At 39.2% G+C, this 144,179-nt stretch overlaps 2 protein-coding genes across 2 annotated transcripts in view; both read left to right on the plus strand.

Moving 5' to 3' along the window:
- Positions 1–2,950: 2,950 nt before the first annotated feature.
- ecpas (Ecm29 proteasome adaptor and scaffold) lies at positions 2,951–117,485 on the plus strand. The gene is made up of 49 exons (XM_043716135.2): positions 2,951–3,008; positions 17,985–18,115; positions 23,645–23,761; positions 25,770–25,888; positions 33,276–33,425; positions 35,186–35,339; positions 38,656–38,795; positions 41,873–41,954; positions 47,890–48,009; positions 49,705–49,790; positions 51,899–51,977; positions 52,909–52,958; positions 55,240–55,306; positions 55,398–55,520; positions 56,233–56,336; positions 57,049–57,175; positions 59,260–59,340; positions 61,838–62,057; positions 64,714–64,805; positions 65,188–65,319; positions 66,585–66,747; positions 67,747–67,919; positions 71,568–71,669; positions 73,413–73,536; positions 74,682–74,827; positions 75,248–75,302; positions 76,577–76,691; positions 77,150–77,218; positions 80,273–80,390; positions 80,564–80,731; positions 83,301–83,380; positions 86,205–86,310; positions 86,936–86,983; positions 88,207–88,328; positions 92,182–92,332; positions 92,437–92,502; positions 94,772–94,861; positions 96,470–96,536; positions 97,029–97,120; positions 98,060–98,126; positions 100,444–100,635; positions 103,074–103,285; positions 104,088–104,131; positions 104,325–104,517; positions 108,663–108,795; positions 109,985–110,090; positions 110,199–110,287; positions 110,378–110,449; positions 115,132–117,485. Exons 1-49 carry the CDS (start codon positions 2,987–2,989, stop codon positions 115,269–115,271), a joined length of 5,499 nt encoding a protein of 1,832 aa, XP_043572070.1. The 5' UTR covers positions 2,951–2,986; the 3' UTR covers positions 115,272–117,485.
- A 5,209-nt stretch (positions 117,486–122,694) lies between these two features.
- scg5 (secretogranin V) overlaps positions 122,695–144,179 on the plus strand; it is a 25,969-nt gene continuing 4,484 nt past the window's right edge. Inside the window, exons 1-5 of the mRNA XM_043716112.2 lie at positions 122,695–122,899; positions 123,249–123,468; positions 139,879–140,028; positions 142,327–142,439; positions 143,737–143,793. Coding sequence (XP_043572047.2) covers positions 123,255–123,468; positions 139,879–140,028; positions 142,327–142,439; positions 143,737–143,793 — 534 coding nt within the window. The 5' untranslated portion in view covers positions 122,695–122,899; positions 123,249–123,254. The remainder of the gene's footprint in view (positions 122,900–123,248; positions 123,469–139,878; positions 140,029–142,326; positions 142,440–143,736; positions 143,794–144,179) is intronic.

The following is a 144,179-nucleotide window of genomic DNA, read 5'->3' on the forward strand; positions in this document are numbered from 1 at the left end:
GTCTTCTCTGTGCTGTATAACCCTATGAATCACTGGCTGTGCGTTTCTATTTTGTGGGAGGAGTCCATAAAAATGAGTCATAAATACAAGATTGTCATTAAATAGTTCAAGAGAAATGTTTTTACTCATGTCAGAATGTGGAATTCACCAATGCACAGAATGGTGAGATAAACAGCATTTAAGGTGAAGTTAGATTAATACGTGTGGGATAAAGAAATAGAAGATCAGCCTGAAATTTCACTTGCATACCAGGAACAGAATGTCAGGACAATTCCTACAGTTGCTCCACAATCCCATTCTGGGAAAATGTTGTGCTGGAAGCTGGGATTTTCATTCAACGTGACCAGGTTTTATGTGAGTTGGGTGACGAGTGAATGCACAGACTGCTAGATATGAAGGCAGGTTGAATGGATGGCTTGCCTTGATGCTCTGACTCAAGTTTTAGAAAAGAATAAACATACAAAGCCCTCAGGCCCTCACCCCTGATCACCTTCCATATACTTCCTGTGCTTCATTCATGCCAACTCATGCCACCAAACCTTTCTCTCTATATCATCTCATGTCTTATCCATCAAACTGATGCCATGGTTCATCATACCCTCCATGCTCAACTTTGCCTCATACATCCCCATGGTCCTTTATAGCCTGTTTTCCAGCTTAGTATCAGCCAATGTCACCATTGACTACTTTTGTTCTTACTTCCTACTGTTCCAGTTCACCCAGCATCCACCATCAGTAAATCATGGACCATTACTGATTTACAGTTTGTCTGTCTATCTTTGATTCCAATTTATTTGGGCCAGATCTGGGATAGTACAGTGGCTCAGTGATCAGCACTGGTGCCTCACAGTTCCAGAGATCTGCGCTTGATTCCAACTTCAGGTGACTTTCTGTGTGGGGTTTGTAATGTTCTCCCATGTCTGTGTGGGTTTCCACTTGGTGCTCTGGTTTCCTCCCACAGTCTGAGGATGTGCAGTTTAGATAGATGAGCCATGCTAAATTTTCCATAGTGTCCAGGGATGTGCAGGCTAGGTGGATTAGTCATGGGAAACGTGATGTTACAGGTATAGGTTAGGGGTGTGGGTTGCTTTCAGAGGGTTGGTGTTGGTTTGATGGCCCAAATGGCTTGCTTCCACACTAATGGGATTCTGTGAAAGCTCTGTCCTCACCCCATTGAAGTTTTCCATCTCCAACTTAACAGTCCAATTGCTCCTTGTTCTTTCCATGGTCAACCCAAACCTTATGATAGTGATCTGTGTCTTCTAAATGTACCCCTATTGAAACAAATCAATTTGGCTCACCTCATTTCCAAAAACCAAATCCAGCAATACCTCCTTTCTTGTTGAACTGGAAACATAATGATATAGAAAATTCTCAAGTCTCTGAATTTTTGCACCTCTTTTTCCTTTGCACTATTACTATTTGAATCTATACTTTAATAATTCAGGAACAGTCAAAGCATATTTTAACAAGGGAAAAGGCAGAACAAATAAACCCACACAAAAGACATAAAGAACACAATGAATGAGAAAAACACTGCATATGGCAATTGACAGGTGCAATTGAGAATCAAGTTAAATATAAAACAGGTCAACAGGCAGCCCACAGACAAGAATGTGTCCAGAGGTTGTCTCTGCAGCCCCACAGGCCTTATCCAACCCATATAAAAAAACAAGTAAGTGGATTTGAAATTTGCTGTTAGTTAAGTCTAAGGTATTTGTCTTCCATATTTACTGCTGGTAGGCTCACTGTAACGATGGATGATGCAAAAAACAGTATGAATGTGCATGATGTCTCACCTGTTTCCACAGAGTCCATTTTCCGTATTTGAGATCTTCCTGCAGTTGCACCTTCCTGCAGTTGCACCTCCCTAAAGGAGCATAAGATGTCAGCACTGGCTAGGAAAGATACAAGGAAGAGCAGCAGCACCAACAGCAGTGGTTGCTTATCAGGGGCATCTGCAGTAATTTGCGACTTCATAGAGCAAGTGCATCTCCACAGCCATCCTGAAGTCAATGAATTGTTCAAATTGCACTGTTCTGGGGGCAATAAGGAAGTAAATCTGAGTGAGGTAAGGGGTATATGTGGGAATAACTGAGAGGATGCAAAGGGCAATAGTGTGTGCCTCTACGACTGAGAGCGAACCAGGTATAAAAGGACATAAACATTTGTGTGGCATGATAGCTCAGTGGTTAGCACTAATGCTTCACAGTGCCAGTAACCTGAGTTCCATAACTGCCTCAGGTGACTGTGTGGAGTTTGCACATTCTCCCTATATTTGTGTGTGTTTCCTACGACAATTCAAAAGATGTGCAGGCCAGGTGAATTGGCTATGCTAAATTGCCCATAGTGTTAAGTGAATTAGTGAGGGATAAATTGGAGGGTAGGGGAATTGGTCTGGGTGAGTTACTGTTTAGAGGGTCGGTGTGGATTTTGTTGGGCTGAAGGACCTGTTTCCATACTGTAGGGAATATAATCTTGCCTGCACCCTCTTCCAGTCTTCCCAAAATCCAATCCACCAGGCAGGAAATACGAGGATAATACAGGCTGAAAGCCAATCTCCTTTTAGTCCCACGCTTATGTGAAACACAGACAGGATGGAGAGACTCAGCAAGTCAGGTAGCGTCTGCAGAGAAAGAAATAGTCAAAGTTTCCTGTCTGCTATGAACGCCGATAGCCTTATTGAAACGACTGATGGTGCAGAAAACAGTATGAATACGCGTAATTTCTCACTGTTTTTTTTTGTTGAAAATATGTTTGGAGATGAATTGCAACAGCTCAGCACACAAAACCCAAACTAAACGCCACGAACCAGCCGGCTGCTAGCGAAGCTACGCATGCTCAGAAAGCCAAGCTGTCGTCCCGAGTTTGGGTTGGAATCTCTCCAATGAGAGCGAGCTATGGTAGGGTGCGCGCACGCCGCGTCAGTGGGCGTGGCCCGCGGTTGGGCTCGAGCACGTTGAGTCGGTGTTCCTGCTGCTTCAAGATGGCCGCTCAGGACGAGCTCAGTAAGTTTATAGCGAGAGTTAATGGAGGATGAGGGAGGGGGAAAATCAAGAAGCTTTTATTTATAATAACCATAATAAAAAGAATCGCACTCTGACATCACCTTACACGAAAGGCCACTAGAGTTATTGTAGTGAGTTCGCAGCCTTATTATTTGTGGTTTTTAATGTGTCTTTTACCTACTAATGAATCCGAGGAGTTATTTTAACTTTAAGTTTCTAAAAAATATATAATGCCTTTTCTCTTTAAAAGATGAGGTGTCCAGGACCCATATCCATATGACACCGTTTGAGGAAAAAAATGTGTGGGCCCAGCCCCTGCTACAGTGAAGCACTTTTAAGCCCAGTACTGTCAGGGGTTTAAATTACTGTTGGATAACTTCCTAGACGTATTTTTATTTTGTCAGTAATTTTGAAGGTAGATTACAAGCTGTGATATTGCAGGCCTTTATTAAAAGATGCCTTCTAGATGCTTTGGTATGAAATCAAAAGTGAAAGTCCCTGGTAGCATTTCTATAAAGAAAAGAAAATAAACTCTCATTTGAAAAGAAACATATTATTTACACCTGTTTTAATTCATTAGTTTACATCTTAACACAGTTCAGTACATTTGCCATTTTCTTCCACTGGATGTGCATATCATCCTTCTGTAAATTGGAGTTAGATTTTTGAGGAAGTGAGGACTGCAGATGCTGGAGATCAGAGCTTAAAAATGTGTTGCTGGAAAAGCGCAGCAGGTCAGGCAGCATCAAAGGAGCAGGAGAATCGACGTTTCGGGCATAAGCCCTTCTTCAGGAAATTTTACTGAAGAAGGGCTTATGCCTGAAACGTCAATTCTCCTGTTCCTTTGATGCTGCCTGACCTGCTGCGCTTTTCCAGCAACACATTTTTAAGTTAGATTTTTGAGGCCTTATGGTTAAGACTGAAACATTTAGACAATGACCTGGTGCAAACCCATTGCATCAGGTTTCCTTTTATAACTATCAGACCATAACATAAAATATATGCCTCACTTGATATTATGCTACATAAGCTAGAACCCTGTGCCATTTCTACTTCCTAGTTCTCAGTATATAATTGTGAACTTGGGTCTTGTGGGAAGGTAGTGTCCTTAACTTTGCTTCAGAAGAGATGTTCTCAAGTGTGAACATTTTTGAGCATATTGATTAAAATACTTGTAATTGTAAACCCTAAAATTGACTTGTGTGTCTTTCAGACCGTGAGGGTGGTGGGGTAAAGTATCTAGTGTTTTCCAGCCCTGTTTTCTATTTTGTGATCACAAGAAAAGATGGCTGAGCTTAACTAAAATACCCTTTTTCACTTGCTTGCACTGTCTGTCACAAAAATCTTCATTTGGGTGAGGTTACAGGGATGTCTGGATGGTTGCTGATATGTTCTGAAAATGCTTAACGTTCCACAATTAAGCTTGTCTAAGTATTTTTGAAAGTATGAAATTGTACTATAGCCTGGATATAGAATTCACATCACAATGATAGCTTAGATAGTGTTTCATTTCAGACTTTGCCAGTTTTATTGAAACAATTACATGCTGAAAAAAAAAGTTACTACATGGACTGTTAAACTAGAAGGGGTTAATACATTTAATGGGAAAAGAGTGATGCAGACATGAGGGAAAGGTGATCAGAGAGATATGGAAGTAGCATCAGAACATAAAATGATTTGAAATTTGTGTGGAATATAAGCACCCTTATATTTCAGGCTGGCGGTTATTTTGTCTATTGTAAATTCTGTAGAAACTTTAATCAATGAGCTCAAAAATGATAAACCATAAGAAGAAAGCTTGTATGTTTATAGTTGTAACCTGATGATCAAAACTAGATTTCCATTATTAATTCAATTCTGGGTATCTATTTAAATGTTATTACATTTTAAGGCTTTATTATATTTTGAATAAATTGATATGTTTGAATTGGCAGTCTGTGCTTACATAATTAAGATTATCATTGCTTATTACTTGGTGGCATTTGTAATGAGGAGAAACAAAATTAATATTGACACTGAACATCTCTATACTTTAATCCTTTGTAGCAATGATTAAATTTAATTCATAGGTGGACTGGCTGTCTAGTACATTCTATAAATTGAAATAGAGAGTCTGATTACTCACCTTGAAAGTATCAGACGTTTTCATTGCTGTAGAGGAAAATGGGACGTCGCTGAAGACATTGCGAAACATTGGATATAAATATGGATTAGCTGTCACTATAAGAAGTTTAATATATATTAGAGTTAAACACCAAATGATTACTTTGGCATTCTAAAAACAAATTATTTTAGCCTAAAATACATAATGGATCAGGAAAGCAGAAGACACTTAGATTTAATACAACAATATCTTGTTTGTAAGCAAATAAGGGGTTGAAATACTAGTTCTTCTGGTGGAATACAGCAGGAAGGACAAGTTTCATTAATCTGAATATTGTGTTTTTAATTTTGTTTATAAAATGAATTTTTTTGTATACAATTGTGAATTTCACTATGATGTGAATTCTAGTTAGTTTATCTTACGGACAACATTCCTTCTGCCCCCAGAAGATGCAAATCAGGTGATCCTTAGTCTAATTTACTGGCACTTCCCTACATAACAGCAAAATTTATGTACTGTGAATTGATTTTAGATATCCCAAGGAAATCATATTTTGCAGGACATTAAAAGAACATTAGTATTTCATAGTCAGTGGATATGCCATAAAGCTTTTTACTGACCTCAGTGAGAGCTGCCTGTAAAGGTTCAGCAGTCTTAGTGGTGTGGATTTCCCCTTCCTAATGTCAGTTTAAAACTGGCACCACGTCAAGGGAATCCTCAGGCATTTACCATCGTGCAGGAGAAGCAGCCGATTGCACTAACATATTCTCACAGGTGACAAATCAAGAAAAAAAGAAAAACTATCTTTTTTTCAATTGTTAACCTTCTATAGACAATGAAATAAATGGTTGGAGCATACTAATGCAGAAACCTGACATTTAACAAATATGAATTTTTTTTAGAGTCATTAAAGTTGTGTCAGTAGTAATTAGGAACTCAATGTGCAACTTTTTAAGGTTTTTTTGACAGTGAAACTAAAAACATACAAGTTGAAGTTTCTCCTCAGTTTACCACTTTGTAATTGATTGCAAACTGGAGGAACTTGAGCAGTTCGTCTTCTAGAGAGGGATAGAATCACTGACCGCAGTTTTGGATCTATGTGCTTAATTGTATATGTGCAGAATGCACTGTCAATTTCAGAGGATTAGTGGTGATTTACATTGGCAGTTTTGTCATCATTACAATTGCAATGTCTAATGTGTGAATGCTCTCACCATGTTATCATCTGTTGAAATGTAAAATAAAATATTGATTTCAAACACATCTGTAGAAATTTACATGCTTTGACAGCAGTAATATCCAAAAAATAAATAACCCTGTATATCACTGAAAAATGATGAGAGCAGAGGGAGAGTCAGAAGTATCTAGCTATGCTGCAGACATCATGAGTACAGAGTTGATTTGACCGACCAGATTATCTTTTCCTGTCTGTCACTTCTGTGTGTTCTTAAGTTAAGTTGTCATTCCAAATAAAGTAAGGAAGATGATTTGTTGTGTTTGGAAACTAGAAATGCATGACTTGGTTCAAATCTGTGGTATCCAAGTCTACAAAGTACAGTTGCAATTCCATACATTGAGATCTTTTCTGCAATCTAAAATAATTGATTGCCTGCTGCATAAAACTTTCACAAACCTAGAATAATCAGCTGCATTTTGGGATTATCTTTGATTAGAGTTTTGAGCTCTGGTTTTAGTTGGGAGCAGTGGAAGTCATGTGACTTCACCACCTCCCTCATTCTGACTTCCTACCCCCATCTCCATTGGTTTTATAATTGAAAATAAAGTTTGAAATTAACAGAAAACCCCAATTTTTAAATGTCCTTGTGATTTTTCACCCCTCCTCCCTTTCGTTTGTTCACATTAGTGCTCTGTGAGGTCAGCTCTTTAATTCCTAGTGGATCAAGGCTAATTCTGGAAGGCTAGCAATTGGATTTTCCTGGTCTATAATCCAGATTGTAAATCATGCAATGCACTCAACTCAGTCTGGCCCCCTCTTATAATCAGTACAGTACTTAATGGATTTATTTTTCATCTTTCAGCAGCCTAACTATCACGACTACATAAAATAAAACATTTCAGATCCATTCCATTGTATTAACCATTTGCTCTTGTGTAATCTTGATAAGTGAATTATTTAAATTGATAGTCTGTCTTGATGTATGTCCTGCAGATGAAATTCCATGTAATTTAAAACCGTCTTAAAGTTACAGGTTAGTCCAATTAATGTTACATTATATGTCCAGGTAAGTATGTTGTAATACCTTTCATAATAATTGAAGTTCTGTTTATTTTTATAGAACCATAGAATTGTGCATCACAGGAGGAGGGAATTCAGCCCTTGTGCATGTTCCAGCCCTTTGTAGAGCTATCTAATAAATCCTACTCATCTGCTCTTTCTCTATAGTTAGCAAGTTTTGAGAAGATTTGTAGCTCAGGTTGAGGTTCTGGAGGTAGGTTTGCTCGCTGAGTTGGAAGTTTCGGTTTCAGGCATTTCATCACCATACTAGGTAACATCATCAGTGAGCCTCTGGATGAATCACTGGTGGTATGGCCCGCTTTTTATTTATGTGTGTAGGTTTCCTTGGTTGGTGATGTCATTTCCTGTGTGATGCCATTTCCTGTTCTTTTTCTCAGGGAGTGGTAAATGGGATCCAAGTCATTGTGTTGGTTGATAGAGTTCTGGTTGGAATGCCACGCTTCTAGGAATTCTTGTGCATGTCTCTGTTTAGCTTGTCCTAGGATGGATGTGTTTCTGAGTCAAAGTGGTGTTCTTCCTCACACTGTCTGTCTGATGGTTTGCTGTGTTTCTTTTGTGAGTTCGAAACACACTCGATCAAAGAGACTACATTGCGAAAGCAAACACACTGCTTGCAGAGACCAAGAGTTACCAACAAGTGGCGATAGACTTGACCCCACAACTAGAGAACCAAATCACATCCCTACTCAAAAAACTTCAAGAATCTGGAGAAATAAATAAGACTGACTTCCAAAAAATGAAACCAGACGGATCCAACACGTCACGCTTCTACGGATTACCCAAAACTCTCAAACCAGGAGCCCCCTGCAGACCCATAGTCTCGCTACCTGCAACACCAACCTACAGATTGGCCAAACAACTACACCAAAGATTAAAACACTTAGTAGAAGACTCACGCCACTCCACCCAAGAATTCCTGGCACCATCAAATACACCAAGATAGAAGAGAATGAAATAATGGTCTCCTTTGACGTGTCAGCCTTGTTCACATCCATCAATATCAACCTGGCCAAAGAAATACTGACTACACTATTAGAAGAACCAAAGACACATATACCAAACACCACCAACTGCATCAGCAATGGCAATATTGTCAAGCTAGTGGACCTATGCCTTACCACCCACTTCACCTTCAACAACAAAGCCTATAGACAAACCAACTGAACACCCAAGGGCTCTCTGATATCAGGGTTCTTAGTACATCCTATGTAGTACTGTAAATCTTTTTAAATATTGTTACTATTGAAACTATTTCCCAATAATCTTTCAGAAATTGCATTCAAGATCACAACTCATATGAAAAGATTGTATCCTCTTGTTCCCCTCTCATTAACTTTGTCGAGGTCCTTGGTTATTGACACCAAAAGTTATAGCATCTGTGTTCAGTTTTCAACATGGTTTTTAAAATTTGAATTCATGTAACAGTCACAGTTAAAACATTATCCGGTAGCTGGCTGAATATACCACCTGCAGAATGAATTAGCTTTATTGTCACATACTCAAATGAGTAAATTGAAAAGTTTACTAGTTGCCACTTATAAAGCCATCTTAGGTATGAAGGTACCTAGATACAGATTCTTCAGTACAAGTTCTTAGGAAAAGAAAATTAGAAAAATAAAGAAATAAAAGTCCAGCATTGCAGATTGTAGGAATAAATTAGGAAGTAGAGAAAAAAAAGGTTTGCAACAACGGTTATTTCTTCCCAGCCCATGCTGGCATCTAGCCTTCAGTCTGCTTGGGCCTTGACACCTGACAGCGCCAGGCTTCGCCTCAAGGATCTCAAGTTCGGGAGATCATTCAATACCAGAAGTTCAGGCTGAGGCTATGCTGGGCCACTTAAAGGCTGCCACGCCAGTCCAGGAGACTGCCACACAGGGTCAGGAGGCAGCCAAGCCCGGTCTGTGCTGAGGCCGAAAGTCTGAGGCCCAGAAGGAAAAAAACCGGACTACAATGCAAGCAGTGTAGTGAGTGGCCCAATCTTTGACAGTCCTTCAAAGTAAGCGTAATGCCTATGAGCAATTATATTTTGTCCCTTTTACATATTGGACAATTTTTAATGGAAGCCAAGGGCATAAGTGATGGACATGTTCCTTAAGAGTAAGGAGTAGAATGCAGTTTCTGTAATGAGCGGTGTGCTCAACTGTAGCTGAAAGGTTGGAGATAAGCACACCTTCACAGGGCTATGAGGTTATGACCATATTTTTAGGTGATTGGTTTGTTAATTTCTTGCAGTATTGCTAGCCAGTCAAATGACAGACGTGTCACTGGGAGTACTGTCCACTTCTGGGGCTGCAGTGAGTCCCTCTGGATTGGACAGAGGGTGGTGGTGGAGGGTTGTTTTTCAGACTGGAGGCCTGTGACCAGTGGAGTGCCACAAGGATCGGTGCTGGGCTCTCTACTTTTTGTCATTTACATAAATGATTTGGATGCGAGCATAAGAGGCACAGTTAGTAAGTTTGCAGATGACACCAAAATTGGAGGTGTAGTGGAAAGCGAAAAGGGTTACCTCCGATTACAACAGGATCTGGACTAGATGTGCCAATGGGCTGAGAAGTGGCAGATGGAGTTTAATTTATAATAAATGCGAGGTGCTGCATTTTGGGAAAGCAAATCTTAGTAGGACTTATACACTTAATGTAAGGTCCTAGGGAGTGTTGCTGAACAAAGAGACCTTGGAGTGTAGGTTCATAGCTCCTTGAAAGTGGAGTCACAGGTAGATAGGATAGTGAAGAAGGCGTTTGGTATGCTTTCCTTTATTGATCAGAGTATTGAGTACAGGAGTTGGGAGGTCATGTTACGGCTGTACAGGACATTGGTTAGGCCACTGTTGGAATATTGCGTGCAATTCTGGTCTCCTTCCTATCGGAAAGATGTTGTGAAACTTGAAAGGGTTCAGAAAAGATTTACAAGGATGTTGTCAGGGCTGGAGGATCTGAGCTGCAGGGAGAGGCTGAACAGGCTGGGACTGTTTTCCCTGGAGCGTCGGAGGCTGAGGGTGGCCTTATAGAGATTTAAAAAATTATGAGGGGCATGGATAGGATAAATAGACAAAGTCTTTTCCCTGAGGTCGGGGAGTCCAGAACTAGAGGGCATAGGTTTAGGGTGAGAGGGGAAAGATATAAAAGAGACCTCAGGGGCAACTTTTTCACGCAGCGGGTGGTATGTGTATGGAATGAGCTGCCAGAGGATGTGGTGGAGGCTAGTACAATTGCAACATTTAAGAGGCATTTGGATGGGTATATGAATAGGCAGGGTTTGGAGTGATATGGGCCGGGTGTTGGCAGGTGGGACTAGATTGGGTTGGGATATCTGGTCGGCATGGACGGGTTGGACCGAAAGGTCTGTTTCCATGCTGTACATCTCTATGACTCTATGGATGCAAAATTAAGTATGGCAGTGCATTAGGGCCAATCAGGCAGGTTACAGTGAGAGGTTAGGGATCAAGTTGGGTAGGGCAGCAGTAACTGATGGAAGATCTTCATTAGTGACTTATCCAAATCTGTGAGACCCACTTGCAAATTCTGTAGCCAGTCGGTCAGTGGTTATCTTCTTTTCTTGCTGTGTAAAATACCAGTGATGCCATGAGGAGGGCTCTAAACAGCCATTATTTGACTGCTTTTGTCCTCAAGTGCCCCAAGTTTGGGCTCCTTAATAGTATAAAATACCAGTAAGTGACTGATATGACACTGCCATCTGGAAACCCACCTGATTTTATGTTGTAACGTACACCAATTATTCCACCCACCACCACCACCACTCCTGCTACCAAGAATCTGTTCCTGGGTTTCGAAAACTGGATTAAAGATGCAAATGATAATCTCAAAATTAGAATCAGTTATAAAAGAAGAACCAGATGAGAGAGAATTGTGCACAAAAGGAAGTTCAGGAAGAAAAGATTCACTTTTCAGTGGCTTTGGAGCTGTTCTCTGGCAGAAGGAAATTGTACCAATGACTTTCATAGTGCCTAAAGAGCAAGATGAGTTAATGAAAAAGAACATTTGAATGGGGAAGGGAGGAAATAACAATGAAAATGACATTTGTTAAACAGAGGGAATTCTGACAGAACCATGGAACGTAGAAACTAAAGAACAAAACTGCAGAATGGTTGATTTAACATCATAAAATGATTTAGGTGATAGCAGTCACTAAACTATGACTGCAACTAAAAGTTCTTACATGTCACATTTGGAGCAATAATGGAAGAAGATTGTCTCAGACAAACTATCATTGTGCTGTATTGGAGTGTAAGGAATATCTGCTGCTGTTGAAGAATGGTTTCTGTTAAATTGCTATCCTGACAGGAACAGAAGGATAGTTTGGTAAATTAATTCTACTTTCATCGCTATTTTCTAATTTGTCTGCATATATTATCCTCAATTTCCTTGCAGCTTACCAGCAATTGCAAAATACCTCTGATCATATGATCTGGTGCTATTCCTCAATCTAATCCATTTGTCTACTTGCATTGCATTAACTAGTTCATTTTGAGATTACCACTACCATGGATGTTTCTGCACTGAAATCTACTCTAGTACTGCCACATCTAACTGTTTCTATTAAGGCCAAATCATAAACTTACACATTAAAAGCCTTTGATGCTCTGCCATCAATGATGAATCTGTAGTGCCAGTAGAGATGAAAATATGTGGCAGGAGCTCACCTCTTAAAGCAGGATATCTGATGCGTATGTTGGAGTGGTGCTGCTCCTGGGCCATTTATTCTGCAAGGTTACCTCAAAGCATATTTGATGTCAAAGGTGTTTTTGTGGTAATAGGAGCATATCAATTATCTTTAAAACTCAAGCAGGGTTTTCTATAAGGCTGATCTTTAGTTCTGACATCATGTAAATACAGTATTATTAACTAAATATGGCAGATAATTTGATTTCTGTTTTCACTTCGGCAATTTTTCGTGTTATCCAGATGCACCGAGTTGTTTGTGTTCATACCTGTTGGGTTTAGGGGCTGACTCACTCTTTCTGATTGACCTGTGATGACTGGCTGGCAGCATGGCTGTCAATATGCCAAAATCAAAAGTCTGATAGGCACCAGTATTCCATGGTACTGCACCATCATCTGTAAACAAAACTTCCAAACTGCAAATGCATTTTTAGTTTTGGTATGCTAAGTATGTTGTAGAAATAAGCCATTTTAAATGTTTAGACACCTAAGTAATGTGTTTTTTATGTACTTTTTCTTCATTATGTGAGCTTACAAAAATGATTACTTTTTTCATTGGGTCGAAGAACTCTTTCAAGAGCTGTTCCACCAGCAGAAAACCTCACTTTTATTAGAAGTACACAATTGCTTTTCATTGTATTTCTAATTTTAATCTCCAGGATATCACAAGTGAATTTTCAGTTTATTGATTGGGAATTAATTATGGTTTCTCAGTAGCTGCACTATTCTGAGGGAAATGGGGAAGTGAAGCCAATAGGCTAAGGTGAAAACTTAAGCACAAATGAAGTGCCCTCACTATCTGTTAAAACTGCTGTTAGTTGAGAAGTCTTCACATCCAGAGACTTTCCTCAGGTAATGAGTTCTGTTAGTGAGTTGATGGGAAATATTAGCTTGTCTCCAATTAAAATTGATCTTGCTAGGCTTTCTTCCATGGATTAGTGTTAACTCTTACTTAATTCCTGATTCATTGCAATCGTGTCAGAGGAGACATTAGATAAGTTTTTAATTAATCCATCCTGCATGTTCAAAATTATTGCTACGATGTTCTGGATTCTGAATACTCTGAAGGGACTACTTGGGAGTTGATCCACTGTCTTCCCAATATCATCTTGACACGCCTTAGGATTTTATCATATTCGTCTGATGGATTACTGGGAAGACATTGGTTATAAAGTATTTTACAAAGGCTAAATTTGAGTAGCTTCATTAGTCTTCTGAGCCCAGTTGAATTTCTGTATTCATCTCTATGGCTGACACTGGTGTAGTCTACTCTTTTCAAGTATACACAGCCATTCCAGGGTAAATATTCTGTTCCATGTAGCTAACTTATAAATATACGAATACTGATGGCTAAGAGAAGAACTTCTGGCCCTTCTAACCTGTTTCCCAGAGGAAGAACTAGTGATGAAGACAGTAGTCTACACAAGGAAAGATCCACATGAGGATATTCTTTAGTCATTTCATTCGATAGGACTCTCATATGTGCACTTTGGTAATATCCCCTTTAATTAGTCAGTATTATAGCAGGCTACCACTCAATATATCTGATTTTGGATTTTTAGGCTCACTGCAGAAGTACAAATCTGAATGCTCAAATCATCTTTTAAGAAGTTGAAGATTCTGTTCTCTATTTAATACATCTGTGTACATCAGAAACCTAGCCAATATGCGGAAGAAAGTAGAGGCCTTTGAAAAGTGAATGCGAAAACATACATTGGCCATATTTGGGAAGATTATGGCTGAAATTACTTGCACAGAGGCCGGTATTCCATCACCATGTCATCCTTTATTTGCTTGTGCACAATACACTGGCTGTGGCCAGGCAGCTCAGTCAGTCCCTGAATTCCTGTTATTTTTTTGTTTTTTTTTTCACTTGTGTACAGTACACTGGCTGTGGCCAGTCAGCTCAGACAGTCCCAAACTCCTGTTTTTTTTTTGCTTTTTGTTTTTTTTTACTCATATACAATTCACTGACTGTGGCCAGCCAGTTCAGAGTCAATCGCCTGAATGTAGGTGATTCGAAATCTCCTGGTTATATTTTTTTTGTTTCTTTCTTTCTCTCTCAACTTTACCCCCATGCAATAGTGCTTATATTTTCCCCAGCACCCATGGTGTGTCTGTGCAGGTGTGAGGCACAGTGAAAGACAACAGGTGTACAAATCTTTATTCAGTTTCCACCATCAGGAAGAAAGGAAATATCCGAGTTGCCAGTGACAAGCAATGCCCCTCTCATCAAAGGGCAACACTGCATGATCAAAAGGTGAAGGGGAGGGCAGGGGTTAAATCAAAATAGAGTTGGAGGGGGAAATAAGGCACTTCACTCTGTGGTGCCCACCTCTCCCAGAACAGCTCAAGGGTGTTGGTAGACACCGCATGCTCCCTCTCCATGGACACCCGAGCTTGAACGTAACCACGGAAGAGGGGCAGGCAATCAGCCATAACAACCCCCTCTACGGCCCGCTGCCTGGACCTGTTTATGGCCAGTTTTGAACTCTTGTTAATGTGGTCAGCCAGGGTTTTCCTGATTGGGGCTGTTAACATGGGCCAGTCAAGGACCTCGTAGTCACTGAGTTCCAATCACTACAGTGGCCCAGTGATATCGCCTGACTACTAAACCAGAGATCCAGGTAACGTTCTGGGGACCTGGGTTCAAATCCCACTATGGCAAATTGTGGAATTTGAACTCAATAAAATTTCTGGAATTGAGTCCATGACCATGAAATAAGTGTCAATTTGTCAGGTAATTGAGGGAAGGAAAATGCCATCTTCTCTGGCCTCGTCCGTGCGTGATTCCAAGCCCGCAGCAATGTGGCTGACTTGTTCCTTGATTAATTAGGCATGGACAATAAATGCTGGCCCTTCATTCCATGAGTGAATAAAAAAAAACGTTGTGTTCACTCCAAAAGATGAGTGAAGAGGCACTTGAAATTTCAGAGCGCAAAGAATTCTAAAAGTGACATCCAGAGAAAATGTCATCATTTCAGAAAAAAGATCAGAACTGAAAAGCTACAGAGACGTTTTGTGGAAGACAAAGTTGAGGGCAACACAAAAAGGGGTCAGCCTAAATATGTTTGGATGACAGTCATGGAACAGTTGCATACGAGCTACATGTGAGGACAATGCGAGACAGATGAGTATTATCTGGCAAGATTAGCTCCAATCTGCAACAGAAAGTTCTACTTTTTGGGGCAGCACAGTAGTTCAGTGGTTAGCATTGTTGCCTCTCAGCACCAGGGACCTGGGTTCAATTCCAGCCTCTGGCGACTGTGTGGAGTTTGCACATTCTCCCCGTGTCCGCGTGGGTTTCCTCCGGGTGCTCTGGTTTCCTCCCACAATCCAAAGATGTGCAGGTCAGGTGAATTGGCCAAGCTAAATTGCCCATAGTGTTAGGTGCATTAATCCGAGGGAAATGGATCCGGGTGGGTTACTCCACGGAGGGTCGGTATGGACTTACTGGGCCAAAGGGTCTGTTTCCATACTGTAGGGAATCTAATCTTTTAAGAGTATAAACTTAGCTGACAGTATACACCTCATTTGCCCCCCTTCCTCCATCCTCATATTTCGAGTAATATCATTTCTCTCAGCCAATGTCACTAGCAGAATAATTGGTGTTTTATCTCATTTGCTATTTGTGAATTTTCCTGTTTGCAAATTGACTGCCACTTTGCCTTAAAGTAAAAGCATTCAAAGGTAATGGGTTTGTGAATTGCTTTAGGGCATTTTGAGCACATGATAAGCTTTGTAAACTATTGTTAAAAAATAAGATTTAACATTTATATAATCAAGTTCTGGAAAGATTGCTCAATTAATTATGCTTCGGGGCGGTTGTATATAGAAGTCTTCAACACACATTTTAACTTTAAACATCCAAATAAGATTTTGAAGTACAGTTGCAGTAAGACTTAGGTGTTGTTTTTGAGTTATATTTTTTCCCATCACATTGTGAATGCTAAAAAGATCAGACAGTCTGTGCAGTAGATATTGTAGGTAAACAGCTGTTCTCTTCAACTGCCTCCCCCGCATGGCACATGCACAGATTTATTTATATAACTGCCCTACAGGAGTGAAGTAAATTTATTTCCCTCCCAGGAGTTGACTATGGGAAATAATATTTTCCACATACATATAGAAATAATATATTTTATTACATTTATAACATGATGCTTTTAAAACCATATATTAATAGACTTAGTGATTATTGCTGCACAGCATTCACTGATATCATTTAAATATGTACAGCATGCAAAGACAGCACAATCCATATCTTTTCCTTTGCTTTATTGCTGATTAATTGTTACATGCTGTCTGAAACTTACCACCATTATCCAATTTGTAGTATCTGACCAAAAACAGTTAATATCTAGTTTACTTTTGAACCTGTTTATTTTAAAAATAGGAATTGTAATCTTAATGAGACTAGCTCTGTCTTGGTCACAGAATAATACATTGTTCATGAAATGAAATTGATCTGCACACCACTTGATTTAACATTGTACATTTATACATAAATTGTAATATCCTTAGTCCAGAGCATCTGCCTGGGATGTTTGTCTGCAGGTCCTTGCCACTTTCAGACATAACACTCAGTGCTGCAAAAGCCCTTGAAACAAATGGCAAAGAGTTGACCATGAGCCCAAAGTTCTCATTAAGCTTTAAAAACACTCGTAGCAATGAGTGCCAAGTCTGCTTGGGATATTTATGCACCAATTTGACACACCAAGAGGTAGTCAAGTGTACCACCTTCTTGAGGTGTTCCTTGAAATTCTTCCACTCAGGTTCAGTGGGTTCTGAAATGGCTGATAGTCTGCAAACTCTTCGACATGTGGGGTGAATGGGGCTTGCTGTCACTGTCAAGGTTGTCCATGTGGTTCTTGATATTCTAGGTCCAAACTTCACTTTGATGAGCGAAGATGCCGATTCATGATTTTATTTAAATGTGGGGTGGTTGTTGCATACTGACTGTCAGTTTTGGCAGAATAAGGCCTTAGTGTACTGACAAGGAGGTTCTAAAACAATTGGTGGCCAAGGTTTGCTTCAAGATGTTATCAGATTCTGTGCATGATCACAGGCATGTATAACTCAGTGAATGACCAATTTCTGTGTCTCAGTGTGGGGAAAAACTGGCATTCCTTATGGCTGCTGGGAAGATGACCAGTGGTTTTAAACTTGCTGTGTTTCTGCTTCTGAACCCAGGCTGACCACTCTGTTTAACATGCATTTCCAACTAGACCAAAAGGTTGGGAAGCAAGAGAAGCAGGGTGGAAAGATGTGGGTGTGTGTTTTAAAATGGATCCCATTTGGGAAGCATCAGAATACAGACTACAGGTAAGGTAAGAACTTGAAATAGCTGGAAGTGAGGTGTCTTCCAAATGAAGAAGGTGAAGGTTTGCAAGTCTTAAAGGACATTTATAAAGGAGTATATTGTTTATTCTGCAGCCATGTGTATGAGGACATCTAGGATCAGCCATATTTCAGAAGAATGAATTTCAAAATTGTTAAATGTCTTAATTTGGCACATTTTATGTATACATTTATACCTGGTTCATAGACTTGTGGTTAGGCATTCTAACTTTATGAAATAGAAAATTCTGAAATCCAGAAATGATTTGCCACCCCCACCTCCAAACATTCCAAATTGCAGATTACTGTGTTATACCTAAATTAAGTAATCTTGAAATGGTGTCCAAATATCTTGAATTTGTCAAAATCCCTGCAATCCTCGGATCAGAAATTAATCAGGTGACAGATTCCTTGAATGACAAAGGATTTTTCATTATCAAAAGATGAATTTCAACCTATCAGGACAGACCTATTTGGAAAGAATTGACATTACAAGCTATTTAAGTTATAAGCTATCTGCAGTCTGTTTGTAAACAGTGTACCTAATTAATGACCTATATTGTATGAAGTATTGAATTTTGTTTCATATGTTTTAGATCAACTTGAACGAGTCTTTATGCGCCTTGGCCTTGCTGAAACAGATGAGCAACTGCAAAACATAATCTCAAAATTTCTTCCTCCTGTTCTGCTAAAGCTGTCTAGTGTTCAGGAAGGAGTGCGTAAAAAAGTAAGTTTATATTACACTCTTTGTTGTTAAAAGTTATAGCCTAACATTTTATATTTAAATGGTATTACCTGTTTCCATTTGTGAAAATTAATAAAGGAACTGGGCTTGATCATTTTTCAGTTTTCTTACTGTGAATAGATCTGAAGAAGTTTGCAGTGGTAGAGTGAGAGATCAGACTGCGGACAAACTTGCAGATGAGAAAGATTTTAAATTTGAAACCTTTGGAGATCAGGGCTACTGAAGCTTGCTAGAGACAGGTATGTGGGATAGAATGCCAAAAACAATCTTGCAGATGAACTTAAACCCTCGAATACAGAGAAGAAAGTCAGTAATGGTGAAATAGGCCACGAGGAAATGGATGGTCTTAATGGTGACTAGGATATCAGGTTTGAAGTCCCACACAGGTGATTAGTCTGACAGAAACAGCTTTCTAAATCAGATCAAGTAATTTCTTATTCATTCTTCTTTGATGTAGGCATCAAGAGCGAGGCCAGAGTTTATTGACTATTCTTAATTGCCCAAAGGGCAGTTAAGAGTCAGCAACATTGCTCAGGGCTTGGAGAAACATGTAGGTTAGACAGGGTAAGAATTGCGGATTTCCTAAAAGATGTTACTAAATCAGATATGTCGTTATAACAATTAGTTGTCATTCAGACCCATGACCCCAGAACATTAACCTGGGCCCCTGGGTTACTGGAGTTTAGATCAGAGTGGTGCTGGAAAAGCACAGAAGGTCAGGTAGCATCTGAGGAGCAGGAAAATCAATGTTTCAGGCAAAAGCCCTTCATCAGGAATGGAGGCAGGGAGCTTCCAGGGTAGGGAGATAAATGGTGAGGGGGAGAAGGTAGCAAAGAGTACAATAGGTAAATGGGGGTGGGAATGGAGGTGATAGGTCAGAGGGGAAGATGGAGCAGATAGATGGGAAGGGAGATTGGCAGACAGGTCATGAGGACAGTGCTGAGTTGGAAGGTTAGAACTGGGGTAAGGTGGGGGGAGGGGAAATGAGGAAACTGGTGAAGTCCATATTGATGCCCTGGGGTTGAAGTGTTCCATGGCGGAAAATGAGGCATTCTTCCTCCAGGTATCGGATGGTGAGGGAGCGGCGGTGGAGGAGGCCCAGGATCCGCATGTCCTCGGCAGAGTGGGAGGGGGAGTTGAAATATTGGGCCACGGGGCGTTGGGTTGATTGTTGCGGGTGTCCCGGACATGCGAGGAAGCGTCCAGTCTCCTCAATGTAGAGAAGGAGACCGCATCGGGAGCAACGGATACAATAACATCCACCAATGACATTGGTGGATGTGCAGGTGAAACGTTGATGGATGTGGAAGGCTCCTTTGGGGCCTTGGATGGAGGTGAGGGAGGAGGTGTGGGTGCAGGTTTTGCTAGTCCAGTGAAATTGCCATTACCTCACCACCACCCCTGTAAAATTGGGGATGAGAAGGTTCTATTCAGTTTTCCAAAAAGATGAAAGATACAACTCCAAAATGAATACTGATTACATTAATTTGTCCATTTGTCGATTGACTAAGTCTGTAAGGCATTTTCAATACTGTAGATAGTCATACAGCATAGAGATAGACCCTTCTGTCCAACTAGTCTCACTTGCCTACATTTGGCCCATATCCCTTCAAACCTTTATTATTGATGTATTTATCCTAAATGTTGTCATTGTACCTGCAGCCGCTACTTCCATTGGCTAGCTACTCTTTGTGTAAAAAAAAAGTGCCCCTTATGTCCTTTCCAAATCTTTCTCCTCTCATCTTAAAAATACGCCCCCTTGTTTAGAACTCCTTCGGGAAAAGACCTTTGCTATTCACCTTATCTGTGCCCCTCATGATTTCAGAAACCCATACAGGGTCACCCCTCAACTTCCTATGCTCCAGTGAAAAAGGTTTCAGCCTATCCAGCCTATTTTTATGACTCAAACCCACCATTCCCAGCAAAATCCTAGTAAAGTTTTCTGAACCCTCTCTAGTTTAATACTATCCTTCCTATAACAGGGTGCCAGAACCACATACAGTACTTCAGATGAGGCCTCACCAATGTTCTGTACAACCTCAACATGACTTCCCAACTCCTATACGCAAAATATTTGAGCAATGAAAGCAAGCATGTGAGCTACCTTCTTAACTAGCCTGTCTACATGTGATGCTAATTTCAAAGAATTATGTACCTGAGCCTCTAGGTCTCTCCATCCTACAACACTTCTCAGGGCCCTACCATTAACTGTATAAATCCTGCCCTTGTATTGCATTTTGGTAAAACAAACCTTGTATTTATCCATCTGCTACTCCATTAGCTCATTTACCCAATTGATCAAGATGTCTTTGTAATCTTAGATAACCTTCTTCACTGTACACTACAGCCCCAATTTTGGTGTCATCTGCAAACTTTTAACTAAGCCTCCAATATTTTCATCCAAATCATTTATACAAATGGTAAACAAAAGTGGACCTAGTACCAATCCCTGTGGAACACCGCTAGTCACAGACCTCTAGTCCCAAAATCAACCCTCCGCCGTCACCCTATCTCTCCTGCTGACAAGCCAATTTTGTCTCCAATTGGCAAGCTCACCCTGAATTCCACGTGATCTAACTTTAACAATTAATCTAATATGCTGAACCTTGTTGAAGGCTTTACTAAAGTCTATATAAACCACTTCTACTACTCTACCCATATCAATCGTTCTGGTTATTTCCTCAAAAAACTCAATTGAGTTTGAGAGATATGATTTCCCTCACACAAAACCATGCTGACTATCCTTAATCAGTCCTTACCTCTCCAAATGTATGTAAATCCTATCTCTCAGATTCACCTCCGACAACTTACCTACCACCGATGTAAGCCTCGGAGTCTACACTTCTCAAGCGTCTCCATATAGCCTTTCCTAAATAAAGGCACAACATCAGCCACCTCCAATCCTCTGGCACCTCACCCATGGTTATAAATAATACAGGTATTTCTCCTGGCACCCCTCAATTTCTTCCTTAACTTCCCACAACATCCTGGGATACACTTGATCAGGACTCGGAGATTTCTCCACCTTTATGTTTTCAAAGACCTCTCCTGCACTGTCGCTTCTGTAATGTTCTCTTGCCTCCATTTCTTTCTCCACAGTAAAAGCTGACCCAAAATATTCATCTGAATCTCTTCCATCTCCCGTGGTTCAATGCATAAATGGCCTCGTTGATCTTTCTCAGATTCACTAAAAATGGAAGGTCTTAGTTCAGTAAAGGATTTTGGATATTCTGTGGCTTTGGCAAAGACCAATATAGTACTTTGTCAGAAAAACCTGTCCTCTGAAAGTTTTTTTTTAGAATCCCTACAATGTGGAAACCGGCCTTTCGGCCCGACAAGTCCACACTGACCCTTCTAAGAGTATCCCACCTAAACTCATTCCTGTACATTTACCTCTGACTAGTGCACCTAACCTACACATCCCTGAGCACTATGGGCAATTTAGCATGGCCAATCCACCTAACCTGCGCATCTTTGGATTGTGGGACGAAACCGGAGCACCCGAGGGGAACCCATACAGGCATGGGGAGAATGTGCATACTCCACATAGACAATCACCTAAGCATGGAATCGAACCTGGGTCCTTGGCGCTGTGAGGCAGCAGTGCTAACCACTGAGGCACCATGCCACCCCATTTGTATTAATGTTAATTGAAAGAAGATAATCCCTATTGTGACTAATTAATGAAATATTGCATGATGACGAACAAGATTTAGCAACACTTTGTGGAAAAGACCCATGTAATTATTGTACAAAGATGTTCCTTTTTAAATTTTCTTGTCCCCAGTTTCTTTTTCTCAACAAATGAAATTCATTAAAACAAGATAGAAAGTACAGCATTGAGACATTATGTCAAATAACAGTGATATCATTTATTGTCCGGTCATTATTGCCCTGGGAATGTAGCAACGGGATTTGTTGTTAAATTGCTGCACTCCACAAAATGATAAGATTACTTGCAGTAGCCTATTTTTGGGTATATTGTTAGACCACTTTAGAGAGCATTTCAGATCAACAGGACTTGGCCAGATCAGGTAAAAATGGCTCAGAAAGGACACGAGAGGACCAGTTGGATTTCTACAACAATCCAATAGCTTCATGGCCACTCCTAATTCTGATACTAATTTGTTTCCAGAAATTTTTAATGGAATTAAAATTTCCAAACTGCCATTATTCAGTTTCCTTTCACTTTCTCTGGATTGATAATCTTCAGTATCGCTGGTCTAATAACATAACAGCCATGTTATCAGTTGGTTTTGCAGCTTGATTCACACGGCTATTGTATATTTAACAGCCATCCATGACTTATACATGCATCCTGTGTTATGGTATGGTGGGGTTAAATAGCTTCCCTCTCTTTCCATTGTACGGTCAACAGCAACAGATGTTTTTAAAATAATTTGTTTATCAATTTAAATGTTTGTTATTCACTATATGAAACACATCAACAAGGAATTAGAATTTGTGCTTAATTTCCGAGCTATATATAAGCATTAGAAATGCTCTAACTCTCATATATTCGAGGCAGTCTCACATATAAATGTAAATTTCGAGCAGGGAGCATAGGTTAAATTGAGTCCAAAAAGATCAGTGGTATACAGATATTGCAAATTGCTTCATTGGACAGTTTCTGCTTTGAGACAATTCAAAGACATGTCGGATGATCCCTCTCTTCTGCAATCAGCAGCTGTTTTGTTTATGTTGAAGATATTGCTTGTGGTATTTGGGTGGTTGTACATAAGCAGGACACAGGCCCATGGAATGGCTGAGGAGAGAATGAGGAAGTGCAAACTATCTTCTTAATTTTACCAACCTATGGTCTTTCTGATCTTGACTCTTTGACACTGGAAAAGCAGTTTGTTTCAATACAAAGGGTTAGTTTATCACATGCCCTCCATTTACAAACAGGCCATTTACCAAATATCGTCCCATCAAGCTGGGGAACCTGCATTTCTAGGTCTGTTGTTTAAAATGATTAGATTTTGTGGCGGGTGGAATCCCATTCTCAGCTGGCGTCCATTGTCCAAAATGATTGAGTTGAACAGCTTGGCCCACACCTACCTGAATAACAGATCGCATCTGGATGTTTGTGAATGGTTCAGGGGTGAAGCATTTGCACTAATTTAAACGAACTTTGTCTGTGGGCTGCACCCAGACAGCCGGCTCCTTTCTTATGACTTTGCAGTTTTCAGTTTATGAAAATTTATCAAACTATTCAGCCATCTTGTATGCTTTCAACCCTTTCAATAAAAATCATTTTCAATATAAAAATTATTTGATTGTACCCGTTCCTAAATGCAACTTATGATTTCAGTTTGTGCAAAGCTATGGCTTTTATGTTGAACATTATTCGTCAGTAAGTTTGAAACAGTAACAGTATCTAGTCCCACTCCCATCAACAGATAGAGCTAGAAACAATGGTTTTTTAAATTTGTGTACGAAGCAAATGTTTTATGTACATACAAGTAATAGTTACAGTAAATTAAGCAGCTTCTCTGTTTTCAAATTCAGGTCATGGAACTGTTAGTTCATCTCAACAAGCGTATTAAGAGTCGACCTAAAATTCAATTACCAGTGGAAACACTATTGGTTCAGTATCAGGATCCTGCTGCTGTTTCCTTCGTCACAGTGAGTAACTACCAGCCACTCATCCGCTTCGAAGGTCCATGATCACTGATCATTGTGCCAACACACTCACTTAGGCTTTCTCCAGCTGCTGCTGCACACCAATTACAAAGGTCTGTGCAGCAGCTGGGGAAATTAGAGGAAATGTAACCTCCCTAATTTATATATTATAGATGTTTAAAAAATGTTGAAATAATTGGTTACATCAACATCAGGTGCATAAAAGCATTTGACAGGATGGATGCTGAGAGGATATTTCCCTCAAGGAGGAGCCTAGAACTAGGGGACACAGTTTAAAAATGAGGGATTTTCTATTTAAGACAAAGGTGAGGAGAATGCTTTTCTCTCAAAGGTTTATTATTGTGTAGAATTCTCTTCCCCAGGAGCAGTGTAGGCTTGATAATTGAATACATTCAAGGCTATGTTCAATAGCTTGATGATCAACAAAGGAATCGAGGGTAATGCGATGGGGATGTGGGGTTGGAGTTGAGACCATAATCAGATTAACCGTGGTCTTAAATGAAGGCAAATCTGACTCAAGCACAAGGGCCTATTCCTAATTTTAGTGTTCTTGTGTTGGTTGTGAATGTGATTGGATTCAGCAGGTATTCCCTCTGCAGTCAAATAGCCTTCCAATATAAGTGCCTTCATTTTTAAGTGAAGAATAACTGCAAGGAATGCAGTCCTGTTTGCTCCTTTGGAGAGCCAGCACAGAGACAATGGGGCAAATGACCTTTGTGTTTTATGGTATTTCTGTGGTTCGCCACCAGAGGTTACTGGCAACAGAGGGACTATACCCAGAAAAAAGTCACCCATGTTTACCAGTGGTGGACAAATAGTTATCAGTGATGCCCACGAATGAACTTTGTAAAAAAGGAAGGAAATTAGAGAAGTGACAGGGAGAAAATTTGATGGTTATCATTGACCCAGTGGTTTTACTTTGGGCTTGAGGTTAATGCTTGTGATATCCCTGACTTGGGGACACCTGATGCTGGCCTTATTTGCCAGCAGATTTTTTTTTAAAGTTTAGTTTCTTGTCATTATTGCAATTTTTGGAAGTGAGATTGCTTGGACTCTATGGAAAAGAGCAGTTCTTCTTTACTACTCATTTATAACTCTTTGTAGTGGGGTGACTATGATACTTATTACATTCAAGAAAAGTTTATCAACATGGTATCATACTCCTTACAAAATGTTGTGGTTCTGTTCGCCGAGCTGGGAATTTGTGTTGCAGACGTTTCATCCCCTGTCTAGGTGACATCCTCAGTGCTTGGGAGCCTCCTGTGAAGCGCTTCTGTGATCTTTCCTCCGGCATTTGTAGTAGTTTGAATCTGTCGCTTCCGGTTGTCAGTTCCAGCTGTCCGCTGCAGTGGTCGGTATATTGGGTCCAGGTCGATGTGCTTATTGATTGAATCTGTGGATGAGTGCCATGCCTCTAGGAATTCCCTGGCTGTTCTCCGTTTGGCTTGTCCTATAATAGTAGTGTTGTCCCAGTCGAATTCATGTTGCTTGTCATCTGCGTGTGTGGCTACTAAGGATAGCTGGTCATGTCGTTTCGACCAGCTATCCTTAGTAGCCACACACGCAGATGACAAGCAACATGAATTCGACTGGGACAACACTACTATTATAGGACAAGCCAAACAGAGAACAGCCAGGGAATTCCTAGAGGCATGGCACTCATCCACAGATTCAATCAATAAGCACGTCGACCTGGACCCAATATACCGACCACTGCAGCGGACAGCTGGAACTGACAACCGGAAGCGACAGATTCAAACCACTACAAATGCCGGAGGAAAGATCACAGAAACGCTTCACAGGAGGCTCCCAAGCACTGAGGATGTCACCTAGACAGGGGACGAAACGTCTGCAACACAAATTCCCAGCTCGGCAAACAGAACCACAACAACGAGCACCCGAGCTACAAATCTTCTCACAAACATTGAATCCTTACAAAATGCTTTTATAAAATGCTCTTTAACAAATTGTGTTGTTTTGCACATCCCAGAATTTTACAATAATATATATCAAGATGGGATATCCCCGTTTATCAGTGGAGAAACAATGTGAATTAGCACCATCCTTGGTTACCGCAATGGAAAGCAAGCCTCAGCCGCAGCAAGACAGGTGCAGTATTCATCATTGCAGCATTGCACGTTATAGTTGGAGACTTGACTGTCAGAAAAAGTATCTTGGTTGGAAAGATTTAATGTCAGCATTATGAAAGTACTTTGAAGAGGATTAATTATTTCATTGAAATTCCTTGGACTGATACTAATACTAATGAAAATAGAAGCATAAGGAAGCATTGCCTTCAGTGTTTTCAACTTCCTTGGATGAATGTATGAATGTGGGCTTGGGGGGGGATGGTAGTTGAGAAAGCGATAGGTAGATAAAGATGAGGGAGAAGGTGGTAGGTCGGAGAGGAGGATGGAGCATATAGATGGGAATGGTGATGGACAGGTCAGGAGGGCGGTACCGAGTTGGTGGCTTGGGACTGAGATAATGTGGGGTTTGGTGACTTGGGACAAGGATAATGTGTGGGGAGGGGAAGTTAGGAAACCTTTGAAATCCACCTTGATACCATATGTTTGTAGGGTCCCAAGGCAGAATGTGAGGCGTTCATGCTCCAGGCGTGGAGTGGCAAGGGTTTGGCGATGGAGGAGGCCCAGGACCTGCATGTCCTTGATGGAGGGCGAGGGGTAGTTGAAGTGTTTAGTCATGGGGCAGTGGGCTTGGTAGGTAGGTGGGTGTCCCAGAGATATTCTCTGAAACGGTCTGCAAGTTAGCGTCCTGTCTCCCCAGTGTAGAGGAGATCAGTTTGGGTGCAGCACATACAGTAGGTGACATTGGTGGAGGTACAGGTAAATTTCTGTCGGATGCGAAAGGATCTTTTAGGGCCTTTGACAGAGGTGAGGGGAGTGGTGTGGGCGCAGGTTTTGCAGTTCCTGCGGTGGCAGGGGAAGGTGCCAGGAGTGGTGTGTTGGCTGGTGGGGAGCGTGGACCTGATGATGGCGTCGCAGAGGGAATGGTCTCTCCAGAACGCTGATAGAGGTGGGGAGGGAAGTATTTCTCTGGTGGTGGGGTCTGTTTGTAGGTGGCAGAAGTAGCGGAGGATGATGTGATGCATGCGGAGGTTGGTGGGGTGGATCTGCCAAATGTTTCAGTAGATGGAAAGTGAAATAATTTTTGAGGAGACAATTTTTACATATAACTCGATGTAATTTTTGTGGTCCTAAAACAAAAATGCATAGACTTGCAGCAATTATCTCAAACTGAAAGTTGAAGGTTTGTCAGTGATCACTGGTGACAGCAATCACTTGAGGATGCAATTCTAGGATCAAGCTCATCAACCAAGCAAGGACCCACAATCCATCACCTATGATATTGAATTTCCTAGGCATCATTCTAACAAGTGATTGCTGTCACCAGTGATCTTTGACAAACCTTCAACTTTCAGTTTGAGATAATTGCTGCAAACCTATGCATTTTTGTTTTAGGACCATAAAAATTACATCGAGTTATATGTAAAAATTGTCTCCTCAAAAATTATTTCACTTTCTATCTACTGAAACAAAAAACTTCTCAAAATTTACTTTATAATCTAGGTTTTATATTTTCTAACTTTTCACCCTGTGCCGTCAACCCATAAAACTGTTGGAATGTTGCTATATAAAAAGCCATAGATGTTTTAGAATTTTAATGTCATCTCTAGGGCTGTATGAGCGTTAACTTGGCTTTGTCGATAGTTAAATTAAAAAAGTGTTTCTAGTGTGCGATTATAGTCAGTCAGAATAGACCATGAAGCATACAATGGTCAATGCCCCAATCACAGATATTAAGGCGACATCACAGTTTACCAACTATGGAATAATTATCTGGCTTACTACGTGAATATAAAACCATAATTGTTGATAGTACTTTTACCCCATTATAGCCAGTGCGCATAACCTTGACTCAGACATTGCTACTGTGTTGTCAAAGTTGTCATCTATCTGATTATATGTTAAAAGAAATTGTCATCTCCATATTCAGACAGAAATATTTTTTTAAAATCCTGTTGTTTTGCTCTAGAGTAACAGGTAGCTTACCCAGAAGTCTTTCCTCATCTAATACCACAGAAAAATTTGATTCTGTCTCCTATTTATAATTTGTCACCCTCTGCAGACTTTGTTGACATGGAAGTATCTAAAGTTAAAGCTGTTTCTTCCTTTCAATGAATATTAACAAAATATAAAACAGGAAGTATTGGAAAAAAGCATTAGAACTGAGAGCATTTGTGGAGAGAAAAACAAAGTTAACATTTTGGTTTGATGATCTTTTGTCAGAACTCCAGGATTGTTTCCCAGCATTCATGGTAATTTGCTATTTGTTTTGCCCATAAGTGGGAATGTGCTCACCACGTCAATTTACCGAACCGATTCATAATTTTAAAGATGGCTACTTTTTTTTAACCTAATCAACTTGTTCAGAGATGTTATTACACATTTCTGGAGCAGGTGGGACTTGAACCCAGGCCTCCTAGTCCAGGGGTAGGAACACTGCCACTTTGTCACAAGAGGGCCCCAGGTCACCTAAGTCTTTCCTTTTCTTTTTAAGAAAAGTAAGTTTTTCCTGATAGCTGTCCTATCTCATTGCTGTTACTATTCTTGTATATTTCTTCTCCACTTGAGTATTTCTGAGTATTTTTATACTCTGGAGACCAGGATGTTAATAGATATCAATATTGATGAATTGCCTTTAAGTTTGTCCAAATTGGCAGTAACAATATTATGGATGTAGTTTGTATTAATTTATCACAGACTAAATTTGTATTTATGATTAAAATTAGTTTGACCAGGGTCAGAGGGTCAAATTCCTGAAGAAGGGCTCATGTCCGAAACATCGATTCTCCTGCTCCTTGGATGCTGCCTGACCTGCGCTTTTCCAGCAACACATTTTCAGCCCAGGGTCAGAGGGTTGTAGTATTCTTAAATATCAAGTCCCTAATGTGCCTTATGAGCTGTCATTTACTTGTACATTGTTGCAACAAGGCTAGATGGGGTAATCTGTTCCCCTCTAAATTTTTTAACAAGCCCTCCATTGGTCACACATATTTTTATTTAGTTTTCAAGCATAAGTATCACACTTCAATTTAACTTAGTTAACCAGATCAAAATGAAGAGGTTTTGTTGAGTGAAAGAGAATGGAGTTTTATTATATATTAAGCTAGCAAAAAATAAGTTAAAATTCATCAAACACATACATACAACACAGGTAATAAGCTTAAAAAGAACAGTGGGGAGAAGGGTGTCAGGACAGGAAGGTACAGGCAGTTTTTAAGAATTCTTGAGTTGCGAGAATGAATTCGAGACCCCAAAGTTTCATCAGTTGTCCTGCTTCCTCTAGAATGGTGAAGCTTGCAGAGAATCTGGATTTCTTGGTAAAAATTATTTTCTCAATATCGCTTTTGGTTTCTGAGATCGAGAGGGAGAGAAGCGCTTTTAGTATCCTTTTTGTTTTTGTTTTTGTTTCTCAAATCAAGCTACTGAAATGTGGCTTATTTGTATATTCCAAGTATAAAATCACACAACACCAGGTTGTAGTCCAACAGGTTTATTTGAAAGTACTAGCTTTCAGAGTGCTGCCCTTCAGGCAGCTGTGGAGCAGTATCATACGACACAAAATTTATAGCAAAAGATCAGTGTCATGCAATTGAAACAATGTATCGAATAAACCTAGATTGCTGCTAAATCTTTGATCTTTTAGAATGAGTTGCAGGTTTCGGTTCATTAATATGTAAATCCCAGAACTTCTTTTTAAGTCACATTCTCGAGATAACTTAAGGTTTTATTTTTTAAAAAGTGATAAGGAGGAATTCATCAGACGAATTACACTCTGGGAGTTCTTCCAAGATATGAGCAGCGATCCCAAGAGACAACCAACGAACCAGAACAGTCATCAGAGAGATCCATAGTGAAGCGACCAAAGGAGGAGTCGATTTGGACTCCTCTAGAGGGCCACTATCCTGGGCTTGACATGTATGCTCAAACTGTCAGATAATGTGTAAATGTCAGATTCATCTTCCACTCCCACAAGGTAGAGCAAAACATCACCCGATCACAGTGCAAAACCATCCATACTCTCAAAATCAATAGCAACATTGTCATCAAACCAGCAGATAAAGGGGGCGCTATTGTCTTTCAGAATAGAATGGACTACTGCATGGAAGTGTACTGACAACTGAACAACCAGAAAGACCACAGGCAACTACCAGCAGATCCGACCAAAGAACACACCAATGAACTGAACATATTGATCAAGACTTTTGAACCAGTCCTTCAGGGTACCGTACGCACTCTCATCCCACACACGTCATGCGGAAGGGGCTTCTACTGCCTCCGAAGATACACAAAGCCAACACACCTGGTTGTCCCATTGTGTCAGGCAACGGAACCCTGTGTGAGAACCTCTCTGGCTATATTGAGGGCATCTTGAAACCCTTGTAAAGGGATCCCCAGCTTCTGTCGCAACCAGTCAGATTTCTTACAGAATCTCAGCACCCACGAACCAGGAACATTCCTTGTCACAATGGATGTTTCGCCACTCTACACCAGCATCCCCCACAATGATGGCATTGTGGCAATGGCCTCTGAACTCAATACCAACAACTGCCAATCTCTGAGCACCAACCTACAACTCATCCACTTCATCCTCGATCACAACGTTTTCACCTTTGACAAGCAGTTCTTTATCCATACACAAGGAACACCAAGGAGACTAAATTTGCAGCCCCATATGCCCACATTTTCATGCACAAGTTTGAATAAGTTTTCATTGCTGCACAGGACCTCCAACTAACTACACACCATGTATATTGACAACATTTTCTTCCTCTGGATCCATGGTGAGGAGTCACTGAAACAACTGCACAGTGATATCAACAGGTTTCATCCCACCATCAGACTTACCATGGACTACTCTTTAATATCTGTCTCATTCTTGGGGACACGTGTCTCCATCAAGGACGGGCACCTCAGTACCTTACCCTATCGCAAAGCCACGGTTAACCTCACGATGCTGCACTTCACTAGCTTCCACCCTAAACATATTTAAAATTGCCATCTGCCATGGACAAGCCTATGCATATGCAGGATTTGTTCAGATGAGGAGGAATGCGATGAACATCTGAAGATGCTGAACACTGCCCTCATAAGAACAGGGTATGAAGCACAACTCATCGATTGCCAGTTCCGATGTGCCACAGCGAGAGACCGTAGTGACCTCCTCAGGAGACAGACATGGGGCGCAACCGATAGCGTACCCTTAGTTGTCCAATACTTCCTAGAAGCAGAGAAACTACACCACGTTCTTTGTAGCTTGCAATGCATTATCGATGAGGATGAGCACCTCACCAAGACCTTCCCTAAGTCTCCACTTCTCATCTTTAAACAACTGCCAAACCTTAAACAGACCATTCTTCACAGCAAACTGCCCAGCCTTCAGGACAACATTGACTACAACAGTGTACAACCCTGTCATGGCAACCACTGCAAGATGTATCAGAGTGTTGGCACGGCTACCTCCATTACACATGGGGGCACCATCCACCATGTAAACAGCAGGTACATTGTTTATCTCTCACTCTGCAGGCAAGGATGCCCCGAGGCATGGTACATTGGCAAGACCAAACAGACACTATGACAACGGATGAATGGACTCTGAGCAACAATTGTCCAGACAGGGATGATCCCCCCACCCCCAGGCAGGGAACACGTCAGCGGACAGGGACATTCAGCTTCGGATCTTTGGATAAGCATGCTCCTTTGGGATATGCAACAACACACAGTGGCTGAGCAGAGGCTGATAGCCAAGTTCAGTATCCATGAGGATGGGCTCAACTGGGACCTTGGGTTCATGTCACGCTAGAGGTGACCTCACTACACTATACATTCTCTCGCTCTCATTCTCTCTCACTCTCGCTCGCTCTCTCACGCAAATACGACACACACACATATTCATTCACTCATGCAGGCTCTCTCTCAGATATACACACATACACCCCCACACGCACTCAACCATGCACACATCCTCTCACAGGCTTATACTCCGTTAGAGTCTCTCACACACATTATCAAGCGCGCTCACACTCTCACACTCTCACAAGTCTATGGGATGAATTTGCATTTGCAGAATTGTGTTTGCAGGTACAATCTATTTTTGCTCAAAAAACACGCAATCTGCAGGCAGTCAGTCCATATAACATTTTATAAATTCCTGCTTAGGAAATAGAGCTAGTCTGACTCAAGATTGGGATACAGACATACTCTAATCTCACAGCTTTCATACATTGTCTGAGCTGTCACCTTTTTTTATATAAAATCAAAAGTTATCTCAAGAATGTGACTTAAAAGAAGTTCTGGGGTTTACATATTAATGAACTGAAACCTGCAACCCATTCTAAAAGATACAATACTTCACAGTAATCTAGGCTTGTTCAATATATTATTTCAATTGCATGACACTGTGATCTTTTGCTATAACTTCTGTTCTCATGATCCTGCTCCACAGCTACCTGATGAAGGAACAGTGCTGTGAAAGTTAGTACTTCCAAAAAAACCTGTTGGACTATAACCTGGTGTTGTGTGATTTTTGACTTTGTCCACCTCAGTCCAACACCAGCACCTCCACATCATGTGTTCCAAGTATAACTGCCTTGCCTTTTTTAAACTGAACTCTTCACACATGACCTGCTCCCAATATGTGAACATGTATCATGTAGTTGCAAGTAAAATAAGATGCAAACCTCTTAGTGCTTCACTGGATTTCAGAGCTCCCTGTTTAAAACAGTATTTCTAGTAGTGCCAGTTTTGTACATTCCATGTGGGTTGCTGGAGTTTGTTAAGTGATCACAACACTCACTTGCAGTCAGTGACCTTTCAAAGTCATTTTTAATTTATGCAAGTCACCTGTATTAAAGTCAAATGATATAAATTCAATAGTAGTAGTCCATTTTAACAATTGTAACAATTCAAACAGTATATATCAGCTGCTGAATTCTCATAGTGTCTTTGTTTGAGAAGCTACTGACAAATGGCCAAGGATGTAAATCCACATAATCTTATTTTTGGTAGTTACAACTCCGTAATGATGCACATGACAAAAAACTCAATTTGTCAATGCAATCCACATGATAGTTCATTAACCAAGAATAAACAACTTACAAGTTTGTAAGATTTAAATTTTGTGAAGGTTTAAAACATAGAAATGACAGTGCTATGCATGGGTAGGAGTGTGGTGAGTGTGTGTGTGTGTCTGAGAGAGTGTGATTATGAAAGACGGTCTGCGTGAATGACAGAGTATGGATAGATCTTCAGCATTTTTCAAAGAGCTTTATAAAATAAATTTGAAAACAGTTAGACTGAAATATTGCACTAATTTTTAAAGTTTAAATGCATTTGCTACACCTTAAAAGTAAACTTTTATACTTATCTTTTGGATTGATACAAATCAGATCAAAATCTTTGTCTTCTAGCCTAATGCAGTTGCTAATTCCAGCATTGTATCACGTGAAATATCCACCAGAGAAAACCAAAGGAACATCAATTTTCAACTTGGGGGAGAAACCTAAAATTGTTCAGCAGTTGTTAGACTTTATGTTGGACGTTTTATTGATGCCTTATGGGTATGTATATAAAGGTTCTTCCTTCTACCCGACTGAAGTCTGTTAGTACGGTTCTAGAAAGCAAAGACATATTCTCCACAACTTCTGTTTTCTTCTTATGTTCTACAAAATATTTCAATATCTTGCATTTGAACAGTATTGTTTTTCAACACTGTAATTAGTCTGAATTTAAACATTTAAGCATAGGCTATTTGGCATAGTTGATCCATAAGAATAGGTTCATTCATTGAAAGAAGATTAAATTGATTCAGTACTAGGCTCATAATTAAACATGTCAGTTCTTTTCACAATTCTACTTGTACAATGCTACTGAGAAGAATAATTTAAAAATATATTTCCAAGTTTGAGAATGCTGCTGATGGCGAATTATGTCTTTCTGCTGTTGAGTGGTGGAGAAACAGGAACCCTGGTAATAAGTCACAGTTTCTCGCCAAATTGTCTTGTTAGTCACCAGGAAGCTTGGAGAAATTGTTGGATCAAATGGATGTCAGATTTACTACAATATAGTGCTTTCACAGTCTTTTAGTACAAAGTAATGGTAGTTATGGTTTTCAATTCCATGTGACAATATTCCTTGTCACACAGTTCAAGCAACAGAACTGGTGTGTGAATCTTCATTGCTGACACACAATGAGATTTTCTGAATCGGCATCGAATCTGGAGACCCAGCTCTGTTACTGCTGTTAGACTTCAGATGGACAATTTTGGGCATCATTCTTCAGGATGTAAAGGTCGAGGAGGTGGTGTAGAGAAGCTTTACCAAGGTGTACGCAATGAATTTGAGAAGAGAGGTGGTAAAGTTCTCCTTGGAATGGAGAAGGTTGCTAGACTTCATAGAGATTGTTCAAGATGCTGAGAGGCTTTAGTGAAATAGAAGGGAACCAATTCTATCCGGCAAGCATGTCTGTAACAAAAAGACAATGATTCAGAATTGGTGGAGGGAAAATTAGAAATGTCACTGTGGTCTGGAGTGTAGTGGAAGCTAATTTCAAAGTAATTTTAAAAGGCATTTGAACAGCCATTTAAGGATGAGGGATGATAGGAAAAAACAAAGATATGAAGCTAATGCAGCTCTTGTTTCAAAGAGTCAGTAGAGACATAAGCAGAATTGCCTCCACTGCTGTAATTCTCTTTTATTCAATCCCTTGTATTTCCATTGTAACTAAAAGCTCTCTTGAGCAAAAGAAAACTCTTTTGGGTCATAGGTAGGGTTGCTGTAGTTGTGTTCTCCATTAGTGTCCCAGTAGATCAACTGACGTTTTCTGTGCAAAACCTAGTATGACATATATGGTACAGATATGTGAATGTATATTGGAAGCAGGTATTTTGTTTGGGTTATTGCACTCAATTGGTCAGTGGCCTTCAGTATCTTTGCCGCGTATCATGTGGGCACACTCAAAACATTTGTGAGCTTGATTGGGCTGTAAGATCTGTATTTTGGGCATTGTATGGTGGGAGGAATTTGAGGGTTTTGTTTTGATACAAGAGGGCACAGTCCAATTTGTTGAGCATTTATCGTAGTGGCTCCACATAAGCTATAGGAAAAAAGCTTTGGGAAAATCCAGTTGTCATTGAAATGTGCTTGTATAAATTTTTTTGTTGAAATCAGTGAGCATCTTGTAAAATGGTTAAAGTTGCTTATTGAATTTAAATAGGTCTGTGTGGTTCTTTTGCAATGATGATTGTAGATGGAAATATTGTAACAATGCTACTAGAAATAAGTGGGTTTTGTTGCATTTTATATTTGGTTCCTGTTTTAGGTTTGTGTTGAGTGAGCCTCAAAATCGTCCGAACCAGAGCCCACAACAAGGTGTCAGTAGTGGTGGTATTGCTCAGCCACCACCTGGCATGAGTTCCTATGCAGCCAAGCGTGTTGTTGGTGATAACCCATGGACGCCTGAACAGCTGGAACAGGTAATAGAATTTGTGGTGAAGATCAATTAAATTACAGCATGAAGTATTTTAATTTTTGATCATTTAATAAATCTTGAAATATGTTAGCATTAATAGAATATGCATTACAACCAGTCTTTCAATTTTGCGAATCAATGATTTGAAATTATCATAAGATGTGCTATGGTTGAAAAATTCCTTTTCACATTTTAAATCTGTTTACTCACCAAAAAGAAATAACGTTTCTGTTTGTTATTGTGTTGCTAGTCCTTACTAACAGAGCAGAGGAATTGATTTAAAACATTCTGCATTACTGCAACGTATGCTGCTGAATTGTTGACTGATTTATGAAGTAAATTTGATTTATAAAGGTTATCTCAGATTATAACGGGATCTTGATCAGATGGGCCAATGGGCTGAGGAGTGGCAGATGGAGTTTAATTTAGATAAATGTGAGGTGCTGTATTTTGAGAAAGCAAATCTTAGCAGGATTTAATCACTTAATGGTAAGGTCCGAGGGAGTGTTGCCGAACAAAGAGACCTTGGAGTGCAGGTTCATAGCTCCTTGAAAGTGGAGTTGCAAGTAGATAGGATAGTGAAGAAGGTGTCTGGTATGCTTTCCTTTATTGAGCACTATTAAGTACAGGAGTTGGGAGGTCATGTTATGGCTGTACAGGACATTGGTTAGGCCACTGTTGGAATATTGCATGTAATTCTGGTCTCCTTCCTATCGGAAAGATGTTGTGAAACTTGAAAGGGTTCAGAAAAGATTTACAAGGATGTTGCCAGGGTTGGAGGATTTGAACTATAGGGAGAGGTTGAACAGGCTGGGGCTGTTTTCCCTGAAGCTTCGGAGGCTGAGGGGTGACCTTATAGAGGTTTATAAAATCTTGAGGGGCATGGATAGGATGCATAACTTTTCCTTGGGGTGGGGGAGTCCAGAACTAGAGGGCATAGGTTTAGGATGAGATGGGAAAGATATAAAAGAGACCTAAGGGACAACTTTTTCACGCAGAGGGTGGTATGTGTATGCAATGAGCTGCCAGAGGAAGTGGTGGAGGTTAGTACAATTGCAACATTTAAAAGGCATCTTGATGGGTATATGAATAGAAAGCGTTTCGAGGGATATGGGCCGGGTGCTGGCAGGTGGGACTAGATTGGATTGGAATATCTGGTTGGCATGGACGAGTTGGACTGAAGTGACTGTTTCCGTGCTGTACATCTCTATGACTATAAAGTTAGTGGAACTAAAGAAGTCTCCAGAGATTCCTTTCCTTCTCTTCATAACATGCATTTGCAAAACTGGAGCAGTCTGCAAACCAGTCAGTCTGGTTATTTGCCTTCCAGAAAGTTGTACATATGTCTGTAAAGTCTGGTAAACAGAATGCTAAACAGAACATAGCCCCATTTAAAGATGGGATAACTTGTACTCGGTCTCAAATTAAATATCTGCTGCCTTTACATTTATGACAGGTGCGATACAGCAGTCAGAAAAAAATTGGTTAGTTGTTGGGATTTGATTGTCCATGGTGATCTTAGAATTAGCAGCAACCTGAATGCAAATGTATGATTGCTATTGATTTAAAGGGTCTACAATCATCTTATAATTAGCCCCCATTAAAAGGCAGGGGATAATTAGACCAAAATGTACACCTGTAGTTCAGTCTGCATATAAAGTTATCTAGAGCTGAAAATGTGTTGCTGGAAAAGCGCAGCAGGTCAGGCAGCATCCAGGGAACAGGAGAATCGACGTTTCGGGCATAAGCCCTTCTTCAGGAATGAGGAAAGTTTGTCCAGCAGGCTAAGATAAAAGGTAGGGAGGAGGGACTTGGGGGAGGGGCGTCGGAAATGTGATAGGTGGAAAGAGGTCAAGGTGAGGGTGATAGGTCAGACTGGGGTGGGGGCGGAGAGGTCGGGAAGAAGATTGCAAGTTAGGAAGGCGGTGCTGAATTCGATGGATTAGACTGAGACAAGGTGGGGGGAGGGGAAATGAGGAAACTGGTGAAATCCGAGTTCATCCCTTGTGGTTGGAGGGTTCCTAGGCGGAAGATGAGGCGCTCTTCCTCCAACCGTCGTTTTGTTGTGGTCTGGCGATGGAGGAGTCCAAAGACCTGCATATCCTTGGTGGAGTGGGAGGGGGAATTGAAATGTTGAGCCACAGGGTGGTTGGGTTGGTTAGTCCGGGTGTCCCTCCTATAAAGTTATCTAGTCTGTCATTTGTTTCCATTATAAATTCCTGAGTCTGCATTCGATGTGGGAAATGCTTAGGCATCTTCCCCAACAGAAGCTGAAATGTTATACAATGCTGATTGTTTTCATGCATTTTTAAAAGTTTATTATTGAGAGTGGTTCATTGCTGATGCCAATATTTATTACCAATTGCAAAGTGGTGGTGAGTCACCTTGAAAATCCACTGAGTGGTTTGATAAGGCCATTTCAGTTATCCATGTTGTTGTGGTGTCACACAAAAGCGAGATAGTATAAGGACAGCAGATTTTCTTCCCTAAAAGTACATTTGTGAATCAGTTAGGTTTTAAAGATAATTCATTGGTTACGCAATCTCTATTACTGATGCTAATCTTTATTCTAGATTTTATTTTTACTTAATTCAGTTTAATTCCGCAGAGAAGAGAGCTGGTTCAAGTGCACAAAATTAGAGTGTACGGGAAGATTGGGAGTGGGAGGAACAGTGTCTAAATATATAATATATTTAAATTATAATGTACCAATAACTAAATTAAAAATAATTAAATCTACCTGCAAGAAAAGATAAACTCTAAAAAGGTGAAGATATAGTTGCAAGGGTTGTGCCAAGTAATGGAACAACAACTATGTGTGTTATTTCAGTTATAGAAGTGAACAGGAGTTCCTAACCTGGTAGGGATGAGAGAACGAAGGAGAATTAACAGAAAATATGGTGAAAGCATGAGAAGAAAGAGTTCAGTGGTACAGAGAGGACGTTGGGGCATACATCAGACTTTTAGTAATATAGGTATACGGTTTTAAAACATTAATATGAATAGCTTTTACTTTAGAGTGTTTAGTTAGCATAAGAGCTCTGGTTCAATCCCTGTATTAGCTGAAGTCACCATGAGTGCCCTGTATTCTGAATCACGCTCTTCACCCGAGGTGTGGTGACCCACAGTTTAAACTCACCATCTCTCTCTAATGAGAGAACAGCCTGTGGTCCTCTGGGATTATGATGATTTTCACTTTCTGAGATTGAGCAATTAAATATTAACAATCTTATTAAACATGATAACCTTGTCATTTTTTGAAATGGTTTGAGGATTGGAAGGAAAACAGCTTATTAATCCTAATTAATATCTGAACATAGTGCAAATTGGGAATTGTGAAGTTCATTCAAGCGGAACATATACCAGAAAATGAAGCAATTGTTCACCTTGTGGTAGCATCAAGTGATACTCGGCACAGCGTAGCAACCGCTGCAGATATGGAGGTGAAAAGCATGCAAAGGTAAGAAATAGCACTTAGACCTTTCAAAGTCTTTTAGACTTGATACCTAATATCAACTCTTTTGAGTACCTGTATGTTTATCTAGCTTCTTTTGATAGGCATTAAGTTGATGTCTGAAAGTCGTCTACTTTTTTTTGTAATGGGCTGCAAGTGTACAACTAGTTTTTTTCTTCATCTTCTGTCTGGACAAGTTGTCCACAATCACTGCTTCATGGGCGTGTTCAGCTTGTAATCAATACCATTATAAAGTTGGCTAAAAGCAAAGATGTTGCAGCTTGTGTGCACGATCCCAATTTTGGTTTATCTCTGAGAAGCCAGTCTGCACTCTAGAGCTGGATCTAAACAAAATAACTTACATTTATGAAGAGCCTTTTATGTTGTAACGCTTCCTGAGGAACATCATTCGGAGTGTTATCAAACAAAATTTGACACTTGGAGATTTCATGGCAGGTTACCAAAAGCTTGATCAAAGAGGGAAGTTTTTCAAAAGCCTCTTAAAGGAGGAGAGACAGGACTGGTTTACAGAGGGAGTTCCAGAGATCAAGGCCTAGTAAATTGGCCTCCATTGGTAGAGTGATGGAAATTAGAGGTGCAGTAAATCAGAACTGAATGAGCACCACAAAAGTTAAGTTTAGTAATCCAGTGGGTGGAGAATGGTGGTTCAGTTTATTGTACATGATGCAGTGTGTCAGATACAGACAGGTCAACTTTTTTAGCTATGTCCTTATTCTTTGCATCAGTAATGTAGAACAACATAAACAATAGATCAAAAGCTGGCAATGGCAGTTTTTGCAACTGCTGTGTTGTCTTAACGTAATTTGATTTTGTACGATAAACTTTAATTGCATAATACCTTGTTTATAAACTGAATAATTCAAAAATGCAAAACATTCTTGAATCATTTCAAAGCATACTGCCCTCTTCACAATAGTTATTACATTCGTTGAGTACAGAAATAAGATAGATCAAGTGACCACAAGCCTGGAGAGATGATGCAGAAGAAAGGACTTTAGATTTCTGAGGCATTAGGACAAGTTCTGAGACAGTTGTAACTGTACATTGTAGAAAGTTTGCACCTCCAGTGAGTTGGGGCCAATTTCCTTGCTGGAAGATTTGGTAGTGCTGCACAGGGAGTGTGTAAACTAGCTTGGCAAAGTGTTGGAAACTCAGAGAGAATTCAGAGAGTAAAACAAATTGCTGATGATAGGAAGGAAAATAACAAGTGAAATCAGAAAGCGATAGAAATAAATATGATCAAAATACTGAAAAATGTGAAGGCATAACAAAACTCATTCTATCTGAATCCACACAACGTTTACAACAAATTAGTTAATGATCCATAATTAAACGATTATGGTTGAATGACAGAGACATGGCTGCAAACTGGCCAAAGTTGGAAACTGAACGGTCACAGGTATTTGGCATTCAAAATGGGCAGGATAAAAAAGGTGAGTTAGTACTGTTAGTAAAGGATTAGATCAGTATGGAAATGATAGAGGATCTTGGATTAGAAGATCAAGAAGTGGAATCTGTTTCGGTGGAGTTAAGAAACCTTAAGGCACAGCTAAATAAAAAGAACTACGAAATGTGGTAAATCAGAACAAAAACAGAAATTGCTGGAAAAGCTCAGCATGTCTGGTAGCATATGTGGAGAAATCAAGAGTTAACATTTTGCATCGAGTGGAGGTAGGGTAACTCAATCCAAAACGTTAATTCTGATTTCTCTCCACAAATACTGCCAGATCTGATGAGCTTTTCCAGCAATTTCTGTTTTTGTAAGGGACAGCTAACATTGATGGGAGTTATTGACAGATCACCAAATGGTAGTGGCAAAGTAGAGAATGGTAGAAATGAAGAAATTGCAAATACATGTAAAAGGTGTAATGCAATAATTACAGTTGGCACCAATCCACATGCAGACTTGGTAAATCTAATCAGCATTAATGCTGTGGAGGGTGAATTCCTGGAATAGATATGCGACTGTTTTCTGGAACAGTACATTGAGGTATCGTCTAGAGAACAGGTTATGTTAGATCTAGTATTATGCAATGAGAAAAGGCTAATTAATAGCTTTGGTGTAAAGGAATCTTTCCTGTCGAGTCATCATAATATGATAGGCCATTCCATTAAATGTGAAAGTGATGTAATCCTAAACTAGGGTCTTAAATCTAAGCAACAGAACTTTAAAGAAGTGAGAGACAAGTTGGTTATAATAGATTGAGAAGTTTCAATGGGAGGCTGTGGTTAATATTTTAAAAAATAATCTATGATTTAGAACAAATGCAACCTTCTCTGAGGCACAGAAATATAAGTGGAAACCTCATCTAACTGTGGCCAATGATAAATGTTAAAAATTTATTACATCAAAGACGGACACTTCTAAAGTTGCCAAACAAGTTTGGAAGCATTTTAGAATAACAAAGGTAGACCAAGAAGTTGAAAAAAGAGAAATTAAATATTAAAGTAAACTAGTGAAAAACATAAAAAAACAAACTGTAAAAACTTCAATGGTTGTAAAAAGGATAGGTTAGCATAAACAAGTATGCTAAGACAGAGATTGATAGATTTCTAAGTATTAAAAGCATTGGGAATATGGGAATAGTGTATGGAAAGGGAATTGAGGTAGAAGACGAGCCGTGATCCTGTTGAATGATGGAGTAGGGTCAAGGGATTGTATGGTCAAGAGTGTGGTGCTGGAAAGGCACAGCTGGTCAGGCAGTATCCTAGGAGCAGGAGAATCAACGTTTTGGGCAATAAGCCCTTCATTGTCGATTCTCCTGCTCCTCGAATGCTGCCTGACCGGCTGTGCTTTTCCAGCACCACACACTGTACTCTGATCTCCAGCATTTGCAGTCCCCACTTTCTTCTCCTTCAAGGGATTTTATAGGCTACTTCTGGTTTTGTTTCCTAATTTCCTAATTTGCATGGGTATAGCCAGTGATAATTTTATTCTAATTCTTTTAACAAGCTGCACTGACAGCTAGTTGAATCTCCCAAGATTTTTTTTAATGCAAAGTGGTAGAAATGACACAAATAGTTGTAAAAATGTGAAACTTAATTTTGTAATGTTTTCACAGTATAATTGACTGGAACAATCCTATTATTGTCAATAAACTCTACAAGATTTATCTGGGGGACATACCACTGAAAACAAAAGAGGTATGTTTGTTTAGTGTGCTGCTTTATTTTTCCTAAATACTGTACCATGCATCCTGTAAAGTTGAAAACTCTGGAACTGAGTATTCAATATTTTTATAAAAATTGTATTAAATGCACCAAAGCCCATTTAGTTGGCAACCATAAAAGAAAGCAGCACTTTCATAAAAGAACACTACAACATTGATTTCTTACGATTTGTTAGACAATGTCTGAATGAATTCACTAATCTTGGTGATGAGTGTAAGATTGTTCTGTTCCACCTCATCAGTCTAGCCCAAAGGAGTGATGAAATGAGAAATATGCTGCACAAATAAATACAGTTTAAAAAATGAACAGCGCTATTGCTTTCCCCATGGCAGTGCCCGTCCAATCATAGACCAGTAAAACATAAAAGCAGGTCGTTTGGCACATCATCAGTGCTGACCACGATGGCATCCAAAGCTAATTCTATCTGTCTGCACATGGTTCATATCCCTGTATTTCTTGCCTGTTCATGTGTCTGTCTAAACTCCTCTTAAACTTTACTAACATTTCTACTTCTATCATCTCCCCTGGTAGCATGTTCCTGGCACCTACCACCCCATATTTAAAAAAAAAACTTTCTTGTCCATCTCCGTTAAGTTTTCCACTCTCTCCTTAAACTTATGCTCTAAGTAATTGACATTTCTAACAAAAACAGAAGTTGCTGGAAAAGCTCAGCAGGTCTGGCAGCAGCTGTGCAGAGAAATCAGAGTTTACATTTTTGGTCCAGTGACCCTTTCTCAGAGCAGTTCTGAAACTGGGAAAAAGACTCCCAATTATTCACCCTATGCACACCTCTTATAATTTTATATCCTACTCCGAGACTATCCCTCAGCCTCTGATGCTCTAGCAAAACAATCCAGGCTTGTCAAACTCTCCTTACAACTAATACCTCCCGTCCAGGCAAATCCTGGTTAACCTATATCGCTTCCTCTTCAGAGCCTCCACATCCTTCCTACGGTGTGGTGACCAGAACTGCAAACACTACTCCAAAGGTGGTCGAACCAAAATCCTATGCAGCCACATTTGACTTGCTAGCTTTATACTTAGTGCTCCAACCAATGAAGGCAAGCATGCCACAGGCCACCCTCACTACCTTATTCGCTTGTGTTACCACTTTCAGGGAGCTATGAACTTGACCCCAAGATCCCTCTGTATATCAGTGCTCCTATGAGTCTTGCCATTAACTGTATACTTTCCTCTTTGATTTTATCATCTCAAATCATCATGACACTATACAGAACTGGTTAGGGTGGTGGTGGAGCGTTGCTTTTCAGACTGGAGGCTTGTGACCAGTTGTGTATCACAAGGATCGGTTCTGGGTCCACTGCATTTTGTCATTTATATGAACTCAGATGTGTAAATAGGAGGTATAGTTAGTAAGTTTACAGATGATACCAAAATTGAAGGTGTAGTGGACAGTGATGAAGGTCACCTCAGAATGCAGCGGGATCTCAGTCAGATGGTCCAATAGGCCAAGGAGTGGCAGATGGAATTTAATTTAGATAAATGTGATGTGCTGCATTTTGGAAAGGCAATTCAGGCAGGGCTTATATACTTAATGGTAAGGTCCCGGGGAGTGTTGCTGAACAAAGGGACCTTGGAGTGCAGGTATATAGTTCATTGAAAATGGAGGCACAGATGGTTAGGACATTGAAGAACGTATTTGCTATGCTTTCCTTTATTGGTCAGAATATTGAGTTAGGAGTTGGGAGGTCATGTTGCAGCTATACAGGATATTAGTTAGGCTACTTTTGGAATATTGTTTGCAATTCTGGTCTCCCTCCTATAGGGAGAGTGTTGTAAAACTTGAAAGAGTTCAGAAAAGATTTACATGGATGTTATCAAGGTTGGAGGGTTTGAGCTATAGGTATAGACTCAATAGGCTGGGGCTGTTTTCTCTGGAGCATTGGAGGCGGAGGGGTGACCTTTATACACGTTTATAAAATCATTAGGGGCATCGATAAGGTAAATAGAGTGGGAGAAGTCTAGACTCAGAGGGCATAGGTTTAAGGTGAAAAGGGAAAGTTTTAAAAGGGACCTAAGGGGCAACATTTTCACAAAAGGGGTTGTGCATGCATGGAATGAACTGTCAGAGGAAGTGGTGGAGGCTGATACAATTACAACATTTAAAAGGCATCTGGATGGGTTAATGAATAGGAAGGGTTTCAAGGAATATGGGTCAAATGCTGGCAGATGGGACTAGATTATTTTAGGATATCTGGTAGGCATGGACTTGTTGGACCAAAGGATGTATTCCTGTTTTGTACATTTCTATGACTCTATGACATAACTTAGAACTCTATCTGCTATTTCTTTGTCCAACTTTCCAATTGATGTATATCCTGCTGCATCCTTTGAAAACCTTCCTCACTTTCCATAACTCCATCAATTATTGTGTCAGCAAACTGACTAATCAGACTACCTGCATTTTCATTCAAATCATTTAAATAAAGTACAAACAAAAGAGCTCCCAGCACTTATCTTTGCAGAACACCACTGGTTACAGAGCTCCAGTCAGAAAAATATCCTTCCAATACTACCCTCTGTGACCAAAGACAATTTTATATCAATTTTCCAACTTAAAATGGACCCCATGTAACTTAATCTTCTGGGCCAACCTACCATGAAGGACTTTGTCAAATGCTTTAGTAAAGTCCTCGTAGACAACATCTGCTGCCCTACCTTCATCAATCATTATCTTCACGTCCTCAAAAAACTCATGTTTGTGAGACAAGACCTCCCCTGCATAAAGCAATGCTGACTCTCCCTAATAAGTCCATTCTTTTCCAATTCAAGTAAATCCTGTCCCTAATAATTTCCCTACCACTGATGTAAGACTCACTTGCCTAGAATCTCCCGGATTATCCCTGTTTCCTTTCGTAAAGGAGAGAGCAACATTTTCTATTTTCTGATCTTCTTGAACCTCACCTGTGGTTAAAGAGAATACCAAGATCTCTGAAAAAGCCTCAGCAATCTCCACTATGACCTCTTTCAATATCCTGAGATGGATCCCATCAGGCCTAGGGGGCTTATCACCTTAATATTTTTCAAGACACCCAGCACCACCTCCTCCCTAATCTTACCGTCATCAGTGTCCTTCTCGGTGAATATGGATGAGAAGTACTCATTAAGGACCATGTTCACTTCCTCTGGCTCCACACATAAATGCCATCCTTTGTCCCTGAGTGGACCTATTATTTCCCGAGTTATCCTCTTGCTCCTAATAGAATTGTAAAATGCCTTGGGATTCCCCTTAATCCTACTTATCAAGGACAATTTCATGGACCTTTCTAATCCTCCTAATTTGGTGTTTAAGTTCTTTTCTACATCCTTTATATTTCTCAAGGGTTTTGTTTTGATTTCAGTTTCCTAAACCTTACATTTGATTTCTTTTTTATTTTGACTAACCTTTCAATACTTTATCATCCTAGATTCCTAAATCTCGCTATCCTTATCTTTCATCCTCAAAGGAACAAGTTGGTCGTAAACTCTGGTTAACAAAGACAAACTGCCAACTTAGCATCTTTTCTCTTGCATTTTAAACTGTAATGATTGTTTGAAATTTGGCATTTTTGCGCTTGTGCTTGTAAGATGAAAAGCTTCAGCACCATGTCTCTCTCTTTAATCAGTAACTGTCTCTATAACTACACTGGCTTGCTTTGAACAGCTTCAGTTCGCAACGTATTTTGCTAGCCATAGATGTCTATTTAGCACTGTCAGTGGTTAGTGTTCTTTCTTCCCTCCTCCTGTTTTCTCTCTTGAAAGTTCTGACCAGCGCTGGTAGGGAGCTATAGGTTAATAATCAATCTCCAGCTACTTGCTGTCTGCTGTCATTCTAGTGAATTGTCACACAAATGAAATCATCTAATTCACCTACACAAGTTGTGAAGTTAAAAACTGGAGGTTTGCTTTTGTTGGTTTAATATTTCTGGACAGAAATGATAGTCACTCCGAGGAATGTTTTGTAAATTGTTGTTTGTAAATGCTCTCCTTTTCAAAATGTACCATGATTAGTGCAAAGTTGGAATGATAGAGGAGCTGTCCAAAGTATCCAAATATCGTTGTTTAATATTTGAGAGTCCTGGTGATTGTAGATTATTTCTCTCAACCAAATTTTAGAATCTTCTCAAACTAAATGAGTGCAATGGTATTGGATATGTGCATCTTAGAGGATAATTGCACAACGTCAGGATATATGGATCCTATTTGGAACGTCCCACATTAGCTGATTTCAAGTTGAATGGTACAGGATTTCTACAGTTATTCTCGGGAAGGGAGAAATTATATCAATTCCTGATCTTAATCACTGCCAAGTAACCATGTTCAAAACTTATGGTTGTCTGTGTATTTCACGCTGGGAATGCATACTCTGTTTGGAAATCACTAGAGGACAACTGTGCTGATAGAATTATATAGCAACATCAGTTAGTAACTGCAGCAGAGGAAAGGAATTTTTTAAAGAGTTGCTTCCTTCTGTCACCAGAACTTTCAATTAATAATTTGGCTCAGACCTTCAGTGCTGTTACGTAAAGGTCCAACATTTGGTTAGAAATCTCCTGTTTTCAGGCCCGGGTATTAATCTATTTCAGGAGCTGCTTTACACACTGCACGTGTTTTAGAGCTATCTATTTAAAGCAAATTGTAGAAATGAAGGAGATCTGTTATGAATTGTGCCCAAAAACAAGTGAAGCAGTTGGGTGCGGTGGTAGTGGTTCTTAGTTAAAGCTTACAGGGAGTTCCAGTATGTTTTACTGAGGAGCAGATGCAAAATATTCACATCTGTAAAATATGACCAGAGCTGCTTTTCTGGTGGTTGTTAAACTATTCTTTTCCAAATCCCAATGAGATGTTTGGAATGTCAGATTTTATAAGCAGTTATGCTTTAAACAATCTGTTTAATTCCAAGCTAAAATGAGATTGGGTGTCTGGGAGACAGCTAATTAAAATTTCAACCTGGGAACAAGGCCATGTAATCCACATTGCCATGACAATGAGCTTTGGGAGGGGAAGGGTCCATAGCAAAGCAATTGTGTAATCAGGTACAGGTTTTGCTAAAATATCACAGAAATTCACAAAATATGTCTAAAAGAATCCAAGAGACTGAGAAGAGAGATGGACGCAATATGGTTCATGTCTCAACAAAGCTCCTTCAGAAAAACCTTCTAAACCCTTGACCTCTACCACCAAGAGGGCGAGAAGCATCAAATGCATGGAATTATCACCACCTGCAAGTTTACCTCCAAGTCACACACCATCCTGAACTCCTGTGTAATTCCATTACTGTGCCCCGATCAAAATCCTGGAATTCCCTTCCTGTCAGCACAGTGAGAGTACTTACATACATATACTGCAGTGGTTCAAGCAGGCACTGCCTTCTGAGGGAAATTAGGGACAGCCACATCCTGTGAAAGAATTTTGCTTCAAAAAGAAGGGATGGGCTGATAACTGGTACTTGGATTAAAACAACCAAGTTCATGAGTGTTTCAACCGAAGCTGGAAGTTTGAGGATTAGAAGTTACATGATTGGAGAAGACAATACAGTTGGGAAAGGCTTTGGATTGGTTTCTGGAGAATGATGTGTCCTGAAACGGGCAGCAAAATTTGAATGACAGAGGATTTTTCATTGTTTTAAAAGTTAAATGGTTGAATTTTATTCTGTAGTAATAATTGTGTACTGAAATATTGGTTATTCACTGCTGCTTCTAGTTTTTGTTTCAGTAAAAGTCTTGACACTTATTATCTTGTCATGTGATCCTTTCAGTCCATTAACTGCATGTTTGAATTACTTTTTAAATGTTATTAGTCTCTGTGTGGGTGCATAATACTCCTACGTATTTATAAAAGTTGTTGGTGTTTGTTTGATTTTGCAATTTTCATTACTTTATCAGAAATGTATGTAAATCTTTTGCAGGGAGCAGTGATGAAACCTGAACTAAAACGAGAACCAGTTAGCACCCGGGTTAAACTGAAGATTCTCCCTCACTTGTTACGCTCCCGACAGGCTGCAGAGACATTCCCAGCCAGCATACAGGTGCATACGCATTGCTACTATCCATCTGGGTCACTTTCATCCAATTGTGAATGCTTAAGCTCAAGTTTGAACATGCTTCAGCAGAACTCTAATACCATTGAATCCAAATGTGGAGTTTTTCACATTCACTAATGAATTGACCATGCTAAATTGCCCATAGTGTTCAGGGACGTGTAGGTTAGGTGCATTAGTCAGGGGTAAATGTAGACTAGTAGGGTAATGAAATGGGTCTGGATGGGTTACTCTTTGGAAGGTCGGTATAGATTTGTTGGACCAAAGGGCCTGTTTCCACACACTAGGGATTCTCTAATTATTTATGATTGCCATTTTATCTTTAAATTGATCAAGTGCCATCCTAGAGTTTACATTTTCTCATGCACTACACATTATTACCGATTAAAGGGGTATGTGGAATCAACATTTTTGTTGGAGAGTTCTTCCCTCACTTATTCATACTTCATTCAGATACTATTGTGTGTTTGTTACTATTGAGTGCCACCTAACAACTTTTGAGGGATGTTATACATTGGTCCAGAAATAAGAACAATTCCATCCTCTCTCAGAACATTATGTTTAGATTAGCCTACTCCTCCATCTTCCCATTTCTTATATACTTCTTCGATGGAGTTCTGTATACAGAATCAAATGAATGAATAGATGGTGCAGTTCAGAATTAGAGGCATCCACTTGCAACATGCATATTGAGATTGTACTTGTTAGAATTTTTGCCTGTTTGAAGATTTGATTTTTCTGTTTTAAAGATTAGTGAGGAGAGCTGTTTATAGTACTCCATTAAGTTAAAAATCACACAACACCAGGTTATAGTCCAACAGGTTTAATTGGAAGCACACTAGCTTTCGGAGCGACGCTCCTTCATCAGTGTGTTTCCAATTAAACCTGTTGGACTATAACCTGGTGTTGTGTGATTTTTAACTTTGTACACCCCAGTCCAACACCGGCATCTCCGAATCCATTAAGTTAAATTTCTTTAAATGTTTGAAACCGGCAGTATGACAGTGGTTGAAATTTTATATGGTAATGTGCTTTAATCCTTCCCATTGGGGTTAATTTCCTAAGTTAAAAATTTACATAGTTTCTGTTGACATTTTGTGGTTTCAAAGGAATAAAAAGATATGGTGCCATGTTTAAATGATGTAGAGTGGGAGAAAACTTATGTGGAGCATAAATACAACACAGACCAATTGCGAGTGGCCTGTTTCTGTGCTGTGAATTCTGTTATAAATTTCTTTTCCTAGCTTTCTCATATACTTGCCTAGCATTCCTTTGCACATTGATTGATCCTGTGTTATTTGCCTTATCACTGCATGAGATCTTTCAGTGTATGGTATAAATTTATGATCTCTGGTTGTAGATTTTCCAGCAAGTGGAAACACCTTCCCTTCCTCCACTCTTATCAAAATCACTCTATTCATTAAATACAAAGCCAGAGGCCAAGTGTCCCAACCAAAAGTAAGACTCATAAATCCAGCTTTTGGGTAACTGGATGAATGGTCACAAGGTCTACAATGAGCCTCAAAGCATCACACTATAATACTCGGAAATTATTGACCCATTGCCTATTTTCTTCACTACGTTAATATGCACTGCACCTGTGTTTTTTTTATAGACGTGTTATGTTTATGCGAGGATATAGATCTATTAAAACAGTAATGATTCTTAGTCTTGTTTTCACAGGTGGTGTATGATGGACTGTTTGGCGCCAATACAAATGCAAAATTGAGAGGACTCACCTTACAATTTGTACATCATATTTGCTCAGTGTAAGTTCTATATGTATTTGTTTCTTTTATGATTCATAGCAAAATAAACTCCAAATTGCTCATGATATCCCTTCAAAACATCTTTTCTGTGAAATGCATTTTAGCCAGAAGGATTGTGCCAAGAGCTTCTTGGTTATTGTTTTGCAAATTTTTAAGCAACTTATACATCTATATCAGTGTAATAAGTTAACTAGTGCAAGGATACCAGTTAAGATCCTTAATTTCCTATGTGGTGAATCCCAATGTTTATATCACAATAAATAATATGGTGGAATTTCATATTAAGTTTGCTTGTGATACAGAAAGTCCCCCAAAATACTTGTCAACCAATGGATTTATGAAACTGAAAAATGTTAGTTCTTGTAAAGAGATAATAAAAAATAACCTGATTGAAGGCTGATAAATTCCCTACATCAAATAAACTGTACCCTCGAGTGTCGACCGCAGTGACTGTAGGGATAAGGATGAATTTATGATTATCTTTAAATTTCCTTGGATTATGAATGTTCCTGCAGACTGTAAAGCAACCAGTAGAACCCCTCTATTTAAGAAGGGTGAGAGAATGGAAACTATAGTCTTGTTAGGTCGAAGTCAGTAACAGGAAAGGGTTAGAATCTATTTTTAAGGATGTGATAATTGGGCAGTTAAAATAGAATAGCAAAATTGGGCAGAGTAATTGTGGACTTCTGAAAGGAAAATCGTGTTTGATGATCCTGTAGGAGTTTTTGAGGATGGTACTTCTGGCATAGATAAAAGAGAACCATTAGATGTGATGTATAAAGAATTCTCTGAAGGCTTTTGTTAAGGTCCCACGCAGGAGTCTTTTAAAAAAAAAGTGCATGGGATTTGGGGTAATATATTAGTAAGGTTTGAGACTTGATTAACAGACAAAGCAGAGATAGCAGGCTGTTAGCAGAGACTTCAAGCAAATCAGGCAAAGTTAATGAGCAATAGCATGGCAGTTGAAAGAGGATATGAATAAATGTAATGTAAATTTGGTAGAAAAAGCAGGAACTTGAAATATTTCTTAATGGTGAGAAGTTGGAAGTTGTGGTGTCCAGAGGGTCTTGATTGGATTGTTCCTAAGTCACTAAAAACTAGCACTTAAACAAATCACTCATATTCTCAAATGGAGAGCAATAGGGTAGCGAGGAGAAAATGTTCACTGAAATGGAGAAATAAATATCAGAAATTCAGAAATCACTTGGTTTAAGTGCACCAAGCAATGTCTACAACTAGGAAATGAGTCAAACTAGAATGAGAATAATTGAAGCACCCCAACGAGTGATCTAGGAAAGGTGAAATTAGAGAGAAATGTACAGGATGTTATCATTTAAAATATTTGAGTTGCCTTGATTTGAACTGTTTTTCTTAATTGGCTGCTTAATCTGCTGTGATTCTTTTTTATTGTTATTGAGTTTAACTGAAGCATAGTTTTACATACTGAAAGTTTCAGTAACATTGCAAGATGCATCAACAGTGATACAGAGATGTTCTGAATCAACCACTATGCTTAAAATAAATACTGCCCGTTGCTTGTGGGAAATCAATTGCTGTACTAATTTTCTGCCATGATAGTTACTAATGCACTCTTAAATAATAATAGCATCATTCTTTTTGTAACTGTTTATATATTCATGATACTTGATTTGATAATCTAGATTTGCCTAGCCAGTAGAGTTGTCAGTTTTTGATTCAGCAAGTAAATATAAAATCAAATTTTGCACATTCCCCAAATTTGAATTTTTCTTAGTGTAACTAAAAAGTGATATTCTGAATTAATACAGTGACAGCACCGTTTTATACAGTTGACACATATAAACAACAATATTAGAGGCTCTTTTGAATAACCGTCTAAGATTTCAGTCAGTATTTTATGAAAGCAGGTACAAGGCTACCATCGAGGTCTTAAAAGGAAGGTCCGTTTGCTGCAAAGGCAGGCCTTTGGGGGCAGATTCATTGAACACAAGCAGTGGAACATATTCATTTGTTTGATATAGAGTAATCCACTGCCTTTTTTAATTTAGCAGTTTGGGTGATGTTATGTACAACCTTTTTTAGAGTGTTAGATATGCTTTACTCCTCATAATCCTCCTTATTGCTTACAGTTGTCCTGATAATAAAATTAAACCTTTGGGACCAATGCTTCTAAATGGGCTGACTAAACTGATCAATGAATACAAAGAGGTAAGACTTCTGAAATTTATTTGATCCAAAATAACATATGTACTTTGCCATCTGTACTTTGCTCTCTCCTGTTCTTTATTTCAATGCTGTAACTGCTGTAGTTACCAAAGTGCCACCAGTCCTTCAGAGTGGCCATCCTTCAAGCATTAAATGGTCCTTTGTCAGGAAACTTTGGACATTGGCCTGCATTGCAGTCAAGTCCATTTTTGTCCTCACTGAAAGGGGACAGTACAGTAAATTAGGGCAGAGCATTGATGCAATTTTTAAAAATTTTACAACGGAGAACCAGCTCCACCTAGACCCAGGATCGAAACTGACGTTTAGAATTCCTTTTTATCTTTCTTTTTCGTCTGCACTTCCATACTCATTTCTTGCTAGCAGGTGACTCGATTGCTGTCTTCAGCTATTTGAGCCAAATGGTTGCTGGTGTATGCTGTCAGCTTCGGTGGTGCAAGTTAGCAAGTTATTTAGCTTTATATTGGCTGGTTCTATCCCTGCCCAGCCAGTGTCCGTTCAGGAACAGACAGGCAGTTCCTCAAGACAAAGGATGACTTACTGCTACTCATAGTTATGGGTCCTGAAGATGACACTAACTAATTAACCACTAATCCAGCCAATTTGACTGACCCCTACATAGGACCACTTGAGCCCAATTGTACTGCAAACATAGTACAATACTGTTATTGCATCTCGAAATTTTCTTCTTGTGTCTGAGGTAGTCTGCCTTAGCAGTTGAGGAATTCAAGAGATATGCTCCTCAAGAATATGATGTTGCTTATAGTGCATTTTAACTAATAAAAGTTTTAAAATTTTATTCAAATATTTGTGCCATTTAACTTGTAAAATTATGTAACAATGTAGTCACTGTTGCTTAATTCTCAACTCTATAATATATTGTAATTTGAAAATTTGTTCTTTTATCCTGCTGAAGGATCCAAAAGCCCTATCTGTGGCATATTCAGCAGTCGGTAAATTATCCAGGTGAATATTTCTATCTTTTTTTGAGATTCTGTTAATTTCATAAAATGTTAATGCATGTTTGTGATGCTGTGCATTTTGCATGTCCTGAGACATATTGTGATATGTATACGTATGAACTTCACCTGACAAAGGAGCAGCACTCCAAAGCTTGTTATTTCAACTAAACCTGTTGGGCTGTAATCTGGTATTGTGTGACTTTTGACTTTGTCCACCCCAGTCCAACATTGGCACCTCCACATCATGACCTTCAGTGAGACATAATGGTCTGAATGATGGCCTCCTGTTTGGTATAATTTTGTGAAAAGTGCAACTGAGCATTTTCATTTTAGATTTAAAATTAAACTTTGCCTAGTTCAATAAAATTCAAACAAAAATAGAAATTGCTGGAAAAGTTCAGCTGGTCTGGCAGCATCTGTGAAGAGAAATCAGAATTAATGTTTTGGGTTGTTTAACCAACATTTTCCTAGCTACCGTCAGTTCTGAAGAAGAGTCATTGCACATGAAACATTAACTCTGATTTCTTTTCATATATGCTGCCAGACCTGCTGAGATTTTCCAGCAACTTCTGTTTTTGTTTCTGATTTACAGCATCCACAACACTTTGTTTTTTTTTCAATAAATTTGAAAATGAATTGTGATGCATCATATTGAAAATAAGTATGACACTTTATTAGATTACTTCAGATTAGATTAGATTACATTACATTACATTACAGTGTGGAAACAGGCCCTTCGGCCCAACAAGTCCACACCGACCCGCCGAAGCGAAACCCACCCATACCCCTACATTTACCCCTTACCTAACACTACGGGCAATTTAGTATGGCCAATTCACCTGACCCTGCACATCTTTGGACTGTGGGAGGAAACCGGAGCACCCAGAGGAAACCCACGCAGACACGGGGAGAACGTGCAAACTCCACACAGTTAGTCGCCTGAGGCGGGAATTGAACCCAGGTCTCAGGTGCTGTGAGGCAGCAGTGCTAACCACTGTGCCACCGTGCCGCCCACAACATTAGATTCCCTACAATGTGGAAACAGGCCCTTTGGCCCAACAAGTCCACACTGACCCACCAAAGAGCAACCCACCCAGACCCATTCCCCTACATTTATCCCTTCACTTAACACTACGGGCAATTTAGCACAGCCAGTTCACCTGACCTGCACATCTTTGGACTGTGGGAGGAAACCGGAGCACCCGGAGGAAACCCACGCAGACACGGGGAGAATGTGCAAACTCCACACAGTTAGTCGCCTGAGGCGGGAATTGAACCCAGGTCTCAGGCGCTGTGAGGCAGCAGTGCTAACCACTGTGCCACCGTGCCGCCCACAACATTAGATTCCCTACAGTGTGGAAACAGGCCCTTTGGCCCAACAAGTCCACACTGACCCACCAAAGAGCAACCCACCCAGACCCATTCCCCTACATTTACCCCTTCACTTAACACTACGGGCAATTTAGCACAGCCAGTTCACCTGACCTGCACATCTTTGGACTGTGGGAGGAAACCGGAGCACCCGGAGGAAACCCACGCAGACACTGGGAGAATGTGCAATCTCCACACAGACAGTTGCCCGAGGCGGGAATTGACACCTCAGGCATAATAGGATTATAAACTGGAGATGTGAGCCTCAGTAAAATTCTTAACTTCTTAAAAAAAGGTCACTTATCTTTCACTTGCCTGCGTGTGTTATTCATGAATAGATTCTTCAATCTTGCAAGTGTGCTTTGTATTTCCCACATATGAACCAGTTTGAAGATCAATTATTTCTTTTTTTAATAAGTTCATGTTTTGTGCACAGACATCAAAAGGCAATAATAAGCCATTACTTGCTGATTCAGATTTGCTGGAACAGATTACTGAAAATGTAATATGCCTGACACGGCACTGAACAGTTTCTCTAACTCTCGATTGTAAATATTAGAGGCACTTATCACTTTAATTGGTTCTAGCCAGTCATGATCTTGGTGATTGACAGATCAGGATCCCTCCAGTTTCTCATGTCCTTATCTGCACTGTGTTATACCTCATGTACGGAGCATGGGGAAGACATGTGACACAAGGAAACATAAGGAGGAAAGAGTTGTTAGAAATAATTTAAATGAACAAAGTTGCTGTGGTTATCTCTTTTACTGTTTGAAGATTTCCTGCATTCGTGAATAGTTTTGAAATATTCATTTATTGACCATGAAAATTTCCCATTACTTAAAACATGGCAGATTATAAATATTTGTTATTATATTTTGAGTGAAATGTGTTTTTGTACCCTGCATATCTAGCCGTCTACCACAACTTTTCACAAAAGATTTAGCACTTGTACAGCAGTTCTTTGAAGCAATGTGCAAGGTATGTGGAAATTCTCTGAAATTGTCCTTTTACATTAGAATGCTTGGTTGTATTTCAAATAGGGGATTCTTAATCTCTTTTATATTGATAGGAAGCTCCTGATATCAGGCTTTCCATTCAGGAAGCTTTGGCAATGATGGTAGGAGCCTATTGTTCTTTACAAGGAGCTTCTCTTACACTCATGGAAGCTCTGGTTGCTGCATATCTGGAGAAGGTATGTCCAAACTTTCAAGCAAATATTATTGGACTGATATAAACATTGCCTTTCCTAATGTAACCATTTTAAACAACATATTGCATTAATGTAACCCCTTTAATGCAATAAAATGTTCCAAGGCATTTTACGAATGTTATTAAATAAATTTTGAGACCGAGTCAGTTGAGGAGTCCATGACAGAAGCCCAGGTTGCGTTAATGTGAAAAGTGATATATTTTTCACTGAGAGGTATGTGGAGAGAACTAAATGAGTAATTGTTGGTTGCAAATCTATTGCAGATGACCATTAATTGCCTGTTTATTTTCTGTCAAATTATTTGGTCCTTTATTCACAATTTTGATCTTGGTTTTTAAAGCGCTAATTCGACTGGAAAAGCATTTATGACTCTTGTCTGCCTACAGAAAAACATATTAAACTTACAATTAGCATTTGTAGCCATGGCTTATAGTGTAAGAGCAAACCTTAACATTTAATTGTTTTCCTGTTGCTGTAAGGTTCTGTAAAAATGATGTAGTGTTGTGGCAAATGAAGTTTTAATTTCTATACTGAAAGCAGTATATGATAAATTTCCGAAACCAAATTGTACGTCAGTGTCAAATGGCTGTTGCTTTGTGAGACTCTTCTTAAGATGCAGTAGAGAGAAAAATGAAGTCATGTTACCTATGCAAATAAGATCTCTCTGATTATTATTCTCTTGTTATTTTTCTAGCCTGAAGTGCAGGTCCGACAAGTTGCTGTGAAATTTGCCAGCAAAGTGTTTGCTTCAGACCACGTACCATCCAGATATATGCTTTTACTTGCTGCAGGAGACCCGTAAGTTTTCACTCATGGCAGGGAAATGTACTACAATAGAATACTACGTACTCCCGTTTTTATGCAGCACCTTTTATTAGGGTGAAATATTCCGTAAAGGTACTTCACAATAGCTTTATTCAGTTTCGCACCTAGCCACAAAGGGGAAAAATGAGAACAGAGAGCTTGATCATGGAGTTAAATTGTAAAGATCATCTTAAAAGAGAGGTCTGGAGGTCTATATCGTCGAACACACAACCACCAACAATGGAGCTGAAAGAATCAGATGCCCTCGACACCTGAATTACAGGTTATGGGGTTGTTGGAAGTTAGCGAGGAAGAAATGAGATCAGAGAGGAATTTGAAAACAAGGATGCAAAAGTTAAAATCAGATGTTACTGGACCAAGGGCTACCATGTAGGGCTGTGAACACAAAGGAAGACTTAGTCAATAAGAATATGGACAATAGAGTTTGGAATATGTGGGGAGTAAATTCACTGAAGAAATAAATGAATTAACCTGGTTTATCAGAGCACGTATTATTTTTAAAAACTGCCATCATGTTTGGAAGTAAAATGCATTATGTGTATGTGTGTAGTAAAAGCAAGTGAATTTGATATAGTCAGTTTGCATGTTTGTAGAATTAGCATTGACGTTAAACAAGACTGAAAACAGCAAAGGACATTTTTAACCAGGGTCAAATGTATAGTCATCTAACTCTGTTTAAAATTAGGAGAGAAGAGGTGTATGGGGAAGCGCGACATGTTTTGAGGGCTCTACCAAATCAAACAACAGAGAAGGAAAGCACTCCTAAGGTCATGCCATCATTTCCTGAAATGGTCCATTACATTCAAGATAAGGTAATATTTTTCTTTTCAGAAGTTTTATAGTGGACCGCCATTGGTAACTCCTACTTTCCACCTTCATTAATGTAAATAATTAGTGTTAAGAGTGTGTGGCATGCTTACATTCCAACAACTTGTGCAGTCTATTCACTGGTGTGACATAGCTTTCTTCAAATTAAGTTACAAAGCTAAATCAGATAGTCTACAGTTTATGCTTGTGTTGGTGGAAGCTACAGGTTATAGTCCAACAGGTTTAATTGGAAGCACACTAGCTTTCGGAGCGCTGCTCCTTCATCAGGTGGTTGGAAAGTGAAAGGAGTAAATGTTTAAATTCGTAGACAGGGTGCCAATTAAGAAAGTCTGTCTTAGATAATATCAAGCTTCTTGAAGAAGGCATACTCGCCAGGCAAGTGAAAAATATTCTAGAACTTGTGCTTTGTAGATGGTAGACAAACCTTGGGGAGTCAGGAGATGATTTACTCTGCCTCAAAATACCCAACCTCTGACCTGTTCTTACAGCCATTGTCTGATCTGCAGGATCAGATTCACTGGTTCATTTGGATCTTTAAGTGCTTTTTCTTAATAACTTATGGTCTCTTATACTTATATATAACAATTTTTCACAAGCTTTGACTATTTGCAATATATACCAATTATTTAACTGATTGTTGGAGCAAAACATTTTATAAGCTGACTAGAAAACCATTTCACTGTAATCTCTACACTGAATATCTAAAGGCAACTTTAATGTGATTTACTTGTCGGGAACAGTGCTTAGTTTATATATTCATGGTCAAGGTCTGGCGGATCTAGAAACTCCAAACTGGACATGCATGCAGTGCTGTAGTTCTAAGCAGCAGAATCATATTCAAGCACAATCTGTTATCGTCATGGCCTGGTTTAACTGCCACTCTTACCAATACCATTAAGCCAGGTAATCAATCATGGTACAGTGAAGACTGTAGGAGAGAATGCCAGGAATACCACCAGTCATCGTGAAAAATGCTCAAAGTTATTAACCTAGTGAAGCAACAGCATAAGACTTGCATGCCACACAGTAAAAGAATCATATCATAGACATGTATATAATTATACACCCTTGATATTGATTGCATTACCATCACCAAATTCCCCATTATCAACATCCTGCAGATCAGACAATGGCTGTAAGAACAGGTCAGAGGTTGGGTATTTTGAGGCAGAGTAAATCATCTCCTGACTCCCCAAGGTTTGTCTACCATCTACAAAGCACAAGTTCTAGAATATTTTTCACTTGCCTGGCGAGTATGCCTTCTTCAAGAAGCTTGATATTATCTAAGACAGACTTTCTTAATTGGCACCCTGTCTACGAATTTACACATTTAATCCTTTCACTTTCCAACCACCTGATGAAGGAGCAGCGCTCCGAAAGCTAGTGTGCTTCCAATTAAACCTGTTGGACTATAACCTGGTGTTGTGTGATTTTTAACTCCTTTCACATCACTGGCAACAGTGTGTACCATCTGCAAAATGCATTGCAGCAAATCACCAAGGATCTTTCAGCAAACTTCCAAACCTGGGACCTCTTGAAGGGACAATGACAGCAGCTATATAGGAATGTCACCTTCAAGCTCCCCTGCAAACCACACAACGTTCTGGCTTGGAGCTGTCTCACCATTCCTTCACTGTCGTTGAGCCAGTATCCTGGAAATCCCTTCCTAACAGCACTGCGAGTGTACCCACATCACATGGATTGCAGCCATTTACGATGGCAGTTTACCACAACAAACTTCTCAAATAGGCAAAAAATGCTGGCCATCAATGCCTGCATCCTATGAACAAATAAGAGAGGGTAAAGGAAACAAGCAAAGAGAAATGGATTTTTCTTTTTGCTGCTTCAAGCTAGCAGTCATTCAATAACAATTTGGATGTTCTTCTATCTCAATTCGTCTTACTGCACTTTTCACATGTTCCTTTTATTAATTTCCTTCTTACACAAAATAAAAGCATAAAGAATCTGAAATATGCACTATCCCCTTAAAAACAACCCAACTGCTTCCTTCCGTCCTCTGATGGACAGTAAAAATAGGTTTTCTGAGCTTGTTTTTTTTTCTCATCAGGCCTCTCAGAGGATAAAAACATCAGCAAAATATACTGCAGGAACATACATTTTGCCATTTAATCCTGCTACATACAATGAGGTAAGAACTGATAGGTTCAAGAAGGTCAGATAGAATATCTGCAATATTATTTCTAGTATAAGCAGAAATGATGAAAATAATAAAGTAGATGGCAATACAAATTGAATAATGAGAGAGAAAAGTTTCAGTTAAAGTAATAAATTCCATGGGTATAATAGAAAGAAAACTTGAATCTTAACTGTTCTTTGAGTTTCCAAATAAATAATTCTATTGCATTCAAGTAAAGTTTTCAAATAGTTGTTGCATATTACACAGCTTGAAAATTGCTGGGATGCATTCTCCATTTCACTGCCTGTACCAATTGGAGTCCACTTGTCAACCAATCAGCACTCCTCTCCTGCAGGTCATTCCAGGTCCGCCAAATTGCTATGCAAGTAGATTATGCAGGGAGGCAGCCTTTGTCATTCTGCTTTTTTGAGATAATCAACTAGTAAATCTGCGAGCAGCTTTGAGAGAGGCAGTTGAAGACTGTGAAGAGGTCTAAAGCAGCTTGGACTAGGAATAGACAGTTATCAGAAATCAAGAGTATTTCTGATTTGGTGTCACTGAGCAAGCAGAGTGAGGCCCATGCTTGAACTGCGTGCTTAAGGACAAAGGAAGAGCAACTGAGTGAAAGGACCCGAATATCTCATACCTAAGAGAATAATGGGAACACTGAGGGGACTGTGTGAATTCTTGAGCACTGTGGCACCCTTTTGTTGGTCCCAAGAAAAATAATGGAACCCTCAAGATTTTGTAAGTGTAGAACAGTCTTAAAATTTGAACATAAGGTTCTGTTCACATTTTTGGGTTTGAAGAATAAGTGTACCAAATATATTGTTGTTAGTATTTGTTTTGTTTAATTTTCTTGTGTTCTGAAGTCTTTTGTTTAAAACTTGAAATTTTGTGGAGTAATTGTTTCAGTTAATAGTTGGGAATAGGCTAAATAGAGAAAGTCTTTTCCCTGGGGTGGGGAGGCAGAACTAGAGGGCATAGATTTAAGGTGAGGGGGAAAAAGATATAATTTCACGCGTTGTGCGTGTATGGAATGAGCTGGCAGAGGAAGTAAGTGGAGGCTGGTACAATTGCAGCATTTAAAAGTCATCTGGATGGATATATGAATAGCAAGGGTTTAGGGGGATGTGGGCCAAGTGCCAGCAGGTGGGACTAGATTAGGTTAGGATATCTGGTCGGCTTGGATGAATTGAATCAAAGAGTCTGTTTTGTGCTGTACATCTCTGACTACTGGCCTCCTTCAAGATTATAACTGCTAATTTAAGTGTTTGAAAAGCAGAGATTTTCATGTTCCATTCTTTCGACCTGCAATTTTTCAACTGTAAGGAAAAATGTACTCATGCAATGCATGAAGAACATTCCTAAACAAAATGTTCAAAGTGATGACCAGACATTTGGTTAGCTGAAATACAAACTCCTATTATATTTATATTTAAAACTCTCCTAATTTACCACAATTACTACAAAATTAGATATACTTAAAACAATCACTTTTACCTCTGTTAGAAGATTTTGGGTTCACTGTAGAGTTGTGCGAGGTTAAATAAAAACTTTTTTTTAAATAAGGTAACTAATAGTGTTGATTTAAGTACTGGAAGCGTGGACATTGTTCTGGCAAAAGGTAGTTGATGTGAAATGTCCAGCAGTTTCTGTTCTTTACTGTAAACTGCAATATTTTGCTTCTGCAAAAGAACAATTTGACAGTAGTCGACCCTAGTCTTATTTCAACCAATAATATTTTTTCAATCAACAGTTATTAAGTTGAGATTGGAAGCTATCTTATTGCCTTCTCCGTCCGTCCGTCCCCCCCCCGCCCACTATTCTCCCTTACAGAACAGGAATGCTGAAAGTACTTGTCCTGACCTTTGACCTTTCCAAACTGATCAGATAGTTCAATCCTGCCAAGATCCCAACCAGATCATATTGTGCAGTGCATTTTCCTCATTAAATCCTTTGGACGAGGTCTTTATTATTCTAAAATGCCCTGTTTGAAATTTGGGAACAAGAGAAAAGGAAATGGATCTTCTCAATGGAGATATAAGCAGAGTGAATTTATTTGTAACTGGATCCAATTAAGTACAAAATCAAGACACAGGTCATCCTTCTGTCCTTTCATAGTTTAATTTTATTTTGCGCAATCACAAGCCTACCTTAACTATGACAAAATCAAAATAATATTTATTGCAATATTCATGCTTGTATTATCTACAACAAAAGTTGACTTTTTAAGTAACTATATTCTATGTCCTAAAGAAGTCTAAAATAGTGCATGAAAGAGCAATGTACTTAATACTTTAGTAAACATCAAACTGATAATTTATTTTGCTGAGTACTAGGTTAAGCAAGCTGTTTGCCCCTTGCAACAATGGAGAGTTGTATAGCAGATTAAACCCAGAACTATGGATTTGAAGACAATTTGAGCAACTCCCTCCCTCTGGCAAAGTTTAAAAAGCAAATAGTTTTTGCTTTAAAATGTTAATATTATGAATTTGGTTGTGTGTAGATTATTCTGTATCTGCGAATGTGCCTGGCACATAGCGCAGGGGTGGTACCCATATCTCAGAGCTTTGTCGACATGCAAGACCAAGCCCCAGCCATTGGTCGTTATGTCAGAAGTTTGGTTCCTGACTCTATAATTTCGCCATCGTCATCGAAGAATGGAGAAATTAATCATGTGCAGATGTACATTGATCTTCTCAAGCAGCTACTGTCAGCCATAGTAGGTAAGACCAATCAAAGTAGAGGGGAGAACATAATTATCTTTAATTATGACTGAAAGTAATGCCAGCTTTTGGAGCATACACCAGCTTGTGACAAGTGACTGGCTTGGAACTGGCAAAGTTTGTCTTGATTTTGTTTTTGTGCAATGCCTGTTCGCTTTGAAGCGTTAGTTGTTATTTTGCATAATTGTGCATTACCATTATTTTCAACCGGAGTGAGTGGCCTGTGTGATTCCTTCTGGTTGCGTTGCATGTCTTGAGGAAACATCGGACATTTGCACCTGTGCATCATTTATTTGTTTCTTCCTTGTTTATATTGTGTCTTATTATACAAATTAAAAAAACATGTTTTGATCTACATTAGTTTGCTGAAATGATTGCGCGACTGTAATAAGGTTCAATTGATTTTTCTTGTTTAGGGTAGCAGACAACGTTTTTGTAAAAGAGAAAAGGTAGATCACATAAATTAATGGTGTATGAGTTGGCCACCATTTTGGCATAGTCATAAGCACAGTCAACATCCATGAAACCAGCCAGGAGCTTTGGTAGATTACAACTTGCAGTACAAAAAAAGGCTTTATGCATAAGAATAAAGGGCTTTGGGCCCAGGGTGGAGTTATTTCCAAGAGGCATTTGATAAGATACTGCACACAAGCCAACTTAATAAGATAACAGCCCATAATAGAACATTATAGCGCAGTACAAGCCCTTCGGCCCTCGATGAGCTAGTAAATTAGCATGGCAAGTGGATTGGTTTAATAATAGAATGCAGAGTTGGGATAAAGGGGGAATTTTCAGAATGACAGCCTGCAAAGAGTGGAGTGTCACAAAGACCATTGTTGGGCTCACAGTTAATTACAGTGTACATTAATGACTTTGATAAGAGAAATTGAGTTTGCAGATGATTCAAAAATAGATTGAAAGGCAAGTGGTGAGGATGATGTAAAGAATCTATGGGGTATGTCGACAAGTTAAATAAGTGGGCAAATACTTGGCAGATGGAATATAATGTGAGAAAGTGTGAAGTTATGCGATTTAGCAGGAATAATAGAGGGCAATGAATATTCTTAAACAGAGAAAGACTGCAGAAATCTGCAGCACAAAGATGTGTATCTGACCTGTGCTGTACTTGACATTGAAAAATATACTGCATAAAAGGCCGAGATTTTCAGATGTTTTTCACTGACAGTATGTCAGTCATTTTAAAAAGGGTTATTGATTTGGAATTTGGAAAACCTCGTCTAATATGTTCATTTCAAAAAGGGGTGAATGGTGCATGAATCGCAAGAAGCATCAAAGTTCAGCAGATAATAGACAAGGCAAATAGAATGTTGGCTTTTGATTCACAGGAAATGGACTATAAAAATAATAAAGTCTTGCTAAAACTTTACAAAGCACTAGCCAGACTACACCCAGAATACTGTGAACAATATTGCTCCCCTATCTAAACAAGGATATACTGGCATTGGAGGCAGTCTGGAGAAGGTTCACTAGGTTGGAGGGATTTGTGTTTTATGAGGAGAGGTTGAGTAGGTTTAGCTTGAGCTTATTAAGCTTAGAGTAATGAAAGGCGATCTTTTTGAAACCCTATTAAGATTTTTTTTAGGATTTGACAAGATGAATGTGGGGAGGCCGTCTAGGTTCAGAAAAACAGATCTCAAAGTGAGAGTTGCCTTATTTAAGACAGATGAGGAGAAATATTTCGCTGAGAATAGTGAATCTGTGGAATTCTTTACCATAGAGGGCTGTTGAGGCTAGGCTGTTAAACTATTCAAGGCTGAGGTAAACAGATGTTTAATTAGTAAGAGACTTGTGGTTTTTGAGGGCAAGGCAGGAAAGTGGAGTTAAGGATTACCTGATCAACCATGATCTCATTGAATGGCAGATTAGATTTGATGGGCCTAATGGCCTACTTCTCCAGTGTCTGAAAGCCTTATGGTACAGGTCATGTCATATTGGGGACTATAAACATCAGCAGTGATCATTTGGACTGAATGATCTCTTACTGTGTTTAAAATTCTCTATGGCATTATGGATTATTACAGCAAAGTTCTTTCAGTATTTTGGTAACTTAACTTCACATCTTATTCCCAGGCCTTGTTCAGATGGGTGCAAGTCATGACTCAATAAGAAAAATTAAAAATGTATTCTAAAAGTTCAATTAATAAAGTGTAACAGGAATAGATCATTTGATTAAAAAAAGCTAAAGACCATTTCAAGTAACCTGATGCTGAACTTTTGCACACAACTGATTATTGGTGCATCAATTTCAGATCCCAGCTGTGTAACATGAATACAATACAGGGGAATCTCGATTATCAGAACGACACGGGCAGGGAGTATTTTGTCACATAATGGAATGTTTGGATAATCGAATGCCGGATAACACAGTTTAGCCCAAGCATCGGGACCTTGCGATTTTGCTGGATAATCTGAAATTCGGATAATCAAATGCCGGATTAGCGAGGGTTCCCCTGTAAATGATTCAGGAGAGAATTTGGGGAAGAAGATGTTATATGTTAGCTGACTTCCTGATTTCTGTGTGGGCGCATACCAGTGACTATGGAATTAAGTATCATGCGACATCAGACCAAATATTCAAATTAATTTTCTGCTTTGATTCTTTTTCTCTTTCTGTCCTCTTGCCTGGAAATGCTAGGATTGCCTGTGATTTACTGTCTGTTGGAAGTAGTCTCGATCTATCCACAGAAATTGGCTGCACAGTTCACAGACAAAATAGATTGGATTAAGGTATGCTCATAATCTGCTGAAATAACATTTTCTTTTTTGAATGAAACTAAAATAGAGGCCCTGAATATTAATTTTTGACCATTATAACTGTTAAGTTTAAATTTCTTTTTTACATATTATGAATAAACGTGCATTGAGCCATCTTGGCTCAGTTGGCAGCACTCCTTTTGCTGGTTTAAGGCAATTTTTGTATAGCATCAAGTTCAACTGCATTTTTCTAAAATTGCTTCCTGACTAGCTCAGGCATTGATTTCATTTTAAATTGTCTTCAAAGTTTGCATTCTAGAGAAAAACAAATAAAACCTTTTCCTAAAATTAAGAAACATGATTGATAAATATTTCTCCTACCTTAACTAACATTCCCTCCTCCACTTTTTAAAAGGGCCTCATGAACACAAATAAAGATGAGATCCGTGAGCTGGCAGCGGAACTTTATGCAGTGGTGCTATCCATTATGTCTGGGAATGACCTGCAAATGGCAGTTCAGAATCTCATCAAGAGCACTAAAGATGGTGTAAGTACTTTTGTTGAGCGTTGCAAATTTATCTTGTACTGCTGTCTGCTCACTTTCATCCTTTTGAGTGTTTTCAGGCTACCTGTCTGAGAGACAGCATAGGCAAATAATGATGAGATGATGCATTATCCTTTTAGTAATTCTTTGGAATTTTTATGATTTTTAGCATTAAAAAGCAGTGATAGTGATAATAGCTTCCTCGAGCATTGCAGTCCATATGATGAAGGAGCTTGTTATGATCGGTTAGGAAGACAGTCCCAGGAGCAATGAAGGAGTAGCTAATATGTCAGTGTCATGTGACTTTGAAGCAAAGTTTGTTGTATGCAGGCTGCTGTGCGAATGTTTCCAGGTGGTGGAGATTATAGGTTTGGATCGTGCTTCAAAAGAAGTTTTTGAAATATTCTTTCCTGCATGATGTACTTGTCCCCATTGTTTTGTTGTGGATAGATCTTTAGGCTAATTAATGGGATGTTAATCTTTAAGCTAATTGATGGTAGCTGTACCCATCCTAACAAATAGAGAGTTTCTCATCATTTTTTTGTCTCGTACTTTAGTGATGGCCGAGATACATTCTAGAATCTGGGGCGGGCACACTCACCGCAGAACATCTAGCTTCAGTCACCTTCTCTATTACTCAACGTTTATGTGTCTGTTCCAGTTTTGTCACTGGTGAATGGAATATTGATAAGGAAGGACTCCGTATTAGTTGTGCCAAATATCATGAGATGGTTAGACTTTTTCTTGTGGTTGTCTGAAACTTCTGTGACCTGAATATTACTGAGCACTTATCACCCCATGCCTCCATGTTGTCCAGGACTAGATGCATGTGGCGCAGCCTGCTTCATTACCTAAGGATTTGCCAGTGGAATCTATTGGTTTCCATTTTTGGTCGGCAATTCTAATGAGATTGGGAACCGTGGTTCTAGCGAAACCCAAACTGATATCACCGAGTCAGTTATTTGTGAGTAAATGACATCTGAAAGCATTGTTGATGGCGTCTTCCTTTGCTGATGGCTTGGAGTGGCTTGATGGAGGAATAGCTGAATTGATTAGATTTATCTTACTTTTTGGAGAGGAGATAAGGCTGGGAAATATTCCACTTTTGTTCTTCAATGTTGTCGTCATAAATGTACAGGAACAGCTTTGCAAAGGGTATGGTAAATTCTTCACTACAATAAGGGTATGATCTTCGCTCTGTCCAGTGTCATTAATGTTATATGTGAGAGCAACAAAGTAACAGACTTTTCACGTTCTATTTTCTATAGAGCCCTGAAACACAGCATGGAGCATTGCTGGCTTTAGGATATATGATAGGACGGTACCTGGCCAGAAAGAAGAGAGCAAATTTAGAAATCCAAGATATGGAACATTCGGATACTGAAGAACCACTGGAAGACCAACTAATCCAGTCTACTACGGAAATAATTGGTAATTAACTTACAGTATAAATCTGTACAGTGTTATTATAGTTTTATTTGTGAGAGCACCCAATTGAGCTATTCAACAATTTTACTAGTTATGAATTTTGTTGCCCAGTGGTTTCTTTTTATCTTGATTGGGTGCAATTTAAGCTACGATTTGTCAAAAATATTTTTGAAAGATTGAGGATGTTTGAATTTCCACTGGACATTGAGACAAGTTCTTAATTGTGGTCTTGCTTGGTAGTGTTTAACCAGAATGGTATCAAAAGGCATAATTCCAGTGTTTACCATTTGAAACCTTGCCTGAAAGGGACAATTCCAAATGGTTGTTAGCGGTATAAACACCTTGTACTCTTACTTCTTCCATTTTTTATGTATTTACTCCTATGGTAGTGGCTGGGGGAACCATAGAATGCTGACCATGCCTGTGCTGTTGCTTTTATCATTGTTGAGAGACACATCTCAGTTTGCAGACCTGTATACAGTATTGTCCCGCATGTATAACCCCCGACATTTACCTGTACAGCCACATAGAACATAGAATTGTACAGCACAGGAACAGGTCCTTCAGCTTACAATGTTGTGCCAAATGTGACATCAAAGTAAACTAATCCCTTCTACCTGCAGTTGTTCCATATCCCTCCATTCCTTGCACATGAAGCATATCAGCAGCCTTTAAGCATTGAATTGTTTGAAAAACAGAAGTGTGGTGCAGACTAGTAAGCACAGTCTTGGTGACTACAGATTCCTCTACCATTCTGGATGTAAAGTGGCAACTTCATGAATAATGCAGCTGCTACAAGACGCATGCAATCCTTCCATGTAATATATGCTCCTGGAGTTATAATTACTGAGAGCCAAACATTAAGGGCAGTGTTTCTTTCTAAATCGTTAATCTTATTATCATATCTTGAGACTGATTGATAGCTTTATCTTTTCTTTTAAAGTATGGCAGCTAACATATGTATCAGGTGCATGTGCAATGTTTTAAACAAAGATCTTTCAGCTTCATTTTTAGATGATGCATCCCCTTCACTGGCCATGGCTGCTTGTGTAGCAATTGGTGAAATTGGAAGAAACGGTGCTTTACCAATCATAAATGAAGGGCCTGGGTTCACAAAACTGCACTTGGTGGAAAGCTTGCTAGCTAAAATTCGCTCAGGCAAGGAGAGTAACAAGGTGAGAGTCAGCCTTTCTACCTTGTGCTTTTTTGTTTGGACCAAACACAGACAGCAGTTATTGAGTGTATCTTTCTCATTGGTCACTTGATCATTTTCATGAGAAATTTAATACATTTTGACATGTCTTCAAGGCTCTATTCTTAAGTTTTCCTCACGTGTTTAAACACAGGCACAGTCGCAGACTGGTACTTTCCAGATGATACCTCACAGAATATCATTACCCACAAAGTAACATTGAACATGCAGATTCCCTTATCACTCAGAATAGATTGAAACAAATCATGTTTCTAAATAGGTTCCCTTCATCTCGTTTTGCTGAGACACTAAGGATTTGAAATTACACAATGAGATTTTAGCATTTTAGGACTGTTACTTTTCAGTTATCTCCTACATTAAACAAAGCATTTAGCTAATGATTATCTTCAGGTGGGGATTCATACAAACCTGCTAAGTGTTTGTATTACCATTGTGAAGTCACACATTTTAAAGGGTCAGGTTTTGGAATCAATGTATGCAAATTAACTTGTTAATCTTACTCCAAATTAATACTCAATGTAAAACAATATTATATTCTACTCTAACAAATTATGATTCTAGTCTAACAAGTTTTGAAGTATACTGTGGTACAGAGCAGAAAGGAGTTCATTCAACCAGTCATATCTCTGTGGTAGGTTAAGACCATAAGACATAGGAGTGGAAGTAAGGCCATTCGGCCCATCGAGTCCACTCCGCCATTCAATCATGGCTGATGCGCATTTCAGCTCCACTTACCAGCGTTCTCCCCGTAGTCCTTAATTCGTCTAGACAACAAGAATCTATCAATCTCGGCCTTGAAGACATTTAGCGTCCCGGCTTCCACTGCACTCCGTGGCAATGAATTCCACAGGCCCACCACTCTCTGGCTGAAGAAATGTCTCCGCATTTCAGTTCTGAAATGACCCCCTCTAATTCTAAGGCTGTGTCCACGGGTCCTAGTCTCCTCGTTTAACTGAAACAATTTCCTAGCATCCACCTTTTCCAAGCCATGTATTATTTTGTACGTCTCTATTAAGTCTCCCCTTAATCTTCTAAACTCCAACGAATACAATCCCAGTATCCTCAGCCGTTCCTCATATGTTAGACCTGTCATTCCAGGGATCATCCGTGTGAATCTCCGCTGGACACGTTCCAGTGCCAGTATGTCCTTCCTGAGGTGTGGGGATCAAAACTGGACACAGTACTCCAAATGGGGCCTAACCAGAGCTTTATAAAGTCTTAGTAGTACATCTCTGCTTTTATATTCCAACCCTCTTGAGATAAGAGACAACATTGCATTCGCTTTCTTAATCACGGACTCAACCTGCATGTTTACCTTTAGAGAATCCTCGACTAGCACTCCCAGATCCCTTTGTGCTTTGGCTTTATTAATTTTCTCACCATTTAGAAAGTAGTCTATGCTTTTATTCTTTTTGCCAAAGTGCAAGACCTCGCACTTGCTCACGTTAAATTCCATCAGCCATTTCCTGGACCACTCTCCCAACCTGTCTAGATCCTTCTGTAGCCTCCCCACTTCCTCAGTACTACCTGCCTGTCCACCTAACTTCGTATCATCGGCAAACTTCGCTAGAATGCCCCCGGTTCCCTCATCCAAATCATTAATATATAATGCGAACAGCTGTGGCCCCAGCACCGAACCCTGCGGGACACCGCTCGTCACCGGCTGCCATTCCGAAAAAGAACCTTTTATCCCAACTCTCTGCCTTCTGTTAGACAGCCAATCCTCAATCCATCCCAGCAGCTCACCTCGAACACCATGGGCCCTCACCTTGCTCAGCAGCCTCCCGTGTGGCACCTTATCAAAGGCCTTTTGAAAGTCTAGATAGACCACATCCACTGGGTTTCCCTGGTCTAACCTACTTGTTACCTCTTCAAAAAATTTCAACAGGTTTGTCAGGCATGACCTCCCTTTACTAAATCCATGTTGACTTGTTCTAATCAGACTCTGCTCTTCCAAGAATTTAGAAACCTCATCCTTAATGATGGATTCTAGAACTTTACCAACAACCGAGGTTAAGCTGATTGGCCTATAATTTTCCATCTTTTGCCTTGATCCTTTCTTGAACAAGGGGGTTACAACAGCCATCTTCCAATCATCCGGGACCTTTCCTGACTCCAGTGACTCTTGAAAGATCTCAACCAATGCCTCTGCTATTTCCTCAGCCACCTCTCTCAGAACTCTAGGGTGTATCCCATCGGGGCCAGGAGATTTATCAATTTTAAGACTTTTTAACTTTTCTAGCACTATCTCTTTCGTAATGGCAACCATACTCAACTCAGCCCCGTGACACCCTTTAATTTTTGGGATATTACTCATGTCTTCCACTGTGAAGACTGACGCAAAGTACTTGTTAAGTTCTCCTGCTATTTCCTTATCTCCCATCACTAGGCTTCCTGCATCAGTTTGAAGTGGCCCAATGTCTACTTTTGCCTGTCGTTTGTTTCTTATGTACTGAAAGAAACTTTTACTATTATTTCTAATATTACTGGCTAGCCTACCTTCATATTTGATCCTCTCCTTTCTTATTACACTCTTTGTTATCCTCTGTTTGCTTTTGTATCCTTCCCAATCTTCTGATTTCCCACTGTTCTTAGCCACTTTATAGGATCTCTCTTTTTCTTTAATACATTTCCTGACTTCCTTTGTCAGCCAAGGTTGTCTAATCCCTCCCCGGTTAATCTTTCTTTTCTTGGGAATGAACCTCTGTACAGTGTCCTCAATTATACCTACAAACTCCTGCCATTTTTGCTCTACTGTCTTCCCGGTTAGCCTCTGCTTCCAGTCTATTTTAGTCAGTTCCTCTCTCATGCCCTCATAATTACCTTTATTCAACTGTAACACCATTACATCCGATTTTGCCTTCTCCCTTTCAAACTCCAGACTGAACTCTATCATATTATGGTCACTACTTCCTAAGGGTTCCCTTACTTTAAGATCTTTTATAGAGTCTGGTTCATTGCAAAGCACTAGGTCCAGAATAGCCTGCTCTCTTGTGGGCTCCATGACAAGCTGTCCCAAAAAGCCATCCTGTAAGCATTCCATGAATTCCCTTTCTTTAGATCCACTAACAACATTATTTACCCAGTCCACCTGCATATTGAAGTCTCCCATGATCAATGTAACCTTGCCTTTCTGACATGCCTTCTCTATTTCCCGGTACATGTTGCGTCCCTGGTCCTGACCACTGTTAGGAGGTCTATACACAACTCCAATTATGTTTTTTTTGCCTTTGTGGTTCCTCAATTCCACCCCACAAACTCCACATCATCCGACGCTATGTCATTCAATACCATAGATTTAATTTTGTTCTTAAAGGTTTTTGAAGGTTGTTACTTCAAAAGTGGTGCATATGGAAGATGGTCAAGCACTGAAGTCCATACAGTGAGTAGCCATAAGGTTGACTCATTGCATAAAGAATCTGATTTATGAGGAAGTGTGGAAAAAACCTGGGCTTTTTTATTACCTTCCTAATCATCAGAAACATTGCTCACTTTAGATGTGCTTTTGTGGTGATAGATGAAACAGAGAAAACATCATCCTCAACTGTCAATCATTCATCACATCTCGTTATTAATTAAAACTGCCATGCAATTATGTTCTTTTCTGTAGATGAAGGAGCGAGCAGTGCAGACACTGGGTTACTTGCCTGTTGGTGATGGTGATTTTCCTCATCAAAAGAAGCTCTTGCAAGGATTGATGAGTTCAGTTGAGGTAACCATTGTACTAAACATACAGTGAGAGCCGAGTATCTCTTCAGATCTGAACTGTGCAGTTTCATTTGTGAATTTCAGTTTGTATTCATCCTCGATTTCCAAGTGACAGTGTCAAGATGGAAAGAGTTGCCTAGCTTTAGAAGCTCTTGAGATCGTGATCACAAGTTTTTTTCTTGAACCACTACTGTCTGTGAGATGGATGTACTCTTGTGCTGTTTGATAGGAAGTAGAGATTTTTAAAAACGTTCTTGAGATATGGGTATCAAAATCAACACCAGTTTTTGTTACTTTTATTGAACCATTGCACTTAAGTGGTACCTGTGTCATACTGGGTTCTGGTTCAGCAATGATAAAGGAACAAAAGTATATATCCAAGTCAGGGTTGTACCTGAGATGTGGAGATGGTTCGACGGAGCCTACTGTTCCAGTCCTCCTTGGTGTTGCAAGTTGGGGAATTGCTGCGCAGCATCTTGTGTGTTGTCAGCTTCAAGTTAAAATCAAAATGTTTTGAATGTGGATGTGTTTGAATGTCACAAACTGTATTATAATTTCAAAAATTGTTGATCAAAAGGCACTTAATATCAGTGATTGGATCATTTCAGCACTTCCTCCAGAAAATGTTGTCATTCCCTGAATCCACAATATGTTGGTAGGTGTTTCATTCACCTGGACATTCACCTTCAGAACTCCAATTCAATCTTCACTCCATTGTACCAGCTGGAACCTCACTGTAGTCACTCCCATAGCTAACAGAACCAGAATGTAGCCACCACTCTTCAAAGAATCAGCCAAGAATAAAACAAATTATAAATTATGGCAATACCTGTATGTTTATTCTTGTATGTGTTTTGAATTAAAGCTCAATGTTGGGCTGTCCTGTTCCACTTGGTACATCTCATATCAAGTGTAGGTTTTCAGACCAGTAATAAGAGACAAAGAAAAAACTCAACTGCCACTTCACCATGCGACACAGCTATATCTCAATGTACCTCTGCCTGCCAGATGCAGTTCAGCAGGTACAGTCATTATAGTGTTAACCTTGACTCTGTGGAAATGCTCTCACTTCTGAATCAGAAGGCCATAAGTTTAGTTGCCCCCAAATCAAGAGTTGAGCAGAAAATCAAGACACATACTCCAATGGAACAATGAACATGTGCTACACTGCTGGAGCTGCCTTTAAGTTGAGACATTAAGTTAAGGCCCCTTCTGCCCTCTTGGTTGACTATGAAAGATCCCACAGCTGCTACTTCAAACAAAAGCAGAGTTCTTCCCCAGTGCCCTGGCCACTTTATACCCAGCTAAAACAAATTCCCTGATCATTATCACATTGTCGGTTGTGGAAGCTTTCAGTGCACAAATGATCTATTACCCTTACAGCACAACAGTGACAACACATCCACAAGTTTCAATGGTTATGTAAGGCACTAGAAATATGCATATTTATCTTTCCTGGTCTTTCACTTCTGCTGAAGTTAGCCCTTTGAGCTGCCAAAAGGATCACTATAGATGGGCTCAACTTACCTTTAGTGTTAACCCCTCCAAAGCTGGGTTTGTGGCTAATTCTGAGGATGCCATCTATTGCAAGTATAGAGGCTTAGAGTTGTCTGTTGATCAGTTAGATAGGCAAGATTGATGTCATTATGCTCTTATGAATGTGGACAGCCCCAAACCATAAGGTTTTCCATTATCCTCCGCAATCAAAATCACAAGTTATAAGTCTAAATTTATTTATTCTTCTCAGGCCAAACAAATAGAGCTGCAGTTCACAGTTGGAGAAGCAATCACCAGTGCTGCATTAGGGACAAATTCTCTAGCAGCTCGCGATCTGTGGGTGGTTGCTGAGGAGGAATATACCCCTCCAGTTGGTAAGTTGTATGTACTCAAAATTTAATCACTTTGTGACAATTTCTGTCAACCTTTAGGGAAATGAATGAATTTTAATGGTGATAATGCAAGATGAGATTGGGTATTTTGTTGCGTGTGGCTAACTAAAATAGAGCTCTCACATTAAAAGTATGAACTTGAATTCTGTTTATTGTTATCTTTTCGAGCATAATAATGTGTAGTTACAAATATTACAAAGAAAACTGATCTGTCTTTGAAATGGGCACATTTTACAAAATGGCTTCCAAAAGCTACCATGACTACTTGTGTGAATTCAACTGGAGTTAAAGACAGGCTATCACACTGTTATCTTAAGAATTATTCAAAAAGTGTTACTATTTCAAGGATTTCAGGGCTATTTATTAACCCTTCAAAAGTTGTGAAGACCTGAAGCTTTTGTCCTGTTGAACAGAAGATAGGACATTACAACAAATTCTAACATAATTAACTTTACTGTGTGAACAATTCTTCATCCACAGTTAATGGATACAACCATTTTGTTTGATTGTGATAAAATTCAACTGATCCAGTCATTTTGTAAGGCAAGCCTCAATGCCATGAAAAAGAAATCTTGAAATGGTGCCTGCTTCTCCGCAGAGAGGCATAGAAAGACACACAAGAAAGAAAAATAGCAAGCTAAAGGAACTATTGTATTGATCCAGACTATCAAAAGGCACATCTTGCAGGGCCATTAAAAATTATGCAAAAGAGCCTTCACCTTCATCCCTACTTCTGTTAAATCTTTGTATATGAACATTAACTGATAACTTCATTTTTTTTTTACTTAAGTAACTACAGTAATCTTTGTTATTGTGATAGAAAGTGGGACTGTTATGGATTTTTGCAACCATGTTTGGCTATATGTTAGCAGCAGATCAAATAATAATGTGAATATGATCTGCTTCAGCTTTAGTTACTATAGCTTTCAGATTATGACCATCATTAAAATTTTGGTTCAAAACTATCGTTCTCTTCTAAATATCACAGAATCACAAATTGTTATAGCTTACGGAGGCCATTCGCATATTCTCCCACCCTCCTGTAAAGAAGGATGTATTCATGTAGTTTGGATATGTTTCACTAGCTCACCTGCAAATTTCAATGATTTTTTTGTTTAAATCCTCAGCTATTAAAGTAAATGATGTTGTCCCATGGGTTCTGGATGAAATCCTAAAGAAATATATCATTAGTTCTAATCCCCATGTCCGCCAGGCTTCCTGTATCTGGCTTTTGTCGCTGGTGAAAAAGCTGAGCCAACACAAGGAGATCAAGGTAAATTTTAAAAATAATTCAAAACTTTCCAAAACAGCTAAATACTGTGAGGTTTCTCTGTTGATTAATATTGTGAAATTTTGAACATAATATAGCAATCTTTTTTAATTATAATGATGGGATACAGGCAGTGCTGAATTATGATTAAGATGATAAAAATGATTTTTTCAGAGCGTATTCAATAAAAAATGTTTAATTTCATCCTGTGAATGAATAAAGTAAAATGCTAAGTAGCAATCATAATTTCAGTTTCAAAATTGAAAAGCCATCATTGATATTTGCCTATGGTGAGGAATTTAAAAGCAGTTTTTTATATCAGATCTCAGTTTGTAGCAGTACTGCAGCTTATTTTAAATAATGGATTTTTCTTAAATCTGAAGCAATCTTGTGTATACTTATATAATAATATTTTCTTTACAGTCTCATTTAAAGGAAATTCAGAATGCATTCATTTCTATTTTATCTGAGAATGATGGTAAGTTACTGTTTTTAATCTTGCTTGTGCTTTTACTCTCACTCATCAGAACATATTGGGGAAAAGCATCAGTTGTAAAAGTTAAGCTACTTTTGATACTGGCACAATGGTATAAGTTGTACTGTCAGCATTACAACTTTAAATATTTGTTCTTCATGAACTTTCTCACCAGCAGTATGTATGTTTCTATGCAGTTTCTATATATTATTGTCTGCTCCTGCAAATCATAAGTGTGCAGTAATGTTCTCAAATTTAGTAATGGGGATGTAGAAGCTTATTTATTTGTCTTTCTACTTGAAGTTTTTTTTAATTCAATTTAGTTTTGTTCAGAATTGATTACTGCACTGAATACATCACATTCTGATATGAATAAAGAGGCTATGTCTGTCTCCACCACAACTGCAGGGTCACACTCACATGCATGCAGTCCAAAGAAAAGGGCCATTCATAACATTGAACAATTCAAAGATATTTTAACAAGTGCAGCACCTACAAAATGCATACTTTTTCAAATGCTTTTTTGATATGCGGAGTCTTAAATATTGTGTTATCTTACCCTGCCAACCTACTGCCACGATTTAGTATTGCTGTTTTCAGAGAATATTATACCCCAGAACACCAGTTAAATACCCTGGGATTATGATTTGCTGTTATCCCATTACCAACCTAGTTGGCACTGTGGCTGCAGACATCTCATTGTTTTCCTGCAGCTCACCACCTTTCTTCCTCTGTGTTTGCCACTGGCTGCAAGCAAGACAGCAGAGAATGGCAATGAGGCATCCAAAGTGGAACAGCCAGCGAGATAGCAAATAGGGCAGCCACCAAAACAGTGAATGAGCTGCCAAACAGGGGAATGAATGAAGTTGCAAGTCAAATGGCCACAAGGTGGTGAGCATTCAGTGGGTACCCAACAATGACATCAACAGTACTGTGCATGTGCCAACTTCCACCTAGGTATGCTATGATTATATCAGCACCACTGGTTTCCTGTTACAGTGCATCAACAAGAGATGTGATCAATAATCTTAGTTGGCCAGCCGTTTTGTGGGACAGCATATATATCTCCGTTACCAGAAGAAATTTAATCAGTTACCAGGCATTGCAGTAAGACAGCACCTAATTAATATCATCCAGTGAAGAAAGCTGGTGATTCTAATACTAGAACTAGGGAATCTATTACAGTCTGTATTGAAATTTATTGAAATTAACCTGTAGAGCTACTCATTAAATAATTAATGCTTTATGATGATTTATTTGTCTAATTAACATTGTAGAGCTTAGTCAAGATGTGGCATCTAAAGGTCTTGGATTGGTGTACGAACTGGGCAGTGAACAGGATCAGCAGGAGCTAGTATCAATTCTTGTGGAAACACTTATGACTGGGAAGCGGTAAGCTACATCTTTAAGTTAAGTTATTTTAAGAAGTTAAGTATCTTATAACTACACTCTATACCAAAGATTTAAACAGGAAGATGTCAGTGATTTACGTTTGAAACACTTGTCTTTACTAATGCCATTTTATTCTTCCGTACATCCCCAGCATGTTGCTATGTGCAAAGATTTGATCCTTTGATTATTAGTGCATAATATATTTGCATTTTTTGTTCCTCAAAAAACTGTTAATGTTATTCAATCACATGAATAGATTCAGAACTTTGCAACAAATCCTGAATTGACTGTCTTGCTTCAAAATATTTTCCTTTGTAATTGCTTATTTTAAATTTCCGGAGCTGGTTCGTTTTCAGGTAATTATTTTGGAATGTATAATCGGTTTTGAATATATTGCGGTCATTGGTCAATACTGTTGACTTATTTCAATTACTGACCATCTATAATTCCTCTTACAGGATTAAACAAGGTTTGTCTGAAGACACTGAAGTGTTTCAAGGAAATGTAATGGGAAATACTCCTGATGGGTAAGAAAGACTAGCAATTATGATTAACATTCTGCAATTTGTGACATCGAATGAAATGATCATTCATGAAACTCCATGTTATCATTCATGTTGCATTAGAACAGCAAAATATTTATGGAGCAAATTTTAAATACAGATTTGGATGATTTTTTTCTTGCATATTTACATAGAATTTACAATACAATACAATAGGTCTTTTGACATGAGTCCTTGTCAGCTCTTGCCCTATCAAAAATTCTTTCTATTCCTTTCTCTCATGTATTTATCTAGCTTGTTTTAATGCATCTATGAAATTCACTTTAGTTACTCCTAACTGAAGTAAGTTCCACTCACAAAGTAAACATTTTCTCCAGAATTTTGTGTTAGGTTTATTGGTGGCTATCAAGTTTTGGTCTTTATCAAATTTTCTAAAATTATTAAAATCATGATAAAATTGCTCCAGATTCAGAAATTCTAGATGAGCTTGATTAGCAGGTTCGATCTGCTGTTTTCATCTAGTTTTGACATCTTAAGTCAAGCGTGACTATTTCTAGAGGAATTCTTGTGACAGAAGTAGAGCATTATTTATCACTTTAAAAAGGTTAGTGGATAAGGAACATAGGAGGGCAATGTGTCACCAGGGAACATGCCTTCCAGGGTTCATATGTTTTCTCCTTGAAAAATTCGAAGAATAATTAGTAAACAAATAAAAAAGAATGTGGACGTCCATAGTTGAACACCCAAAGTTGAATATGATTAATAGATACTCACAACTTAACAGGAACTCACAATGTGACTGGATCCACTTCAGTAGAGGATGTGATTCATTAGTAAAAATTGCTAGTTCAAGCATTTCTGGGTTTTAGAAAGTTGAAGTAAAAAAAGATGTGTACGTTGTAGCTTTAAAATACTGCACTTGAATGTTGATGAGAACTTAGACGTGCTATTGAAGATTTTTGTTTTGCACTTATCAGGGCAGTTGGAAGAATCCAAATTTCGTGCAGAGCAAAACAAATTTTACTGCTTTCATGCAACTAGAGTGGATGTACCAGTGAAGAATGCAGTGGTCCCTGCTGCGGTTCCCACCAATCAGAGCTGACTTGCCTTTTTGAGTTTAAGCAAGGTTGAGGGAATAATTTCCTTGGTGCATTTTCGATGGCAATGCTTCCACCAATCAGAGTTTACTTGCCAAACAATCATCACCCTTTTTCTCAATACTTAGTTTGAAATTTGGTACTCTTGGATCAATCCTGATGAGTGCAAGCTTAAGATCTTAAATAGCATGTCTCCTTTCTCAGCAGTATTGCTGGATGATGTACAAAGTTAATTTAACCAGGCTGTCCAAAGAAGAAAAAAGCAACTCTGTAGCGTATCACAGAATAGGAAAGGAATAAATAAATAGTAAAAGAAAATAACTGAGTTCACTACAGCTTTGTATGAAATGAAAGGGAATATAAAGCTGGAGAAAGGCATAGAAAGTCATGTCGGTTAACCCATCACTTTTACAGTAGTTATCAAACATCCATCTGTTCTAATCCCATTTTACACCTGGCCCATATGTACTATGGTGCTTCAAGTGTTTTGAAGAGTTCTTAAATCTCTTATGGGTTTCCACCTTGACCACCCCTTTAGGCAGTAAGTTATAGGCGCACATGACCTTTTGGGTGAAAAAAAGGTTTCCTCAAATTCTCTCTAAACCTCCTGCTCCTGACCTTTAAAACAGTATATCCTGGTTCATGACCATTCTAGTACGGGAAAAGTTTCTCCCTATCTACCCTTTGTATGCTCCTCAGAACTTTGTACACCTCAATCAGATTGTAGCCCCCACCCCACTTCTTCCAAAAGCCTTCTCTGTTCTCAGGAAAATAGCCTCAGCGGATTTAGACTCGCTTCATAAGTGAATTACTCCGGTCCAGGCAATATAATAGTGAATCTCTTCTGCATCTTCACCAGTGCTAATCCCCCTTATGGTGTGGCATTCAGAACTGCAACTTGTCTACCTGTCTGGCTGCCTTTATGGATCTATGTGCATGCACATCAAAGTTGCTGTAAAACTTTATACTTCCTAAGGTCCTACCATTCAGTGTGTCTTACCTTGTTTGACCTCCCAAAATGCATCACCTCACACTTTTCCGAATTAAAGTTCATTTGCCACTGTTTATCCCATCTGACTGGCCCATCTGTATTGTTCACCACTATAAGGCTTTGCTCCTCGTTATTTACCATGCCACCTTTTGTGTAAATTAACTGATCATATCTCCAACATTCATGCCTAGATCATTAATGTACATAATAAACAGTAAAGAACCCATCTCTGAGCCCTGTGGGGAACTAGTGCGGCACGGTGGCACAGCAGTTAGCACTGCTGCCTCACAGCGCCAGAGACCCGGGTTCAATTCCCGCCTCAGGCGACTGACTGTGTGGAGTTTGCACATTCTCCCCCTGTCTGCGTGGGTTTCCTCTGGGTGCTCCGGTTTCCTCCCACATTCCAAAAAATGTGCAGGTTAGGTGAATTGGCCATGCTAAATTGCCTGTAGCGTTAGATGTAGGGGAATGGGTCTGGGTGGGTGCGCTTCGGCGGGTCGGTGTGGACTTGTTGGGCCGTACGGCCTGTTTCCACACTGTAAGTAATCTAATCTAATCTAATCTAGTCTTCCAGTCATGAAAATACCCTTTGGATCATCCCAGCCTGCTTCCTGCCACTCAGCCAATTTTGTATCCAATTTGCCAAATTACAGTGGTGTGATAGTGTGAAACGAGGCCATGCATTAGCTTGAGTGTTGAATGGCAAGAGAGTTTGTGTTCATCTTGAGTTGGTGCTGGGAAAAAGACTTTGAGCAGTATTTTATGTTTTACTTTGAAATATCTAGAGACCATTATTCCTTTTTCAAGCTAAGTGATAAATGCACTTTTTATCTTGTGGAAGAAATTGAAATGTTTCCTTTTTCCCATTGCAAATTATTTGCAGTGGGTCAGTAATTATTTTCTGTTTGACTCTGCTGCTAAAACTAATGAATGCACATGCTTACAAGTGTCACAACACTGTATCTTAATTTTTGTTTTAAATATCATCAGGCAAGGACTGTCGACATACAAAGAGCTTTGCAGTCTTGCCAGTGATCTTAATCAACCTGATCTTGTTTACAAGTTCATGAACCTCGCCAATCATCATGCTATGTGGAACTCTCGAAAGGTAAATGATATTTTGTTACTGTTTGCATTGTGCAGAGTGTGGGATGGAAACCTTGGCAGAAAGAGTAAATTCAATCAATCATGTCTTGTCCTATGGATTGCTGGACTTTTGTATTAATGGAAAGACCAAACTACGTGATGCTATTGTGAAATAACTGCTCCTTCTCCCTGCAGGGTGCTGCTTTTGGCTTTAACATCATAGCAGCTAAGGCTGAAGAACAATTGGCTCCTTATTTAGCCCAACTTATCCCAAGACTCTATCGGTATCGGTTTGATCCAAACTCTGGAATCCGGCAGGCAATGACCAGTATTTGGAATGCTCTTGTCACAGATAAAAGTGCTGTAAGTGTTGGACTTCAAAATCAACAGTTCAAAATATGTTTTTTCTATTTAATTTGAACTTGAGCTATTTAGATTACCTCATTCAGGGTTTTATCATCTCCAGTTTAATTAGTTTTTCCAACTAACGTTACTGGATGTGCTACTTCGGTTGACATGTATTTACAGCAGGAGAAAGTTAATTTTCTTCAAGCATCCTCCAGCGGAACTGGGCAATAGCTGGTGCCCAAAATTCTGTAAACTCTGGAACAACTCCTATTTATTGGAGGGTAGCTAATGTAACCGTACACCTTAAAAAAGGAGAGAGAAAATGGGGAATTATAGACTGGTTAGCTGGACATCAGTAATAGAGAAACTGCTAGAGCCCATTATAAAAGGTTGAGTAGCAGAGCAGTTGGAAAACATTGACAGGATTGGACAAAGTCTGCATGGATTTACAAAAGGGGAAATGCTTGACAGGTACACTGGAATGTTTCAAAGACTTAACTAGTAGAGTTAATATGGGAGAACCAGTGATTGTAATTTACTTGGACTTTCAGAAGGATTTCATTAAGATTTCATATAAGAGATGAGCAAGTAAAATTAAAGTGCATGGATTGGGGCTCATGTACTGACATTGATACAGAACTGGTTGACAGACACGATGCAATGAGTAAGAATAAAACTTTTTCTGTATAGCAGGCAGTGACTATTAGGGTACCATAGGGATCAGTGTTCAGACTCCAGCTATTCACAATAAATACTAATGATTTAAATGAAAAAAATAAATGTAATATTTCCAAGTTCGTAGATAACACAAAGCTGGGTGAAAGAGTGAACTACGAAAATGCAACAGAGATGCTTTAGTGTGATTTGGATAAGTTGAGTGATTGGGTAAATGCATAGCAGATGAAGTGTAATGTGCATAAATGTGAGATAATCCACTTTAGTAGTAAAAACAGGAAGGTGGGTAATTATCTAAGTGGCAATAGATTTGGAAGGAGGGAGATGGAATGAGAACTGGGTGTCCTTATACATCAGTCACTGAAAGTAACCATGCAGGTGCACCAAGCAGTGATGAAGATAAATGATACTTCATAGCAAGAGGATTCGAGTACAGCAGCAAGCATGTCTTGCTGCTGTTGCACAGGGACTTGGTGAGACCACATCTGAAGTAGTGTGTGCAGTTTTGTTCTCCTTTTCTGAGGGTATATTTCCTGCCTATGGAAGGAGTGCTAAAAGGTTTCCTAGACTGATTCCTGGGATGGCAGGTTAGACATAGCAAGAGAGACTGGTTAAGACACTATTCCCTGAAGTTTAGAAGAATTATTTTTATTCGTATGTGGGGATCGCAGGCTGGCCAGCATTTATTGCCAGTCTGTAGTTGCCGTTGACGATACTTTACAGTGGTTGGTACAACTGAATGACTTGCTAGGCTATTTCACAGGGCATATTACAGTTGGTCTGGAGTCACATGTAGGCCAGACAAGTGAGGAAGATCTCCTTCCCTCAAGGATATTAGTGAACTAGATGGTATTTTCAGCCGTCAACAATGGTTTCATGGTCATCAGTAGATTCTTAATTCCAGATATTATTTAATTCAAATTCTACCAACTGCTGTCAGGATTTGAAATTGGGACCCCAGGACATTAGCTGAGTTTCTAGATTAATAGTCTAGTGATAATAATGATAATTCCAGTAGGCCATCCCCTCCCCAAGAAGAATGAAGTAGAATCATAATGAAATTCGTTACAATTCTAACAGGACTAGACAGGGTAAATTCAGGAAGGATGTTGCCAATTATCCAGAACCAGAGGTCACAGTTTAAGGATATGAAGTAGGCCATTTAGGACTGAAATGAGGAGAAACTTTTCACACAGAGAGTGGTGAGCCTGGTGGAATTCTCTGCTACAGAAAATGGTTAAAGCCAAAACATCAAATGCCTTCAATGAGTTAGATCTAGTTCTTGGAGCTAAATGGATGGAAAGGTATGGGGAGAAAATGGTAACAGTGTACAGAGTTGGATGATCACCATGATCATATTGAATGGTAGTATCGACTCAAAAGGCCATTGGCCTACTCTTGCACCTATTTTCCATGTTTCATAATTGAAAATTAATCAGGATAATGTTCCATAAGGGAAAATTCATAGGGATAATGTCATATTAAGGGTTCATATTCCAGTGAATCATCTGCTCATGTCTTGTATAAACACACAACTTGTGCAGGATCATTCCAATTTTATCTTTTCTAAGATGTTTATTCAGTACGTGTGAATTTCCTCCACCTCCTATGCACAGTTCTGTTGATAACAGTTTCTGCCTGTTCTATATTTTAGTTTCTTCCATATAGGAGGTGCAATATAAAATATTTAAAATAAACTGAAAGATCAGCTAATTAATATCTTCAGGAAACACAACAATTACATGACTTGCATTTATCTATTTTTCTGAAATGCATGGTTCTATGCATCCATCTATCAACTTCTTTTATATAGGGTGGTGCCATCATCTGCACTGTAGGTCTGTTTCAACAGTCATCATCATGAGACAATTTCACATAGCATTAGTTAATTATATATTTCTTTTAACAGATAGACACGTACTTAAAGGAGATTCTTCAAGATTTAATATACAATTTAACCAGCAATCTTTGGCGTGTTCGTGAATCCAGGTACTATTACTGTTGCAGATGCAAGTTGTGGATTCTCTATGAGTAAAGCAAAGAAACATGAGGTTTGATTTGTTACACAGATGTCTGAAGTATTTTTAGGTTCAGGGGGGTGTCAAATTGGGATGGTTTCTGACCTTGTTTGCAGTTTAACGACCCATCCTGAAAAGCCATGCTTACATGTGAAGGATAGTATCTTACATAACAATTGAACTATATTCTGATATAGAATTAATGCTTTGAATAGAGTGGGAAACAAAATAAAAGAATTATAGGAAAAGAAGATAAAGGTGGGAATAGAAAATAATTGTTAGGTAATAGGCTTCATCTAATTATGTTGTTGTATGATAATGCGATCCAAATATAAATGCACAAGGATCCTTTACATTTTTTGTGATCCCTGTTATTACCACACAAGTCAGATCCCAGATAGGACCCTGGTTTGACAAATTATATATTTTTTGGCTTTAACAAATTGGTCTCTCACTGAAATAGAAGTATGGAATGCTGTGGATTTTGTATTACCAATAAAACAAGTTTATTAATGAAATAAATAAAGACAAAATAGAACAAACAGAACTATCTACTTATAGTACAAATTCAAACACTTATAATTTTACTATGTGCTTAAGTTTAAAATCCCAAAATGCTCCTTTATAAAAGCAAAACAACTCTTGTTATATTACCCAAAACACACCTTTTGTGCAGTACCCAAGTTACTATTTGTGTAAAGCTCAAACCAGAGTCCCTGTACTTAGCACTTCAGTAGAACTAAGCACTTTCTGACTACAACTTCGGACAGAACTGCAGATTGACTCTTCCTGGAGCAATTATGCACCTGCTTAAGTGTACTCTGCTTTAAGTAACCTCTTCAACATTTTATCTCATCATTTCTGGTCAGGGAATAACACTAATTCTTCACTCTAACTTATCCTAGTTCAATATATATCCTTCCTTTCTGCAGATCCATTGAGCCTATAGGGCCACCCTATTCCAAGGACTTCAAACTCAAAGTAAAACTGAAGAAAAAAAACTATATCTTTAAGCTATGGGTGGTTCTCTTAAGCTTAAGGAAAACTCTCCTAACCTTCTAACCTGAAACTTGTTTATCCTGTTTGATTATAAAACTGTGTCAATGTAAACAAAGTTTTAAAGACAGGCCTCAAAATTTGTTTTCAAAAAAAAATCACCGCAACTACAGAAATACTTGAAAGTTAGTGGTCGGCATGGATGAGTTGGACTGAAGGGTCTATTTCCGTGCTGTACATCTGTATGACTCTATGACTCTAATTAATAAATTCAGACACACAGAAAACCATTGGTTACTAACTCAAAAACCAAAACTCCAAACTAATAAGAGGAAGTGGTGGAGGCTGGTACAATTGCAACATTTAAAAGGCTTTGGATGGGTATATGAATAGGAAGGGTTTGGAGGGAAATGGGACGGGTGCTGGCAGGTGGGACTAGATTGAGTTGGGATATCTGGTCGGTATGGACTGTTTGGACCGATGGGTCTGTTTACATGCTGTACATCTCTATGACTCTATGACTATGCATGTATAAGTCCCACAGTTTCATCATGCATTACAAAAGCAAATGCAGAATTGTAATTTGTTGACATTTATCTGCCTATCTTTACAAGAAGGCATATCTTTCAGCAGCTAAGTACTCAATCTCCCTCCTGTGAATTGTTTGTTTTTATACGCCAGGTAGTTAACTTTCACATAATCCAATCAGTAGTTGACAGCCGGCAATTTAACATTATTTGTTGAGGTAGATGAAGAATAATTAAAGTTGTGTACCAGTGCAAGATTGGCAATTTGAGAAAATTATAACTTTAAAAATTACACTTGTGGGCAATAGATCCAGTAGATCACATTTGTAGGAATCAGTTTTGGATAGAAAAGTCTGTTAGTCTTCTGCTAGAGTTGAATATGACTTTTGAATTTACTCATTAAGTCGAATAAATGGAAAATATAATTCTTTGCAATTTCAGTTTCATTGTTTCAAGAAGGGAATTAGTTTTATTTTGATGCTTATACTTGTCTTCTTGATAATTTGTATTGATTGGTCAGTGATGAGTGACCAGTATTGTGGGATCAGAATCTAAACAAAAAAAGGTCATTATCAACTACAAAAAAAAGTTTTAAAAAAGCTTACATACTTCACTAGCTCAATATGCTCTAAAATTCTTTACCTCCAATTAAGCATTTTTAAAATGTTTCAGGAGATGCTGCAGCCAGTTTGCACATAGCAAGGTTCAGCAAACGGCAATATGATAATGATGAGATAGCCTGTTAAAGTGACATTCGTTAGGGAATAAGTTTCGACTAAGTTGCATCAGAAATCCCCAGCTCTTTGAATAGTGCTGTGGCGTTCTTATCTTGCACCTAAGAGAGCAAATAGGCCAAGGTTAACATCTGATCCAAAAGATAGCACCTCTGTCATTGCAACACAGGGAGTGTTAGCCTAGATTTATGCCTAGGGCTCTTGGATGGAGCTTGAATTCACAACCTCCTGACTTTGGGTAGGACTGTTACCACTGGGCCACAGAAAAAGGCTGACAAATCTTGAAAGATTTTGCCCTGGAATATTTTTGTGTGACTCTTTTGTTGTGTTATTTACCTTGGGTACTAAATGCAGATTCTGCCACTCTACAGAATTTCTTTTTGTTCATCTTGCAACAGAACTATGATGTTTAAAATGAATTATTAATGTTCTAAGCATTTTTCAATCACTCTTGAGAACAGAAAAGTGCCTACTCTGCTCTGAAAGAAAAATATAGTCTTTTCCAATTGTATTCTCCATCATAATTATCATTTTACAGCTGTTTAGCAATTAGTGACCTACTGCAGGGAAGACAAGCGGATGACATTATTGACCGACTTGCAGAAATATGGGAAACTCTCTTCAGAGTGCGTGATGATATAAAGGTATAGAAAACAACTTCAAATATTCTTTCAAGATGTTTTTGCACAGAAAATACTGCTCTGTAGTTAAGTTTGAAGTTTATGGTACCCCTCCAATGTTCTCTCTACATTGTTTGGGTGGGTAGCTGCCTGGCAATTAAGGATGTGTAGCATAAGGAAAATATGTGTAAGCAAAGTTCCCTCATCGGCCTTCCTGGTTTTTATATATGTTTTGAAATTAAAGGAAACATTTATCCCATCAGCTAGGATTATTTTCAGCCATGATGTCACTAAAAAATAGCCTGAAGAAGGGCTTATGCCCGAAACGTCGATTCTCCTGTTCCCTGGATGCTGCCTGACCTGCTGCGCTTTTCCAGCAACACACTTTCAGCTTGTAACTAAAAAATAACCTGTCAACATCAATGCATTGATTGGCAAACAAAAAATGGCCACTTGCTTGAAATTCTTGAGGATGGTCCTATGAACAATCACAGGCCAGCATGAGCCAGTGTCTATGTCAGTGAAAATTGATGTGATTAGGAAAGTACTGTACACTTCAACTTCTTGTGAAAAGCTGAAAATTGAAAATTCATTGTTGAGGATGTGAATACCTTTATTCTTCACCTGAGTGATTTTATTTGTTTAACAGGAGTCTGTTCGTAAGGCTGCAGATTCTGCACTTAAAACTCTGAGTAAGGTAAGGATATTGCTTGTATATTGAATGCAAACGGACAGAATTTTACTTTATTTTACGTTACTAGTTGTATGCTATTAAATGAGAAAGACATTTAAGGTTTTAGTAATCTCGTTAAGTTTAAACAGTTAAAGCTTCCGGTCTCAGCAGACGGATTTTCAACCGTCTAGACAGTAAGAGGGCATGTAACTTTTTGAGACACCACATTTTTCAGGTGACATCGTTTAAAAAGTCTCTGTTTCGCAGGAGCATTATAAAACTAAATTTGATATTAAGCATGGAGCCACAGTAAAAGCTTTTTTTCCTTTTTATATTCTCGGAGAATACTGAAAACTAGCATTGGTCCCTTAGAGGTTGAGACTGGAGAATTAATAATGGGGACCAAAGAAATGGGAGAGACTTTGAATGAGTACTTAGTATTTACTTTCATTGTAGAAGACACAAAAAAACCCTTGAGTTTAGTAGAAAAGCTAGGAGCTAGAGGAGATATGTGCCCAAAGGGAGAGAGGAACTTAAAACAATCACAATCAGTGGAAAAAACAGACTAGGTAAATTAACGGTCTAAAGCTGACAAATACCCTACACTTGAAGGTTTGTTTCCATCAATTTTAATACAAGTGTTAGCAGAGTTATTGAATGCATTTTGAGTTTCTGGGAAGGTCCTAATGGACTGGAAAACACAAAAGTAACACATTCTAAAAGGAAAGAGACACAAAGCAGAGAATTATATGCCCATTACCCTAACATTTGTCATACAAAAAATGCTCAAATCTGTTGTTAAGAAGGAAGTAGCAGGACAAATAGAAAATCATTACCAATCAGGCAGAATCAACATAGTTTTGTGAAAGGAAAATCCTTGGCAAATTAATTAGATTTCTTTGAGGAGAAAACAAGAGGATAGAGAATGGGAAACCAGTAGATGTCAATAAATTTGAATTTCCAAAAGACATTTAATAAAATCTTACATCTACTATACAAGATGAGCTCATGATGCCGTGGGTGATATATCCAATTGGCCTTCATTATTGTTCTCACGAATTGCACTGAGCTGAAGTGAAGTCATGTGAGGAATGTGTGGACAAAGACTTCGCATATTGATAAGGGGCAAGAGGTTGTCTAAGTGTCTTGTGCGTATGATATAATAATATTTTCAATATTTCTATTATAAAGGAGTTAATATGAATATGCTTTCTCTGCCACAGCAACTAAATTGTTTTCTTTTATAGGTGTGCATACGTATCTGTGAACCTTCCAATGGTGCTGCTGGTCAGCAAGTTATTGCTGTGCTCTTACCTTGCTTGTTGGACAAAGGCATTATGAGCCCTGTAACAGAAGTTCAGTCCCTAAGGTATGTACTTATATATCATGAAATCACAGTGAAGGAGCAAAGAAATTGAGGCACATTCAATAATTTATCTTAGTGTTGAATAAACTTAACATGTTGATTCTGTGATGAGCGCGGGTATAAAGAAATGAGAAGTACGCATAGGCTTTTGCTGCTTCGAAGCTGCTCTGTCATTCATTAGGATCAGAGCTAATCTGTTATGATCTTTCCTGCCTACCTTCCATAATCCTTCATTCCCTTGTCTATCAAAGCTGAGCTAGACCCCTTTTTGAATAAATTCAATGATTCAGCCTTCAGTGTTTTTTAGGGTAGAGAATTCCACAAAGTAGCAACTCTGTGAGACACAAAATAATTCTCTGCATTTGTTTTTAAAAACAAAGCTCTTTTTCAAGCTGTCTCCTCATAAGAGAGAACCTCCTCCCTGTATACAGCAAATCAAGTCTCCTCAAATTCTTAAATGATTCAATAAGATCACTTCTTATTTGTCTAAACCCCAATGGATATAGGCCCAACGTGTTCAATCTTTCTTCATAAGCCTTTCACCTTAGGAATGAGCCCAGTGAACTTTCTCAATTGTTTCTAATGCAATTATTCTATCAAAAATGACCTATATTGAACACATTACTCCAAATGTGGTCTCACTAAGACCCTGTGCAGCTACACTAAATCTTCCCTACTTTTGTATTCTATTTCCCTTCCAGTAAGCACTAACATCCCATTTGGCACCGTAATTACTTGCTGCACGTATATGCTAACTTTTTGTGATTCATGTGCTGGGTCACCCAGATCTCACTTAACAACCAAGTTCTGCACCTCTTTATATTTGAGTAGTGTACTGCTCTTCAATTCTTGCTCCCAAAGTGGGCAATTTCACGGTTCCCCATGTTACAATCCACGTGCCAACCTTTTGATCACTCATTTAACCTGTCCATATTTCTTGTCTTTACCCCCTCCTAACTTATTTTCCTACTTGGCATTGTCAGCAAATTTACCTGCAATATGTTTAATCTATTCATCAAAGTAATTAATACAGATTTTAAATAGGTTGGGCCTCAGCACTGATCACTGTGGAATTGCACTAGTTACAGTTAATCAATATAAGATCCCGTTATCTCTAATTTCTGTTTCTTGTTAGTTAACCCATCATTTTCGCAAAGCCAGATTGACTCTGACTAATCCCATTATAATTTTTTAAGCATTCTGCTATAATCTCCTCAGTAATGGATTCTATCAATTTCCTGTGACTGATGTTAGGATAACTGGCCTGTAGTTTCCTACTTTCTGTCTCTCTCCTTTCTCTCTTTCTCCTTCCTTGAATAATGTGTTCTATTTGCTGTTTTCCATTCTGCTGGGACCATTGTTGAATCTGAGGAATTTTGGAAGATTGTAGCCAATGACTCTAATACCTCTGTAAATACTTCTCTTAAGATCTGAAGGTGCAGACCATCCGACCCTGGGGACTTATCAGTCTTTAGGTCTCTTAGTGTTCCCGGTTCCTTTTCTGTGGTGATGATTATTTTAGTTCTCTCTCTTCCTTTTCATCTTTCGATTTTCCAATATTTTTGAGAGGTTTTCTACAGCGAAGACAGTTGAATGAATGTCACTAGTGTTATGAAACATTCAAAGAGAGATAAAATAAGTTATGTAGTATGCTTTAAAGAAGGTTTCACGTAATGCACATATTTGATCTTTGTCATTTATCCTTCTGACATTGTTGAATGTAGGTTTCCATCAGGATAGTAGTTTTAAAAGTGAAATAGAAGCTGAAAATTCTAGAAATATGCAGCAACTCTGGCATCAATTGTGCAAGAGAAACAAATAATGTTTCAGATTTGATGGCCTTTCATCAAAAAGTGGCACGGCTCAGTGATTAGCCCAGTTGCCTCACAGTGCCAGGACCTGTGTTTGATTCCAGCCTCAGATGTGTGGAGTTTTCACATTCTCCCTGTATCTGTCTGGATTTTCTCTGGGTGCTCTGATTTTCTCCCACAGTCCAAAGATGTACAGGTTAGGTGGGTTGGACATGCTAAATTGCCCATAGTATCCAAGGTTAAATGGATTAGCTGCGGGGAATGCAGGATTACACAGATAGGGGAGGGTGGTGGCTCTGGGTGGGCTGCTCTTTGGAAGGTCAGTGAGGACTCAATGGGCTGAATGACTTACTTCCACACTGTAGGGCTTCTCAGAAGAGAATTGGGAAAAGATAGAGATGGAGCAGGTTTTAAGCAATTGAAAGGATGGGGAAAAGAACAAAAGGGACGGTCAGTGATTGGATAGAAGGTAGGAGAGATTGAATAATAATATGGTAGGTAGCGGAAAGCCAAGGAGAGTGAAAAAGGAACAAATGAAAAAGCAAAAATCATGTCTGGAGAAGGTATGAATGGCCAAACCGAATAGTTGTCATCCAAAGCTAAAGAGGAAAGCAGGAGACTAATACCAAAACCAACAAAGAGAAAGAAAGACACTGCAATTTGAGTTTGCTGAGCTCAATGTTGAGTTGGTGGTAATAGATTTGATTAGGAGAATCTCCAAAATAAAAGTGAAATAAACATTTTGTTAGCATTTACAAATGTCAAGAGAAACTAAAGTGAGTAAACTGGAGGAGGGTTTACAAAGTTTTAGCTAATTGTTTTTTGAGAAAATGATTTGGTTCTGGGAGATTTATCAGAACTTAAGGTGGTTACATATCAGGGCCTGATAACATAAACTCAAGGCCATTAGAAGTAAGTCAAAATGGTGAAAAGAATAGGTTTTAAAGCCTCCTTAGATAGGCAAAGTGGCCTGGGACTCGAGCATAACCAATGTAGCACCAATTCAAAAATGGAGAGGAGATTTCAACTGATTAGACCGATAAATCAATAAAATCTTATAATCTATGATTCAGCATAAAGTTTGAGCATCTCAAATATATAATAATTAATATAGCCAGTGTGAATTTATCAAAAAGAAATCATTTGAAAATGTCTCTGAAATAAATTTTCAAAGCTATTCAGGAAAGTTTCTCTCGGGCTTATTGAAAAAATTCAAAATATGGTATAGACAGAAATACAGCAGATTGAATGAAAAATTGGTTGAGCAAGGAACAAAGGAATTAGCGTCAACATGCATTACATGTAATGGAAGCAGTTTATCCTAGACATGAGGTGATGATCACAGTTAATTTTAATCTTTTTTCACAAAGTGTAGATTATGTGGACTCAGACATAGCAAGAGATGGGAAAAGGTAGAGATGTAACAGTTTTAAGCAAGTGAAAGGGTGGGGAAGAGAACAAAAGCAAAGGTCAGTGATAGAATGGAAGGTAAGAGAGATTGAATGATAATCTCATCAAATTTGGTGATAATATAAAATATGAATTTTGGTAAGGATGAAGTGGTTGCAAAAGACATCAGGGAACATAGAATGATTAATAGAATATACAGGCTGTAGATATTTGAACCATTTCTACTGCTAAAAAAACGGCCAAGAGGATTTTTTTTTAAGTTCCGAAGATTTTGATAAGTTGCACAAAGTATTTTGTCCAGATTGTGCAAAGATCATTAACTTCACATTTAGTTCTTAAATAAGTTCAAGAAGGGGCCCATGTTTAATTAGCAAAACTAGATTGCTATACAGTTTGGTTTCGACCTAGCACTAATATCCCCAGTCTTATCCCCACTGAGAACTTGACATTTGTTGGCAATGTTCCAATCTGCATCTATAATCGCTGTGTGCATACCTCTTCAATTTTGTAAAGCTTATAAGGAAATAATTATGAAACATGTGATATAATCAAGTAAAGTGATTTATATTTTCCAGATATCTCAATTTTATTAGAATGTCATTTTCATCAGTAATCAATTTGTTTTCTTCAAATAGTATCAATACCCTTGTGAAAATTAGCAAAAATGCAGGAACTCTGTTAAAACCGCATGCAGCAAGACTTATCCCCACCTTGTTGGAATCACTAAGTGTTCTTGAGCCACAGGTCCTCAATTATTTGAGTCTACGTGCTACGGAACAAGAGAAGGTGCAGTATGATATTGAATTTGCTTGTATTGTACAATCTCTGTTTTGTAATAAGTTGACTTCATTTAATGAACATTTTGCTTTTTTTGTGTGTGTAAATATTAGACTACTATGGACAGTGCCAGACTTAGTGCAGCTAAATCTTCTCCAATGATGGAGACCATCAACATGGTAGGTACAAAAAGTTGAAATTTACCTGATGTGTTAATCTCCAGACCAAAAGAAACTGTCTTGCTGGGATTTGAAATAATTTTGAATCTATTGCTGATCTAGTATTTGTAAAATTCTGGTTTTAAAATTACCCTTTCCACAAGTCTAATCATTTCTCTTGGTTCAAATAGAAACATAAAAGACAGGAGCAGGAGTAGGCCATTTGACTTCTTGGGTCTACTACATTATTCAGTACAGATCATCATTGAGCTCAATACCCTATTTCCGGCCTTCCCCATATCCATTGTTCCCTTTAGCTACAGAGCTATATCTACTGCCGTCTTGAAAACACACAATGTTTTAGCCTGAACCACTTTCAGTGGTTGTGAATTCCACAGGCTCACCATTCTGTGGGTGAAGAAATTTCTCCTCAGCTGAGTCCTGAAAGGTTTGCCCCAGTGCTTAAAATATGACCCCTCTTTCTGGACTCCCCCACCATTGGGAACTTGCTTTCTGCAACTAACCGGTCTCATCCTGATAGAATTTTATAGGTTCCTATGCGATTTCCCCCGTTACCTTTCTAAACTGCAGTGAATACAATTCTAACCAACTCAATCTCTCTTCATATGTCAGTCCTGCTCAATTTGGTAAACCATTTCTCCACTCCCTCTATAACAAGAATATCTTTCCTCGGATAAGGAGACCAAAACTGCATACAAAACTCCAGGTGTGCCTTCACCAATTCCCATATAATTTCATAAAGACATCCTTGTTCCTGCACTCAAATCCTCTCTCTATGAAGGCCAGCATACAGTTTGCCTTCTTTACTGCCTGCTGCAGTTGGGCACTTAGTTTCAGTGACTGGTGCACAAGGATATTTATGTCTCATTGAGCATTCCCCTCTCTTTATTTACAGCCAGTCAAATAATCTATTTTGCTATTTTTGCTACCAAAGTGAATAATCTCTCATTAATTCATATATTATCTGCCATGCATTCGCCCACTCATTCAACCTGTCTAAATCACACTGCAACATTTTCTGTCCTCCTCACTACTTGTTTTTCCACATAATCCTCTTCAAATTTTGAGATATTTTAGTTAGTGCACTCATCTAAATCATCAGCATATATTGTGAATAGCTGACCTAGTACCAATCCCTGCAGTACCCCACTAGTCACTGCTTGCCATTTAGAAAAAGATCCATTTGTTCCTACTCTGTTTCCTACCTGATAGCCAATTTTCTATCCATCTCAATACACTACCCCCAATCCCATGCTTTAATTTTAACATTAGTCTCTTAACGCAAGACTTTATCAGAAGCCTTCTGAAAGTCAGAATAAACCACATGTATTGGCTTCCCTGATAGACTCTCAAAGAATTCCAATAGATTTGTCAAGCATAATTTTTTTAAAATCCATGCTGATTGTGTCTGATTCTACCACTGTCCAATTGCCCTGCTACAAAATATTTGATAATGGACTCCAGCAACTTCCCCACAACCACTATCAGTCTCACTGGTCTATAATTCCTTCCTTTCTCTCTATCTCCTTTCTTTAATAAATTACATTAGTTACCATCCAATCTGTAGGAAGTTTTTCAGCGTCTAAATAATCTTAGGAGATGTCAACCAATTGATCCACTATTTCTTGGGCCTTAAGGACTCTGGGATGTAGATTATCAGGCTGTGGGGATTTATCGGCCTTTGATCTCATCAGTTTCTCCAACGCCCTTTCTGTACTAATACAGATTTGCTTTACTTCCTTCCACTCATCAAACTGTGTTCCCCATTATTAGTGTCCTCCTTTGTGAAGACAAAAGCAAAGTATGAATTTAGATTGTCAGTCATTTCCTTGTTCCTCATTATAAATTGAAACTTTATTGCTGGAACAGCACAGCAGGTCAGGCAGCATCCAGGGAACAGGAGATTCGACGTTTCGGGCACAGGCCCTTCTTCGGCCTGTGCCCGAAACGTCGAATCTCCTGTTCCCTGGATGCTGCCTGACCTGCTGTGCTGTTCCAGCAATAAAGTTTCAACTTTGATCTCCAGCATCTGCAGACCTCACTTTCTCCTCATTATAAATTTCCTTGTTTCTGACTGTAAGGGATTTACATTAGTTTTCACCAAAGATTTTTCTTTACATATCTTATGACCTTACATGCTCTGTGACAATATTAACGTTACACTATGTATGCTGTGTACAAGATTAATAATTAAGACTTTATAATTTACAACAGACAAAGTAAGAGTATGTTTCCATTGTTGCCTGTGTCTTCCTTTTGTATATTATAGTGTCTCCAACATCTAGATGCTTCTGTTCTCAGAGAATTAGTCCCCAAGTTGTGCGAACTGCTGAGGAGTGGAGTTGGCCTTGGAACCAAAGTGAGTCCTAAAATACCACAAAAAAATACGTGCAACAAATATACTTGATCACACTTTTATGTTCATCTTATGCACACTTCTGCACCACTCTGGGTATCCCCCTTCATAAACTAATGCATTCGGACTGCTGAGAAGCCAACATCCTGCTTTTTGACAATGCATGCCTGTGAGATTTAGTGCCCTTAACTTTTCATTATGATGGGCTCATTAGCATTGTAGCAGTGAAACGGCTACTACCATTTACCTAGTATTTTAATGAAATTGATCCTCTTTGCCTTCAGTGGAAATAATCAGCCTCCCTGTGTAAAATCTAACCATAGAAAGTCTAAAATTTATAACTTGAATTTGAATCATAGGAGGTCATGTTGTCTACATATAAGCTCTCTGCAAGAATTACTGAGCTATTATCACTGTTTTGCCTTTTCTCCAGAATTCTGCAGTTATTTTTTTCTTAAAATAATTATCCAAATCCCTTTTGTACGCCACGATTCAATTAGCTACCTTCACACTCCCAGTCAACACACTTCACATCACGATGTAATTTATTTTTCTCATGTCACCATTGCTTTTTCTGCCATTCGCCTTAAAGTGCATCTTTTACTTCTCAAACCTTCTGTCAGAGAGAAATGTTTCACACTGTCTAAGCTGTCAACACCATTGTGATTTTAAATGCCTGTTTAAAATCTCCTGTCAACCTTCTTTAAAGAGAATAATTGCATCTGCTCCAATCTGTCCTCATCTGTCAAGTCTGCTGCACCCAGGACAATTCCCAAAATCTTTACTGCACACTTCCTAATATGTTCACAAGCCTCCTAAAGTAAGATGCCTAGAATCAGATAGAATTAAAATAATTCCGGGTCTCTGTTGCATTGGCTGATTTCAGTTGGGTTAATGTTCGGTAAGAGCATTGCAATTGGTTCCAGTAATATTGTAGTTCAGTATTATTTAGTATGTAATCCCCGCTGAGAGGTGCACATGTGGATAAAATGCTGTAATGCCTCCTCCTCCACACTCCCTCTTACACGCCAAAGTGCCTCACATCTTTCCAAACATCATCTATTCAGGCTGATAAACGAAAAATGCTCATGAGTTAAATATTCAAGAATTACAAGTATCTGAGCAATTATCCATTGGGGTTGGTTAGCTCAGTTGGCTGGATGGCTGGTTTGTGACATAAACGATGTTGATGCATGGGTTCAGTCCCCGCGCTGACTTGAGGTCATAGTGAAGCACTATCTTTGCCAACCTCTCCCGTTACCTGAGACATGGTAAGCGTTAGATTAAGCCACTGCTACCAGGCATCTCTCTGTCTAATGAGAGAGAAGCCCTGTGGTCCTCTAGGACTATGGCAACTTTGACTTTACCTTTACCCAAACAAACGTTAACACCTTCAAATTGAGGCAGGTAGGAACTTGAGAGAACTATATTAATGACCTGTTGAAGTAATTTTCTTCATTCCTAATGTAATTTTGGAGACTGTTGCTTTGTAATTATGTTTCTATGATGCCTTTTGGTATCTTTGGTTAACTAAAATCATCAATTTATCACCTTCAATGAATATGATCAAAATGGTAATCTTACTGTTTAATCTGCTGTTCTAATTTACAGGGAGGTTGTGCCCATGTGGTAGTTTTCTTGACAACCAAATGTCCACAAGATTTAAATTCTTACGCAGGTTAGTATATAGACTTATTACTGCATGAAGCTTATTTCCTTTTAAGAGACCACTATATAAGGCCTGTAACAGTAAATATTTAACTTTTATCTGTTTTTCATATTGAATTCGTAAAATCACAAATGAAAGCTATTTGGCCTAACATGCCTGTGCCAACTCTTTGAAAGAATCAACCAATTAGTTCCCTGCTCTTTCCCTGTCACCAAAGCAAAACTTCCTTTTCCAGGTATTCACTTCTTTTTGGAAGTTTCTATTGAATCCTTAACAGCAGGCATTCCAGATTATCTATAGATGCCATTCCAAAGTCAAGTGATTACGTTAGTCGTCACTTTTTTTTTTAATGCTTCCTAAATACTTAAGTCAAAAAGAAATTGTTACAACAACAGGAAAGAAAATATGTCCCTCATAAAAAGGACAAAATAGTTAAATGAAATGGGAAAGTATTTGCATTGTGTGATTCTGTTGTAACATGGTCCTCTTTCATGTTGACAGGTAAATTGATGAGTGCCCTGTTGTCGGGTTTAAATGATCGTAGCAGTGTCATAAGGAAAGCATATGCTGTGGCAATAGGTCATTTAGTTCGGGTAAGTATCTACAGTATTTTAATGATAGTAATGTGCACTTGGATGGTACACCATACAGAATTAAAATCAGTTGAGAGAGTCTAAAACTTGCTCTCAAAGTTTGCTAATCTGTGTAACTAATAGAAACTGGAACCAAAGCAAACAGACCATTAGATTGTTCTACTTGTGCAACCTAATGTGAAGGAGCATAAAGTCTTGTACAAATTTATTTAAATAGTTATTTTGGAAATCTGGGTCCAATATTGGTCCCCTCAAGTGCTGAGGAAGCATAGTTCAAAAACTGATTCGCAGTTTAAAAGACTTAAATTATTCAGAATTATTTCTATTGCATCAGAAATCCTTCTAGAAATGTGTAGAATTTGGGATGATTTGATAACACCATGCAAAAATGTTAAAGGATTTGAGTGTATTCTTCTTAACCAGTTCCTCCAGATAAGTGGAGGGAGCCCAGAAGCAATGCAGTCACACGTCTATGTTACAACATGGAAAGACAAGTTTTGACATTAGACAGTTCTTTTTTCTAACCCACCCCCTCACCCCCAGAGAATGTTGAACTAAGAGAACAAGTTGCTAGTTCATGTGATGAGTGCAGAATCCTGTTTCTCACTAAATATTATAAAATGTCGATAAAACACCAGGTTAATTGATCTGTGTGTTCCTGTGGACTCATTTTGATTGCTTTATGTCAAAGAGGATCTTCCCAGATTGTTTGACTACTCTTGTCCCGATTGGCCTTGGGATTTATTTTCTTAACTCCCCCAGGAGATCACAGGACTGATTTCAGGTGGAAAGGCATCCTTGTGGGATGGTTACCTAATCATGACATTAGGTAGTTTATGTGGCTGGCTTGATGCACTGAACGTTCTTTGTCTCCCTGTCGATTTTGTATATTTGTATTTCATACGACTCTTATAATAATCCAGAATTATTATCTTACAGGCAGCACGGACTAATAGCACCGAAAAGCTATTTCAAAAACTCAGCACTTGGTATCTTGAAAAAGATGGTAAATATATATATCTCCTGTCAATATTTCTAATGGAGATTTCGTTGTAAATTTTGTACAGTCACAGTTACATTGGAAACAAAAGCAGAAGTTGCTGGAAAAGCTCTGGAGATCTGGTGGCATTTATGCAGAGAAATCAGAGTTAAAGTTTCGGCTCTAGTGACACTTCCTCAGAACAGTTGCATTGGTTTACCTTTGTCAGCACTTTGCACTCTTATAGAAATATTCCTTTTAGAGTGCTTAGTTGCTTGTCAGGTTTTTCAGTCATAATTTCAGATTAGGCCAAATTGGGACCTAGTGATAGAGTGGTGCAGTTTAGTAGGAGGATTAGACTAAGATAAAAGAAGGTTTTAATAAACTTGTTCAATTATGTGTAATCAGTAAATGCACTTCAATATCGATAAATGTGAGTGAATACATTCTGTTTGGAATAATAAGGAGATTACATGCACTGTGGAAATTAATTAAATGGAGAAAAGGAAAGGAAGACTAGAGGTGCAGATTCACAAATCACAAAGTATGTTGAAAAGGTGAGGAATAAATATCCACTATTTCTAAAAATAGAACTATTTCAGCTTTGTAAAGTGAGTAAAGAAAAGCATTTGACAGATAGATACCTTGGCCTCTCAGGTATGATGAAAGCGTGAAAGACAATATGAAGCTAAGGAAATATTAGAACAAACATAAAAGTTTACACAAATAGATCATTACAGATTGCGAAATGTGAAGCTCCAAACCTGAGAGAAAAGGATTGAGAGTTAGTGCGTAGACACCAGAACTTAATAGGCAAACTGAAGTACTTCCCTTCAATGCTCATTCTCGTATAAAACTAACACATTGCTGAGGAGAATAAACATGAATTGCTTTAAATTCTATTAAAGCCTAATAAAGAGCTGTTACATTAAAAGTAACATTTAATTTTGTATAAGAAATTCTGTTTAGAAAATTGATCAGTAGCAACCCTCTAATGCTTTGTGTCTTGCACTCTGTTTATAATTGACCTTCATTGTTAACATCTGTTGAAACCAATGAATCATAACAACAAAATGGTTGCTAAGCTGAAATCAGAAGTTTTTTTTAAAAGCACGCAAATGGACTTCAGATAAAGAACTTATAGCAATTTTACATAACATAACGGAAAAGGTTAATAAAGGAAGTGCATTTGATGTGTACAAAGCATATCAAGTGATGTTTTATAATGTACTACATGATACACTTGGATTAAAGAGGCAGTGAGAGAATAGATATACAATGGCTAAGAGACAACAAGCTGAAAGTAGTGGTGAGTGTTTTTTTTTTCAGATTTGTGGCAAGTCTGCTGTGGTTATTTGCAGATTATATAAAATGCAGAAATGTTGTAAAGAATGAGATTGGTGATGGGTTTCAGGAGGACCAAACCAACTTGATGAAGTGGGCCAGGATATTAGTGAATACAACTTAACACACAAGAGTGTGCTATGTTAGATTTTCATAGAAAGAATGAGAAGACGCCATCTCAAGGTAATGATATGATTGTAGAGAGGGTACAGGAACAGAGACACAGGAGGCAAATGAACAGAAATTTCAACAGCAATGCAAGTTGCTGTTTTAAAAATAAGTAATACAGCCTTGGCCTGATAAACCGAAGCATAGAATGTAAAAACAAGGACGTTATACTAAACCTTTATAAATCATTGGTTAAGTGCCACCTGAAACATTGTATTCAATTCTTGGTGATGTACTTGAGGAAGATGGCATAGACTTATAGAAGATTCTGAGGGGGTTTGCCAAGATGCGAACTTCAGTTACAGAGAAGCTTCTTATTAGGGAAGGGAAAGTGAAGGAGAGATTTAATAGGGGATACAGAGATAGTAAATAAGAAACTGTTTCCATTACAAGATTATTAATAATCAGATTTATGCTAACTGGCAAAAGATTCAAAGGGGAAACGTGGAAAAATATTTTTGCATAGACTAAGTAGTGGCTTATCAAAGAATGTGAAAGAATACAGAAGAGGAAATTTTGTACTACTGTGGGGAAACGTCAAGACAGTGGGACTAATTGGACATCTCTTTCAAAATACTGAGCACAAAAATGGACAGAGTGGCCTCCTCCTGTGCTGTATTGTTCTGTGTGGCTTTACCCTTTGCACTAGAACATTTTTGAAAAACGAGGCAGTTTGAAAACGCCATCTCTTTCAAAACTCCAAAAGAGATACAGCAAGTATGAAGCAGACATGTATCTTTTGGGGGATCTGTAAGCGTTTGTGGTTGAACCAAATAAACTCCATGGTCCAATTAACTGTTTTAAGGAATTAGAGTATCTTGTACATTTTCAGAGCAAGTCTATCGATCGGCATGTGCCCTGACAGCAAATGCTATTGCGTGTCACAGTCCTGATGTAATCAAGCACCATGCAGCCGTTGCCTTGCCCCTAGCATTTCTTGGAATGCATGAAATCCCAGATGAAGATAAAGGGGAAACCAATGAGTCTGACCTCTGGACTGAAGTATGGCAAGAAAATGTACCTGGTAAAAAAACACTTAATTTGCACAAGTTTAAATCTGTTCGGTATATATCTTGTTTTTAAATGCAGTATTAGGATTGCACAATTTTCAGCAGTATTCTTCAGATACTGAAGCAGACTGTGCCCATAAGCAACAAGATCTGGATGACAACCAGGTTTGGGCTGGTAAGTGAAAGGAAACATTTGAATCACACTAGTGTCAGGTACTGAGCAATTCAAACAAGAGATATTCTAATTATCTTCCCTTGACATTCAGTGACATTACCATCACTATCACCTCTATTTACTTTTTCCACTACCAAAATCCTAGAAACTATTATTGACCAGGAACTGAACTGGACCAACCAAATAAATAAAGTGACTTGCAGAGCAAATTAGAGGCTAGGAAGAATATTTGTAACAGTTTTTAGCTTCAAAAGGAAGTTTTTAAAAAGAGAACAATGGATACACAATTGGGTTATTAGCAAAATAAACATAACCGCAAGAGATAAACAGTTTGAATTTTTTTTTAATCTACAACTTCAGTTATTACCTGATCCTTTGTATCCATTGTTTGTTGTAACTTCTTGATCTTTCATGATTTATTGCTCATAAAAAAAAATCAACATTTTTACGCTTCCCTATTCTCTACTTAATATTTTCTGCCCTTCCACAGCGAATTGTCCGTCTCTTCGCTCACAATTGAATGCCATTTGTGGTTGACTTCTTTCTATCTTTATTATTTTCTCTCTCTACTCTCTTATCACAACTTTCATCCTTCTCCCACTCTCTCCCTCCTTTCAGCCCAGATAGGCTGTATCTGTTCATGAGATCAGGACATAGCTGAGATCAGCATTTATTGCTTGTCCATTTGAACTTTGAGCAGGTGGTGTTGAGATGCTTTATTAAACCACTGCAGTCGTGTGTTGCATGCGCACCCATATTGCTGATAGGAAGGGAGTTTCAGGATTTAGACCTAGCAACAGTAAAAAAAAAGTGATAAATTTCTTGAGACTTGGAGGAGAACTTGCAGGTGATGATTCCAATCTGTCTACTCCTCTTGATCCAGCTAGTGGAAGTCAGATAGTGTTATCAAAGAAGCTGTTGCAAGTTGCTGCAGTGGGTCTTCTGTGGTGCGCACACACTACTATCACAGCAATGGACGGAGTGATTATTTATGGTGATCGAAGGGGTTCTGAACAGCTACTTATGTCCTGGATGGCATGGAGCTTCATGTGTGTTGTTGGAGTTGCAAATAGACAGAATTCTTTCACACTCCTGACTTATGCCTTACAGATAGTGGAAAGACTTTTCGAGGTAAGTTATTTATTTATTGCAGAATTGTCAGCTTCTGACCTGCTCTTGACGCCATTGGATTTTTTTACGGCTGGCCCAGGTCAGTCTCTGGTCCATAGTGCTTCTCAGAATATTAGAAGTGATGGATTTGGTGATAGTGATCCCTTTGACTGTCAAGTGGAACTAATTAGATTCTCATTGGACAATGTCATTGCCATGAACTGAATGTTACTTGCTATTTAGAAACAAGCAAGGACAGATTGGAGGGAAGGTCACTAATGAAACAACTGAAGATGGTTAAGCCTAGGGCATTGCCCTGAGGAACTCCTGCAGCCATGTCCTGTGGTTAAGATAATTGACTTCCACCATCCTTCTTGCTAGCTATCACCACAACCAGTGGAGATTTCCCCTGACTTCGATTTAATCAGATTGCTTAATGTTACACTTGATGAAATGCTGCATCAAAGACAAGAACAGTCATTCTAACCTCATGTTTTGGCTGCATTTGGAGAAAGGCTGTACTGAGGTTCAAAGCCTAGCAAAACCCAAACTGGGCATCATAATAGGACTGTTGCTGAATATGTGCTGCTTGATAGCTCTGTGGACAACACCTTGCACTACTTGGTTAATGATTAAGTGGAGACTGGGATCAGATTAGTTTTTTCCTGCTTTTCATAGACAGGATATACCATGAAATGTTTATATATGGTTGAGTGGATTACAACATTTTTAACTGTATTGGAACGGCTTGGAAAGGGACAATGCTAGATCTGAAGTATAAATCTTCAGACAGAATCTAACCAGGGCCTAATCATTTTTTAATGTGTGGAGTGATTTGAATTGGATAAAGACTGGCATCTGTGTTGATAGTATCTTTGGAGAAGTCCAAGATGAATTCTTCACTTGGGACTACTAAGATGGTTTGCAGTACTTCGTGTTTATTGTTTACTTAGAGCATCAGACAGAGTGATGACAGACAAAAGGCAGCCAGAAGTATGATTATAGCTCTGCCTTTTGGCGTGTTTGCAGAAAAAATTGATTTTGTGTTTATCTGCACTTGATTGCCAAAACAGTGTATCAGACTATACTTGGCTGCACTATTTTAGACAACCAGTTTTTGTATTTGTGATTTACCCTGACAGGTTGATACTTGTGTTTTGCTTGTAGGCAGTTTTGGTGGAATACGGCTGTACATGCAAGAATTGATTGCTATTACACAAAAGGCTCTGCAGTCTCAATCATGGAAGATGAAGGCACAAGGTGCTACTGCTATGGCATCCATTGCCAAACAACAGGCTGGCTCTTTGGTTCCACCTCACTTGGGACTGATATTGAATGCACTTTTACAAGGAATATCCGGTCGAACGTGGACAGGAAAGGTAGAACATCTCATTTAATGCTACCTTACAGAATTTTATTTGAGAAAAGATCTCAAGTAGATGTCACTTTGTAATTAATATATTTTCTCTTGATTAAATTTGGTGTACCAATTTCTTACTCAAATCTATTTCACTTCCTCTGAGTTTTACAGTTTTTTATTGATGATTACAGGAAATATGTTCATGGTTGTAGAACCTCACAACTCTGAATGAGATTGCTGCCTAGTATCTGCCATTTAAAATATACATCTTGTTTAATTGCTGTTGTGATAATGTGTAGCAGTGAGACTTTACTGTAGAGATTTGCCGCCCCATAGTCAAAGGAGGTAAAGATCAAAGCTCTATACAATGCTTGTCAGATTCCATCTTAGAACTGTGTCCTTTCTGGGTACCTAGAAACAAGGACACTTCTTCCTATGCCAGGAGCAGTGTAGGGATGCATCATAAGGCTGACATCTAGTTATTAGCAAAGCCTGGAGAAACCTGAACTTTTCAAACTAAAAAGTAGTCAGAGAATTTCTTGAAGGAATATGAGATTGCTAAGGAAATGGAAAATGTAAACCTGGAATATTACTTCAAACTAAATTGCAGAACAAGGGAAAAGGTAGCTTTCATACTGAGCTTGCTACAGTGGGAGGATGTTAGGATGGGTGGATCAGGATGGATCGAAGGATGCCTTCATGTGAAGTTATCAACAATAAGGGTAAAGTCACTGAAAGAGCTATCATTGCTCAAGCAAACATTACTGGTACAGCAAAACCAAAGGTGCAGAATTCCCTTAAGAATTTTTTTCTTCTTTCAGGAGGAACTGCTGAAAGCTGTTGATAGTGTGGTGGCTGCATGCAGGTAAACATTAAGTAGGAATGTGTTATGATTTATTTTGTTCATATTCTCTTATAATACGTCAGTCAATAATATTTTAAAAACATAAGAATCATGAAAAGTAATATGTGCAGTGAGCTAAGACAATTTCTGTTCAAGGTGATCCAACCCATCTCCGCTGTAGCATTCTGTTTTACCTTACAAATTTTGTACCTAGTGCAGAGTTGCAGAAAACAGTGCCTGACCAGCCCAGCATAGATGCCATCCTTCAGGTCATGTTAAAAGAGTGTCACAAGGAAAATCTCCGGTACAAGATGCTTGCATTGAAGTGCACTGCCAACGTATTGCAAGCCACAAAAGAAGATCGTTTTAAAGATTTGGTGGATATTCTGTTTCCTGTTATTAAACAGGTAATTCTATTGAAATTGTGGAAATCCACAACTCTGGTGAGAGAACAGTAACCAGTGGTAGTGGTGAAAAGATCTGAAGGTTCGTAGTTTACGTAATTCCGAAGTTTATTTCTTAACTTTTTTGTTGGTTACCAACGAGTAGGGTAGGTATTTTGTTTTTATATATTTTAAAAACACGCATTCAGGGGAGTTGGTGCCATAGTGGCATTATTACTGAACTAGTAATCCAGAACCCCGGGCTAATGGTCTGGGGACATGAATTCTGATGCCATCGTGACAAATGATGAAATTTGAATTTGAATAAAAAGCTAGTCTAATGAAAAATCTCAAATTGTTTGCCATAAAACCCATCTTTTTTTATTATTCATTCACATGGACGTTACTGGCCAGGCTGGAATTTATTGCCCAGAGGGCAGTTGAGAGTCAACCATGTTGCTGTGAGTCTATAGTCACGTGTAGGCCAGACTGCAAAAGGATGGCAGATTTCCTCCCTAAAGGTCATTAAACACTCAGATTTTTTTTCTGACAATTGGCAACAGTTTCATGGTATTCGTTAGATTTAATTTTGAATTCACATTCTACCATTTTTCATGGTGGGATTTTAACCCATGGCCCCCAGAACATTACCTGGATTTCTAGATTAATAGTCTAGTGATAATGCTACTAGGCCATTGTCTCTTCTAATTGGTTCACTGTGCAATTAGAGATGGGTAATAAATGTTGCATTAACCAGTGCAACTTGCATTCCCTGACTGAATACAAACATTTATTTTATGCTATGAAATTGAGAAATATTGTCCAAGGTTCTAAGTATAATTTTGTTATTGATAACAGCCAGTCTCTAAATGCATTGTCTTCGTAACATATTTGCATTTATCAATTTGAGTTAAACTAATAAGCAGGAGTGGGTGGGACCCAGGGAGATCATGATGAAAGAGATCAGTCTGAGATTGGTACAGTTGGGAACAGCAGTGGGGCAGGCAAGAACAAAGTCGAGAAAGAGGTAATACTGATAAATTAAACTGCATTTATTTCAATGCAAGAGGCCTAGCAGGTAAGGCAATTGAACTCAGGGCATGGTTAGGAACATGGGACTGGAGTATCATGGCTATTACAGAGACTGAAGGATGGACAGGACTGGTAGCTTAATGTTCCAGGATATAGGTGCTATAGGAATGATTGAAAGGTGGGGCAAGAGAGGAGGGGAGTGGCATTTTTGATTAAGGATAACATTAGAGCTGTACTTCAGGAGGATATTGGGGATGTGTCCAGGGAGGTTATTTGAGTGGAACTAAAAAATAAGGAAGGGATAATCACTTTATTGGGATTGTATATAATATATATATACCTCGCAGTAATCAGTGGGAACTTGAGAAACAAATTTGTAAGGATATCTCAGTTATGTGTAAGAATAATAGGGTGGTTGTGGTAAAGGATTTTAACTTCCCAAACACAGACTGGGACTGCCAAGTTAAGGAGGAATTTGTTTAATGTGTACAAGAAAATTTTCTGATTCAGTATGTGGATGTACCTACTAGAGAAGGTGCAAAACTTGACCTACTCTTGGGTAATAAGGCATGGCAGGTGGCTGAGGTGTCAGTGGGGAGCACGTTGGGGCCAGTGACCATAATTCTAAAATAGTGATGGAAAAGGATAGATCAGATCTAAAAGTTGAAGTTCTGAATTGGAGGAAGGCCAATTTTGAAGTTATTTGGCAGGAACTTTCAAAAGTTGATTGGGGAACAGATGTTTACAGGTAAAGGCATGGCTGGAAAATGGGAAGCCTTCAGAAATGAGATATCGAGAGTCCAGAGACAGTATGTTCCTGTTATGGTGAAGGGCAAGGCTGGTAGGTGTAGGGAATGCTGGGTGACTAGAGAAATTGAGGGTTTGGTTAAGAACAAGAAAGAAGCATATGTCAGGTATAGACAGGAGAGATCGAGTGAATCCTTGGAGTATAAAAGGCAGTAGGTGTATACTTAAGAGGGAAATCAGGAGGGCAAAATGGGGACATGAGATAGCTTTGGCAAACAGAATTAAGGAGAATCCAAAGCGATTGTACAAATATATTAAGAATAAAAGGGTAACTAGGGAGAGAACAAGGCCCCTCAAAGATCAGCAAGACTGCCTATGTGTACAACCACAAGAGATGGGGGAGATACTAAATGAGATTTTTGCATCAGTATTTACTGTGGAAAAGGATATGGAAGATAGAAAATGTGAGGAAATAAATAGCAACATCTTGAAAAATGTCCATATTACAGAGGAGGTGGTGCTGGATATCATATAAAGCACAAAGGTGGCTAAATCTCTGGGAAGTGATTGCTGGGTGCCTTGCTGAGTTATTTGTGTCGTTGATAGCCACTGGTGAGGTGCCGGAAGACTGGAGTTTGGCTAACATGTGCCACTATTTAAGAAAGGCGGTAAGGAAAAGTCAGGGAACTATAGACCAATGAGCCTGACATCGGTGATGAGCACGTTTTTGAAGGGAATTCTGAGGGACAGGATTTACATGCATGTGGAAAGGCAAGGACTGATTAGGGACAGTCAACATGGCTTTGTGTGTGGGAAATTGTCTCACAAGCTTGATTGAGTTTGATTAACAAAGAGAATTGATGAGGACAGATCGGTGGATGTGATCTGTTTGGACTTCACTAAAACGTTCCTCAAGGTTCCTCACAGTAGACAGGTTAGCAAGGTTAGATTACACAGAATAGGGAGAAGTAACTATTTGGATACAGAATTGGCTTAAATGTAGAAGACAGAGGGTGGTGGTCAAGGGTTGCTTTTCAGATTGGAGGCCTGTGACCAGTGGTGTGCCACAAGGATGTCCACTGCTTTTTGTAATTTACATAAATAATTTGGGTATGAACATAGGAGGTATGGTTAGTAAGTTTGCAGACAAAAGATGCATCCTAATCACTTGAGTTCTGTTTTCTTTCATGTCAAAGCCTTGTTTCCCTTTAAAAGTTAGTATTTATTGGAGATCCTAGTCCGTTCAGAAGGATATTTGAGGCTGGGTCGTTAAATATATTCAAATCTTAGATTAATATTTGAAATAAAGGGGAGCTGATGGATATTGCTGGCAGTAAAATTGAGTTGAGGCAAATAGCAGACCAGCTATGACCTATTTGAATGTAGACAAGCAGGAGGCTGGAAGAACACAGCATGCCAAGTAGCATCAGGAATTGAAGACATCAATGTTTCATGTGTAACCCTACTTTAGGACTGGGGTTGGGTGTAGGAGGAGCTGCAGATAAAGGGGATGGCGGTGGTAAAGTGGGCATAGGTGAACACAGGCAGAGGGCACAACCTTGTTGGTCAATGGGAGGAATGAATCCGATAGGTGGCTGGGAGGAGTGGAAGGGAGGGGGTGGGGCTGGGAAGGGAATCGGGGGAAGGTTATTTGAAATTGGAGAATTCAGTGTTGAGTCCTCTGGGCTATGGTTTTGTTGGGGTTCGATGTAGCAATGGAAGAGGCCAAGGATGGTCATGTCAGAAAGGGAGTGGGAAGGGGAATTAAAATGGTTGGTGATTGGGTAGTTAGGTCAGCCCCTGGGAGCCCAGCTGAGATGCTCGACAAAATGTGCCCTAAGTTTATGTTTAGTCTCCCTGATGTAGAGAAGACTATATGAGGAGCACTAGGTTGGAAGAGAGGCAAGAGAACCTCTGTCTCACCTGAAAGGACTCTTTGGGGCTCTAGATGAAGGTGAGGGGGTGGAGCAGTGGCAGGTTTTGCACCTTTTCTGGTTGCAGGGAAGGTACCTGAGGTTCACGGGGGTTGGTGAGGAGAGTGGCACAAACCAAGGACTGTCAAAGGGAGCAGTCCTTGCGGAAGGCAAAGAGAGGTGGGGAGGGGAAGATGTTCTTTGTGGTGGGGTCTAGTTAGAGTTGAAGTGTTTAAGGATGATGTATTGGATGCAGAGACTGTTGAGGTGGTAGGTGAGGGCAAGGGGTCTCTGTCTTTATTGCATTTGGAGTTGGGGTGTATAGAGCAGTGGACCGGGAAATGGAGATGGTGTGCTGCAGACTGTACCCTTTTATCTATGACCTATTTGAAAGGCAGAAAAGTCTCGAGAGGCTAAATAATCTACGCTTGCTGCTGTTTCCTATATTCTTAAAGTGAAATTTTCCTTTTCTTACAGAGTATAGCAGGTGGATCTTCCAGGGAAGATGATCATGAAGAGGAGGAGAAAGAAAAGGAGCTGCGAATGGAGTATCTGCTATGTGCTTTTGAAACTCTTGGAAAAGCATGGCCTAGCACTCCAGAAACACAAGGTAGGATTTAACAAAAAAAAATGCTCATTCCCAAATTATGAATGTATACTTAGGAGCAGGGTGGTTCCTTATCCTCCATTTGCTAAGATTGTGACTGATCTGATTGTGGTCAGATCTAACCTGCATTCTTATAAACTTTAAATATTTTAAATAGATGAATTGGTTACACTTTTGTGCTGTTCATGGGCAGCAGCACAATTAGAGCATTTACTACTTGTCATGGATATCAGTTTTGTGTTCTTTGAAGATGCATGGTGAATAAAAAGGCTAGTGAGTTGCTACTTTTCTATAACCTTTGTTAATGTTTTGCTTCAAATTACTTTATTGAAAATTGTCCTCGCACGGTGTTTCAGTGGTTAGCACTGCAGCCTCATAGCACCAGAGACCTGGGTTCGATTCCAGCCTCGGCCGACTGTCTGTGTGGAGTTTGCACGTTCTCCCCGTGTCAGCGTGGGTTTCCTCTGGGTGCTCCGGTTTCCTCCCACAGTCCAAAGATGTGCAGGTTAGATGAATTGGCCATGCTAAATTGCCTGTAGTGTTAGGTGCATTAGTCAGGGGAGAATGTAGGTGAATGAGTCTGGGTGGGTTTCTCTTCGGAGAGTCAGTGTGGACTTATTGGGCCAAAGGGCCTGTTTCCACACTGTAGGGAATCTAATCTAATCTAATCATAAGAAATTTCCAATTAAAGTTTTCATGCTTTAATTGTATCGTCCTGTCAGTATTTCTGTGATGCACTGATTTGAAGTCTGGACTGTATAAAAATCTGTAACTCGCAAGCAGTAGTCTCTCTTTGCTTGTCAAATGCCTCCAGGTCTTGTTATTTAAGGCCTTGTTATTTAAAAACTGGATAAAACAGCAAATATATATAAAAGAACAAAGTTTGTCTCTTGAAAATGGAATCTGAACAATGGTCTAATAATCTCCATCATTTAACTCCACATCAACTAAAGACACTACTTCATCTTGGTGGGTATGTAATATCATAGGAAAAGCACCTGGTTAGTAAATACCTTTTTGCCTAAAATCTTCCATAATTTTTTTCAAGCACAGTTCATTGTGGGTTACTGCAGATTTTCAATCCATTACAGTAATAGTGACGATAACACCCTGAGTAATTGCTAAAGTGCACTAAAGTTTAGTTTGAGCAACATTTGTGATATGTTAATGAAAATATTTTTCTTTTCTGCAGCTCAGTACCGTTTAGAAATGTGTCAATTAATGTGTGAAAGACTAAAGTTGAGTACATGGAAAGTTCAACTTGGTGTACTTCAAGCCATGAACTCCTACTTTCAAGGGTAAAATAAATACATCTTTTTGAACATGCAGTTTTGTCATCCAATTTTTAAGAACCCCATTGATGAACCGCTTTAAAAAAAATTAATAACCGAGCCATGTCCCTGCAGCTTATTGCTTCTAGGCCAAGACAACAGAGACGCCAGTGCATTGACTGAAATTCTGAAAGATACTTGCTCAGCACTCACATTTCCACTAGGTATGTTCACACAAAAGTAGATAACTTGCAAGATTCAAGCAAAAGTTTTAACAAAATGTTTCAGGTTTTTAAGTTTTCCCTTTTTTCCAGAAAACAAGAGCTACTCGTCAGTACGGGCAGAAGCTTTATCGATATTGGAACTTCTATTTAAACAGCTGGATGGTAAGCATTTTATAATTATTTATCCAACAGTACAAGATGATCAATGCCTGGAATAGGCTTCGGCAAATTAAAAATTACTTGTGCTCCTTGGCCAGATTTTTCATTTGATGTAATTGTCATCTATTGCCAATCTCTAATAACCCTTGAGAAGGTGATTGTTAGCTACCTTCTAACTTAGTATTTCAGCTGTGTATGGGTGGCATAATGGGCAGCACAGTGGCACAGTGGTTAGCACTGTTGCCTCACAGCGCCAGAGACCCAGGTTCAATTCCCGCCTCAGGCAACTGTGTGGAGTTTGCACATTCTCCCAGTGTCTGCGTGGGTTTCCTCTGGGTGCTCCGGTTTCCTCCCACAGTCCAAAAATTTGCAGGTTAGGTGAATTGGCTCTGCTAAATTGCCCGTAGCGGTAGGTGAAGGGGTGAAATGTAGGGGAATGGGTCTGGATGGGTTGCACTTCGGCGGGTCGGAGTGGACTTGTTGGGCCGAAGGGCTTGTTTCCACACTGTAAGTAATCTAATCTAATCTAAAAAGGCTGCACCATATCAAAAAGCAGTTTAGATTAGATTAGATTAGATTAGATTAGATTACAGTGTGGAAACAGGCCCTTCGGCCCAACAAGTCCACACCGACCCGCCGAAGCGAAACCCACCCATACCCCTACATTTACCCCTTACCTAACACTATGGGCAATTTAGTATGGCCAATTCACCTGACCCTGCACATCTTTGGACTGTGGGAGGAAACCGGAGCACCCGGAGGAAACCCACGCAGACACGGGGAGAACGTGCAAACTCCACACAGTCAGTCGCCTGAGGCGGGAATTGAACCCGGATCTCTGGCGCTGTGAGGCAGCAGTGCTAACCACTGTGCCACCGTGCCGCCCACAGTCTTTGGGTCTGAAGGCACATGTAGGCCAGACTGGATAATGTGGCAGATTTAAGGATAATATCGGGGCAGTAGTGAGAGATGATATAGGTTCTACGGACAAAAGGTTGTATCCATTGAGGTGGAAATTAGAAATTCTAACATGAAAAAGTCACTGATAGGCGTAATGTATAGGCCACCAATTAATAACATCACATTGGTGCAGGTAATGAACAAAGAAATAACAAATGCCTGTAAAAATGGTACGGCAGTTATCATAGATTTTAATCTACATGTCAATAGGTTGAACCAGGTTGATCAAGGCAGCCTTGAGGAGGTGTTCATTGAATTGTAATTATTGCAGTTTTTGCATCCTTTTCTGAGGAAGGATGCTGTTGCTCTCAAGGGAGTGGAGCGAAGGTTTACCAGGCTGATTCGAGGACTGATATATGAGGAGAGATTGACTAGGTTAGGATTGTTTTTGCTGGAGTTCAGACAAGTGAGACATAAAATTCTAACAGAATTAGACAGGGTAAATGCAGGGATGATGGTTCCGATGTTGGTTGCGTCCACAACCAGGGGTCACAATCTGAGGATTCTGGGTGGGACGATTTCGGAGGGAGATGGGCCAAAGAGTGATGGGCCTGTGGAATTCATTGCCACAGGAAGTAGTTGATGCCAAAACATTGAATGTATTCAAGGGCAGCTAGATACAGCACTTGGGGTGAATGAGATCAAAGATTATGGGGAGAAAGCAGGATTAGGCTATTGAGTTGGACAATCAGCTATTCGTGATGAATGGCGGAGCAGGCTTGAAGGGCCGAGTGGCCTCCAACCTGTTTCTCTCTTCTATGTTTCTATTAATGCATCACATTGAACAGATGAGGGAACAAGCTGTTCTAAATCTGGTCCTGTGTAATGAGACAGGAATAATAATGATCTTATAGTTAGAGATCCTCTTAGAAAGAGCAATCACAGTATGGTTAAATTTAGAATACAGATTGAAAATCAGAAGATAAAATCCTGTGCTTAAACAAAGGCAGCTACAATAGGATGAGGGAAAAGTTGGCTAAAGTAGACTGGAATAAAGTCTTTATGGTGGGGCTGTTGAGAAACAATTTTTCAAAATGCTTATCAAAAATATATACCAGAGTAAAGGAAGGACTATAGGAAAAGGGGCAATCAGTCATGGATGTCTAAGGAAATAAGGTAAGTTATCAAACTAAAAGATAAGGTATACAAAGTGGCAAAGACCAGTGGGAAACTAGAAGATTGGGAAAACTTTAAAGTCAACAGAAAGCCACAATAAATGCTATAAAGGAAAGTAAGATAGATTATGAGAGTAAACTGGCTCAGAATATAAAGACAGATAGCAAACATTTATATAAATATCTAAAATGAAAAAGGGTGACTAAGGTAAACATTGGTCCTTCAGAGGATGAGAAGGAGGATTTAATAATGGGAAATGAGGAAATAGCTGAGGCATTGAACATGTGGAGGACACAAATAACATGCCAGTGATTGATGACAAGGAGATTAAGGTAGATGAGGATCTAGAAACAATCATTATCGAGAAAGAGGTAGTGTTGAGCAAGCTAATGAAGCCAAAGGTAGACAAGATCCCTTGCCCTAATGGAATGCATCCCAAGTTCCTGAAAGAGATGGCGGGAGAAATAGCAAATTCTCGTGGTAATTTTCCAAATTTCACTGGACTCTGGGACAGTTCCATCAGATTGGAAAGAAGCAATGTGATGTCACTGTTGAAAAAAGGAGGCAAAAGATGGGGAATTATAGGCTGGTTAGCTTAACTTCTGTAGTGGGGAAAATGCTTGAATCTGTCATCAAGGAAGCAATAGCAAGACATCTTGATAGAAATTGTCCTGTTGGGCAGATGCAGCATGGTTTATGAAAGGCAGGTCATGTGTAACAATTTTACTGGAATTCTATGAAGACAATACAAGCAGTGACCCACTGAATGTAGTTTATCTAGATTTCCAAAAGCCATTCAACAAGGTGCTGCACAAAAGGCTGTTGCAAAAGATAAAGGTGCAAGGTGTTATTGTATTAGCATGGATAGAGGATTGGTTAAGTAATAGGAAGCAAAGAGTGGGGATGAATGAGTACTTTGCTGGTTGGCGATCAGTGACTACTGGAGTGCCTCAGGGATCAGTGTTGGGGCTGCAATTGTTTACAGTTTACATAAATGACTTGGAGTTGGGGACCACGCATAGTGTGTCAAAATTTGCAGATGACATTAAGGTGAGTGGTAGAGCAAAGTGCTAACAACTCTGAAAGTTTGCAGAGGGATATAGATAGTTTAAGTGAGTGGGCAAAGGTCTGGCAGATGAAGTACAATGTTGATAAATGTGAAGTAATCAATTTTGGTAGGAATAACAGTTAAAATGGATGACTATTTGAATGGTAAAAGAAATTGCAGCATGCTGCTGTGCAGAAGGACCTCTGTCCTTGTGCGTGGATCGCAAAAAGTTGGTTTGCAGGTGCAGCAGGTAATTAAGGAAGGCAAATGGAATTTTGTCCTTCATTGCTAGATGGATTGAGTTTAAAAGAGGAAGTTGAAGAGTGTGGTGCTGGAAAAGCATAGCCAATCAAGCAGCATCCGAGAAGCAGGAGAATTGACATTTTGGGCATAAGCCCTTCATCAAGAAAGTTTAAAGGAGGAAGGTTATATTCCAGCTGTATAAGGTGCTGCTGAGGCCATTCCTGGACTACTGCGTACAGTTTTGGTTTCCTTATTTGAGAAAGGATGTTTAACTAGTACAGAGGGGGGTACAGAGGAGATTCACTAGGTTGATTCTGGAGTTCAGAGGGTTGGCTTATGAGGAGAGACTGAGTGGACTGGGATTATATTCATTGGAATTTAGAAGAATGAGGGGAATCTTATAGAAATATATAAAAGATAAAAGCAGGGATGTTCTTTCCACTGGTGTGTAAAACTAGAACAAGAGGGCGTAGCTTCAATATTTGGGGAAGCAGATTTAGGATTAAATTGAGGAGGAACGTCTTTACCCAAAGAGTTATGAATCTGTGGAATTTCCTGCCCAGTTTATCTACATTTAATAGACTAAGTACAGGACAATATTTTTCCAAAATGTTTTCAATAATTCTCTTGTCCCCATAACAGGATGCACTTCAGCATTGCCAGAAGGAACTTTCTATTGTCTGAAAGTGTAAGAATACCAGTTTGTGTGGTTCCGATTAATCATGTTTGAATCAGCATTAGTAGCTCCACAAAAGCTCCATTAGATAGTTGGAAATTACCTTTGTAATTTTATACACAAATCCTATCTTTACTACCAAAGAAATGCTTTTTTTTAAAATGTAGTCACTATTGTAGGAAACATGGCAGCCAAAATGCACAAAGCAGGCTCCCATTGACATCAGTTTGAGATGACCAGATAATTTGGTTTTTGTGATAACCAGGTAATCTGGATTTTGTTCGGATGTTGATTGACAGATACCCCAATGCAAGAGGGATAACTCTGTTGCACGTCTTTGAAATACTGTTACAAGTACTTTTGCATCCACCTAAGCAGACAGATGGAATCTAAATTTAATGTATCATCCAAAAGGTGGCATTTTCAGCAACACAGCACACTGTGAGTACTACACTCTCAAGTGTCAGCTTTGATTTCTGCGTTCAAGCCTTGGACTGGGACTTGAACCCAAGAGCCTATGATTCAGAGGCAAAAGTGCCAGTGAATCAAGATTTACATACGTATCCTTGATACCTTCTGTAAGTGCCAGTAAGTCATATGTTGTGTCACAGTTTGCTTGCTAAAATCTAATTAATTTTGCAGAAACAAATCAGTGGGCAACTTTGACATCAGAGAAGAGGGCCATCATTCTTAAGTCCCTAACCAGTATGGAATCAGACAAAAGGCCAGAACTGAAAGACAAGGCCTTGGGCCTTAAAAAGCATCTTGCAAATCTCCCATAATCCTGCTGTGATCCTTGTTCTGCAACGGAATGACTTCACCTGAGGATTTGACAACCCAAAATCTGGCTGTCCTGTCTGGATCTACCAATCTAAAGTGTTGCTTCTGGTGTTGTCGGGTTATCCTGTTCAGAGTGTAAAATGGATGCTGTACCTGCTGTTCAGAAGAATGGAGAGAGTAGTGAATCCCTTTCCAGATTTGGGTTTATGGTACAGGGGTACATATATTTAAGTCACATTTTGCAGATTCTCATTTTTGCACAAGATGCGAGTTATCCCCGCGTTTTGTCTTCAGTAAAGCAGGAAAATGCAGAAGCTGAGAAAGGATATAATCATGGAACAGCTAGTTAATGCATGTGTCAAATAGTGGTTCAAAATTGGGGGCAAGGTGCATCTATCTGCACCAAAACAAATTCTGTTGAAAATAGTTGGGTTTGGTTAGTACCAGATCTGGTAAAGCTAGATGTTAGTCTAATAAATTGCCACATGAAGACATGTAAATTATATTAAATTCTAAATCATCCAGCACACTGCTGTCATAGGTGCATTGTTCCTCTATCCTTTGTCATTGAATGCTGCCATTGAAATGGTGTTTCTAACATGTTAAATGGGTTTAAAGTTGTATATTTTTCATGTCAGTCACCTACATGCCGTACACTCTGAAATGCAATCCAGACATTAACTCTTAGTGGTAATTCTAGCTCTTGTTGGTGTTGCCAGAATTTTGTTTCTGTTCAACTGAATTAAAGTTTTGCATAACTTATTTCATGCCTGCATTTCATTCAGACCTTTTTTACTGAGTTACATTTCTACATAATTTGATTACTGGGAAGATATTAATGAATGACTTGTTGGTATACCACCATTACTGCCATGTTGGATTTATCCATTTCGCCATTAATTTGTGAAAAGGAAACAGTGTCAACTGCATTCATCATGTGCTTCACACTTGAGTCAGGGACAAAACATCCACTGCATGTGAAGTGTTCTGTTGTGCTTGTAATTCTAGCAAAGCCAATGATTTCTTCAAACATATAACTGACTATCAAGATAACATGTATATCCTTAAAGCTAACCTTTACTACATTTGTGTCACAAATTGAAAATTAATTATTTGTATTGATTAAATGAATTTGAGATTGTTCATTTTACTGATTATAACCTGGATTCTTTCAGCCCTTCCTTTCAATTTTTTTAGTTGCTTGCTATAAAATTTAAAATACTGTAAATTAATCTTTCAAACTATAAACTCAACATTCTGGACTCTTTCTTTTAAACTCAATCCTATGTAAAACAGCCTTAAAGGATTCCACCAAATGACACAGCTAGTGCAAGGAGCCCTCCCAACTTGTCATCAGTGCTCTGTAATCCAGAATGGTGATGTTCATCTTTCATGAGACAAGAATCCTGTATAGATGTGTCAGATATAGATCAGAAGAAAGTGATGAGTAATTATTCTCATTTCCAACAATACATGTTATTTAAACTACAAGTTGTAGTGAATGCTTCTGTAGATCATATGCACTTTTACAGGAAATAAGGGAATTAATGATTAACAATTTAAAATGTATTAACATTTTTGCCAAATGGTAGAATGCACCCTAGCTGAGCTCAAGGGTTTGATATCAGTGCCTGTTGGCTATTCAGATCCTCCAATCCCTAATTAATTTTAGTTAGGTCCTGGCTAAGCGGTTTCAATGGAACATCTTCTAGAAGAGGCAATGATTGTTCAGTTTCTTGAGTTGTGCTTCATAAGTCAACGCTAATGTGGGTTGGTGAGGGATCTGCAATGGCAAGTTTAAAACTTTAAAAATTCAATAAATAAAAGGTGGTCTTTGTTTGAACTGTAGTTATTGATCTAGCTGTATAAAAATATAGACTTGTAATTGATATTGGGTTGTACTTAATGTTGTATGGTACTGTACATGGCAATTTGTTTACTGAATGAAATGTCACTTAAGATTATCTGCGTTTTAGAATTCTTGATTGTTTTGAACTAAACTCAATGTCTTGTGATCAGAAGAGAGATTGGTGTGAACATGCCAGCCACAGCCAAGGAGAATGTGGCCTTCCTCGAGTTTTCTACAAGAACGATTGCACTATTTTACTAACTTTGAACACTGTTACCTTGCCCTTTGTGGGCATTGACTTGCTGCTGCAACCATTCACTGGTGAAGCTTTGTAATGAAAATTAAATCTGCTTTTGTTTGACTGTCACCATGTTCTCGACATAATTTCTTTTTTGCAAGAGAAATTGCAACTTGAATTGGTCAACACATGAAAGAAAAAGATTTTAGTTTCAAAAAAACCCTGATACATGATTAAAAATTAATTTTGAACTGATCGTGTCCCTGCGGTACACATTAATTTACTCCAGTCAGAATTAGCTACTCCAGCCACTAATGCCGGTTTAATTCTGAAACTAAAAGATTTGGAAGGAATTTTGACTCCTATGACAATCTCATTCGAATTTGTGACACCTGTAGCGTATGCTTGATTGAACACAGTTATAATGTATATTCTACCTATAAGAGGGTTTCGTAAATATTAGGTATTCAGTGCATCAGTAAGTGATTTAGGATTTAAGTATTGAGAGAAAATACTTCGAGAGAAAATACTTCTGGTTCTTTTGAAAGAATGTCCGATGGAATTGTCCTCGCATGATGTGTAAATAAAGTTTTGTTTGGGTTTTCCATGGAACCTTGCTTATGGGTGAGGAGAAATGAAGACAGCCACTTTAAGATTGCCAAAATCAATAAATGCTCTTGTGCTGATGTTCTTTTATTTGGTTTTTGAATCTTCAGTTGCCAAGATGCTTAACTGTGTTATTCTGTAAATGTTTATGCTGTCACTAACTAGACACATGCTAATTTAACTGTAATTAAAATAAAAATTCAAAGCTGTGGGCAATTTATGCCAACAATTGTGTACAGGCCATTCACTTTAGATGGGATGTGTTTGATTCTTTCCCATTTTTTCCTCAATTTTTAAAAAAATACAGCAGCATTGCACTGAGACTGAATGTGTAGTGACAGCAGCAACAGTTGGTACTTCAAAAGTATAGACTGTGCTGGATGAGAATTCTTCTTTGATGAAATGTACTCAAGCACATTCTCCACAAAAACAAATTGCTGGTGAAACTCAGCAGGTCTGGCACTATCTGTGGGGTGGGGGAGTCCAGAACTAGAGGGCATAGGTTTAGGGTGAGGGGGGAAAGATATAAAAGAGACCTAGGGGGCAACTTTTTCACACATCGGGTGGTACATGTATGGAATGAGCTGTCAGAGGAAGTGGTAGAGGTTGGTACAATTGCAACATTTAAGAGGCATTTGGATGGGTATATGAATAGGAAGGGTTTGGAGGGATATGGGCCAGGTGCTGGCAGGTGGAACTAGATTGGGTTGAGCTATCTGGACAGCATGGACGGGTCAGCATGAAAGGGTCTGTTTCCATGCTGTACGTCTCTATCACTCTTAAGTGTGGGGACTCTTGATACTCTGAAGAAATCTGCAAATTCTAAATGTAATTCTGCTTTCTCCCCAAAGATACTACCAGACCTGATGGGTTTTGCCAGCAATTCCTGATTTTGTTTCAGATGGCTAGCATCTGCAGTTCTTTTTCACATTCTCAACAAAACCTGTGTAGCAACCTATCGAAGTTTGAATGGCCTTTTGTCACCCAGTGTCACTAAAGATTGGTCCTCTGAAGGAATGGATTTGAATAATCACAATTGGTGTGAATGTTGTTATCTTCAAACTTTTAGTACTATCCTCAGTGATAATCTCAAAATAGTCCAATTACAACTGTGTGATTGGAATCAATTCCTGCCTGGACATGTTACTATTTAAGATGTGTGACATGCTGATCTCTTTGGGAATTATCCAGGAAGATTCAACATCCAATGGACAATTCTATGACTCTCTGAACGTTTGCAACTCCTGAGTTGGAGACGGAGACTTTGGATAGATTCAATATACTTATCTGAATAGTTATCCAAGAAATATGAGACTAATAATTAGTCTGAGTACTAAATTCATACCACTACAACCCCATCCTCCTCCCCTATCAATTCCCAGCAACCCAGAACTGACACACCCAACCATCAACTGAGTCCCCTGTCCCGTTCTGACTCTGCGATCTCCCCAATTCCTATCCAGGTACCACTTCACCCACCGTGCCCTTCACCCAGCCATCCGCTTATTACCATTCAGTCATTAACATGATGTGCGTAACACAGGAAGGTATCTTGACTCCCTCCTTCTCAGCTTTACTGGGATCGGCGAGAGGGTGTGGAGCGCTCCCTTTCTGCAGAAACTGCCTTCAGAATCGGTTGGTTCAGGAAAATGTCTGCACCAATCCCACAATGATTGCTGCTTCTCAAAAGCTTCAAGCTGGCATTTAAACTCCACAGGAGCCTCTTTTGACCCTTCGTCCAGTTCAATGCATAATGCCCTTCTCCACGTTAATCTAGTTTCACCATCAATGCATTTTTTTTGTTGTTTCAACCACTCTTTGTAAGATTATTTATCAAAGAACCTCTAGCCTCCTCAACACATCTTCCCTACTTATGTCAAGGTGATCCAGACTAATCAAACTTCTATCTCTAATCTCAAGATTCATCATGTTCATATCCTCAGTGAACACTGATGCAAAGTAATCATTCAGAATCTCACCCATTCTCTCAGGATTGACACACAATCTTTCTTCCTTTAACCTTTAGTGGACCAATCCTTTCTCTAGTTACCCGCTTGCTTCTTATATAAGAATAAAATGCTTTGGAATTCTCCTTAATTCTGCTCGCTAAAGCTATTTCATGACCCCTTTTAGCCCGTTTGATTCCTCGTTTAAGACTTGTCCTACTCTTCCGAAATTCTTCCAGGGCCCGTTCTGTTCTTGTGAGTTTCCTGTTTGAAACACTGGATGTATCAACCCTGATCGAACCTTTAGTGATTTGAACAATCATAATATTCACAGCTAGAGGACTAGGGTCCCAAACAGAAGTGATATTCACAAAACTGGTCTTTGTTCTCCCAATCAAATATCATCAGCATTTTAGCTTATCCGAAGAATATAGCTCTTTGATTCCACCTCATCATCCTTGGTGTGCTGATGATTTTCCACAAAGGAGCCACAATATGACACACGGTCTATTCGGGACAAGACGCCATATGTTAATAGCCATTGAATATGCCGGGATCAATGTGTTATCCTGAACTCAGGGAGTCCTCCTCAACAGACGATGAATGTATTTATGGGTGTTGACTCAATTCAAATTGTCAAACTTGGCCGAAAATCATCAAGTTAATGGGAGTGAAATGCTGGGACATGCCATTTCCGGGCTTTCTCCGATTATTATTCTTCTGCATATGCAACTGAAAGTCCATTCAAATCACACTCAATCTGAGTATCAGTCTGTTAACCACCTCCGACATTGACATTTCCGTTTATTACCTGAGTAGTTTCCCATCTGCAGACCCACTCCAATTTAATCTACAAAGTATTACAGCCAGGCTCCCCAGGAGTGATGTGAGGAAGCATTATTCTGATAAAGGGTAGTATAAACCTGGAATTCTCCATCCCAAACAGATGTTAGGCTGGCGATTGGATGGGGTGTAAATTAGACATTTCAAAATTGCGGTCAACAGATTTTTGTTAAAGCGAGGGTATTAAGGATTTCAGAACCAATGCGGATTAAATAGATCAGCCTTGATCTAACCAAATAGCGGAAAAGGTTTGAGCGACAGATTGGTCTCCTTTCTCTCTCTGTGTTAGCCGGTCTGTTAACGCAAAATGCTCTAAATGTAATTATAAATGTATTCTGAGAGCTGCTACAGTTGCTTGCTGGTAAAGGACGCAATCGCGTTGCTGTCAGATGCCAAACCCTTATCGTCAGATTGACAGAATAATATTCATTTAGATGAAATAATAGAAAATGACTCTGCTTGTGGAATGAGAAGTGAATTGGTAAACTTGCTGATTAATTTTATTTGACACTGACAGTAAACCCGATGCGGATGCCTCATTGTGACATATCTGGAACAACCTCTTTACAATTTCTCCCAAAAGCTGTTTGTGAAGTTTAGAACTCTCTCCTGACTTGTGACCCACAATGCATGTTAGAGTCTTATGTCTTGCCACTACTTATAAATCTCCACTCCGTGCCCTCTCCTCATAAACTATCCATTTAATAATCCATCTTTTCACCCATTTAATAATCCATCTTTTCATCCAAGTTTTTGCTGTTTTTCTGCTGAATGCAATCGCCATTATCGATCTCCGTTGTGAGCCATCTTTGAGGACTTTTAATTGACAAACAGTAAGGCATTAAGAGTTTAACGATAAGCATAAAGCCATTGTCGATTGTAAGGAAACCCCTATCTGATTCATTAATGTCCTTTAGGAAACTGTCATCAACTGCCTTCCTGATGAAGGACTTTTGCCCGAAACGTTGATGTTCCTGCTCCTCAGATGCTGTCTGACCTGTTGTGCTTTTCCAGCGCCACTCTGATCTTAACTCCTATTGACACCGACTGATTTTCCCAAATGTTCTGACTACTCCTGGCTGTCCTAATCTCCACCGTCAAATTCTGTTCCCACCCTCCGACTTCCATATCCCTCTCCCACCTGTGCCAGGACTCTTGCTAACATTAATACCCTGCCTTCCTACCAACTCGTGTCATATATTTCGTTCACCAACACACCAAAAAAACTATCTAAATACCCCAATGCTTTTCAGCACATTAGTGAATAACATACCCAGAATACAACATGCAGTGCAGTCAAAACTGCACTCCATCAACTCCACCTCACCCACAAACAGCTGCAAATCGTACAAAATCGTAAACACAGATCTAATGTCACAGAAAAACTCTCCCATGAAATACTGCTTCTCATTCCTGAAAAGACTGGGGCGGAACACCCTGCCGGAAATATACAGCTCTGGCTCTGGATTTAAAAAGATGATAATCCGACGGAGATTATCATTAATACAAAATTCAGACCTTAATGAACTCGCTGGCAGAAAGAATTCGAGGATAAAAGTCCCAGTCCGAGTCCACTATGAATAAACCACCTGTTACAATCATTATTCCCTTGTCAAATTCCCAATGATTCACAACGAACGTTGCTCACACACTGTGGAATTTATAAGTATTGCCTAAACCTTTTATTTGCTCTCCTTCCAAAAGTAATAACTCCAGAATTAATATTTCTCGGTGTTAACGATATTGTTGAGAATTGGCCACCATCTTAATACATCTATAAAACTGAGTTGCCATTTTGCATCGGCCAAGCATCCTCACAGATCGTGCAAGGGGCTAGCTATCCTATACACACACATAGATATTCCATCCCGTTTTCAAGCAATTGTGTATTGACAAAGTATTTCACAGATAATATTTTAAACAGTGGAATATTTTAAAAACTGAAAAGGTCTCGCTGTTGTTCCAGTTTGTTGCCTTCAGCGAAAGCAAATAGCAACTTCACTGCAGCAGGGGCTCTACCAATTGGCTACCAGGCGATGTCTCTGTCCTGCTGCCTAGGCAACAGCAGATTAATTATTCACGGAAGATCATAGGAGCCAGCTGAAACTGTGAAAATAACACCAACACCTCTCTTTCAAAGAAGGCAAGGTAACGTACCTGATCTCAGTCCTCACTGCTGCATTTTGTAAATCTTAAACTCTGTACATCTTAGGTTAAATGAAACTAGATGTGAGAAAAATAAGTTTAATGTTGCAGTAATTGCTTTAAATGCATGAGCGAAGGATAAAAATGTGATGTAGATTCGCTCTTCAGCAATATTCAAGCGTTTAGTATTATTTGATGCAGTAACACCCAACTCTCCGACTGCAATTTATTGTCGCGTACTTCACTGATCATCACCCTGTTGTTTCTCTGATTTAATTTCCGATGGCCGCAGTAAATGGCGGAAATTCTCCCAGATATTAGTCAGTCTCAGTCTCAGTCTCTCTCCCTCTAGGTTACCATGTTGTCTCCAATCCTCATCAAGTCAGTGACGCTGACCGTCCTCGGTTGGGCTCTAACTACAGGTCACAGCTCCAGGGATCCGGACAAAGTGTCTGAAGCAGACATTCAACGATTACTGCATGGAGTCATGGAGCAGTTAGGCATCGCTAGGCCCAGAGTGGAATATCCAGCCCATCAAGCCACGAATCTGGTCGGACCACAGAGCATTGAAGGTAACCGCTTCAGACAGTATTCTGCAAAACGGGGAAAAGGTAACTTAGGGATTTTCCTTGCGCCTTAGGTTTGTAAATGAAAAGCAAGTCCTGGAAAATATCATGAATGCAAGATAAGATTATATTCTCAACCTTTTAATAGGGAATTTAAAAGACTGGAATTGGCGATCACAGGGAGAGATGGACGTGAATGGTTTTGAAGCATTTCTAGGGAAGTTGGAAAAAACAAGAAATGGAAAGACAAGGACATACTGACAGAAATGGAATAGAAGGAGATTGTGTAGGACATAACCCCTGTTTGGCCAAATGGCCTATTTCTGTGTCTGCTCCAACAATCAGGTTCATAGAGATGTCCAGCATGCGGACACACCCTACAGTCCAACTCATCCATGCCGACCAGATATCCCAATCTAATCTAGTCCCATTTACCAGTACTTTGTCCATATCCCTCTGTATACTTCCTATTCATATACCAATCCTGATTCCTTTTAAATGCTGCAATTGTACCAGTCTCCAACATTTCCTCTGGCAGCTCATTCCATACACGCACCACCCTCTGCATGAAAAGGTTACCCTTGGGTCTGTTTTAAATCTTGCCCCTCTCACCCTAAACCTCTGCCATCTAGTTCTTGGCTCCCCCACCCCAGGGAAAAAAACTTTATTTACCCTATCCATGCCTCTCATGATTTTATAAACCTCTATAAGGTCACTCCTCAGCCTCCGACGATCCAGGGAAAACAGTCCCAGCCTATTCAGCCTCTCCCTATAGCTCAAATCCTCCAACCCTGGCAACATCATTGTAAATTGTTTCTTAGAGTCATAGAGATGTACAGAATGGAAACAGACCCTTCAGTCCAACTTGTCCATGCCAACCCAATATCCCAACCCAATCTACTACACCTGCTAGCACCCAGCCCATATCCCTCCAAACCCTTCCTATTCATATACCCATCCAGATGCCTTTTAAATGTTGCAATTGCACCAGACTCCACCACTTCCTCTGGCAGCTCATTCCATACATGCACCACCCTTTGTGTGAAAAATTGCCCCTTTGGTCTCTTTTATATCTTTCCCCTCTCACCCTAAACCTATGCCCTCTAGTTCTGGACTCCCTGACCCCAGGGAAAAGATTTTGTCTCTTTATCCTAACCATGCCCCTCAAGATTTTGTAAACCTCTATAAGGTCACCCCTCAGCCTCTGATGCTCTAGGGAAAACAGTCCCAGCCTATTCAACCCCTCGCTACAGCTCAAATCCTCCAACCCTGGCAACATCCTTGTAAATCTTTTCTGAACCCTTTCAAGTTTCACCTTTTTCTGATAGGAAGGAGACCAGAATTGCACACACTATTCCAAAAGTAGCCTAACCAATGTCCTGTACAGCCGCAACATGACCTCCCAACTCCTGTACTCAATACTCTGACCAATAAAGGAAAGCATACCTTCCTCATTATCCTATCTACCTGCATTCCAAGGTCTCTTTGTTCAGCACCACACCCTAGGACCTTACAATTAAGTGTGTAAGTCCTGCTAAGATTTGCTTTCCCAAAATGCAGCACCTCGCATTTATCTAAATTAAACTCCATCTGGCACTTCTCAGACCATTGGCCCATCTGGTTAAGATCCCGTTGTAATCTAAGGTAATCCTCTTCGCTGTCCACTACACCTCCAATTTTGGTGTCATCTCCAAACTTATCTCCAAGCAAACTATACCTCTTATGCTCACAGCTGAAAATGTGTTGCTGGAAAAGCGCAGCAGGTCAGGCAGCATCTAGAGAACAGGAGAATCGACGTTTCAGGCATAAGCCCTTCTTCAGGACCCGAAACGTCGATTATGCCCGAAACGTCGATTCTCCTGTTCCCTGGATGCTGCCTGACCTGCTGCGCTTTTCCAGCAACACATTTTCAGCTCTGATCTCCAGCATCTGCAGACCTCACTTTCTCCTCTTATGCTCACATCCAAATCATTTACATAAATGATGAAAAGTAATGGACCCAGCACCGATCCTTGTGGCACTTCACTGGTCACAGCCCTCCACCACCACCCTCTGTCTTCTACCTTTGGGCCAGTTTATTGAAATAATTTAACAGATTGTAATACAAAAACTGGTATGAAGCTGAAATAATGAGAGAATCCCACCACTTTATATTGACTGGTGTGATCGCACCCAACTTCACTGTGGACTTTGCCCTTTTGACGAAACCAACTCTTGTCTCCGAAATATCCTTTCTAGTCAACACTTAATGAGCCAGCATTCTTGGTTATTTTATTGAATGACATTGTTAATGAACCCTTTCCACAAGAAATGGCTGTCTGTCTTCTCTGAATCATTGCCCCATCTTCAGCTTCCCTTTCTTCTTGAAAATCCTACAGTGCCCTGGTACCTGCTTCCAAATACCATCATAATTTTTTTAAAATCCGTTCATGAGATATGCTGCATACCTGGCTGGGTCAGCATTTATTGCCCATTTCTGATTGCCTTTGAGAAGGTGATGGGGAGTGGCCTTCTTGAACTGTTGTGTTCTGTGGAGAGGAGGTAGACCAGCAGTACCTTGAGGAATGGAGTGCCAGGATTTTGGTCTCGTGACAGTAAAATATGAACGATTTTCCAAATTCCAAGCCAGGGCCTGTCAACACAGCTGTAGTATATAAATCAACTGGGAGAAAGAGAGGACTGCAGATGCTGGAGATCAGAGTTGAAATGTGTGGTGTTGGAAAAGCACAGCAGGTCAGGCAGCATCCGAGGAGCAGGAGAATCAACATTTTGGGCATAAGCCCTTCATCCTGACTGGCTGTGCCTTTCCAGCACCACACGTTTTGACAGCTGTAGTATAAGCTGCTCTTCTTTCCTGTCACCTGAAGAATCCCTCAATTATCTATCTATGGCTTTTATCCTTTTTGCACATCACACTCTTGAAGCCAGTATCTCCAGACACAAAGCCAGTTTCTATACCTGTGACGACAATTTCATAAAATATACAATACCAAGGCCTTTCTGTGCCAATATTTATACCACTCAAGTGTCTAATAATGCTTTGTCATGACTGCCGTCATCCCCATCAGCACTGTCTAACTGCTTGTTTATTATCAGATCGTCAAAGATCATCCTTCATCAGAAAAGGTGGAACAGCTAACAGGCCAAGGCTGCTTCCATTGGTGGCAGGGTCAGTGATGAGATTATCATGGAAATTGAAGATAAATTACTTTGCATATAGATTTGGACTGCTTTATCTCTGCCTCAACTGTCTCATAAAGGGAAATACTTGAAGCAGCAGTAGGTATAAAGTTATGGAGGGTGCGTGCAGCAGTCAAGTTAATTTTGGATTTATCCAGCAAAAAGCCAGCAGAACCTTCCCTTGGGTTAAAAACCTGGAGAAAGTGAAGGCTGGAGATCAGCATCCGAGGAGTAGGAGAGTCAATGTTTTGAGCATGAGCTCTTCATCAGGACGTTTTCATCTTGATGAAGAGTTTGTGCCCCAAATGTTGACTCTCCTGCTCTTCGAATGCTGCCTGGCTGGCCGTGCTTTTCCAGCACCGCGCTCTTCAACTTGGGTTGTAAATCTGTTGAGTTTAATGTTAAATTAATCCTACATTATTATTTCAAAGAAAGCAGGACCAAAGGAAATGATGAGCGTTCCAAAGAGATATCAAAGAAATTTGTTTTATTCAATTGAGAAATATTGAGGTTATGCAAAATATGGGGCAAAGAAATTTACAGAGTTAAATATCAGATGGACACACATCCTAACTCAAAACCCTACAGTGTCTCTTTATGTGCTTTATAGTGTATGCAAATAATTTTTTAAAATTTGAAATAGTATTAATCCACGCTACCAACAAAGGCACACCTTCCACCATGAGCAAAGCATTTTGGCTTTTTCTTATGTCTGGTATTTTTAATGTTAAAGCTAAGACTTTTTTGACCATGGATCAACAACCTCTGCTGAAAGAAACAAGCCATGCACATGTGAACAGTGTAAACATCATGTTTATATATCTCCTTCAGACAAAAACATTGAAATGTCAGGAGCCATTTTGATTATTGAACAGTTCAGGTTCTTATTGAGGGGGTCTCCTTGGTAGTTTCTTCATTATGTTACCTGTCAAACATTTCATTGTTCAGGAAAGAAACAGATCAAGAATTTCCATGACGTGATTTAGTTCTGTATTGTGAACTGGTTGTAACATAAAGCTGTAGGCATAAGTCATTACCCTCATGGATTTGTAACGACATGAAAAAGGGATCAGCAAACCCTTTCATGAAGAGAGTACCTATTTAAAGATGACAGCACTCTTATGAATGCAAAGAAAGTCCTCTGGATAAAATCTAAGTTGGCCCATGATGTGATTTTTTTAAAAGAATGTTCTTTCTCTTCAGCTAATCATTGGGGAACAAATATTGCAGCTACATTTGGCATGAAGATGAAGATAAAGCACGACTCTGATATATTCCTAACCTGGCTAATAAGTCCACATTTTCCCAAATGTGAGTAAATCCTGTCCATAAGAATCTTCTCCAAAGGGCGTTTGAGGTAAATCCACATCTGGCATGTGGGAATTTTTTAAAGACCAGTTGGTTGAAGTTCAGGATCAGTGTGTTCCTGTGAAAATGATGGATGACAAGATTCGGGTACCTTGGATGAGGAGAGAAGTTGAGAGCTTAGTTAAAAGGATAAATGAAAGTTTTAGGAAACTGAAGACCGACGTAGCAAGAGTACAAAGATAGCGGGAAAGAACTCCAACAAGGTGTTAGAAGGGCTTAAAGGGGCCATGAAATGTCTTTTGCAAGCAGAATTAAGGAACATCCCAAGGCGAATTATACATATATAAGGAGTAACAGGGTGGCTAGGGAAATGGTAGGTTCACTGAAGGACAAAGGAAGGAATTGATTCATGGATATGGTGGAAATGGGGGAGATCCTTCACAAATACTTTGCATCAGTACTTATAAATCAGTATTCATAAAGAGAAGGACATGATAGATACTGACTCTCAGGTGTATGTTGTTGTTCTAGGGCATGTCAAAGTAAAAAAAAAGGAGGTATTGGGTATTTTGAAAAGCATTCAGGTGGACAAAACACCAGGATCTGATGGGATCTATCCCAGAGTGCTGAGAGAGGCAGGTGAGGAAATTGCTGGGGTCGTCTTCAAAATCTTTTGTATCATCTTTAGTCACAGGAGAGGTTCTAGAGGACTGCAGAATAGCCAATATTATTCCTTTGTTTAAAGGTAAAGGAAATTACAGGCCGATGTACCTTAGTCACTGGTAGGGAAATTATTGGAGAAGATTCTTAGGGATAGGATTTACTCACATTTGGAAAAATATGGACTTATTAGCAATAGGCATTGCTTTGCGTGGAGAAGGTCATGTCTCACAAACTTGATTGAGTTTTTTGAGGAAGTGACTAAGATGATTGATGAGAGCAGGGCGGTGAATGGTGCCAATATGGACTTGAGCAAAACCTTTGACAAGATCCCGCATGACAAGCTGATACAAAAGATGGAGTCATGTGGGATCCACGGCAAGTTGGTAAGATGGATACAGAACTGGCTTGGTCATAGACAGAGAGTAGTGGTGGAACAGCGTGTCTATGACTGGAGTTCTGTGACCAGTGGTGTTCCACAGGGATTAGTGCTGGGACCCCAGTTATTTGTAATATATATAAGTGAACTGGAGGAGAATATAGGAGGCCTGATTTGTGAGTTTGCAGATGACATAAAGATTGGGGAGCTGCAGAAAGGAAGAAGGATTACTAGAGGATACAGCAGAATATACATTGACTAAGAAATGGCACATGGAGTTTAATCTGGACAAATATGAGGTGATTCATTTAGGGAGAACTAATCCAGGAGGGAAGTATACAGTAAATGGCAGAATCCTTAATAGCATCAACATACAGAAGGATCTAGGTGTACAAGTCCGCAGTTCCTTGAAAGTAGCAACACAAATGGATAAGGTGCTCCATGCTTGACTTCATCGGTTGGAGCATGGAACATAAAACTTGGCAAATCATGTTGCAGCTATATAGAATTTTACTTAGACCACATTTGGAATATTGTATACAGTTCCAGTCACCACACTACAAGAATGATGTGGAGGGTACAGAAACGGTTGACCAGGATGTTGCTTGGTTTTGATGGTAATAGCTGTGAGGAGAGATTGAACAAACTTGGTTTGTTTTCATTTGAACATTGAAGGATGAGGAGTGACCTGATAGAAGCTTCCAAAATTATGAGAGACAAAGATAGAATGGATAGTCAGAGTCATTTTCCTGGGGTAGAAATGCAGGGGGTATGGGTTTAATGTTTAAGGGGCTAAGTTTAAAGAAGATGTGAAAGGCAGGAATTTTACACAGAGGGTGGTAAATGCCTGGAATGAACTGCCAGAGGAGATGGTGGAGGAGAATACAATAGCAATGTTTAAGAGGCATCTTGACAGATATTTGAATGAGCAGGGAATAGAGGGATACAGATTGTGTAGAGGCAAAAGATTTTTATTTTAGAAAGGCATCATATGTCAAATCAGTCATGGTGGGCTGAAGGCCCTGTCTCTACACTGTACTGTTCTTGGTTCTTTGAAAGCATGACCCCACTCATTGAAATATTAAGTAATGTTAAAATGAAGCTTGAATCCAAAGTTGAATTTCTGATATTTAGTTATAAACGTTGATCATAAAACAAGCAAATAGCAAAATGCCACAATTTCACATGATGTTGCAGAGTGAAATACTTTCCATAAACGGTCAAGTAAGCTTGCACTATGTAAATATTGGTAAGCTTTTTCTGTTAAGCTAGTAGGTGACTTGTTGTTAAAAATGTTTTTATTTAACCTAATTTTCTAATCCACCTATTTTAAGATGGTATTACACACGTCAGGAACAGGTGGGATTTGAACCCTGGCTCTGAGGAAGGGACACTATCACAGCACCACAAGAATCCTCTTTCTTACTGCATACAAACAATTAAGCATAATTGGAAATGTAGTGTTCAGGCACTTGTATAGGAACTCTACTAACTTAACTGGATACCCCAGCAGATACACCTGAAATAGGTTTCATACAATCAAGTTTAAACATTCAACCATTAGTCTGTATACTTGATATATTCAACACTTATGCAAAGGCTTAATATCATTTCAGAAGTAGAACTCTAACATCCAAGTCAGACGGTTGCTGGTTCAAATCTCACTCCAGAGACTGAAAGATGAATTCTAGGCTGACACTTCAGTGCAGTCCCCAGGAACTGCCTGAACAGATGGAGGTGACATTTATACATAATAGACTAAAAGGAGACAAAGGCAAGAGAGTAGATCCCCAACTATCAGATCAGCTGTAAACGTTTGAAATCTGTGAGGGTTGAGACTTGAATAGAATAAATGATAACACTGGCAAAGATACAAGACTACAATATTCTCAAACTGGCTCCAATGGACTTCTGACCTGCTGTGCTTTTCCAGCACCACTATAATCTAGAATCTGGTTTCCAGCATCTGCAGCCCTTGTTTTTACCTAGTTCCATTTTGGAAATAACAAGCAATTAAGACTTACAATATACTTTAATTAATACTAATAACTTATGAGGACCTATCAATGGAAAACTTATCTTGCAAATTAAGTGTTTCGTGACCCCATGTCAATAATTACAGAAGTGAAATGTGGCTGAAAACTGCCAACCCAGTTTGTGTTTTAAACTACAGGGTGACTGACCGCTTTCATCCACTGGGTCTTACATTAAACTATGAGGCCAAAGATTTACACATCCAGTTACTCAGATGATACTCACAAAGCTGAATCAACCATTCAGTTCTCAAACCTGTCCCTCAATCGTTTTTATTTTAACTTACAGAAACACTGGTACTTTCCTGCCAGCTATCTGCCTTTACTCAGCTAGGATACTAAAAAAATTGCACATTCCTTTACCCAACCCAGCTGGCTATATCTTGTATCTGTTCATATCTGGAGAACTGATGGAACGTTCAGAAAAACAATTGTAATTTCTGACATGTTGGCCCATGTCCGACTGTCCACAAGGAACAAAAGATAAATGTGTCTTTCTTATAGCCCTCAGAACCTGTAATGATGAGGCACTGGTTATTCCCTGCATGATTAGCTGTGTGAAGGGTTAACGATGGCATCACCCTCATGGGCAAACAGAGTCAGACAGCACTGAAACACACCCTTCGTTCCAACCAGTCCATGCGGAATATAATCCCAAACTAAAGTATTCCCACCTGTCCGCTCCTGGCCCATATTCCTCCAAATCTTTCCAATTCATTTACTTACCTAAGTGTCTTTTAAACATTTTAACTGTGCCTATACATCCAGCACTTGCTCAGGAAGTTCATTCCACACACAAACCACCCTGTGTATAAAAGAATTGTCCGTCATGTCTTTTTAAAATCTCTCCCCTCTCACCTCCAAAATATGCCTGCTAGTCTTGAAATCCCTCATCTTAGAGAAAAGACACCTACCATAACCTCCTCTATGTCCCCCCAAGATTCTATAAACCTCCATAAGGCCACCTCTCAACCTCTTATACTGTACTCCACTATCCAGCCTTTCTTTATAACTCAAACCTTCATTTCCAGCGATGTCCTAATAAATCTCTTCTGAACCCTCTCCACCGTAATAATATCCTTCCTATAACATTCCAACTAGAGCTGGACACAGTATCCCAGAAGAGGCCTCACCAATGTCCTGCACAACCTCAACATAACTTCTCAACTCCCGTAGTTGAAAAGTGTGGTGCTGGAAAAGCACAGCAGATCAGACAGCATCTGAGAAGCAGGACAGTTGATGTTTCGGGCATTAGTCCTTCGTCAGGACAAAGGGCTCATGCCTGAAACATAATCTCTCCTGCTCCTATGATGCTGCCTGACCTGCTGTGCTTTTCCAGTGCCATACTTCTCGATTCTGATCTCCAGCATCTGCAGTCCTCACTTTTTCCTAACTCCCATACTCAAAGTTCTGAGCAATGATGGCAAGAATGCTACACTCCTTTTTAATCATCCTGTCTACCTGTGACGCAAACTTCAAAGAACTATGTACCTGAGCCCCTAGGTCCCTCTGTTCTGCAAAACTGCCCAAGGCCTTACCTTAATTGTATAAGTCCTGCCCCTGTTTGTTGTGTCAAAATACAATACCTCAAATTTATCCAGATTGAACTCCATCTGCCATTTTTCAACCCACTAACACATTTGATCAAGATCCCTTTGTAATCTTAGAAAACCTTCATCACTGTCTGCGATTAACTGTTTCAAATGCCCTCTTTGACTGTTCCAAGCACTCCACGTAGTTGATTAACATTGCACAGGTGGGATCCTTATGCTGTTTCAAGGCCCCTGTTATTCTGAAATCAGAACATGTTTTAACGTTCCCTTAATGAAATTCTTCCTGGGTGTGTCTTGATGATCAAATATATTGCTGCATTGGCATGCTACCTGACCCCACAGCACCGTAGGCTTCATTCTAGTTTTGGATGGGGGTCTGGTGGTGCAGTGGCTGCCTTGGAACCAGAGGCTCTGGACGGCTTTGCGTACCATTTGACGGCAAAGGAAGATGTGGCTTAATGCGGCCAATCATTTGGTTATCAACCTGTCGCTCTTCATATACACCTACAGAGGGCGTGGTGCATGTGAGAAAGGTCCTTGCTTGGCCACGCTTGGTGCAGTGTGACACCGTCACGCCACATGCTAGACAACTGTTCCAGGAAAAGCTACTTATGCAATCAGATGTGAGTATGTGCTTTGTTTGCCTCACAGAAGAATGAAAGAGAAGGTAATTTTATTGCTTTTCTCCTGCCTTAGGAATACAAGCTTGTTCGTGCAGGTGAATTGACATTTCCTATTTTCATGCACTCAAACCTTGTGTTCCGCAAAAATCAAACCAACAAATTCAATGGTAACCAATTTGACTTAATCTCATTGTGTCCTATGTACATTTTCATGGTAAAACAGGCATAGCAGCCGAAAATTAATCATTAAATTGTTATTTCAGGATTTTCAATATATGTTATCCAACCATGATCTTTTTAAATAGCAGTGCAGACCTGAGGTGCTGAGTTAACATCTCCTGCCCTTCCTTCATATTACTGTATGATTTTTTAGATGAGCAGTTAAATCAAGGCCCTTTCTAACCTCAATGTGTTATTATTAGAGGAATGATCTGTGGTAAATCAGTCAATATTTATACTTCCCAGCAATAGATCTATTGTTGCTGTTATGTGGGAAGCTGCAGTGTGCAAATTGGCTGCTGCACTTTCGAGATAATATCAGTGCAACATTACAAAAATGACACCTCTAGCTGTAAAGGACTCAGGAAATGCTGAGGTCGTGAAATGTGCTTGATAAGTGTGAGACTGGATTTCTTTTGTTGTGAACTGATGTAGGCAGTGGAGGCCTAGCACATTGACGTGGAAAATGAACAGCCACCTGACGGAAAAATGAGATTGATTTTTGTTTTTGCTCAAATGTCACTTCAGAGAAGATATTCCCTAGCCTGATTCTATCAGCTTTTCATTTAGTCCAGCAATTCAAAGACAGGAGAAAGCAGTTCCAAGTCAAAAATCACATCTCCACAGCAATTGCTGCATTTGCTTCCAACCACAAAAAGACTTCATAAAGAAATCAGCAACATAAAGTTTAACATTGACCACAATTACTTCTACAATGCAGAATCTTCTCCCCCACACCCCAATTGTTAAATATTTGATCATCATGTCTTTTATTATATTAAAGATGCTATATCGTTAAAATAAATTGTAACAAAGCAGATACCAGTGGCCTGGCTGGGATGTGACTTAAAGTTTGAACAATTTCTATGTCTGATAACAGTAAGTTTATAAATAACCTTCAACAAAATTAGACACTGGTGTGTTTATGATACAAATATGGTTTGTCTGAAGTTGCACCGTGAAAGTGCTATTCCTGGTGGTGACATCAATTCTGGCCTGAGACTGCTGCAACGTTCGGGTAGTTTCATTCAGATTTTTTGACATTTCTATTTGATACACTTCAGAGTAGACCATTGTGAGCCATGTTCTCATGCTGGTGATAGTAGTAGATTGTGGAAGATAACAGAGATTTGCTTGGGATTTTCTAATTTGTGTTCCTGATGTGTGAAGTTTCCTGTCAGTGCATCCTTCAAAAAGCCCTCTTTTTGCAGAAAAAAATTCATTAATTTATATTTCCAATGAATATAACCCACTAAACTGACAAAGTTATTATACAGTGAGTAATGCTGATTTTTCCCATTGTTTCTTGCTACACTCAATTTTTTTTATTTGTAATGTAAATATTTCTAATTGTGATTTATAGGCTTAATCTGTATCACAATGACATGGTAGTCCTGTGTCCAATTTTGAAATGAAGCCTTTGTATGATGTGTTTTCAAATATGTCACATTAAACCAGGAAAAGTGTGCCAACATTTGTACCACGCTGTGGCACAAACCATCACAAAATGTATAAAATTCTAATGAAACCAATGAAATGACCAGCTTGCCCGACTGACTGACTGATCCTTGCTCAGAACAAAAGCTGCTCACACAAGGTTACAACAAAATAACTAAGTTAAAAATCACACAATATATTCCAACAGGTTTAATTGGAAGCACCAGCTTTTGGAGTGCTGCTCCTTTATCAGGTGGTTGTGAAGGATGATGAAGGAGCAGCGCTGTGAAAGCTAGTGTACTTCCAATTAAACCTGTTGGACTATAACCTGGTGTTGTGTGATTTGTAACTTTGTACACCCCAGTCCAACACCGGGACCTCCAAATCACAAAATAATTAGCTTTTGTGACTCACTAGTTTAACAGAAGACTGAGAAATAAAAGCTTTTCTAACTTACTACTATACAACTTAAACCACACACCTTCAAAATCCCAAATAGACACATACCCAATCACAATTAAAGTTAAAAATCTCACAACACCAGGTTACAGTCTAACAGGTCTATTTAGAAGTACTAGCTTTCAGAGCACTGCTCCTTCATCAGGTGGGGCAGGATCATAAGACACAGAATTTATAGCAAAAGATAACTTAAGTTATCTCAGGAATGTGACTTAAAAGAAGTTCTGGGATTTACATACTAATGTATCGAAACATGCAACCCATTCTAAAAGATGAAAGACTTAGCAGCAATCTAGGTTTGTTCATTATTGTTTTAATTACATGACACTGTAATATTTTGCTATAAATCTTGTGTCTTATGATCCAGCACAACTAGCTTCCTGATGAAGGAGCAGCGCTCTGAAAGCTAGTGCTTCCAAATAAACCTGTTGGACTATAACCTGGTGTTATGTGATTTTTAATTTTGTCCACCCCAGTCCAACACTGGCACCTCCACACAATCATAATGAAGACAGAGAAACTACAGTTTTACACAGTACAGGTGGAAAAACAACATAGATGAGGTAACCAAAACCTGAAGATAGAAAATCCAGATTTCAAGATAGCGGGGTGGGGTTTAAATAGTCTTTTGTGCTATTTATAGCACAGATAACACACTGTTGTCTGTAGGGTGATGGTTGTTCTTCAATTCGATGCCTGACCAGATAGACCTAGGTCTTGTTTTATGTTAAGTTTCCTTGATTTTTCTGTTTTTTTTCCTACCCAGAGAGAAAGGGGGAGGGACAAAAATGGATCCTTCCAGTTTGTAAGCTCAGGTTGGTTCTCTTTGCTGCCCTAATGCTCTTAGCTGTTTCACATTCTGCAGCTCAGTTAATCAGAGCACTGTTGTCAAGCAGGACATTGATGCCATTTGTTCTTGAATTCACTTTCTGAATGCTTCAGAAGATAACGTTGTATCACATAACTCGGCAATGTGTAGCACTTAATTTTCAAGTTGCAAAACTTTCCTGGCTTTTAAGTTCTTTAGCTATCCAATTTAAAGTTCAAGGTATAATCCCTAAAAAGAAAATAAACGCTTTCTTATAAATGACCAATAAGATCTCCGTTCAAACAGTGGACTAAATAATGGCGTACCAACCCATTAATTAAACAATAATAAATTAATTTATGCTATATTAGTGTCTAAGTGTTTTTCTCTAAAGTGAATTTCAATACTACAGTATGCTAGGATTATAAATGAAGCTCTTCAATACAAATGTTGCTGGAAAAACTCAGCAGGTCTGGCAGCCTCTGTGAAGTGAAATCAAAGTTAATATTTTGGGTCTAGTGACCCTTCAGACACTAACTTTGGTTTCTCTTCTCAGATGCTGCCAGATCTGCTGAGCTTTTCCAGCAACTTCTGTTTTTGTTTCTGATTTACCGCATCTGCAGTTCTTTTGATTCTTTCCAATACAGAGGCTGCTTTGCTGCCTTCATCATAACATGGCTATCCGTATCAGCTTGCCTGCTGGCATTTGCCAGTGGACTCAGGATAGTGTGCCTGTGGACTCTGTGTGCACCATCATTTAGCTTTTCCCGCATACCAGCTTCTAATTTGAGAACATCTAAAACTCTTCTGCCTGGGTCCACATTGTACCAAATCCAGTTCATCTAGTGGCATTGTGTTCGTTAACCATTGCCCCCAATTTTAAAATTGGTATCCTCGTTTTCATTTCTCTCCACACTCCCTATATCTGTATAAATACCTACAATCCTCTGAGATACCTGCACTGATCAAATTATGGTCTTGTGTGCATACTAGCATTTTGTCACTGCGTCTTTAGCTGCCAAAGCTCTAAGCTTTGTAATTGTCTTCCTAAATCTTTCCTTCTTTGAGACACACTCCTTAAAACGAACCCTGCCTTATGGGGAAAAGTTAGACAGGGTACGTTTGTATCCTCAGAGTTTAGGAGAGTTAGAGTTGATGTAATTGAAACATATAAGATTCTGAGGGGACTTGACCAGGTGGACAGGGAAGGATGTTTTCTCTGGTGGGAGAACCTAGAATTAGGACCATAGTTTCAAAATAAGGAGCTGTCCATTTAAGATGGGGATGAGGGAACTTTTTTTTTAATCTGAGGGTTATGAGTCTTTGAAATTCCCTTCCTCAAAAAGGCAAGGGATGCAGAATATTTCAATATTTTTAAGGTATAGGTAGATTGATCCTTGATTACAAAGGGGATGAAGGGTTTTGGAGATATGCAGGAATGTGGAGTTGAGGTTAAAATCAGATTAGCCACGAATGGTAGAGCAGGTTTGAAGGGCCGAGTGGACCTCCTTTTTCCCATGTGAAATATTCATAATCTCTCTTTGATAAAACCTTTGGTCATCTGCCCTTGTATCTTTTCAGATGGCTCAGTGGAGTCAGAGTTTGTTTTAACAATCTTATGAAGCATCTGGTGATATTTTATTATGTTGGTGGCATATGTCCAAGCTGCTGTTCCTGTCTGAAATGAGCAGTGATATGCCAGTATTTAATCCTCATGTGGTTATCTTCTAAAAGTGTGATGCGGATATTTTTCATATACCCATGTGTACACTCCAATACACACTGTCAAAGTGTCAGTTGTTCTCATAATTCCAAAGATAAAAAGTGGAATTACACAGGAAAGTTTGTGGATTACGGACTCCCAGAGGGAGAGTGTGAGATGTTTTCAGGTGATCAGACAAACAAAAGTAGCCAAAGCATGTGTCGAATTGGGTCCTTGACCAATCCGTCTCCATGAATTTTTAAACCCTACTTTGAGAATCTCAACCATAGATTCAGCCAACTGCAGACAATGTACAATAAACACAACAAAGATCACAACTAAAAGATTTCACTACACCCCTCACCCAAGCCTTGTTTCGGTGCCCAGCAACAGGTTTCACAGAAATTAAGTGGAAAGCAAAATAAAATTGCATAACTAATTTTTTTTAAAAGAATTCTCTCATCTGAAAGGTTATGTGGGATATTTATAAAACAGGTGTGAAGCGGAGGTGGTTGCTTAGAAGCAGAAGTTTGAGAAGAATAACAAGGAGCTTTGCATCTGGAAAGCACTCTTAAAGATCACCAGAACGCTTTACATTTTTAACTCAGTGGTAATCTGGGAACCCAGCAACCAATTTGTACACTACAAGCTCCCATAAATAAAGTGGTTGAGAACCGTACATACCATTTATAACAGCATACACTTATGTACAAGGACCACAAATCTGTTTCACAAATTGGTACGTTTTATTATAGTTAAAAAGTGTGTCTGCTAAATGTTGCAAGTAAATGTCAGAAGTCTTTATTAGATATCAAGCCTCATAGAAAACACTCATTAGGTCAGGCAATAGTACCTGATCAAACACGAGAAGGGAAACAGAAATCCATGAGGATGAACAAGGTAAAGGAGGTGAATGAAAATCCAGTTGAGGGAGAAAGAGCAGAACCTCTTGGAAGGAAAAGTGCAGTAAATTAAACAGAAAAACTACAGCTAGATTACTTTGGATGCACTAAATCTGAAATGGATAATGCGAGAAACAGGAGCTGCTTGACCTGTTGAGGGTTTCTGACTTTTCAAATGTATCAGTATGATCTCTGCCAAATCTCCCAGCCCTTACTCTATCCCAACGTGTTTGTTTTACCATTGTGTTTCCCAGGTCCTTTTTGGAGATGTTGGAGCAAGGGATGGAATAGTCAGGCCCTGTTATTGTTGCTGATTAATGTGCACTTCCAGCAGGAATTACCAGATAGTGACCGGAAGCCATGACCAATATTCTATACCTAATTTGGGAATGCTGGAGGAGTTATCATAGAACCCCTACAGTGTGGAAGCAGCCCATTCAGCCCATCGAGTCCACACTGTCCCTCTGAAGAGCATCCCACCCAGACCCAACCCCTGTAACCCTGCATTTCTCATGGCTAACCCACCTAGCCTGCACGTCCTTGGACACTAGGGAGCAATTTTAGCATGGCCAATCCACCTAACCTGCACATCTTTGGATTGTGGGAGGAAACCAGAGCACCTGGAGGAAACCCACGCAGACATAGGGAGAATGTGAAAACTCCACACAGACAGTCACCCACGGGTAGAATTGAACCCAGTACCCCGGTGCTGTGAGGCATTAGTGCTAACCACTATATTATTACTAATATTATCACTAGATATTAGACTATTAATCCAGAAACTCAGGTACTGTTCTGAGGGATCAAATTCAAGAGTCTTTCCAATTCTTCAGGAAAAATGGGAAGTGCATGATCACTTGGTAAGAAATGCTTGTTTTCACACTTCTCCTTGGTAAAGATGTATACCAGTTTCAATAAGGATGCCAAAAACATACAGCAGGACATGCTTTCCGTGATTGTTAAAGGGTTTCTCCTGTGCACAGTTTCAAATTCCCACCTCAATATTTAGATTTGTTTTTCCCATTGCATTGGGAACACGTCTTGTGCTATGCTCATGAATAAATGTTATAGTCCTTAAACAGTACATGGAGCAGAATACTGTTGTAAGATATAGCTGAAGCAAAGCCTTTTGTCTGTCTGGTGTTGACTTTAGGAGGTGCTCATGAAGGATTACAACACTTGGGTCCCTATGGCAACATTCCCAACATTGTGGCTGAGCTGACTGGAGATAACATACCAAAGAATTTCAATCAAGACCAGGGCTATCCAGATCCACCTAACCCCTGCCCTTTGGGAAGAAAAGGTAACTCATATTGCTTAGGATTTCACTTTGATGCAAAGGTATAAATGGAACAGCAAATGAACACTTATGACTTTTAATTAATGTCTGTGATATTTCATATTCAACATTGTTGCTACTCATTGTTAAACTTTACTGTTGATGTCGGCAAGAATAATTTACTGCAGTTCACTCAAGACTGGGTTTGTTCATTGAGCATAAGATAGACTCATGGATGTTTATAGCACAGAAGGAGGCCATTCGGCTGATTGTGTCCACAATAATATGACTACAATAATCCTTTTTCCCAGATTAGTCCATAGTCCTGGAGGCTATGGCAATGTGACTGATATATAAATACTACTTAAATGTTTCTGACTTAACCATTTCTTCAGGCAGTGAATTTCAGACTTCCACCACTCTTCTGGGTGAAAATGTTTCTCCTCAAACATTCTCTTGGCCTTTTAAATCTTGCTATGAGGCCCCAGTTCTTGACTCCTTTATTGATGGAGAAAGTGCCTCCTGTCTTTGCGTCCCAAAATGTCATGCATCTCTACCAAGTCGCCTCAACCTTCACTACGACAAGGGAAAGAAGCTCGATCCACTCAATCTTTCCTCATAGTTCAGTCCCTGCAGCCCAGGCAGTATCCAGATAAATCTTCTTTGCACTCTTTCTCGTACACTCCCATCTTCCCTGTCATGTGGTGACCAGAACTGCAAGCAGTATTCCTGTGTGGCCTAAACCAGCTTTTTATACAGTTCCAGTATACCTGCCCTTCTTCTGTATTCTGTGTCTCAGCTAATAAAGGCAAGTATCCCATTTATGTTCGTGGCCACCTTATCTACTTGACCTGTTATCTTCAGGGAGCTAAAATTCCCAATCTTTAATACTTTATAGGGTCCTATCATTCATAGTGTGATCCCTTGCTTTATTAGCCATCCCAGGTGTATTTGCCACTGCTCCACCCACCTGACCAATCTGTTTCTATCCTCCTGTTTACCGTCCTAACAACTTTGAGTCATCTGCAAACGTCGTGATCAAATCCCCTCCATTTGACTAAATAATTCTTGTACACCACAAATAACAAGGGCCCCTGCATTGAAACCTGCAGAACCCCATTGGAAATAGGTGTCCAGTCACAGATACATCCTATCTGTTGTTCAAACTTGTATCAATGTTTGAATTTTGCGGTTGCTATGGTAATGGTCTGGTCATCATTGTTGTACCGTGAATCGGAAAGACTACTTCTGGCATCGGCAGGTGCACGTGTGGAAATTCTGAGCTTTTCCTGTCAGTGAGTCCTTGCTCTTCCCCAGTGAATGCTGTCAAATCCTTGCTGTGGAAAATCTTTAAAAATCACCTGAATGAAAATGACTTTCTTTAGTGCCTTAAAAATCTCTGATGACACCACTGTTTATTGACTCGAGTGTAAATGGGAGTTTAGCAGCATACTAGATACTTTTCCTCATCAACCTTTCAGAGATGCTATTGACACACCTCTGGAGCAGTTGGGATTTGAAACCAGCCCCTAGCCCAGAGGTAGGGACACTACCACTGCACCACATACTAGATCATAATTACTATTGTGGAGCAGCAGGCCCTGTAAAACAAATTTTAATATTTGTGGAGTAACAAACTTTTTCATTATACTAAAAATATCTAAGTTTTTAATGTAAAACTTAGTTTTCTATAAAAGGCTTGTTACTGATATTTCAGACTCCACTGTAAGCCAGTGTGTTTGCCTGATGTTTAGTTTGCTGTCTGTGAAATGATTGACAATGAAGAATGATTAGGAAGTTTTACTTCCTGGTTTGCTACCTATGACGATTCCTCAATACAAAGAGAGATTAAAACAGAAAGGAAAATTGGTTGCTTAACCAGCTTGGCATACGTGCCATTACTGGCAATAGAAACACACAGTATTGGTGCCAGAATCAAATTTCCCTCAGGAAAGGTGGCATCAATGCCACCAAGGTACCTAGATCCTTCATGGTAGCTTTGTTCGAGGATTTTAGCAAATGCTGTTACTTCACTGCTGACCTCAAAATCCAGGCCAATGGAGTTAACATATTAGTTGAGAGCAGGGAATGATATTACTCTGATTGTTTTTAAAATACTGAAGAGAAATCACTCAATCGATGGCCCAGCCATTGTTATGTTGGTGAAGGTAAGCATTAGCTTAGTCTTACAGATCACAAAGGTCCTAGACCTGAGCATTTTACTTAGGTGCTTGCATCTTAGAAATGAACAGAATTCAAACTGGCATTGATGGAGAAGGTGATGAAAGACTCAGACTCAGAAACTCGCCTGATTGTTTTTAGCTGCTGACGGATGCCTCGAAGATACTCCTGACACGGCCAAATTCAGCAGTGACTATCAGGCCCACCAACGCCTCTTTGATCCACAGCATGATTACTCTGCAATGGGAAAATGGGTAAGTCCGAGAATAGATTCCATTTCAAATCGTAACCATATGGTCATAATTGCAACTTGTACTCCGTCTTATTTGGCAGCTTGTTTGGCCAAACCAACTTAGTTCTGCTGGTGTAACCATTTGAGAAGCTGAATCCTGTACACCAAGTACATCTGTTTTATTCACACTGTTCATTTTAACCACTTTAGAACTCACATGAGTTCTACAAATCACATTATTTCGATAGCCCAGACAGTGGCAGCATGAATTACTATCACATTAACTAATTCATATTTCATAAAATTACAATTTACTGAAATCAGAAGATTGAAGATGTAGCAACACAATATTCTTATTGGTGGAGATGAATACGAATGTAGTTAGGAAAGAAACAGGAGGATCAACAACTGAAGGGGAGAGAGATTGAAATGCATCTTTTAGAAATATTTTCAGCACACTGTTATTGATGATTCAGTGAGAATACATGACCAGTGATAGAGATATGATGGAATATTTTACAGAAATGAAAGCAGCTTCTTTCTCTCACCCTGGTACTGCTGACTTGCCATATCTTGGTTGGATGTTTTTTCTTGCAATGCTTGTATATTTAAACTACTTTACACCCACTATTAACTTTTAACACTTTGAACTTTGCAGATCATTTGACAGAGCATGTTGTGTTATTAATGGATTGAAGACCCCAAACTTCAAGAAGCTAAATCTAAATACCAGTGTAAATTCAGTTGATGAATGAAAATACGTGTATATAAAAATACAGCATTGGGGAATGGGCTGAGAACCTAAAATTTGTATATGAATGCATGTGACTACAAGTGTTGGTATTTGCATCCAATGACATCTCCTAAGTCAGTTGTGCTCTAAAGGAGACCCTGGTCAATGTGGCATCAAATGGCACATGGCCCATTCTCAAACCTGCCTGGGCCAGTTGACAAAAGTGAATCCCTGGATTGTGCCAAACTTAGAATTGAATATGCAGGTTTGACAAAGCCATTTTGTTCCTACGACGTTGGTATATTTGTGATATGGTTTCCTAAACAGCTTTCCTTCAATCATCTGTTGTTTTCTTAAGCTAAAAACTGTCACTCAATACCTCATCATTAATCATCATCGACCAACATTATTTGTAAAAATATCAGAGATATCATTGATAAATTGGTTTCTAATAGTTGCTACAACGCTACATAGGTGTTTTTGCAAGGAACAATAAGGAAAATTCTGGGCTTTAGCACGTAATATATTGCATAAAACAGATAAAATATGTTAATATATTTAAAGTTGTGCCTAAATTCTTTTGTAGAACAAGAATGTTATGTACGGAAATGTGGAAGGTGGCAACCCAGGACGGAGAAGAAGGGTAATGTTTTTAGACTTTCTTTTCACTGGTTGATTTAGATATATCTGTAACCACAGAGGTGATCGGAATATTATTTCAAACCCTATGATTCCATAAACTGGTTGTGAGCATTTTTATCACTTATTCCAAGATGGACTACTCTGTAAATTATTAGTCACTTGCTGTTTCAAGAGTAGAGGAACAAAGAGAGCAAAAGTCAATATTTAACGATCACTTTGATTCCATAGTTTAGCGAAGAAGAACTTTTTAAAAATATATCAAAAGTCAACTTTGAAGAATATTTGCATAGAATCAAAATTTCTTTTGACTTCAAATTAAGTCCTAAAAATCAGGAAGCAACACCATGGAGATCGGGAAAATATTTGCTTGAGTTCCGAACAAGGCTT

Source organism: Chiloscyllium plagiosum, unplaced genomic scaffold (genome assembly GCF_037043375.1).
Source record: "Chiloscyllium plagiosum isolate Xiang-an unplaced genomic scaffold, Cpla_swu_hap1 HiC_scaffold_2, whole genome shotgun sequence".
Classification (NCBI taxonomy): domain Eukaryota; kingdom Metazoa; phylum Chordata; class Chondrichthyes; order Orectolobiformes; family Hemiscylliidae; genus Chiloscyllium; species Chiloscyllium plagiosum.

Bases quoted from the DNA above. Each gene is read 5' to 3' on its own strand.
- ecpas (XM_043716135.2), top strand. From the start codon at position 2,987: ATGGCCGCTCAGGACGAGCTCA. The intron at 77,219-80,272 runs GTAAGAAAGACT...AAATATCATCAG, and splicing joins ATGGGAAATACTCCTGATGG to GCAAGGACTGTCGACATACA. The intron at 88,329-92,181 runs GTATGTACTTAT...TTCTTCAAATAG, and splicing joins ACAGAAGTTCAGTCCCTAAG to TATCAATACCCTTGTGAAAA.